The sequence below is a fragment of the Pinus tabuliformis genome, chromosome 9 (genome assembly GCF_031772625.1).
Source record: "Pinus tabuliformis cultivar Carrire ecotype Pingquan chromosome 9, CPIR1, whole genome shotgun sequence".
In the NCBI taxonomy this organism is placed as follows: Eukaryota; Viridiplantae; Streptophyta; class Pinopsida; order Pinales; family Pinaceae; genus Pinus; species Pinus tabuliformis.
The window spans coordinates 619,407,249-619,551,427 of record NC_142307.1 but is presented as its reverse complement, the minus strand read 5'-3'; positions in this window follow the sequence as shown (position 1 = coordinate 619,551,427).

The window sequence follows — 144,179 nt, the reverse complement described above, 5'->3', positions numbered from 1 at the left end:
TCTTCAATCAAAAGACTTGATACATACCCCATAAACAACATCTAGTGCTGACCTAGGAATGTTGTCATGTAGTCAACTACAGGGTCATAGAACTGATGAGAAAAAATTGCAGCTACCTCATTTTCTTGAAAAGTCTGCTGACCAATATGTTCTTGGTTAGGGAAACCACAAATATTGTTCAACTCTTCAAGTGTGGGCTCCTCTTGAATAAGTTGATGTTGGTAGTTTCCTCACCACTCACTGGTAAGTAGATCCCTTTGACAATCTGCAACCATCTCATCCTCCTCTAAATCATATGAATCATAAATCAGAGAATCTTCATCAACTTTAATATCATCTTCTTGAACTTGTTCTCCATTTGAAGGATGTGGATTGTAAATTGGAGCCTCCTTGTTAACCTCATGGTCGACCTCCTCTTTTTGTTCATCTTCCCATGACTAGGACTGTTGCAGTCCTGCATTTCCCAATAGCCCATCGGATTCATACGAATCATAAGAAGGATAATCATACAATTCGACAAAATAAGATCTGTGAGGGTTTGTTTGCAGCTCGATGATGTCTCCTTCTTCTCTTTCTTTATCACTGGGTGATGCTCCTTGATGCGAGTAGATATCTTCTTGGAGTGGAGCCCCAGAAATATCTTCAGCAGGATCATTATCCTTAGAAATATTTTCAACATTAAAATGTGCACAACAATCTTCGAACATAACACCCAATGGATATAATATTTTGCAAAAAAGATTAAATGCTATGCGAAATCTCTTTATGTAAGATATGCTACCATGAGGTATTGTTCTATACCAAACTATAGCATCTTCATCTACAAAATACATGAACAATTTCATTTTCACATATTCAAAAACAATACCATGTTGTTCCATGCATTCATGAAAATCCCTGAGGTGTTGGTTTGACCTTGTATCTGTGTTTCCACTGAATATAGGAAAATAGGTATACCATTCATGAATTGAAGGGACATGATGGGGATAACCAACAATAGCAGAAAAATTCATTGGGGAAAATTTGTTGGTCAAGAATGTAGGAATGGCCATTTTGAAAACCCCTTTAGGTGAGGAATCTCGAGATCAGATGTAGTGGAAGTTTTCTCTGTTTAGAATCAGAGTGAGTATGAGGCCTCTTGAAAGCCAGGATGATGAAATAAAGATATAGACAATGGAGCTGCTAGGGTGTTTACAATAAGATTCAAATAGTGGAGTCACCAAGATGTTTACAATAGATTCAAACAGTGGAGTCACCAAGGTGAGAGATCTTCAACCCACACTTCCCTTACTCACCCTACCCAGGGAAAAATATTTTGATCTGTTCCTTGGAAATGGTGCCAGAAAGATGTTGTAGCTTTTTCTATCACTTGTCACACAATTTCTTCAGAAGATATAGAAGCCTCATAGAGACAGCCTCTGGGTTGATAAGAGACTAGTGCCTAGGGAATCTAAGAGGAATCCTTTTGAAGATTATTAGTAGGGCTTGCTACTGCACTCCATATGTCACATAGTTTGAAAAGAGATAATTCAAGGGCTTGGTTCAGTAGTCCTTCATCAAGGTAAACTCAAGAAAACACATAGATCTACATACTCAAGGGGTAAATATGGCTAATCTCAAAGAGAAATGTCTTGGTTCTAGTGGCTGACACACAACAATAGGAAAATTAACATTGTTGTCGTAGGATGGGTGAATAGGAGGAAGGAAAGGAAGGAAATCGATGCAGAGGCTTAGACATAACACATAATCCTAAGCAACAATATCTAGTAGAAATGTGGAAGAGTGAGGAGGTGAAAATGCAGAAAAAGTGGAGCGCAAATTAAGGTCTCAAGCTCTATGACTCATTAATACAGTTGTCACCAATTAGCACAAGTAAATATGTGTTTACATATAGGTATGATAGGTATCAAATAACACAATTAAATATGTAATTAACATAGGTACTATTACTACTTAGCAGCAAACATACAACCATAAATGACAGTGAAACCAACAACTTCATTACACAATTTCAGAAGAGGAAAGACATACATGAAGTGATACACAAAGGGGAAAAAATACTATGCATTTCTCTGATTGGAATTAACAAAAAAAATTCATTAATCCTTCAAGATGTAGTCCAAATCACCAATCTGTTACATTTAGTAATTGTAATACTCAAGTCCCTCATGAACAAGTAAATTGAACCAAAATGGAACCACATAATTTTGGCCTCTTGGGTGAAAAATTCCAGAACATCTGTTAAGTCTTTCTTCCCTCTTTTTATAAGGATATGGAGAGATTGAAAAATAGTTACAAAAAATATCTTAGCTGAGTTCCAGCTGTCTGATCAACTAGTTGTCTCAGCGTGCTAAGGCTCTACCACCAAAATCATTGTAATCATATTTGATTCCATTCTTTAAAATACAAAAAATACAGAATAATAGAAAATAAGGAAAACAGAATGATGGTTGAGGAAATATCTCTCTGCCATTCCTGTGATGACCCCTGATCAGGCCACATCTCTGCCACAATGTTCATCTTCAGCTACTCGTCTGATTCTCCTATCACTTTCTGCTTAATTACTTGAATTCCCCCTCTTTCGAGCCAGGAGCGATGAGTTGTGGTAGCCTTGATGGTGTTCAAGAATCATAGCTGTCGACTCATCCATCTCTTTAAACTTCTACTTTACACTATCGGAGCCCAATATGCCTAGTAACATTTCCATAATGCTATATCAGAGCTTTGACATATTGAATCTTTTACTCTTAAAGACATTACAAAATAGCAAGTTCTAATGTCCTTGGATCCTTTTGTTTAGCCCCTTTCTATTTTCCTCCATGGGACCGAGGGCCATGACCTGCTACTCTAGCATTGAGGGGCCAGAGTGTTTAGAATCTTGTTAGGGCCATTTTTCCTTTGTAAAGTGATTTATGCCCATGGTTCTTTAAGTTCTTCTAGACCACGCGCTAGCCAAATATCTAAGCCCCTCAAATCAGAAGTTTCTAATTAGATGGTTAACATTGGAGTTGCAATATTCTGCATATCCGATATGTCACCTCTAATATGACATCATCTCTTCCATGTGGCTCTTTCTAAGTGGTGACATGTGTCACCAAAATTTCCCCCTTCGACCCCTCAAAACACCAAAATTTCCTGCCACGTGTTCTGCTGTATCGCCACATCATGCTAACGTTAGATGCCACTCTAACTTTATCAGAACCAATCATATGTTGCCACATGTCTTTATCAGAGCCAATCATATGTCACCACATGTGGCTTCTCAGAACCAATCATATGCTGCCATGTGTCCTGTTAGAGGAAAGAGAAAAAGGCCCACCCACCTTTGGTTTTTCGATGAAATCCTTTGTAAGCATTTATCAGCATTCCCTAGTGGTTTTAAATGCTATTGAAAGTTTTCCCATATTGCAACTTTTAAAAGGTTTCACTTTTAGAAGTTTCGTTATGCGATTGTCGATGTTGCGATATGCTTGATGCTCTGATGTGCGATCACTGATATTCCTGACCGCAATGTCTTTGTCCTCCAATATGTGATCACCGACATCTCCAGACCTTCAATATTGCAATCTTTGATATTCTGATATGCCTTCACAAGGCTTCAATCCTTGAAACTTTATAGGACCATAACATTTGATCCAAGAGTCCATTTTTGGACTTCCAGATATCGTTGGAAATCTTATTCAGAGCACTTTCCAGTGCAGAGGGTCAGATTTGGGATTTGAGTCCTTTTGATGCTTGGAAGATGACTGCAAACGTCTCTGCTAATTTGCTCTTTGGATAGCCGAAAACAAATTTTACAGTAAGTGAAAACATCTCCTAAGACAATCCACCAATAGATGACTTGACTCATGGAAACAAACGTAACAAAATGGAACACCCTAATAGTCAAGAATATGTTGGGAAGAACATGGTCGCTAGAATATGTCAATATTAGCCATAAGACACCCTGTGAAATTATTTTTGACTAGAACCCAAGCAATACACTTTTCGAGGCCGCTCAAACTACCTTCCTCTAGGTAACATAATTTATCAATTTTGTTAGCAATGATTGTCATGGCCTCCTTAGTCTATAGCTCCAGTGGTAAACCTAGGAGCTTGACCTAGAGAATATTATGTCGAGGAGGTTCGTTTTTTTTCGGTCAAAACCAAATTTACACCTCTATAGAGAAAGGAAACTCCTTCCTTTTACCCATAACGTTGTAGAAATGTGGGTCACATCTTCATGACTCAAAAAACGGAAAGAAAACCAATCTGTTTGTAGCATGCTAACCCATGATATTTACTTCAGTAAGCGAAACCACAAAGTCTCCACCCATCCCTTCATTTTTTCACTAGCCATCCTGTCAAAGATCAACCTACCCATTATAGCTTTATGTTTTAGGCTAAATAATTTTATATCCATAAGGTGAATCGAAATAGATAGAAGCATGAGTCACATGCATATTTCGGTAAAGGTACAGATGGACATTTTGCTAGAAAATCTCAATTATATTTTTTGACTATTTATTAAATTGTAAAATGCACAATATTAAGGATTGATATAAATTTCAACTCTTTTTTTTTGTAAGGAGGAACTGGTTTACATTGTGTTAAACTGAAGATTACAATCACTTGTCAACTCGATTGGTCGGTCAGAGTCTAGACCCAACCACTGACAAAAAATATCCTTCCTGGGATTTTTGCCTTTACAAAATATGTATTTCATCTTGGGATATTTGTTTTTAGAAAACATGAATTTCATCCAGGCTTTGGACCAGTGGGTGTTGATCGTAGTTGATACATAAAAGGTGACAAATTTGGTAGAACCATAGACTTTTAAAAAATTTATGAGAGTTGTACCCTATGCATGGTGACCCTTACTCTTGTTTATTACATAATTTTCTACACAGTAGAAACAAAACCAAAAATAATTGGTCAATAAGGCCCAGAACCGATACAAAAGGGATTCAGAGTGCATCAGACCAATTAGTTTGTTGGGTCCTCTTCCATCAGAATTGGCTTGATGGTGGTCACACTATCCCTCCAGCTTGCATCATCACCATCCTTATTTTGAGCGGGGAATAGTGCGGGGAATCCTTGGTAACGAACTACTTGTGGTGGACCATGTGCACGAAGATTATAAAATTGTCATTGAGTATGTCCAACTTATCCTCTAGATTTTTGTTGGCTTGACTGTTTTCCTGGAGGGCCAAGGCCATAATTGTTTTTAAATGCCATGAGAGATTGATGGTTTGATTGTAAATATTTTTCCTAGCCTCGGTGAACCCCAGGTTGGGAATCCATTAAAATTGAGGATCAATGTCCTCAATGTTAGTTCATCACTGATGAAACCTAGCCTGATTCTCCATCTCTAAGATGTGCTCCTGAGCCTCTTGGGTGAAAATGTTGTTGTAATTGAGGGCATCCTTCCTAGTCATCACCTCAACTCTTGTTCTCCGTTGCATGCTGGCTTGATTCCACCTTTCCCTATTCCTACCTCTGCAACAATTAGTGGAGGGAGAATTGCTTTATTGAGGGGACATACCTACAGGCAAGGTGATATGCGTCTTGCAAATAGAATTGGGAAGAAGGCATAGACCATGTTAGGAATCATGATTACTATTCAAAAAAACCAGTAGGTGTTAGTCAATGATCGCATCGCCAAAGATAAGGATCCATGAGAGGCAGTTAGTCCATGTCGCAAAATACATGGGGAGTGTTGGTTTATCCAATGTCCAACAATCTCGAATGTTGGGTGTGTGTTATATTATTTCCATGACTAGCCACCCCTTTGTTGTGCAGGGCACATTAGGGGAGTCACAAAGGATGACAACCCCCCCTACCAAGGAGTTTATGGGGGGAATTAGCCCCCCTGCATGAGGTCCAGGGAAGCAGGTCGAGAATTTTCTTTTGGACCCTATATTAAGTGGGTGGACCTACCTATGGTTTTGTGCATGGGTTTCACACATGGTTTTGGGCATGATGGTTTTCTGCCCATGGTATTTTGTAGATTTGGTCAAGGGAACTATAGTTATGTTCTAATCCAGGTTTAATGGATTGGGGTTTATGATTTCTTCTGCATGTATATATATATGTATTGTAACATTGAAAGGAACATAATGAAAAAATCAATCTGGTAGTCCTAGTTTTGGGATCCAGGGGAAAATATTTGTGTATTTGTTTTATGTTTCTTGCCATTGTATATTTTCTTTTTTTAAGAATTCATTTGCAAGTAATTTCTATACAGGGTTAAAACCTATAGACTAGGGGTGTGGAAGGAATTAGAAAAGGGGGCTCGAGAGCGATGGGAGTAATGGGAAATATCAATGGGCTTAGGGTATTCATAGAGGATTGAGGAGGAAGGTGGAGATAATTAAGCTGTTAATACTGGTTAGATTCATGTACTTAGCCTCTGTAGTAGTGCAGGAGTTATTACTAGTTCTTGGGTGGGGAGGGCGACAATATTTAACTAGAAACATGATTGAGATCACAAGTCCCATGGGAGAATAGTTGGATTTGATGTCAGAGGCGGGGTTCATGAAAATGAGTTAGGGAGAATGTACCATCCGAGCCTAAGAAATTTGTTGTCCTGTGGTAGAATAATTGTTATTGATGCCTTCATTGTCCTTGGCATTGATAGCCTCACACTCTCAGTTGAGGGGACCTTCCCCCAAATCCCTCCATGCAAGGGACTACAACCTTTCCTTGCGAGTTGTGCCCTCATTAGCAAGTATGTCTGCCACAACATTTGCCTTCATTCTGACCACCTAGAAGTGGAGCCCCCTAAGGTGTCTGATGTGTTTTTGGATATGATGAAGATGTTTGGTCAGTCTCTAGTTGTTCATTACCTTGTTGACTGCGAAGCCTTGATGGAATTTTCAGGCAGCCATAGTTGTCAGTGTCGAGTCTCCCTCGACAATCATAGGGCTGAAATGCTTCTCCTTGGAGATAGCTAGACCATGTTTAATCACATGGAGCTCCACCACATTGTTATTAGTAGTTCCAATTTTCCCAAAGTATACCTGATTGGAATCTGGATTAGGGGAAATTTTTTTCTCAAAAATCAAAGTTACTGGAATGGATCGAAACTTGAACGACCGCATCTGTCTCGGCAAAACCATCCCAACGCAACTCATCTCGTTCAAAATGGAGTTTGTATGAGGAAGATAGAGCCAACTGACCACTTTGCGAAAAAGAAGAAATTTTAAAAAAGATGTACATTCACTGCACAGTCAGCAATACGGACTGTTGACATGGCAGGTGACTGGTCAAATTCAAAGGTCAATCAACATTCAATGTGCTTTCACCAAGTTTCATGTTGCTATTGGTTGATGGTGTGGTGGCGTGGTTTGTTTTGATTGGTCGGAGGTTGGACCAATGAGGAGGGGACAAATGGCAAGCCCGGAGGCCACCACGTGTCCCTCCCCAAAGGACTGGTGGACAATCGGTGCACAGTGTGAAAAAAATTATGGCAGGTAGAGGGGCGGGGGGGGTTGAACCCGGTACCTGCTCCGCGTAAACCACATGCCATACCACTACACCGTCGTGTTGTTTCTTAACCATAATGTTGTTCGCATATATTTGAAGTTTCATATGAATGCGGTTGGGGTTAGGAGGGCCAGCCTGTGGGTTAGCCCTCCAATGTGAACAACACCCAAACATGTAACGGTTACGGTTATCCTTCGATGACCATCGTTAGATAACTGCCAACTTAAGCGTTGGCTAACTGCGACATATGTCCACAATTGTGAAACCACGGGGATAATACAACTAACCGTGAGTTAAACCACCATTAAACCATCCCATGTGAACACTCCTCTGGTGGCTATGGTTATGGTTTTTAAATGGCTAGTGCTATACGTAACCATTAGCACTCAATGCAACATGTGACCACTACCACCACATCTGAAGGCTGACAGTTAACTAACCTGTGATTAGCGCTAGTTAATCTGGATTAACTACGAGTTAATCACGCTTATCTATAATTAAACTCAAGTTTAATTCGACGACACTTTTGGCGGACCCTCAAAATACGGTGGAAACTCCAAGTTTAGTGGATTTAACTAGATTTCCTCCAGTTTTAGTGGAGGTTTACTAGGAGAAAGAAATTTTGGTCATAACTAGAGCAAAATTCGACCAAATGGAGATCATAAAAAGGTGTTCCTAGCTGATTTTGATTCTCTGATTCCATTGAAGCAGGTTTCAAGAGTAGTAGAGCATTGTAAATAAAAATTTTAGCCATTTTTATCTAATACAGAGTCCCTAACCATGGAAGTTGGACTAAGGAGATGTAGCCCGGGAGGGGTGAAATACTTTATCAAAACATTGTATTAAGTGTTCTTCTTGACGGTTTGTTGTACATTTACTTCTTTTTGTTTAGCACTTGTCCTTCATGCTATTCTGCTCATGATTCTAACCTAAAACTTGACATAAAATTTACCTGTTTGCATTCATAATCACCATAAGGAAACCTATGCACATGAAGCAATGGACAACCATTTGTTTATAAATATGAAGTTGAAATTAGCACAACAAAACAAACATTCAACTACAGATCAAGTTGGTATTAGAGCAAAGGTTATTTTCTTGATTTCCTGAGTTTTTGTGCAAGTAGGATTTTAATGGTTGCATATTTGTGAAGCTTTTTGATGCATTACAAGTGTGGTAGAAGCTTCAACAAGTGATGTTTCTAATCCCTCTTCCTTAGAAATATACTTTGATGAAGAGATGTTGCAAGAGCTTATCATCATGAGAGATATGGTGTAATATTTGTTTGAAGATAGGAAGGAGAATACTATACTTCAAGAGAAGTTGATGAGCATGAAGGAGGAGAAGCAAGAGCTTCTTGAAAAGATGCATGAGATGGAGATTCAACTCCATGATGCCAAGGCAACCCTAGCCAAGTATGTGCTTGAAAATGAGGTATGCAATTCAGGTTTATCTTAAATTTCTTCTCAAAATGAATGTTTTGGTGCTTTTGAAAGACACACTAGAGGAATAGGGTCCAAATTGTTGATGAATATGGGCTATGCAGGTAAAGGGTTAGGAAAACATGCACAAGGCATAGTTGAGCCAATTGTTGTTGAGGAAAGGCCTAGGTATTTGGGTCTTGGTTATGGACAACATGATGAAGAATGATCCAAAGCCAAGGAGACACATGAAGGTGTTCCAAGAAGGAATTTCATTGCATGTTCATTACCTCAAGCTTGTGAAGTTTTTGTTCATGAGGAATGCAAAAGTTTTATACCCACTTTGCAAGAAGCTGCTCATAAGCATGAAACTAGTTGAAATGGAAAACAAGAGGATGTTGAAAGCTCTAAGGTCATTGAAACCATTGCTGGTATTCCAAAGAGAGCCAATACCTCATCAAATTCACCTCTTCAAGAAGGCAAGAAGGCGACAAAGGTGAATATGCAAGGTATAAATCTTCCTTTAATCAAGTTTCTTTTGATTATGATAAACATGGTAAATCTTCACATAATATTTGGAGAAAATTTACAAGTTCCTTTTGTGGTTTGAATAAACATATTGTTTCGAGGTGTTGGAAGAGGATAGCCATACACAGGAAACTTTCAAAACAAAAGAGACAGAAAGCCAAAGGTCCATTGGATAATGGAGGATATGTTGAAAAGAAGTTGCAATTATTTTTCACTCATTGCCATAAGCAGGGTCATCTTGTAGACAAGTGTTGGACTTTGCATCCAACAAGTCATCCACAACAATTGAAGAAGGTGGAGAGAGATTTTGGAAAATATGGAAATGAGGATTCCATAATTGATGTGAGTGAGGATGATACACATGATGAAGTGGAGCTGAAAGAAGCGCCATTGAAATGGTTTGGAAAGAGATGGTCAGATTTATTAACCAATTAAGGCCTTGAATTTATTTTGATAATTGATGCAAATAAGACAAGATTTACATTTCCTTTTAGATGCATTTCCTTGTTATTGATGCATTTCTTTTCTCCTGAAAGTATGTTGCATATTGCATAAAGCAAGATGTTCGAAAAGTAGATTTATGTTGAATCACTTAGATGCAGCAAAGATGGAAATTTGCAACTACAAATTTGAATGCATGTTGCATTCTTGAACTTGCATGTTTATTCCAGGAAGGTGTTCGAAAGTGGAGTATGTTGACTCACTTTATTGCAGCAAATTTAATCATTTCAACTCTTTAAGTACTCGTACATACCAAAGGGATTCTTGTACTTGTGATTGTACTTGTGAGAGAGTTGAGATTGGTTATACATGCATGAGAGTTTGTGTGTGTGAACAATCAATTTTTTCATAGTTTCAATTTACAGCTACAAATTTGAATTCATGTTGCATTCTTGAACTTGCATATTTACGCTAGGAAGGTGTTCGAAAGTGGATTATGTTGACTCACTTTATTGCAACAAATTTAATCATTTCATCTATTTAAGTACTCGTACATACCAAAGGGATTCTTGTACCTATGAGAGAGTTGAGAATGGTTATACATGCACGAGAGTTTACGTGTGTGAATGGTGGAATTTTTTATAGTTTCATTGTGCTTAAACATGCATGAGTGTCGACTTGTGTGGTCGATTGATTGTACATGTATGTTATATTGACTTGGAAGAGTTGATTTTGTATTCAAAGATGAAAGGGAGATTGGACGAATTGTGTCATGAGAATGTGGAATTCTTGTTGTAAATCGTCAAGTTGTTGTACATGTTTTTACTTGACTTGAAAGTCAGTTGTTTGAAGAAGAATGTTTTGTCATCTTGTGTTTAGTCAATGTTTTATAACATCTTGGTCTATAAAAATATGTAATAATACATGGCAATGTTCACATTATGTGACATTTATTCCTTTGAAGAAGCAAAAGGAAGAGGTCATCAAGTTATATATTCTTGCATGAGTGTTTTTCAAATACCATTAATCTTGAAAGGTATTTCTTGTAACAAGATGTCGTAGGATTTTGGAAGGTCCAAGCTTACGCAAGAAGCTCATGATTAGCCTTCATTCTCAAACCATGACATGAGAAGCATCTTAATACTGGAGGATGATGGAATCAAGAAGTGAAAGTGGAAAAAAATGTCATTTGATGTGTTGACACCAAGAAGCGAAAGAGATGGCGAATGCATTCTTCCAGAAGTGGAATTTGGAACCGTGGAGGTAAAAGAATGGTCATTTCCTTTCTTGTTATTACTGATATTGGAACGCGTTGCTATAGTTCACTCAAATGGGCTTAACTTGGAAAAGTGGTTTCCAAGGGGAAGCTTGCATCAAATGCATGTTTTGCAAAAGAGGAACATGATTCTCAGTGGGAAGGCCATTACTCATTTTTCCAAGCGCCAAGGGATCACTTTGGTACAACAAGGTGTTTAATCAACAAGCAGGAAGCAAGTGTTGGATTGGGTCAACAACAAAAGGAGAACATTGGTTGAGTAACAAGCCATTTGCAAGGCAAGGCATGTTAGTGAACCCAAGTGGTTGTCATGGAGATTTTTCCAAGTAGAATCAATTGATAAAACTTGGGAAGGAGAAGAGTATTCAACTCTCATCAGATAACCAACTTTTGTGGGTCCAAAATATTTTCAGTGGGAAGGAGTGATCAGAATCTGGATTAGGGGCAAAAATTTGCTCAAAATCAAAGTTCTTGGAATCGATTGAAACTTGAATGACCACATCCATATTGGCAAAACGATCCCAACATAGCTCGTTTCATTCAAAACGAAGTTCATATGAGTAAGATAGAGCTCGCTGACCGCTTTGCCAAACAGAAGAAATTTTGAAAAAAAAATGTACAGTCAGTAGTACGGACTATTGATGTGGTAGGTGACTGGTCAAAGTCAAAGGTCAGTCAAAATCCAATGTGGTTTCGCTAAGTGTCATGTTGCTATTGGTCGATGGTATGGTGACGTGGTTCATTTTAATTGGTCGGAGGTTGTACCAATAGGGAGGAGACAAGTGGCAAGCCCGGAGGGCGTCACATGTCCCTCCCCAAAGGACCAATAGACAATCGACGTGCAGTGTGAAAAAATTTATGGCAGGCAGGGGGGGTCGAACCCGAGACCTGCTCTGCATAAACCACATTCCATACCACTACACTGTCATGTTGTTTCTTAACCGTAATGTTGTCCACATATATTTGAAGTTTCATGTGAATGTGGTTTGGGGTTAGGAGGGCCAGCCCTCCCATGTGAACACCACCCAAACATGTAACAGTTACGGTTATCCTCTGGTGGGCCAGCGTTACATAACTGCCAGCTTAACCGTTGGCTAATTGCAACATATGTCCACCACTGTGAAACTGCGCAAATAATACAACTAACCGTCAGTTAAACCATTGTTAAACCATCCCATGTGAACACTCCTTTGACGAATATGGTTATGGTTTTTAAACAACTAGTGCTATATGTAACCTTTAGCACTTAATGCAACATGTGACCACTACCACCACATCTGGAGGTCGTCAGTTAACCGACCACACGATTAGAGCTAGTTAATTCAAATTAACTACGAGTTAATCACGCTTATCTATAATTAAACTCAATTTTAATTCAGCGTCATTTTTTGCAGACCCGCCAAATTCAGTAGAAACTCCAAGTTTAGTGGAGTTAACTGGAGTTCCTCCAGTTTTAGTGGAGGTTTTCTAAGAGAAAGCAGTTTTGGTCATAACTGGAGCAAAATTCGACCAAATGGAGATTAGGAAAAGGTGTTCCTAGATGATTTTGATGCTCTGAGTCCATTGAAGTAGGTTTCAGGAGAAGTAAATCATTATGAAAAACACTTTTAGCCATTTTTACCTAATATAGAGGCCCTAACCATGGAAGCTAGACTAAGGAGATGTAGCGCAGGAAGGGTGAACTCCTTTATCAAAACATTGTGTTAAGTGTTATTCTTGATGGTTTGTTGTACATTTACTTGTTTTTGTTCAGCACTTACCTTTCATGCTATTCTTCTGATGATTCTAACATAAAAGTTGACATAAAATTTACCTATTTGCATTCACAATCAACATAAGGAAACCTATGCACATGAAGCAATGGAAAATCATTTGTTTATAAATCTGAAGTTGAAATTAGCACAACAAAAATAACATTCAACAACAGATCAATACCCATTAAATCTCTCCTTTGGCATTTTTGAAGACACCACTGAATCTCATTGCTCCCAGATTACCTTTTGTCGCGCCATCATAATTCAGTTTTATCACATTATTCTTCAAGGGGCCAATGATTGGGAGCTTTGTGGGAAGAAGTTGCAAGGTTAGGAGTGGTCAGGAAGAGGTTGTGCAGATCCATAAGGAGGAGAATACGTTGGTTTGTAGGATGGCGAGGGGACCTTGGACGTTAAGAATATTGAATATGGCGATAGTCTCATGGATGCTCTATTTGATGAAAATATAAGTATTTCCTCTGGCCTCTTTACATTCTTTAAATTTCTTCCATTGTGTTCCTTCCAGAGAGCCCAATATGTTTCCTGGAATTAGATTCAATGCCCAATCAACTACTGAGTGGGGGGATATGCTTGAGCACCATTTATCGAGAGTGGTTTGGATTATAGCCCTATCCTTATCGGTGTTTCTGAATATTTCATCCACGTAGTCCCAAATTTTGTTGGTGTAGTTGCAGGTGTTCAAAATATGGTTGGTTGTCTCTTCCTGTGATTCAAAAAGAGGACATCTAGAGGGACTTGTGAAGCCTTTGTGCCAAATCTTATCCCATGTGAGAATTTTTCCACGCATGACCAGCCATAAGAAAAGAGTGATTTTGGGCCAGAGTTGTCTCCCCCAGAGAGTTTTCCGTCGTTTTTGTTGTTGCAATTGATCATGATTTTCTATGTAGAGATAAGCCCGAGTCCTTGATATTGAAGAGCCTGATCGATTTTTTTCCCCATCGCAACTTTTCTTCCCCATGGTATTTGCCTCTCCTAGAGGATTTGATCAAAATAATGCCAATCTAGATTTCTTGGTATGGAAGACCTCTCCTGAGTATCTAGCCACTCTCTCCAATAGGCTTCAGGCGTGATGGGCTTCCAGTAGTGGGAAACTTGAAGTTTCCCCTTTACTTGCATAATTCTTCAGAGGGATACATGTTGATCGATGCCGAGGATTAGCAATTGTTTCCAAGCGTCTTCCCAAAATAGGGAATTTTCCCCATTACTAATCTCCCAGAAGTTGTGTTCATGAATAATGTTTTTATTTTTCCACACCCGGTTCCATATTACTGATCCATGAGTATGACTTGAGATCCTGATAAGGTCTTTGTTGGAGTGATTGGGAGCATATTTCACTCTCTAGAGCTGACCCCAAGGCATGCCTGATTTGTCCAACCACCTCCACCAAGTTTTTTCCCCTAGGACTTTTCCCAGAAGTTCTGTATCTCTAAGGCCGAACCCAAGTGCGTTCTTTGGTTTTCATATTTGATCCCACCCCACAAGGGCCCATTTCTTCTTTTTGTTTAAGCCTCTCCAAAGGAAACTTCTTTGGATGTTGTGGATGGCATTTGTGACCGATTTTGGGGCTTTTAGAGCCAACAATAGATAGACAGGCATGGCTTGAAGGACATATTTGACTAGGACGAGCCTCCCAACCAAGTTGAGGGATTGAAAGGTCCAGTTAGAAAGTTTCTTGCACATTCTATTAAGTAGGTCCTCCCAATTGGATTTTCTATAAGATTTATCAGTGTGGGGAACCCCCAGGTATCTTGAGGGAAGGAAGGAAATTTGAAGTCCTAAGATTCTGTTGACATTTCTTTGAATGGACATCAGGGTATTGACGAAATTTTACTTTTATTTTTCAAGGTTAATTGAGGTTCTTGATGCTTTAGAGAAAAGGTTGAGAGTACATTTGAAGGAAGTTGCTTCATCGGTAGTTGGGATACCCATCAAAAGGGTGTCATCAATGAATTGTTGATGAGTGGAGGTTGGGGCAGAGTCATGGAGCCTAAGGTCAGTGAGGATATTATTAGTGTTGTCATCTTGGAGAGATCTGCTTAATCTCTTGGTCATGATGACAAAGAAGAAGGGGGATAGAGGGTATCCCTATTTGATGCCTCTTAAGAGAGCAAAGAGCTTGGAGGGTGAACCATTGACCAAAATAGAGAAGAAGGCACCCAATACCAGAGCCATGATCCATTCTATGTAATCCTTGTGGAACCCAAAGGCTTTGAGGACTTCTCGCATGTATTCCCAGCTAATTTTGTTGAAGGATTTCGACATATCGAATTGCATCATGATGGCGAACCTTTGACGGTCTGTAGTGAGTGAATAGTTTCATGGGGGAGGATAATAGTGTCGAGCATCTGTATACCTTCCACATACCCCACTTAATAGGTCGAAATGAGAAGGGGTAATAAATCCTTGATCCTATTTGCTAACACCTTTGAGATGATCTTGTAGATTACATTATAGAGGGATATTGGTCAGAATTGGTCCAGAGAGTCAACCCCTTCCTCCTTGGGGATTAAAGTGATGACCGTGGAATTCAAATACCCAATAATTGTTTTGTTGATCCTAGAGTCTTCCACCATGGCATGAACCTCATCTTTGATGAAGGACCAACAAATTTTAAAGAAGTCAATGGTAAAACCGTCGGGTTGAGGAGCTTTAGCTAAGGGCATGACCATCACTGCTTCCTCCACTTCTTGCATGGAAACCTCTCTGAGGAGCATCTTGTTGTGATCCTGGTTAAGGATGGTGGGGATGTTACTGGTGATTTCTCTTATGGCCTGGGACCTATCTACAATAGGCTCCTCAAGGAGCTTGTTGTAGAAGATATTTATTTCCCCTGAGATATCCTCATGGGTGTTGACCAATCTTCCATCCACTGTTCTCAGGCTTAGAATTTTATTGGGTCTCCATTGTTGGATCATAGAGTGGTGGAAGAAAGAGGAGTTCCTTTCACCACATTTGAGCCAGGGAGTCTTGGATTTTTGGCGCTAAAGGTTTTCCTCCTGCTTGGCTCTTTCCTCCTATAATTTTTGAAGATCTCCTTCCTCCTCCTTCATTTGAACTGTGATACCTTGTTGGATGATTATTTTTTAGAGCTCCTCCATGCATTGTTCCAGATCCTTTTTGTCCTTGAAAATATTACCGAAGACATCATTGTTCCATTTTTTTATTTTGTTCTTTATGTGATTTATCTTTTGTTGGAATTGGTAGATTTGGGTGTCATTCTAAGGTGGAGGGTTGGCCCACTAGTTTTTCATGTTACTCATGAAATCTGGGTGCTCCAGCCATAAAGCTTCAAATATGAAGGGGTGGTTTTTGGGGGCAATTGAAATGTGGATTTTTAGAGCTACTGCCTAGTGATTAGATATTTATTATGGGAGTATCATGCATTCAGTTTCCCAGGAGGCCAGGAAGATTTCTTCCGATATGAGGAATCTATTGAGCCTGGAGGTCACAATCTTCCTATCTCCTTTCTTTCTGTTATTCTATGTGTACGTACTATTAACAATCTGCATGTCCACTAGATCCATTTTGTCTATGGTTTCTTGGAAGGCTTCAACATCCCTTTCTAGCTACCTGAGGCCTCCTTTATTTTTTGAGAGATTGAGGATCATGTTAAAGTCCCCACCTATGATTTTGAATAGATGGGGTATGATTTCAAGGATTCTTATCACTAAATATAACATTTGAATCCTTTCTTCCACCGTATGAGGTCCATCGATGTTGGTTACCCAAATAGTTTTTGTGGTTTCTATTATTTTGAGGATAATAGTGATAGAGCTTTTAGCGCCATCGAGGAGATCAATTTATATTGCGAGATCTTCCACAAAATCAGCTTCCCTCTGGATGTACCACATGCTGCATTAGTTAGGTAATTGTATCTTTTTCAACATTCCTTTTGCAGGGTTGACAAATTTTCCATATTGAGCTTTATCTCCTCGAGGAGCACTATATCTAGTTTGCTAGACAATATTCTTTGTTTTAAGAGTCTTTTTTTTTTTCTAGGGCCATTTGAGGCTCTGATATTCCATGATATGCAGTTCATTGAGAAAGATGATGGGTTGGGGTGAGAGCTCTTACCTTGTCCTCATTGATTAATCTTACTCCTAGTTCTTGAAGGAGTTGGCTTGTGATCTTCTATCCTCTTTTCCATCTTCGACCTTTGGGGTTGTACAGATCAGCTGTGATGTTTGATAGAATCCCTTTGTAGGCTTTATCATCTGGGTGTTTCCTTATTGTGTTCTGTTTTAGTTCTTCTTATATTAAGTATGCCCCTTCTATTTTTTTGGAGGTATTCCTCAAGTATTGTGATTAGGCCATTTTTGTCCCATACTTCTGCTATTGAGTTGAGATCAACTCCTATGAGAGATTATTTTATGACTTGGTCCTCATTCGAGTTTTCTCTAGCTCGATATCCATATCTATGTCTGCTGCTATTTGGCCATTCTCCGCATGGTTTTTTCTAGGGGTGTGCCCCTATTTTTGCTCTTGTAACGTTGGTGTTTGATTTATCATTTCTCCTTTCTCCTCGACATTTCTTTCTAAAGTTTGTGCTTCCCGTACCTCTTGGAGGGCTTCAAATTTATTTTTGTTAGATGGGGCTACTGATCCTGTTTTCATTGAGTTCTCTTGTTATTCCTTCTTTTGGGGGATGCATTGGTGAAGCCTTGTTCATCCATCTTTTTTTGTACTTGGGTATTGATTTGTTGAGAGACATCTTGATGATAGTCTCTAAAGAGATGTCCATGCTCATGACGTTTCCTACACCTAAAAGGTATGTGCTCATAGTCTATATTCTGGAGCCATGCCTCGTGTCTGAAGACTAGTTTTATGGCCTCTAGGAGTGCCCCTGAGACGTCCAAATAGACACAAATTATGGCATATTAGATGTAGTAGTCATTCCTGGTTCCCTCCGAACATGAGGGATTCACTTAGTGAACCTTTGACATATCACGTGTGTTCGTGGCATATTAAACAATACCCTTAATTTGACTACATATTGGAAAATCCCTCTAAAAATCACATTATTTAACCCCCTACCAATATGAACCCAATACAACTTCCCAATTTAAGAAAACCCCTACTATCACTAGATATTGTAGGTATCCATTTTTTCATTAACATTTTTTATATCCCTTTCTATTTTTTCAGTAACTTTAAGCTCCATTTTTATATTTTCCAATATAAAAACGTTTACCCCCTATATATCCCCCAATATATTATGTCATTTTTCCACAATATCTATCCCCCAATATGAACCCACGTGGTATGATATTTCTCCCCTAGTGAAGCCCCCATGCCTCCGACTTTTTGATGTATTCTCCTAATTTATTGCTTATTCCTTTCAGCATAGAGGGTGACCAGTAGTCCGTGGGGAGTGAATAGAGTCTCACCCATATGAGGACCTTGGTGAATTATTCCTTTTTTGGTGTGAAGTTTTCCTTCTACTACTACATAAATAACCCTTATGAGTTGAAGAGGTATGGGTTACCTTCAAATATTTGGTCTCAGTCTTCCAGGAGATAAAAAATTACTCTGAAAAAGCCTTGCCTAACTACAACCTTATTTCTCCTTTTAGGCACCACTTATTCTAAATCCACTAGTTTAGGGATTTTTCCATCATATGCCCATGGATTTGTAGACGATGGCGTGTTCCTGCATGAAATATCTATATACGACAACATCCAGGTCTTGAATATCTAGGAATGGTATTTTTTCACTTTTGGTTTGCAGCTGTTACTTGTCTGTGTTTGAGGCCGATATTTTTCCTCTGCGCCAGGCTGGTTGGAGCTCACTACATCATTCAACTGTGAGCCCCTTGTATCATTCGATTGTGATGTGACAATATTGCTTGAACCTTTCTCTACAACTCTATTCCTTACGTGGGAAATACTTATTTCCCTTGAGGATTTGAAAGCATTGTGGGTTGTAAGTTTCATGAAGAATGAAGCTCCGAGTTCCTTGCCTTTTCCTGAAACTGCATCTCCAAAGCAGAGGGACTTTGAGCCCCCCTGACTCTATCATGGCGGTGAACAGATCAATGTGAGCAGCAACTCGTCTCGCCTACTTGCAATCCTCTTCAAAACACCTTTCTACACATCTAAATTTCAAATCTTGATTTTGTACTACTACAAAGAATATTCAATTGAATTCAGGGTATAATTATAATGGACACTCTTGTCAGTCAAGTAAATTTTTTATGTCAAGTAATTTTTTTATGACTAATTTCTTTCTAAGATTACCTTCCGTTCTAATTGTATATATTAGATATATTTTTTCTTATTTTTGTGATGAAGAAAAGACACTAGAAAATGTATATAAATTTAATGGACAATACTCTTGTGAGACAATATAAAGAGAAGACATTAGAAAATGTATCAACAGTAACCTGTGAGATGCTTATTATAAACCAAACCAATTTGGAATATGTGAGATGCTAATTATACATTTTGCAATATTATATAGATTCAGATATACTTAATTGCATTCTTTTTTACCTGTGAGATGCCTAAGGCTAAGGGAATCGAACAAAGTCGAACCGTGATCAACAACAATGGGCAACAAAATCAAAGAACTTCACTTTTGACTTTTGACCACTTGAGGAACTTCATCTTTGACCACTTGAGCTAACCCTCCAGACTATAGTCAATTGAATATATATATACATATATTATATTAAAATATAATATATTATGAATTGTACTTTGAAATTATATAATATTTACTACTTTAATTTAATTCAATATATGATATATTAAAGGTTACTATGGTAAGTAAATAAAACTCGTTCCCTATGTGTCAAATAAATTTGTAAAATGAACTAGAATGAATATATTTGCCCAACTTACTTACAAACTAGAAAGCTCTTAAATGTGTATGTGAAGATCTTTCAAATAAAAAATCTTCCTCTCCTCTAGCTCATCAAATAACTTTGTAATTTTATAGTCACAAATAACCTACAAACAATAAATATAATTCATTAATATGAATTCAAATGAAAATAGATGAATCCTTTGAAAAACAAACTTTTATTAAAAAAAATCTAAACTAGCTAAAAAGATTAAAACTCACAATATTTAGCATCAAGCTTATCCGTTATGTTTGACAAAAGTAATATGCAGAAATGAATTACACTTCAATTAAATACTCATAAAATTTGTAATTTTCCTTAAAATTATAATACATAATTATCTATAAAAAAAAAAATCAAAATTTTATTATCAATTATAAAAAAACCTAATAATTTTTATAATTTTCTTTTATTATATAATTTTATCATATAGATATAATGCAATTAATTCGACATGACTCTCTACTCAACCACTCAACCGTGACTCTTCTCACACTCGTCACCGCACATTTTCTTTCCCATACGTCTACTCTTTTCATACTCTTATTGAAACCAAATCAAATTGGAGATGTATGATTGAATTGGAAGCGACGGTGAGTCACCTCTCTCTGTGCCCAATGGTAGCCACCTTGCACGCGAAGACGTCGTCTGGACGATATTGGGGTGGCTGAGTGAACTCTCATTTTAATGTGTGATAACTAAAAAGTGTGATTGTGATAATAGTAGTTTACTAGTTTTGAAAAGAAATTTTGTTATGGAGAAGTTTTATAAATGTATAGGGGAAAAGAGTTAGGTAGAAAGAAGAATTTTTATGTTCATAAATTCAACTTCACTTGTGACCTCGAAGAGAAACAGTACATTGGAGTCAACATTCTATCTGTGATCTTCAACAAAAAGAGCACATTGGAGTCAACATTCTTTGGAGAGAAAAGATTCTTATTGCCCAATTAAGAACTAACTAACATCAACTTAGGTGTGACAGTGGATGGTGGAAGAGACCTAAAGAAGCTTGGGAAGGTTAGATACTTTTTGCACTTCTGGGTAGTGAAATGAGAAAAACATTTTATTTTGGAATGTGATGCTTTCAAAGACACCAGGGACACTTATGGCAGTATGTTAGCCTCAATTCCTTAACATTATCTTTTGATTAAGGACACTGTTAGAAAGTTAGGTCAGCTCATTATCAATTTGTTGAGTCAACTCATTATCAATTTGAGCAAGAAAAAGATTAAATTACTAAAGGTCAAAAATAAAAAAGTGAATCTCATACACTATTTTTAGTTTAGTAAACGTTAAAATATCATTCATTCATTCAACATATTAAAATAAAAATATACTTTATTCAATAGAATTATATAAATATTACAAAACAATGATTAATAATTTATTGAATATATTTTATAAAAATTTAAGCGTTAATTTAGTGTTATGGTGGGGGAGAAAAATGGTTTTCTTCACCTGTATCGAAATTTATAATTTTAAAACAACGCACAAGTTAGATATCATTTTTGTTCACTTTTTTCCATGTAACAAAATTGGTTATCAATTTTAATGTTAATATTAATACTAACTTTAATATTAATATTATTATTAACTTTAATATTAATATATTAAAATTAAAGAGTTAAAAATATTAATATTAAGTTTGAAATATTAAAATGATTTACAAAATTTTAAAATTATATGGAAATAAGTAAGTAATAATATAATTTACTAGCATTTTAATACAATAATTTAAATAATATATTATATTTCTCCATACTGGTATGCCTAATGCATACCTCACTTAAATTCGAGTATCAAACCCAATTATGGGTAGTCACAGCAGCATTCGTTAAGTACGGAAAAATACTTCGCATGTTAATATCGCTAACTTTAGATTAACTGTACCCTATGTCCCGAGAAAAGGTTCGAGTTATAAAAACATAGGTAGCAGCAAAGCCCAAGGCGAACGAGAGCTGAACGTCATAGGAATAACATACACATCAACGCGTAATAATCCAAACAGACTATATTACACACAAAGCATTACATGTGTAAATCAATCTGTATACTTCCAAAATGACAAATTAATAATCTGTATTGTAATACAAAGTTTATGGTTGTGAATAGCCGTGTCTAAATGCTTCCTGCTATTTATGAACAAACGTTGATGGCACAACTCAATACATAATGGGAAAAATTATAAAATAAAATTAGTTATAACAATAACAAAATCTCAAAAATCTAGATATGAGTTGATGGCACAACTCAATACATAATAGGAAAAATTATAAAATAAAATTAGTTATAACAATAACAAAATCTCAAAAATCTAAATATGAAAAATAAGTATAAAATAATCTATATATATCCAAAAATTTATCTTCCAAATATTAAATAAATTTATAGAAAAATAAAGCTAAAGCTATCGTAAACTTTAAGACCATTTAACAATATGATAAATTTATTTAACAATAATACCTGTTGTCAAAATTAAAAATGAATACTCATAACAAGCACCAATGATCATGATTTCAGTGAACAGGATCTGGTAAGTGCTTACGATTTCATAGTGGAGTATTTCTACATTCAAAAGATTGTTTGGCTAAAAGGCCGAATGAGTTTTAGTAGAAGTAAACAAGTTATTTCTCGCTAGAAAATTTTAAACCAAAATATTTTGTTTCTTACTATTACCGTATCCTATCTAAAAGTGCGTATAAACAAAAAGACACCCAAAAAAAGGTACTTATGCCATTAGAAAAAGTACTTAGGATGAATTCATAACCAAAAAAAGGTACTTATGCCATTAGAAAAAGTACTTAGGATGAATTCATAACCAATTTGGAATGTAAGAGATGCTAATTATACATTTTGTAATATGATATAAATTGTGACATATTTAATCATATTTTGTAATATGATATTGATTCAGATATATTCAAATGTATTATTTTTTATAAGTGATACTCAAAGAATAAGTCAAATTTTACATTATGACAAAATTTTGTTTGTTTTAGACCATTTAAGTTAACCTTTAAAGTTGTACTCAATTGAATATCTTTTTAGATATATTATATTTAAATCTAATATATTATGAATTATATTTTGAAATAGTATAATATTTACTATTTTAATTTAATTTAATTTATGATATATTAAAAGTTGTATTGTTAAAAATAAAACTGTAAAAAAATAATCTAATAGCAAAAATGCATGTGAGTAAAAATTAAAAAGTAAAACTTAGTTTTACCAGTTTACATATCTAATTATCACATATATATAATAGTATAAGTAATTAAAATTGCTTAAAACAAGAGAATTCTGAGGCAAAGTTCCTCCGTGTTTATGTTGTCAAGAAATTTGTAAAATGACTAGAAAATACTTAAAAGTAATGTGAAGAGCTTTTAAAACAAAGGTCCTCCTCTCCTCTCCTTTGGCTACAACTTTCCCATTGAATAACTTGGTAACTTCATACTTACAAACAACTTGAAAACAATATATGAATCTATTAAGATCAATTCTAATCAAAATAGATGAATCTTTGGGAAAACAAGTCTGTATTAAAGAAAATGTAAGCCAACTATAAAAATTAAAACTCACATATTTAGCATTAAATTGCTGTGCTTGACTAAATTGATATATAGATACAGATTAGGCTTCAATTAAATATTTATATGAAATTTATAATTTTCATTAAAGATTGAATGCATAATTAGTTACAAAAAAATCAATTTTTTATTGTTAATTATGAAAAACTACGTGAAAAAATCAAAATTCATTATTTAGTGTAGAAACATCAAAATTTATGTTTAAATTTTTTAGCGTTTTAAGGATTTATTAGAATATACTACTGGTTAATGATTTAACTTTTAAATTTGAAAATTAGAATTATTATTTATTTGACCCATAAAACAAAGTAATAGTAATATATATGGGTAAATTTTAAATATACCTGTTAGATCATTAATTAATAACTTGTAGATTTTAGAAATGATACCAAAAGTGAAATACCAATAATTTAAACTAACATATATGGGTAAATTTTAAATATGCCTGTCAGCTCATTAATTAATAACTTTTAGATTTTAGAAATGACATCAAAAATGAAATATCAATAATTTCCCATGGCGAATAATTAATTTAAAATACAATTAATTTGACATAATTGTCTACTGTACCGTGAATCTTTTCATACTCGTTACCACACATTTTATTCCCCATATTTCTACTCTATCGGGACTCTTTTCACATTATTATTGAAACCAAATCAAATCGTACATGTATGTTTGAATAGGAAGCTAACGTGACCCACATCTCTTGGCCCAACGGTAGCCACCTCGCACGCGAACACATCAGCTGGACAATATTGGGGTCGCTGAGTGGGCTGGTTCCTTATCTCATTAAAAACAAGAAAGACTGAACCAGATATGCAAGATAAGTATAGACACCGATCCCTGCTATCACCACGCATGGAACGAAGATGTATTCGATGTGGAAAATATGGTTGTATGTGGAGAACTCCCATTTACTATGTGACCGCTAAAGAGTGTGACAATGGTAGTGGCATTGGTCCACCGGTATTCAAGGTTGACATGTTTTCCACAAAAGGTTATTTCTTAAAATGCCTTCAGCGTAATAGAGTTAAAAAACATTTTATTCAATGGAATTGTATAAATATTGAATGACAATGATTCATATAAAATTATTGAATAAATATTAAAGAATTCCCATTGTTAATTAAGTTTGGTTGTGTGGGTTAAAAAATTGGTTATCATTTACTTTATCTAAATTTATAATTTTAAAACAACGATCAATTTTGCACAAGTCAAAGATCATTTTTTTAAAAGCTTTGTTCGCTCAAGGTCACATTACAAGCACTTGAGATTTAAATGTTGTTTACTCCCTTCCAAAGTATTTGGAAGGTCACATTATAAGCACTTGAGATTTAAATGTTGTTTACTCCCTTCCAAAGTATTTGGATGCCCCCTTCACGATGAATTCCTTTAAGATGAGATCAAGACTTCAATAGACTTCATTCAAAATATATCCAAGCACCTTGAGAGATGGATGTTTCGTTCTCTCAACTTTATAGGTAAATTAGTGTTGTTTAAATCAATATACTAAGCCTTTCCTATTTACCTATTTTCTTCACTTGCAGCTCCCAAATGCATATTGATCTAGATATGATGTCTTTAACGCTCCTTTCTGTGGGGATATGCATCTAGAGAAAGGAAATGGGCTCTTGTTTGTTGGACAAAAAATTTCCTTCCTAAAGCAAGGGGAGGGCTAGGTCTTTGTGATCTCAAAACTTAAAGCATGATCCTTGGAGCAAAAACTAAAAATAAAAACTATAGTAGAAGAACCACAATTAAACAATGTGTCCTAATGCAACAATGTCCCCTGGGCTCCTCTATTTGGAATTTTACATGTTGAGGCAAGCACTTGGTTCAAAACCATTTCTTTTGGGAAGTTCGTTATGGGAAGATGGCTCAATTTTTGGATTACTCTTAGCATAAGTTCCCTCGCATGGCATCCCAAGAGGACCTCTAGGATCTTTGTAGAAAAATGAAGTCTCATTAACTCCTTTTGGTCATGGACTATTGGAGGGGTTCCTCCCCGAAAACAAATTGCCACCTAAATAGGACATTGTGCACTCTTGGAACTTTAGACCCTTTCCTCATGCCTAGAATAAATTGGAAGAAATCTTACTGCAAAGACATATTTCATCATCAAAAGACCAATATAAATTACAATAGGGGTATTCTTCTAGGGGAATTTTCACTATTAAAGAAGCTTACCATATCTAAAATAAGCATACTCAAACAGCAAAGCCTTCAGATTCAGTCCCAAATTTGGAATAATCAACTATGGCTAAAAGTGGCTCATTTCCTATGGTTCCTTATTGAAATATTTAGACATGGGATATGTTGTTGGCATGTATCTTTAAAAGCCCCTCTATTTGTTGTCTATGTTATGGTGCTCAGAAAGATAGTGAACATTTGTTCAATCATTGTCCAATCATGAATGGCATACAAAAATGTGCTTTTAGGTTTACTCAAATGTTGAGTGTATATACTTATTGGATGCAGAGTTAAATTCCATATCTAATGAGTGCCTAATATGCATAATTTTGAGTAGAACCATATTGAAAAAAATGTAAATACATGAAAGGAACGAGTTGAACATACTTTAATATTTTCAATATTTTTCGATGTGAGTCTACTCAAAAGTATGCAAATTGGGTACTTATTGGATGTGAAATTTAATTCCAAATCCAGTGGCTATCTACACCTAATATTTAAGTAAACTTCTAAGGAGATAAAATAAAAATAAAATTATAAAAAAGTACTTTTTTACTTTTCCCTCCAAAATATCTACCCTTGGAGATCACATCATCAACTTGAATCCTATTAGTTCCTTTAAAGTCAATTTTGTTGGTACATTTTTTGTTTTGAAGTTCATTTTTCACCTAAAAATTCCTCTAATGATGGAAAAAACATAATAGTTGCATTTTTTGAATTTAAAATCGCTCAATTAGCTCTCTTTGGGAGCTACTTTTCAAGTGTTTGTGAAAATATACTCTCTTAGTATCTCAGGTAGCCACTAACTTGGAGTTGTCTCCTATTGAAGATCCCATACTCTATGGTATGCAACTATGGAATCTTGATAGAGGGCCTTTACCTCATGTGAGTATACCTTCATCATCCTCCCCCATGCATTGATCTTATCCTCCTAAAGGCTTTGCCAAATTAATCTTTGATGGAGCATACAAGGGAAGCTGAAGGGATGTAGGATTTGGAGATGTTTTACAATCAAATTCTCTTTTCTCTTGTTTACAACTATGTTCGACACATGGGAATCAATAGAAATAATGCAACTAAGATCTTTCCATTGGAATTTTGAGCAAGGAAACTCTCCACTTAAATATTCCCAAGCTCTTTATTGAAGGGGATTCTCAATTAATGGTCACGATGGTTTGCACAATATTATGTGGTTCCTCCTCCCTTCAACTTTCCCATAATTCGCCCCTAGAAAAATTTATATCTCAAATTTATTCTCTAATCTTTAAAATTCACATTGTCAATGTCTTTCATGTTCAATGCCATGGGAAAAGTGGCTTACAACATGCCAATGAAGGTTACAAATTACAATCCTCCATAATAAAAAAATCCCTAGAAGCTTTTCCATGCTCTCGTTTTAGTAGATTATATGATCTTGTGAATCTACAAGAAAATATACATGGTATTAGAGCTGACAAAAGTATACTAGAGGAGATTTCAACGTTTTGATTTTTGGGTTATAGGTGAAATTCGAATTTGCAATACATATTCCAGGATCGACAGATGGTGTTCTACGATTTGCAGCTCGAGTATGCCTTGGATGGCAAATCAAATTATATAGACTGGAAGGACAAGATGGAGGTCATGTTGGAGGACAATGGCTTGAAGGAATTCATTGATCAAGACATACATAAGCCACCAGCATTAGATGCTCAGAATCTAGACGAATGGAAGAAGTATGTGGTAAGGGCGAGGTGCATAATCCTTAAGGGAGTTCGAGACCACATTGTCTTGAGTCTCCATGGGAAGGAAAATCTGCATGCTATGCGGAAAGAATTGAAGGACCTTTTCCAAAATATCAGTGACCAAAGGAAGTTGGCACTGAAAGACAAACTTTGAAAAATCAAGATGGAGGTGGGCGACTCAATTCCAAATTACTTGACCAAGTTCACTCAAAGTCATGATGAACTTGGAAGTGTTGGAATCACGGTTTTCGAGGATGATATGGTGAGTCTTTCTCTTCTAGGACTCCCAAAGAGTTGGCATAGTTATCAGGACTCTGTCAATCGTTGGGAGAAGCTACCAGATTGGGAACTGCTATGGTTGGATTTGATGCAGGAGGAGATTAGGAGGAACACCAGAGATGGGACCTCTTGCAAGGAAGCAGAAGAGGATTTTTCCTTAGAAAGTAAGGCAAAGAAGACCAAGGGAAAGATGTCCCAAGGTGAGGAGGGCAGAAAGAAGATGGATTTGACGAAATTCAAGTGTTTTTACTGTCACGAGCACGAGCACTATGCTATGAACTGTCTACAGAAGAAAGTAAGAAAGAAGGATCCGACAATAGCAGCAGTAGGTGAAGCTTTAGCTTCATAATTCGAACTTGATTTCACTCTCATTGTATGCATGGCCAACACTGTCATGGGAGGCGTGTGGTATCTTGACAGTGGTGCCTCATTCCATATGACGGGGAACAGAGATCTCTTTAGTGATTTTGAGGAGAAATACCTCAAGCAGAGCATAGAGTTTGGAGATGACGAGAGGTATAGAGCTACCGGGATCGATACGATTACCATTCATAGGGATTCTGTGTAGCTTTTAACCCCGCAGAGAAATTACCTGCATACAAATTCTAAAAGCAAAAAATATACAATGGCAAGAGCATAACACATAAAACAAATATACATGGAGATTTTCCCCTGGATCCCAAAACTGGGATTACCAGATTGATTTTTCATTATGTTCCTTTCAATGTTACAATACATATATATACATGCTAAAGAACCCATAAACCCCAATCCATTAACCCTAGATTAGAACATAACCATAGTTCCCTTGACTGGATCTACAAAATACCATGGACCAAAAACCATCACGCCCAAAACCATGTGTGAAAACCATGCACAAAACCATAGGTAGGTCTGCCCACCTAATATAGGGTCCAAAAAAAGGTTCCCCAGGCTTCTGCCCCAGACCCCGTAGAGGGCACCTACCACCCCCCTCAAACCCCCTGTGACCCCCTTACTCCTAGCGAAACGAAGGGGAGGCTCTGCCCCCCCTCTAACCCCTCAGTTTCACTAGGGGGGCTAGTCATGGAAAGAATATAACACAACCTAATAGTCTGGCTCCCCTCTTAGGATCACAGATGTGATGTATGTTTTAGGACTAAAGAAGAATCTCATTTCAATCGCGGTATTGGAAGACTGTGGCTATGATGTGGTTTTTAGTAAGGGAAAGATTCTCCTTAGACACATCACCACGGGACAAGTGAAACAGATCGGTGCACGGGTTAAGAACCTGCATGCTCTTGAGTTTCAAGATGCATGCAAAGCCTTTTGGAGTAAGGAAAAGGTTAAATACTTCGTGGTTGAGAGGGAGAGTAAATTACCTCTCAACATGCAGCCCTAGAAAAAGTCTTAGAAGAAGCTTCAGAAAATTGTGGAGCAACCACAATTAGAGAAGTTGAGAGGAGACTGAGTGGAAATATCCACTAAAGCAGAGAAGAAGAAGTCTCAAAAGAAATCTCAGACAATTCTAGAGCAACCACAATTAGAGAAGATGAGAGGAGACCAAGTGGAGGCATCTAGTCATGCAGAGACCAACAATAGGGGGAAATGTCAAGCCAGGTGGGCAAAGGGATCACATGCAGCCATACCTATAGGTGTGAGGTGGGGCGATGTGAAGTGATAGTCCCAAGAGGGCTAAAATTGGGTTGGATCCATTGAGTGGTTTTATCTCATGGATCGTACCTTGCTATGGGAGGATTCAGTGGGATTGATGAAGTCATAGATTAGAGTGAGAGAGGCTAGAGAAGTCAAATGCTGAAGAGCATAGAGAAGGGTTGACAACAGTGCAGAAAGGCAGAGTGAACAGAAGTGCAGAGTTTTCAGTCGACAAAGGAAATAACAGTCAAAGACTTTGATGACAGAGCCATCATTCTGATTCAGGTTGGATGTTTTTTGTTTCTGGAGTTGTTGGAGAAACAACACTAGAGAGAAGTGTTTCATGCAGAACATTCAAAAGGTTTAGGATCAGGATCGAGTTGAATTCCATTCTTGTTGAGAGGGAGTGTTGAAAATAGCAACAAGAAATGATAAAAATAGAATCCAGAAATTCGAGTTTAATTTGTAGTTGAATTAAACTGAGAATTAAAATCGAATTCTATTCTCATAGAAACTTGTAAATAGTTAATTAAGTTTAATTAACTTAATTAGCTTAGGAATTTCGAGTTGGAAGTATTTTTTAAGTCATGTATATGTTCTCTTTATATTATAGGGGCCCAGGATGAGTTAAGTATGATTTTATTTTTTAACTCGGTTTATTGAGTTAAGTCCAGTTAAATTAGTTCCAAAATTTTCAAGGAACTAATAGTGACTTAAGAGTTAGTTGGTGCACTAATGCATTAACTAGTGCTACTCCAGTTAACAAGAGATTCCCTCATCAGAAACTCATGCATGTCGATTATGAGAAATACCCAATTGAGACTAGATTGCGGGGACAATGTACTATTTGTTGTATAATTTTTGAAGTTGTATAGATGGTGCATGAAATCAGGAACTGAACCTTGAAGGGATTGCGCAGTTTTGGATGCATTGATTTCCCTTTAATGTGGGCTAATCAACCATAGGAATTCCACAAGGAAATAGGGACTTGGAGAGCTACAGAATTGGCTAAGTGTTGGCCAAGGGTTTCCTTATAAGTTGGAGATTGATTTTACTGAGTGTTGGGATTGTTTTTGTGAGAACAAGCATTGTATTATCATCTCGATTTTTGATTAATGCAATACAAATAGTGGGGTTTTGCATTGTGTCTTTCCTCAGATATTTATTGTGTTATGTGTTATTGATTTGTCTTCCTCTTGCTATTATTATTTTCATCGATCTATTGGATTCTGCTGAATGAAAGTAGAAGTAGATTCTTGTCCTTTTCTTTAGTACATTGCGTGAGCTTGTGAATATATAGGAAATTCTACACTCGTCTCAATAAAGTTTCTATGAGTTGGATCAACATAATTCTTCTTCTTTAATCAAGGTGCCAATATAGTGGAGTGAGGTGGAGGCGAAATGGTGAGCCTAGGCTATGAACCAAGGCTTCCACTAGCATTCCCCTCATGTCACTCATTAAAGGATTATATTAGATATCTAACCCACCACCTTGCATGGATTATGATATTGAATGTATTTTTGTGGGAGATGTCTCTATAATCATTACATGACACTAGTACAAAATGAGAGTTTAGTGACTACGTGACTAAAAACGTTAGTCACCACAATTATTTCAAGTGAATTACTAATAACTTTGAGCAATTTTAAGTGACCAAACTAAAAATGACTAACTTAAATGACTAATTTAGTCTAGGGATCAAATATATGACTAGATATTAAGTGACTCAACTAAAAGTGACTAACTCAAATGACTAATTTAGTCTAGGACTAAAATATATGACTAGATAAGGAGTGACAAAATTAAAAATGATTGACGTAAATTAAAAATGATTAGCGCTTTACTTGTAAGGAAACAATATCATATTTTTACTTGTTCATGTTGGATTTAGCAGTCCTAGCTAACATATCTATGGCATAGTAAACACTCTTAAGGTTCACATGAGTACGTGAATGCATGAAACACCTTGATATTTAAGCTTTTTATAAATAATTGTGAAAATGGTTTACAAATTTGCATCATGGTAAAATTTTGCTCTTGATACATTTATTTCTTACATTTTTTTAACAAAATTTACATTTTAACCACACCCTTATGCAAATCAATGCATGGGAACGTGAAATGACTTGGTTCATAAGGCTAACAATTCATTATTTTTAAGATTGTCTTGATGGTTTACTTGCCTGCCTTTTTGTAGATGTATGATCACTTTCTAATTTGAAATGCCACATCTTAACACACATAACCAGATAGGGATTGAAACCCAATAGTGCCACTATTGGTGCACTCTGCACACAATTTAGACAATGCACGCAATTCTTAAATATTTGATGTTGACATATGTAATTTCTTATTGTTTAGGGGTGCTTTAAAACTTACATTGATCTCTAGTCTTAATGGAATTTTTTTCTAAGTACATAGTGTTTATTGTGATCACATGCTAATGCTATTGATCATGGTTCATTAGTTGTAATTACACACTTTGGAATGTTACAAATACATCGTTTGGGTCACAATTCTATGGTTACAAACTACCCAACTATAAATGTTGATAAATTGATGATAATTGGATGACATTTGAATGTTACTAATGTGTAAATAGTCCACATTCAACTTTGTTGTCTTCATTTTCCTTAGTAACAATGACAAGTTTGAATATTTCCTTTATTTATCATCGCAAACACATAACTCTTTATAGTTAATACTATTGGTGTATGATCTCTTAATTGTGGAATGGTCTCTTGATGATGATAATGAACTCTCAATCTCCAATGCTCATCTATGATGAATGAATGATCTAATGTCTTACTTGTATGGACAATTTATGATTCATTTTCTATTTTCATTGTGCCATTGTATATATGTTTCACTAGCATCTCATGTTATATGGTTAATTGAGCAAGATTCATATTTCATTTTTCAAGTATGATTTCGTTGTATGAATAAGCATAGTTATCTAATTAAAATCATTCAAAATTTGTTAATAATTCATGTTTTGTTTGACTATTCTCACACTTATCCCTGACCTTTTACTTTGAGAGTGAGTAGTGTCAAATCACTGATATTTGTTAAGGAACTTCCCTTCATTACTCAGTGACCTAGCTTAGCTCGATCTTTAAGGATTCCTCCCTAGATAAGGATATCCTTCTTGTAGTCTAAAGAGTGAGAGAAGGCCACCAAGGTGACATTGGGTGGTTTGATTGATGGGTGGGGTCAAGACTTTTTTTTTCTACGAGAGTGTTTGAGTGAAGATACAGATTCTTACAAGGAAATTAGTTTCCCTTATTTCCATCACCTAAACTACTTCCAATAAAATCATTTGCTTTTAATAACATCTAATTTTGATAAATAAATAATTCAATAAAATTAAAAAAATAAGATTATTATTGTTATTGTTATTTTTTTGTATATGAGAGAATAGACAACTATACTGAGTTTTTACTTAAGGATCGATTCTATCTGCTACCACAATCACCCCAACGGTACCGAGATTGCCTCACACGTGGCACACTAAGCTAATCGAAGTTTAAACCAATAACATTATAAGAAATGCCTTAACAACCCATTCTATCATCAACTAATCTACACCATGGACCAAATTAAAACTAACTTTTAATATTAAAAAATATAGCCATTTTATTTTATTTGAAAATAAATTTTAACATCTAATTTTAGGAAACTCCGTGAAATAAAATTTAATGTGAAAAATGTTAAGAAAAATAAAGTTGGGGTAAATTATAAAGATAAAAATAAGTGAAATATAAAATTAATAATTATAATTATAATTAATAATTAAATCATCTCACTCCTAATTTACCAGGGATAAAATCTCTTCATATACAAACATTTTTTAATGTGAAAAGAGATTTGATCCCCTCGACCCTTGGTAAATACAAAATTAAGATAGATCCAAGCTAGTTTTATATCAATTTATGTAATTGAAAGTAAAAAATTATTATTTGGATGAAAAGTTACTTTGAAAAATATTTGTATTTTCCTCAATTTTAAAATAAAATAATTATTTTATTTTTAATTTGAAATTACAAATAACTTTGAAAAATACATATAAATAACCAAAAATAATTTTATATTAATCAAAATCAAATAAATTTCAATTAATTGAAAGTTAAAATAATATTATTTGAATGAAAAGTTGCTTTGTATCTTCAAAGAGAGTAAAGAGATTTGTAATTTATTTATTTAAACTTTGAATTACAAATAACTTAATAATTTAATAATTTAAACTGTAAGAGGTTGTAAATTTGGGGTTTTTGGTGATTTCCTGGTAAACCGTAGGGGTTATAGATCATCCTGTCTTGATAATTCGAAATATAAAGATAATGTTTTACAACCTGGCACTGTTTCTGCGAGGGTAGCACCTATCCAAATCTCTGCAAGGGTAAAACTGATCCAGATCTCTATGGTGGGCTTGGATTTTCAGTAGATTTGCGCCCCTGAAAGCCCGACATCTCAACCATCCGAGTGATTTCAACTTCTAGCTCGGCAGTTCTAATTGTTTCTGACGGGATCAATGGATGCAGAAGTGAGAAAAAGGTCTTTGAAAAAGTTGAGGAAGCCTTCGGATCGGAAGCTCAACTACTAATCCTAAATTAATCCCAAAATCACCTGGATGAGATTTGGACTCGAGATCCCCATGCGAAAGATAAATATCTTTCAAACCACTGAACCACTGATAGAGTCGAAAACTTTCATGGTTTTTAACAAATATTTTTTTTCTCTCACTTTGCGACCATTTCAGTCTTTGTGAAGTATATATTCTGCAACAAGAGAGGGAGTTGTGTGGTTCTTACTATAGTTTCTCCATATTTTACCCTGAGGGTCATTGATTCCTTTGAATAGCGGCATTCCACTAAGAAAATTCTAAATCCATCGCCATCCCCATTCCGAAATTATTCTTCGTTTAGAAAAACATGACAATTGACACAAGACCATTCACATGTTCTTCGTTGTGCTGCGATGCCAAATGTTGATGATCCACGTTGTTGAGCTAAATCAAATATTCAACTTGAAGAATGATTGATCCAATCATTACGCACTATGGAAAAGGTCAACTATATTTCTTCTTGACCGATCCAGATACTGTGCTTGATCTGGTGAGTAACTCTTAACCACCATATAGGAACCAGAAGCTTGATTATGAAAGTGTCCTCTTCAGATGTCGATCGTGCTTTGAGACGGGGCATCTAGCCAAAAATTGCCCAAAAGCCTCTGAGAAAAATTTTGCTAGAAAAAACCACCATAGATCTACATGGTGGGAAGGAGCACAAAAAGAACACTACACTGTCATCAAAGAAGAATATTCTAGAGAAAACTCTGAGTCACAAGAAATCAAGGAAGAAGGAAAAAACTCTCAAAGCAAGCAAGGAGAAAGCCCGCCCCAACAAATCAACAGTTATGAGGATTTGAATACCGCAGAAAATAAATCTTCATTTAACAGCGAAGCAGATCTCCTAAACCAAACTTCTCTGACTATAGATCGCGAAGCTAAGACACCAATGTCCCAAGAACCAGAAGAGATGAAGGAGATGCAAGACAAAGGAAGTTGGAAGACCGTAGAGAAAAGAAAGAAAGCTACAACACCAATCTCGCCAAGAAAGACGAGGAGCTAGACAAGTAAAAATTAAGAAAATTGTAGGTCCGATAGACCAATTTGGTCTCAGTGGACGTTAACCATCATCATCATCATCATCATCATCAACAAAGTCTGAAAAAGCATTTCGTAATTAATTTTAGATTTTCTGGAGTATTTTCCTATTATTTATTTTTTATTAGATTAGGTTTTCCATTTGTGTCTTGAGGATGACAGTGGATTGTTCCAAACTTTGATTTCACATTTCTTAATTATTTAAATTATATTGATTTGATTTTTCTGAAGCCTCTGCACATTATTTATTTCTATTGGGAGATCATATCTTCCATCTATATCTTGAGGATGAAAGTGAATAATTCAAAACTTCTACCAAAAAAAATCCTTATCTACTTATCCTTTTTCTTTGAAACGTGTTACCTTATCATTTTTGATAATAAAAAAAAACAAGCATTATCCTTTCTATCTTAAATGTGTTATTTTTTTTGTTGAATTCAAATTGCAGATATCGATAGACATGGTTGCGAATGCAACTTTAGCAGCCATGGCCAAACACACAGGAAAGCGTGGCGTAAAGGTTTATCACGTTTCTTTTTCGTTGGTAAATCCCATAGCAATTCGAGAATTTTTTAAAATAATATTTGAAAATTTTAAATGTAATCCATACATTGATTGCAAAGGAAACCCAGTAAAATTGTTGAAGGAATTGACCTGCGTTAATACTATGGCGAATTATGGGCAGGCTCTTGACACATCTATTAGTTCACCAAACAACGTAATTTGTAAGGATACTTTGTGTTTCCTACTTGAAATTTGATGAATATAAGTGGAATTTGAAATGTTAAAAATTCACTCATTTATATGATCTTTGTTCAAGTAGTAGATTCGTTACTTAATCTAAAGAGTTATCAATTCACCATAATTATTAAAGAAAAGGTACATAAAATGAATCATTGCAAACTGATAGTCATATTGCAGATATGAGGGTTATCAAGATCATCTACAAAATATATGTTACAACAATTAAAGCACCTAGAAAAGTTCTATGAGCCATATGCATTCTACCAAGGAAGGTGAATTATGTGCAATGGAGATGAAATACAAACTTGTTGGCGTTGTATTGTTTAAACCTTTTTATTGGTAATCACACGTCATACATTAATAAACTTTTTAATATATTTGTGCAGATTCGATACAATTCTGAAAAACTATTTCAAGAGCTCTCCGGAGATGAATGAGATAGTTTCAGATTTGATGTTAAGAATATCAAGTGGAAAAATTACATCGAAATATTCATATTCCTGGACTTCGTGAACATGTCTTAAACAGGTGAATATGTGTCAGTGGATCACAATGGTTGCAATGGCAATGAAGACAACAATTTTCGCTTCAATGGGTTCACTATTTCTGGGAGAGTGTTGGAGTAGAAAGTTGTCCAGAGATAAATGGAGGTCCTGCAAATGTGAAGGTTGAACTCATTTCCACCAACAATAACCTCATTAATGTTGTGTTTATTTTGCAGGGAGGAAGTTACACACTTACAAATATTACTCTAGGGAGATATAGGTTGGTTGGTTCCCAACATGAATACATAAATTTCATTAATCCTCCAGTAATATACAAATATCAGGTCATTTCAAATCTCACTACAAGTTTTTTCAAAGAGGAAAGGTTGTAATATTTTTCTCTCTTTTCCTTCATTTGATATGCATAGTAAGTTTGGAGAAAGCATCCTTTGCGTAAATCTCAGTGACAAAATATCTATCAAGCATGCAGGTGATAATTTCAATTGGGTATAGCAATCTAATGTTTTCAACCTAAAATATTACACTGTGAAGACACTAGGAAATAAAATGTAGAAAGTCTTGACATGTGCTTCTGTTTGTTTGTGCATCATGAAAAGGGATTGGAGAAACTATTGAAACTAAAGTCCACGCCGCTAAATATTCCCAACATTGACTCTGCTCGCATAAATATTTCAGAGTTATTCCTTAAGGATGAATGTCCAGAGGACACACTCCCTGAAATCAAACGTGAAGAAGTGGAAAGAGTTGTCTCTGTGAGCCACTTGTTAAATAGAGGAAGAAGATACAACATCATACCTAATGTCGACCCTAGCCAGGATGGCGCTACGCATGAGGTACAATGATTGAGGTTTATAGAGTATATTTTCTATAATATTGTCTTTAAAATACATGATTCTCATGTTCTCTTAACAATTGTGCTAAGATATGGAGTTAGGCTTTGGAAATATGGTAGTAGATGACATATTTTTTGTCCTTGGTTATGAAATGGATGACTTGGTTGTTTCTCAGGGTAACCCTATTTTAGGTGTTCATGTATAGCTTTATTCAGATGATGTACATGAGGTGAAGTGCCCTTAGGGTTTTGGAGGAGCTCCTTGGCCAAATCAAGCACTTTGTCATGTAATATATGATGCAAATGGGAAATTTTCTTTTAATTTTATTCCATGTGGAAAATACAGGTTGTTTCCATTCTAAAATGGTGAGAATACAATATTTAATATTTCACCTCCATTTATAGAGGTTCTGGTTGAAATTCATGTTAATATATCTCAGCCATTTCAGGTCACAGTGTTCTCAATTGGAGGACGTGTCGTGACTTCTAAAGTTGTTGGTGTTGAAGGTGTTAAGATATTAGTTGATGTACGGGAAAGAGCTACAATAGATGTCCAGGGATATTACAAAATTGATTGGGTAACATTAGCATGCTACACAATCAAGCCTAAGAAGGATTACTTTGAGTTTAGTAGTTTGGAGAATTTCATGGTTTTTCCAAACATGGCTTTAATCCCAGAGATAGAAGAAACACATTATAATATTTGTGGTTCCCTAAAATTAGTGACATATGGCTATTTTGGCAAGCACCAGGCTGGCTTGACACATGGACCATGTTAAGCCTCAAGTAAATAGGCTTGATGATATGGGAAACTTCTACTTCGAGGTTCAACCAAGTGAATATCGAATATCCCCAATGACCACAACAACAAAATGGGATTCTGGTCTTCAATTTTCACCATCATATATTGATGTGACAATAACTGGACCAATGCTTGGCATTGAATTTATAGAGGCCCTTGTTGATATCCATGGATTGGTGATATGCAAGGAAGGATGTGACTCCTCGGTTTCTATATCACTTACCTCTCTAGCTATTGAACTCTAGGTTTAGAGAAGTTGAACTCTTTAAATTTAACAAATGAGAGAAGTGACTTCATATTTGAGAAATTCTTACCTGGTGCATGGCGTATTGAGGTAAAACACGAAGCTTCATCTGATTTGTTAGACTGGGATGATGAATGGTGTTGGGAGAGAAAGGTTGTTGATATCAATGTTGTTGTTTCTGATCATTCAGAGATAGTGTTTATCCAAAAAGACTATTGGTTGCGTGTTATGTCTACTCATCCTGTGGCTTCTTACATTGTATAGCCAAACAAAGAACCTATGAATTTGTTGATTGAGAAAGGATGGAAACAAATCTGCTTAGAAGCTCCTAGTGTGCACATGCTTCATTTATTGAACTCGTGCATTTTCTTTGGAATGTCTTCATTATAATTCAATGTATTCAACCATAAGTTTATATATTTAACTCATGAAAAATATCTAATGAGTGGTTAAATACAGGTTGATTCAAGTTCTTATCCCGCAGCAAATGAGTTGTCTCGAAGAATTATTGTAGACATATGGGAAAAGGAGTGTGCATTTATAGATATGATCAATGATGTAAAATTTGTTTCAAGTGCTAATGGACCAAGAAACATTGTTGTATATCAGTACACTCACTGGGTAAATCTTGAAGATGAACTGGTCTTTGTTCCGAGAGATAAAAGGAATGACAATGAGATTTTTTTTTTTGAAAAGGTCTTGTTTTACCCAAGAAGTCAACACATTGATATTAAAACTGATGGGTGCCAACCTGCTATTCCTGCTTTTGTGGGGTGCCCAGGAAAGCACATTCAGGGTCAGTGCGACCAGCAATCCCAGGTGTTGACATTAAAATAATTTCTCAAAATGGCAGTAGCAATGGTCTTTTGAAAAAGTGTGACTTGGTTCTTCAAACTTCGACAAGATTAGATGGTCTATTTCTGGGTGGTCCACTGTATGATGATACTAAGTACTATGTTGAAGCTTCCAAGAGATATCATTTAAAATCACTTGCATAGGACCCCTTTTGAAGCTTAGTTGTATGCTCATCCAATTTGATCGGATGCCCCACTCGACTAGCCAAACCATAAAGAATATTTGATCGTCAGTATTTGACATTCTATGCCCTCCCTGGATTTGGGGTCCTCAGTAGAGGAATCATTGAATTTGTATCAAACAATCGCTAGATACAGACAAAACCTCTTCAATCACATTGTTTCAAACTACGACCATGTAAATTCAAATTTTACTATTACTTTCAAGGCTTTATAGTGAAACCAATGTAAATGTAGGTTGTATGTGGATAAAAGATAAATGACTATATAAGTAGGTTGTGTTGTATGTGTATGTAAGGGCATACATGATAAAATATTTCAGAGTGAATGGGATATTGTTTCAAGAAATTTCATGCTCTATATTGAGACTCAATATGTAGCATGGAAGTAATTTGACTATACTCGAAATGGACTCATGTCCTGATAATGCATACAATTTCTTTGTGGACATATTGATTGAGATGATGGGGAGCTTTAAATCATTAAAGGATTTGGTCATATGTGTTCAACCTTTTCTTAAAGAAATATGCATCTTCTCAATTTGTTGTTCGAGAGGCTTCCTAATCTCTAGCGTTTGTTAATGGGTGACAACTTTATTTTGGTAAGAACAAAATTTCTTCTTTTCTTTTACATGTGCAGTGAACAACGTGTTTCAATGTTTAAGAATGTTTGCATTTGCTACTTAGTTGTTAGGGTATAGCATCAATTTTTTTTTATACAAAGCATATATTTATGTAGCTTAGGTTGACTATTATGTTTTGGTTCATTATTATGTCTTGTTTGCAGATTTAGTATATCCAATAGATATGAAACAAAGCCAAGTAACAAATGTGTTTCATATCTACTCCTTAATGCAAATCCACACTACCTAAATTAAAAAAATTAACCTCCAATAAGATGTGAAAAGACCATAAAAAGCTTCCATGGTTTTTTTCCATTAAGTTCATAATGAATATTTATGTCTTTTACCTCGTAAATGAGTGAAGAGTTGGCTTATTCTGATTTTAAAATGAAATGCATGAACTTTCAAAATATCCCATACCTCGATGTCTTAGATCCCCACTCTCTCATCTTCGTACGAAATAGGTTTATGTAGACAACTAAATGTAGGTTTTAACCCTGTACAGAAATTACCTGCATACGAATTCTTAAACAAAGAAAATAAGCAATGCGAGAGCATAACGCATAAAACACATATGCATAGAGATTTTCCCCTGGATCCCAAAACCGGGACTACCGGCTTGATTTTTCATTATATTCCTTTCAATGTTACAATACATATTTATACATGCCGAAGCATCCAATACCATGGACAGAAAAACCATCGCGTCAAAAAACCATGGACCGAAAACCATAGGTAGGTTAGCCCAACCTAATATAGGGTCCAAAAAATTATTTCTCGGGGCATTGCCCCAGACCCCGTAGAGGGGGGCTACCCTCCCCCCTCAAACCCGCCGGACAGGGGGGCTGCCGCCCCCCCTATGACCCTCTCGCTACGCAGTCAGCACAACGAAGGGGGGGCTCTGCCCCCCCTCTAACCCCCCAGTTCACTACGTAGGTTAGTCGTGGAAAGAATATAACACAACCCAACAATCTCCCACTTGTTGTTTTCTTTCCACAGGGGACCACAAGAGAGCTTAGTCATTTTTCCAGCCCTGAGATGCCCATTACTTCTCTACACCAAGAGAACCTCTCAGAGCTCACAGATTTTTTCAATGCATCTGCAGTATTCTTCAAACTGTCCACCTTTACCAGCAACACCTTTTTGTCTTCTATCATATCCCTCACAAAGTGATACTAAACATCAATGTAATTTGTCTTTGAATGATAAGCAGGGTTCTTTGCCAAGAAAATTGCACTTTGGCTGTCACATTCTATTCTTATAGCTCCCTGTACTAACCTATTGAGGGCCCTAAAATCGGGTCAACAACAAGGGGGATACCCACCCGGTCCGGAACCTGGTTGGCGGCTCCTTGCCCGTTTGGTGTAGCGGGTCCGACTGGGGATAATGGGACCAGCTTCCCAATTTAAAGGATGTGTGTGTGTGTGTAGATTTTGATGATGCTAATCTAGAGGTAATTTTAAGCTAATTTAATTCTAAACTCTAAACTGACTCTATGCTATTGTAATCTAACAAAAACAGCACATCTAATCTATACTAACCCGGGGTAGAATTCTTTCATCATGCGATCTAAAAAGATTTCATACAATAACTGGTAATAAAGATCATTCAGCTATCATAAGAATATACATCAATTAAGATAAACTATTCTGCTTAAGAAGTTAGGAAAAATAGTTGTGAACAGCATATCGCATGATAAGTTATTCATATGTCAAGCACAAACAAATGATTCCACCGTACGAAAGTGCCAAATGGTAACCCAGACATTCATACATCAACATATAAACAACTCAGCTGTATATCACTCTAAGAATATGAGCAGAAATTAATCAAGAGATAAAAGTACCATTTATGACTAATTTTACTCACAAACTTCAAGCAATAATGATTTATCTCTACTTACTTCTAACATCTACTAAGAGTACAGAAGTGCAACATCAGTAGCAGACATTAAAATGCAAACATAAATAAATCTCGATCCATCCATTCATCAAAAACCCCCTCCGAGGGTACAAAAGTGCATGTTCTGAGGACAAGTTTTTTGACAAATTTCCGGACCCTTCTCCAAATGCCATGAGAAGGGTTAAATACTACTAACTAACTAATCTTAATTACACAAATTTAGGAAACGACTTCAAATGATCGCCCTTTTACTAAAACAAATTTATTTCTAAAAATTGAATCTAATTTCTAACCGTTTCTGTATCTACTCCTTAGTGCTGTAAGAAATGCACGGTTTGCCTGGAAAGAGTCGGCTGGTTGTCTTTTCGTTTTGCTCGAGCGATAAAAGTAGAAATAACAAAAGCTGGCACCTCTTTCTGACAAACTAGAAGATATTTTTGAAAATCTTCTTCTAGCTGGGTGTATTTGCTGTGTGTATACTTAGTATAACCCAGATTTCTTTCAAACTGATTGTGCTGTTGCTATTTCGGTTTCCGGCCGTGCGAATGACTCAATGAGTTAGGGATTTCGTTGCCTGAACAATTTTCCGTATTGAAAATTGCTTCCGTTCTTTGTTCCAGGCTTTTCTGGAGCGTCCTCCCTCTTTAGCGTTTTTCTTTTTGCTTTACCCAGTCTGAGCTTCAGGATCTTTTGCAAACATGCTGCTTTTGTGCGCCTTTGACTCTGAGTCTTGAATAGTCTATTTTCATCAGTGTCTGTGGAGTGATACTCTGGAATCCGCGGCTCTGCTGCATGCGGCATCCATTTGCGAAGGCATCTCCTCTCTGTTCTTCAAGTATTGGCGCTTTCCCCTTTTCCTTAGATGTTTCCTGCATATAGATTTATATTAGTTGCTGCCTTACAGTTTACGCAAAGGAAAAGAGAAATGACGAAAAGATTGACATGAAAGCTTTAAGTTCTAATGAATGCATAATCATGACACTCATAATGACTTGACTCTTCGAAAAACGCAACACGATCATCTTTGGATACTCAGGCGTGCAATCATTAATTTCCCTTAAGGTGCGCGCTCAAATTTTGGGTTAACAGGTCATGCCGAGGAAACTTTGCGATGAGTGGTTTCTGCGATTCACATCGCAGCAATTAATAGTCTCATTCATCGCAGATCGCAGATCGCAAGATCGCAGTTTGTAAGATCACAGATCACAAATCGCAAGATCGCATTTTTCATTTGATCACTGTGCGCTGCTTATGCGACGTTGCGATACGCGACGTCGCATATCGGCCATCGACGATTCCTTAGGTTTTCTTTAAGGGCGCTTTCAAAATATGCGATGCGATGAATGTCGCATCGCTTCATTGCAGCTTATTTATGCGCATAGGAAAACGCTTCACTCTCTCTTTGCGATGCGATATAGCTTTTAGGGAGTTAAATACAAAAATTTTGACAAAAATATTTTTGGGATTTTTTTTTAAGGGTCCCCCTTTGCTTGATGTTATTGCTAATACTAAACAAAGAGGGGGGTTGTTGGTGACCACAACAATGGCGATTCACTGTGAAGAACCAGTTATCTCTGCTTTTCTATTGACATTTCCACTTCCGAAACAAAAAAATTTTCATATGTCTAAATTTTGTTATGGACAGATAGAGTAGATTACCCCTTATCCTGTCAATGATACTTTGTCTCAACCTTTCTTTTCTTTTTTTTATTTGTCTGCTTCCTTAGGCTTAGTTCTTGCATTCATACCATACATTACTCGGTCCTTTTTAAAGATAAAATAAGGTCTTCTCTGCGTACTGGCTTTAAAATATGCTCATTTGTCGTAGGTAGAGCCTCTGCTGCCCGCAAGCGTCCATAGCCTCGACAGGGTTACCATGTTATCCAGCAATGATCCTTTTTCCTGCTTGAGGTTATTTACAACATTTCAGAGAAAAATCCTTTTTGACACTTTTTCCTTTTTTATTCTCTAAAGAACAATGTCTTGGTTTGGTGGCCAAATTATGACACAGTCATTTACTTGATTTACACTTTTGCTGAACAAGCTGGCTCGTGATGAGACCCCTTGTATTTTGATTGCAACAATCTTGAGTCGTTGCCCTGTTTTGATAGACAGTATTGGCAAAGTCAGCAAGTTATAATATCTGTGATCATGATAAGCTGGCTCGTGATGAGACCTCTTATTCTTTGAGATATAGTGTTTTCTCGGATTGTTTCTCTGAATGCTGCGGTTTCCTTTTGCAGGGAGGAAGTCATTGTTTTTCCTTAAGAAAGCTCTGGACGACAATAATAGAGTTTGAAAACAACAGCTTTACAGAGAATATTTATTTTATTATTGATGATACCTTTCATTGTGCTGACATAAAACAATTTTTTACCAAAGGTTGCTTTCATCAAAGTTTTTTGAGGGGTTGAAACTAATATCAAATTCAGGTTAAAGTTAACTCTATTTGTCAATAATAAAAATCAGATTTTTCGAAAAGTTTTGCTATTTGTACAAGTGAAATCAAAATCTGATAGAGAGTTGGTGTGCTCTTTCATGAATCCTTTTCAATGATCATTTACAACCGGTTTTATTTATAAGAAAGAGAAAAAACAAAAAAAAAAAAAAAACAAACTAAAACTATCCTACAAAAATAGAAGAATGATCTTCTATGGAAAATACATTTTAAGAATCTGTCCATTCACAGGCAAAGAATCTCTTCTACCTGCCAAATCCTGCAACACAAACGTTGATGGGCCTATGACTTCTACAATCTGAAAAGGACCAAGCCACAATTTCTGAAATTTCGTATGCTTGCCCTTTTCTTCATGAGCCTTATCCCATTTCAAAACTAAATCTCCCATCTGAAAGCTTTTTCTGGTCATTATGCTTGAGTCAAAAGAGGATTTTATTAGCGCTTGGTGGTGAGCATGGGTTTTCTTAGCTTGTTCTCGTCGTTCTTCTAGTTTTATTATCTCCATTTGTCTCAATTGTAAAGAGGAAGTAGATACTTCATCGATGTGTTGTACTAAAGACAAAGAGGGAATGACTAAGTGAGTAGGAAGAACCACTTCTTTCCCATAAACTAAATTAAAGGGAGAAGTGCCGATCGAAGCTTTCTTCGTAATTCTATCTGCCCATAAAGCATTTACCAGCGCTTTGTGCCAATTCTTTTGGTTTTGGTCGACTGTTCTTTTAATAATCCTGATTAGGTTTTTGTTTGTTGATTCAACCAACCCATTACCTTGCGGATAGTAGTTGGCGGAATACTTTAGTTTGAACCCTCTTTTAAGTGCAAACTCAATCATTGTATTTCCAGAAAAGTATGATGCATTATCAAACATTAAGGCCGTTGGCAATCCAAACCTATTGATGATAAATTGATCTATGAATTCAATAATGTTTTCAGAATTAACTGTCTTGAGAGGAACTGCTTCTACCCATTTAGTAAAATAATCTGTTGCCGTGAGGGTATACCTATGCTGCTTAGAAGAGTGAGGAACGATCTCACCTATTATGTCCAAGCCCCATTGGCTGAATGGTTGCTCGATGTTAACCGGCCGTAGTGGCATGGATGATTTCTTTTGTTTCCCTGCAGCAGTGTGGCAGATTTGGCATTTCCTTATGTAATTGTATGAGTCTTTGAACAGCGTGGGCCAATAATATCCTGCACGTAAGATCTTATGTGCAGTGGCTTCTCCAGCATAGTGTCCACCTGCTGGTCCATCGTGGAGTTCCTGCAAAACCTTTTCGGCTTCAGTTTTCTCAAGACACCTAAGAAGTACAGAATCGTAATTCATTTTAAACAGAACATCATTTATGAGCTGGTATTGTTTAGCTTTCAATCTCAGAGCTCTTTTCTTGGTGTGATCCAAGTGTGATGGAGCATACCCATTCTTAAGATAATAAATGGTGTCCGCATATAATGATTCTACGTCATTTAGGCTTACCTCATATGTATGTACCTCTTCAGATGAGTTCTCAGGAATTTGCGATGCTCCAGCTAACATCTTGCAGAAGCCTTGACCTCTTACGATGTTTGTTGGTTTGATCTCAAGATCGTATTCTTGTAAAGCGGTAATCCAATTTGCTCTCTTTTCGCCCACATCCTTCTGTACCAACAGGTTTCTTACCGCTGGAAACGATACTACGACTTTGGTATGGGCTTTAAGTAAGAGAGGTCTGAAATATTTGATCGCTTTGAAAACAGCATATGCCTGTTTCTCCACGTCTGAGTAATTGAGCTGAACACCTTGTAAGTTCGAGCTAAAGAATGCGATTGGAGCTTCTGCCTTCTATTGATTTATTTGAGTTAAAATCGTGGCATAAGATTTCTCTGAGGCAAAAGTGTATAAGATAAAAGATTCTGAAAAATTTGGGGTAGCTAAAGATGGAGCGTTGATGATAGCTTGTTTGATCAAGTTCAATGCTTCGTGCTCATCTTGACCCCATTTAAAATTTGAATTCTTTTTTATCATATTTTGTAAAGGAGAAATAATACGTGAAAAGTCCGGGACAAACCTTTTTACAAAATTGATTTGTCCAAGGAAAGATTGCATGGCCTTTTTGTTATGGGGCATGGGTATTTCGGAAATTTCTTTGATTCTGTCAGGTTCAATGTGAATACCAGATTTCGACACTATGAATCCGAGCGATTTCCCTTCACTTAATGCGAAAAAAGATTTCTTTGGGTTAAGTGAAATCCCATACCTTAAACATCTTTGAAAGATTTGTTTCAAGTCTTTGAGATGGTCGCTTCGCTTCTTGGAGTACACTGTTATATCATCCAGGTAAATCACTACCGATTTATTGACTAAACCTTTAAACGCGATGTCCATGGCTCTCTGAAAGGTAGCGCCGGCATTGATCAGACCAAATGGAATCTTCCGATATGCGTATGTGCCCCATTTGGTTCGGAATGTGGTTTTCAACTGATCATCAGGATGTACCAGCACTTGATTGTATCCTGAAAATCCATCCAGGAAAGACATTAATTCTGAGCCCGCTACTGCCTATAGTATTTGCTCCATAGGTGGGAGGGGAAAATTGTCTTTCTAACAGGCTTTGTTGAGATTCCGGAAATCAATACAGATTCTAATATCTCCATTTTTCTTTCTAACGAGCACCATATTGGATACCCATTTGGAATGTCTGACGGGGAAAATTATTCTGGCTCTCAACAACTTATTTAGCTCAGTCTTTATCTGATTTTCTAAGTTGGGGTGGATTTTTCTGAGCTTCTGCTGGACAGGTTTTTCATTGTCAATCATAGGGATAGTGTGTTGAATGATAGAAGTGTTGTATGTCTTCAGCTCATCGTAATTCCATGCAAAAACGTTTTTGTATTGTCTCAGAAGACGAATATATGCTGATTTTTCTTCAGGGGCTAGGCCGTGGCCCAGATTAACGTTTTGCGGCTTCTGATCGATTCCTAGGTTCACTAATTCATAATTCAGAGTTGAACTGTAGAGTTTAGAATTGGCAGACCTTTTAAACCGACTTTTCAAATCATATAAATCTTCTAACTTAACCACCGATTTAGGTATAGCATTATCAGTGCTATTTTGTTGAATTTGGTGATCATGATGGTCTTCGTCAATTATTTGATTTGAGTAGGACCCTTCAGAAGTGAGGAAATTTACAATGTCAGGTTCGTCGTTGAATACTCTCCAGTTGGTGATGTTGTCAGGGATGGATGGTCTAAATATTAATTCTATTGAGAACCTATCAGGACTAAAATCTTCGGAGGGAATAAGTCTAGAGGCTACGTTAGCTAACAGGTCTGCGCTCGCATTTTGGAGTCTTGGGATTGACGAAATATTGAATGCTACGAAATGTGAAGTTAGATCTTGTACTAAAGATTGATAGTGCTTTAAATGACTTGACAGGCAATGTATGGTGTTACGTACCTGTTTGACGACAATTTCAGAATCTCCAAAGACTTGAAGATACTTAACATTCAACACGATTGCTTTGTATAGGCCTTGCACCAAGGCTTCGTACTCCGCTGTATTGTTTGTGCAATCGAACTCAAGTCTGCATGTAAGCATGATCTTTTTTCCATCTGGGCTAATCAGAATGCATCCTGCTCTTGCTCCCTCGTTAGATTTAGAGCCATCAAAATATAATTTCCAAAACAAAGATGTATTTACAGAGTTATCTAAAAATTTAAAACACTTTGAATCATCAGTTTGGGAAAAATTTTCAACTTGGGACAAAACTGAATTTTCTAAGTAAGGTGAGGTGTGAGCATTGAAATTGCCGAGGAAAGAATCTACCGAGTAATTGCCTATGATACTGCTGTTGTATGCTATTGCTTCATTCTCTCCTTCCAATTCAGTCACTATGTACTTTTTGTGCAACTCTCGTTCAACCTTTATTTGATTGGGTTTACCGTTGTAGGGTAACCACATGTGCGACCAGTCGGTTGAGAAATATCCGTGGAGTTTTTCGGACCAATCCCTGCTAAGAATTAAACCATAGAATTCAGGGATATCAGCTACTAGAATGTCGATAACCTGGCATACTTTCGGGTTAGACGACAATCTTATGGTCACATGGTTAAGTTCACCAATCACTTCGACTTGAGATCGATCAAGTTGAACTATGCGCACTGCGGATTTTTGTGGCTGAACATTCAATTTGGCACATTTGATCTGGGTAAAATATTCGTTGAAGCACCAGAATCGACCAAGCAATTGTGCACTTTTTTATTGAAAATTTCATAAGTGAGAAGAAAAGGAGGAGTATGAGATCTTGATCTTCCTCCAATCAAGGCAATGTCATTTGGATCAATCTTATTGATCATGTTGGTTGGAGGTCTTCCCATGTTGTGGGAAGCTACAGCTGTCGGTAAAAATGTAGTAGGCACGGCATGTAATTCTTTCATCATTATTTTCTGTTGATGTTTCAATTTGCTCAATTCATAAAGAGTGATATTAGCCCTAGTCTTTTTCATGTCATCGATAATGTTATACTCCATTTCATCCGACACTATCAGTGTTCTTGATGGAGGTGCTTGATCTGATTGGACTGGGCTAAATTGGGTCGCTCTAGCAGTTGTTTTCTTTGTTGCGACCTTATCTTTTGTTGCAGGGCTTGCGCCCTTCTGTTTAGGGGTATTTTGGGGAGGATCAAGTTGATTTTTGCTTCGTGTGCTAACCGGAAATGCTTCTTGATCTTCTTCTTGTGGGAGGATGAAATCCCACATTCCTTGTAGTTCCACAACTTCTTCATCATCGGTCTGCCCTTCAGTGGTATTCTCTTCTTCTTCTTCTTCTTCAGATTCGACGTTTGAGACAGCATTGGGTGGTTTCACCTCCATGGGAGGATTTCTTTTAAAAGATCTGTAGGGCTTTTTTGAAGAAGTTTCTGCTACTTGTTTTCTTATGTCAATCATCTCATTGGACATGGCCTTTAACACTTTTTGTAATCCTTCCATATCGAAAGGATCTTTCGTTTGCTTCTTCTTGGTGTCTTCTTTGAAAGAGATTTTCTTAGATTTGCGTTCTTCTATTGCAGATCTCTTTTCTAGGGAAACTACGCGTTTTTCTACTGCTAACGCCTCAGTCAAGTTTTCAACTAAGGTCGTCTTGTTTGCCCTATCTACGAAGATAGCCAAGTTTGATGGTAAGGCCGTGATGTACCATTCACATCTTACTTCCTCGCTGGGTTGAGAAGCAGCGGGAATTTTGTTGAGGATCTTATTGAACCGTAAATTGAAATCTTTAATGGGTTCTCTAGCCTCAACTTTAAGATTAGATAGGTCATTAATCAATGTCGTTGTTGATCTGTCATCGCCAAACTTGGTGAGGAATTGACTTTGAAAAATGTCCCAACTTGTGATGGACCCGGAAGGTAACGAAAAGTACCATGACCCGGCTATTCCTTGCATTGTATAAGGAAAAATCCGGACGACAGCATCCTCGTTGGTAACTCCATTGAGATTAACAGAAAGCATGAAATTATTGATATGTTCTTCAGCTAGCATGCCTGTTTCTGGATTGAATTTAGGTAGCCATTTCTCAGGATGGGCCGGTATTGGGCTCAGGGGTGGAGGCATTAAAACCGCCCCAGGATTGTTCCATGGAGACTGGGCCATCGTTGAGCCGCTAGTTAATGAAAGTGCAGAAGATGGTCCCTGATGCTGAGAAGATGAAGATATTATGATCTTTGATGATTGAAGAGGAAGGGTCGTGGAAGATGGATGAGTGATTTGGGATGAGGATGTGGGTGGTTGACTTCGCGGTGAGGGGGTTGAAATGGACGAAGTAGATGAAAGAGTCTCACGGTCAGACTCTGGTGGTGTTTTCCTTGCTCTTTTCCTAGTAGGGAGAGGGAGTTCACTTGGTTGAATACCAAATTTTTCACTCTTCAATCTGGTCAGGGGATGAGCAGGATTGTACTGCGAAGTCACGCTGCTGTGAGATTTATCAGACCTCTGAGAAAAAATAGAGAATCCCTGGAGTTTACGAATCAAAGTTTGAATTTCAGGGGGTTCAATGATAAGTTGGTCTGATATATTAGGGTAGGTAGCAGCGGAGGATACTCGAGCGACTTCTAAATCCGGGTTGAACCGTATTGGAGAAGTCGGGGGAGTTGATGAGGGTGATTTACTCTCAGAATGGTATTTGGATTTTGACTTAGTTGCCATTCATAGTTCTGGCCCTCCTTCTAGCGCCAAATATGTTGAGGGCCCTAAAATCGGGTCAACAACAAGGGGGATACCCACCCGGTCTGGAACCTGGTTGGCGGCTCCTTGCCCGTTTGGTGTAGCGGGTCCGACTGGGGATAATGGGACCAGCTTCCCAATTTAAAGGATGTGTGTGTGTGTGTAGATTTTGATGATGCTAATCTAGAGGTAATTTTAAGCTAATTTAACTCTAAACTCTATACTGACTCTATGCTACTGTAATCTAACAAAAACAACACATCTAATCTATACTAACCCGGGGTAGAATTCTTTCATCATGCGATCTAAAAAGATTTCATACAATAACTGGTAATAAAGATCATTCAGCTATCATAAGAATATACATCAATTAAGATAAACTATTCTGCTTAAGAAGTTAGGCAAAACAATTGTGAACAGCATATCGCATGATAAGTTATTCATATGTCAAGCACAAACAAATGATTCCACCGTACAAAAGTGCCAAATGGTAACCCAGACATTCATACATCAACATATAAACAACTCAGCTGTATATCACTCTAAGAATATGAGCAGAAATTAATCAAGAGATAAAAGTACCATTTATGACTGATTTTACTCACAAACTTCAAGCAATAACGATTTATCTCTACTTACTTCTAACATCTACTAAGAGTACAGAAGTGCAACATCAGTAGCAGACATTAAAATGCAAACATAAATAAATCTCGATCCATCCATTCATCAAAAACCCCCTCCGAGGGTACAAAAGTGCATGTTCTGAGGACAAGTTTTTTGACAAATTTCCGGACCCTTCTCGAAATGCCATGAGAAGGGTTAAATACTACTAACTAACTAATCTTAATTACACAAATTTAGGAAACGGCTTCAAATGACCGCCCTTTTACTAAAACAAATTTATTTCTAAAAATTGAATCTAATTTCTAACCGTTTCTGTATCTACTCCTTAGTGCTGTAAGCAATGCACGGTTTGCCTGGAAAGAGTCGGCTAGTTGTCTTTTCGTTTTGCTCAAGCGATAAAAGTAGAAATAACAAAAGCTGGCACCTCTTTCTAACAAACTAGAAGATATTTTTGAAAATCTTCTTCTGGCTGGGTGTATTTGCTGTGTGTATACTTAGTATAACCCAGATTTCTTTCAAACTGATTGTGCTGTTGCTATTTCAGTTTTCGGCCGTGCGAATGACTCAATGAGTTAGGGATTTCGTTGCCTAAACAATTTTCCATATTGAAAATTGCTTCCGTTCTTTGTTCCAGGCTTTTCTGGAGCGTCCTCCCTCTTTAGCGTTTTTCTTTTTGCTTTACCCAGTCTGAGCTTCAGGATCTTTTGCAAACATGCTGCTTTTGTGCGCCTTTGACTCTGAGTCTTGAATAGTCTATTTTCATCAGTGTCTGTGGAGTGATACTCTGTAATCCGCGGCTCTGCTGCATGCGACATCCATTTGCGAAGGCATCTCCTCTCTGTTCTTCAAGTATTGGCACTTCCCCTTTTCCTTAGATGTTTCCTGCATATAGATTTATATTAGTTGCTGCCTTACAGTTTACGCAAAGGAAAAGAGAAATGACGAAAATATTGACATGAAAGCTTTAAGTTCTAATGAATGCATAATCATGACACTCATAATGACTTGACTCTTCGAAAAACGCAACACGATCATCTTTGGATACTCAGGCGTGCAATCATTAATTTCCCTTAAGGTGCGCGCTCAAATTTTGGGTTAACAGGTCATGCAGAGGAAACTTTGCAATGAGTGGTTTCTGCGATTCGCATCACAGCAATTAATAGTCTCATTCATCGTAGATCGCAGTTTGTAAGATCGCAGATCGCAAATCGCAAGATCGCATTTTTCATTTGATCACTGTGCGCTGCTTATGCGACGTTGTGATACACGACGTCGCATATTGGCCATCGACGATTCCTTAGGTTTTCTTTAAGGGCGCTTTCAAAATATGCGATGCGATGAGTGTCGCATCGCTTCATTGCAGCTTATTTATGTGCATAGGAAAACGCTTCACTCTCTCTTTGTGATGCGATATAGCTTTTAGGGAGTTAAATACAAAAATTTTGACAAAAATATTTTTGGGATTTTTTGTTAAGGGTCCCCCTTTGCTTGATGTTATTGCTAATACTAAACAGAGAGGGGGGTTTTTGGTGACCATAACATAACCCCATACTTGAAGACAATCTCTGCAACCAAACTGCTTCCTTGCTTTCATGAGTGGCTGCCATGTATTCTGCCTCTGTAGTTGATAGTGCCACTATAGATTGTTTCTTACTCATCCAACTGACTGCACCTCCAAAGAGGTTAAACACATACCCACTTGTAGATCTTCTTTGATCCAGATCTCCAGCCCAGTCTGCATCAACAAAGCCATGAATATCCAACACTCTGTCCAATCCTGGTCTTCCTTGGTAGCACAAACCATAGTCACTAGTGCCACGCAAATACCTGAAAACCCACTTTATTGTTGTCCAGTGCTCCTTCCCAAGTTTTGACATAAACCTGCTCAATACTCCCACTGCATGTGCAATGTCTGGTCTAGTACAGACCACTGCATACATCAGGCTATTGACTGCACTTGCATATGGAACACGAGACATGTCCTCTTCCTCTTCTTGTGTCTTGGGACACTGTTCAACAGATAACCTCACACCTACAGGAATAGGAACTTTCACCGGTTTACTATCCTGCATATTAAACCTATGCAGTATTGTCTCGACATACTTCCTCTAGTTTAACCAGAGCTTCCTCTTTGCCCGATCTCTTTTAATTTCCATGCCCAAAATATAGTTTGCAGCACCAAGATCTTTCATGTCGAATTTGGAGGACAATTGGGTCTTCAAATCCTGGATCATTTCTTTGTCATTTCCAACTAGCAACATATCATCCACATACAAGACCAGATAAATAACACGGTCACCAATTAATTTCAAATACACACAATGATCTGCTTTGCTTCTAGTGAAGCCAAGTCCCCGTATAAATGTATCAAATTTCTGATACCACATCCTTGGTGACTGTTTTAACCCATACAGAGACTTCTTTAACTTGCATACCAGTTCTTTCTTACCCTTCACCACAAAGCCTTCAGGTTGCTTCATGTAGATTTCCTCTTCCAAATCCCTGTGAAGAAATGTTGTCTTCACATCCATCTGTTCTACCTCAAAATCAAAAGCAACAGCAGCAGATAAAAGTAATCTAATAGAAGTTACCTTGGCAACAGGAGAAAAAATATCACCAAAATCAATTCCCGGCACCTGGGAATAACCTTTTGCTACCAACCGAGATTTGTATTTCTCCACCTTTCCTTCTACATTTGTCTTCTTCTTGAATACCCATTTGCTGCCAATGGGTTTCCTTCCAGTCGGCAACTCCACCAGATCCCAAGCCTCATTTCTGTGCAAAGATGCCATTTCATCAACCATGGCCTCTTTCCAGAGTTTTCCATCCTCTAAATCCACTGCTTCCTTCACAGTTCTGGGATCATCATCAGTAACAGACAAAGCAAAATTTGAACAGAAAGCAGATGGACTATACCTTTCTGGCTGCCTTCTTTCTCGAACTGATCTTCTCACAGCCAGAGTTTGTGGCTCTTCATCTTCTGATTCCTCCTCTGCTACAGAGTCTAATTCTTCCTCCTTTAGTTCAAACTCTATCTTCACAGGTTCCTTTGGTTGGACTTCATGTTTAATAACATCTTTCACCTCTCTGAACACCACATCTCGACTGTACACAACCTTCCGTGTGACTGGGTTCCAAAGCTTATAACCCTTTAAACCATCTTTATACCCAATAAAGATGCACTTTTCAGATTTACTATCCAACTTGGTTCGTTTCTCCTTTGGAACATGTACATATGCATCACATCCAAAGACCCTCAGATGTGAAAGAGAGGGTTTCTTACCAGTCCATACTTCTTGTGGAGTCTTATCCTCCAATGCTGATGAAGGTGACATGTTGACCAGGTAACATGCAATATCCACTTCCTCTGCCCAGAATTCCTGTCCTAACCCGGCACCACTGAGCATGCTTCTTGCCCTTTCCATCAACGTCTTGTTCATTCTTTCTGCGACTCCATTTTGCTGAGGTGTATATGGAGTAGTCTTCTGTCGTGCTATACCACACTTCTTACAGAATTCTTCAAATTCCTTGCTACAAAACTCTCCACCATTATCTGTCCTCAGCACCTTTATCTTCTTCTCTGCCTGATTTTCCACCAAAGCCTTAAATTCTTTAAACCTGTCAAAGACTTCAGATTTCTTGTTAAGTAAATATATCCATGTATTCCTTGAGAAGTCATCTATAAATGATACATAGTACACAGACTTACCCAGTGATGGAACCTTCACAGGTCCAAACACATCACTGTGCACAAGCTCTAATATTTGTTTCGTCCTCTTACCACCAGAGGGGAAACTCACCCGATTCTGCTTCCCATATACACAATTTTCATAGAAATCAAAATCTAGAGAGCTATTATTCATACCTTCTACCATACCTTTACCATGAAGTATTCGAAGACCCTTCTCTCCAATATGTCCAAGCCTTTGATGCCACAACATGGTCTTCTCTCCAGAGACCACTAGATTTTCTACTCCATTTTCAGGAACCATATAACTATTGCACCCATCAACAATAGTTCTAATTTGTAGCTTGTACATGGTTCCAATCTGAACTCCCCGCATCAATATCAGTGCTCCTCGAACCATCTTGCAGGTATCTTTCTTGAACACTGTCTTTACACCTGCATCATCCAACTTGCTTATAGAAATAAGATTTTTGGCCAATGCAGGAGTATGCAGAACACCCGGAAGTGTCCTAACCCTTCCACCTTGCGACTTCAACTTTACTTTTCCACAACCAATGATTCTAGCCTTCCTATCATCTCCTAAGAAGACATCACCACCATCGTATTTCTCATACTCGCAGAACCACTCTCTATGGGGAGTGAAGTGAAAGGATGCACCCGAGTCAATCAACCATGCCTCATGATCTACATGTGTACTTGAAGAAGCCAAGTACACATCCCCACCTTCATCTGAGGTGGTTTTCACCTCTGCAGAAGGAGCATCATCAGATCCCTTTCCTTTATCAGGAGCTTTAGATTTAGAGTCCCTTCTGAAGTGCCCTTCCTTTCTGCATTTCCAGCACACCACCTTTGTAGGTTTTCCTGGACATTTAGATCTTCCTCTAGATTTAGATCTCCCACTTGATGACTTATTTTTGTTTCTGTTCAGGGACCGTCCTCGTACAGACAAGGCATCACCATTCTGGCTCTCCATATTTTTCCGTCTCATCTCTTCCGTTAGCAAGGCTGAGACTATTTCATCAAACTGCAAAGCAGTTGCATTGCTACCTATTGCAATAACCATACTATCCCACGAATCTGGTAGAGAACACAACAAGATGATGCACTTATCTTCATCTGAAATTTTAATCTCAACAGATGATAACTGACTTACCACAGTATTAAATGCATTCAGATGCTCTGTCACCGAGTCTCCATCTTTCACCCTCAGGTTATACAACTTTTTCCGTAGGAACAGTTTATTCACCAGACTTAGATTGGTACAAAGTCCCTAACTTGTCCCACAAAGCCTTTGCCGTAGCTTCCCCTGATACATTCAGTAATAATGAATCTGAGACACACAATCGTATTGTGCTCTTTGCCTTCCGATCCAACTTCTTCCATTCTTCATTGGTCACTCCCGTTGGTTTAGTACCCGGATCTACCACGATCCACTGATCTTTATCTACCAACAAATCCTCCATCTTGAGTTTCCACAACTCAAAACTCTGACCATTGAACTTCTCAATCTCTATCTTTCCACTGCTCACCATCTTCTTTCACCACCAGAATCGATCTCGCAGATCTCCCACTGAACAGGGTCTACCACAGGCCCGAGCAAAAAACCCTTTAGCAACAAAGGCATCCCCTTGAAGCCAAAACAACTCTGATACCAAATGTAGCTTTTAACCCTGTACAGAAATTACCTGCATACGAATTCTTAAACAAAGAAAATAAACAATGCAAGAGCATAACACATAAAACACATATGCACAGAGATTTTCCCCTGGATCCAAAAACCGGGACTACCAGCTTGATTTTTCATTATATTCCTTTCAATGTTACAATACATATTTATAAATTTCGAAGCATCCTATACCATGGGCCGAAAAACCATCGCGTCCATAACCATGGACCGAAAACCATAGGTAGGTTCGCCCAACCTAATTGTTATAGACATTTTTGTGCCTTGCAGCATTGAGCATGAAATGTCAATAATCTAAGGGATCCAAAGTCCCTAAACATGTTGTTCCTACCCCTAGAGGAACAAGGCTAGAAAACCACAGCAATTCACAGAAGTTCTCCACCTGAAACTGCTAAAAAACAAGTCAATTCAGGATCATGTCAACTGCTCCACTGAGCATCTGCGCTGAATGTCAACTGCTCCACTGTCTACCTGCATTGAATGTCAACTGCAATAAAGGCTACCTGCGCTGAGCGAGTTTGGACAAGTGGCAGGCTCATTCCTCAAGGTGTCAATGCTCAGGAAGCTTCCAAAATGACACTTGCCTCAGGGAATTCGACTGGTGATGAGTAAGAGGTTCCAAATCTCTAAGTGGAAGCAAGAACCTCCAAGTGGACTCAAGAACTGATAGAGGGAGAGGACACTAGTCAGATCTCAAGCTGACTCATCCTCTCTTCAAAATAACTATATATAGATCTCTCCTCCATGAGATCTGGAGGCTGGAATTTTGTTATTGCAAAGAATTGCTGTTGGTTTGAGACTGGATCATTGGGTGCTTAATGCTTTGAAGGGTGGTGAAGATAGGAATTCCATTCTGCTGGGAAGGAGATGCTGGATTGGAGCCCTCTGGGTTGTATCTCTTCCTGAACCCTGTTATCAATCAATAAAGCTATCTTGGTTTTCTCCTATATACTGGTGTATTTGTATGATTGCATTAGTGTATTTGATTTACTTCTAATCCTAAATCATTTATGAATATGAATATTTGCCTTTGTGTTGTGTTCTTCTCTTGTCGCAAGTAGCTGTTCTCTTGTCACAGGTAGCTGTTCTCTTGTGACCTCGCGGGAATCAAGTAGCTGTTCTCTTGGACGAACGAAGAGGCAAGTAGCTGTGAACATCCAAAGAGAAGAGGATCTAGATCGAGGGACAAACGGAAGACACCGGTAAGTCCATTGATCTCCCCTCTTTCACATTTCATAAAGGAAAGAACCAGAATAGCTGTACGTGTTTGTTGCTAAGGCATTGTCACACCTTAGGTGGATAGGATCGTCCTGCATAGGCATTTTTCCCCACAACAAATTGGCGACTCCGCTGGGGACATTTGTTTTAGTCATTTTATTTGTGTTTACATCATTGTTTGTTTCATAGACTCAACAGCAACGATCGAACTGCTTCTGCAAAGTAGACAGTTGCTGCCTTGATCCTTCACTGGATTTTGTCTATGATCTGAACAATGGACTCACAAATGACTCACAAATGACTTGATGATCCTTTGTGATAGATCTTAGTACCCTCTCAAAGCATCCCTCTGATTATACCTTGCTTGTGTTTCTGATTTGGCCTGAAACAGTTGATTTTTGAGCATTTTGTGACCCAGAACCCAGGGGAAACGAGAGTTTCTCCTTCAACGCAGACACTGTGAAGGCAGTCTGCATTTCAACGCAGGTCCCGTGAAGGCTACCTGCGCTGAATGTCAGCTCCACAGTGTTGGACTTGTGCTGAACCAGTTTAGCCTTGTGCAGCTGGGGTTCTCTGATCTCTGTTGCCCTGTTGCCCTGTTTTGATCTCTGTTTTTGCAGCGTTTAACCAGCATAGGTACCAGTCTGATAACTCCTTTTCTTTGCTTAGATTCCGCCTCCTTTTGTACAAAAATACTGTGAGTGTTTTTATGTGTTTTTACGTCATTTACAGTTTTCCTTTGCATAAGTGAAATAATCATCCTGTAGCCCTTGATTCAGATCTGATTGATTGTGATCTTAGGAGAGAGTTCATTGGCTGTTTACGATTGATTATACATTTGCTTTTGCTTATTGGTTTGAGTTTGTCTCTTTTAAGTGTCGAAACAAGTATTCATTTCGAAAGTCGCAAAGTGATTGTAATCTCTTCTACCCTTGCTGATTTTGGGAAAAAGTAAACTTGTTTGTATCTGTCATTTAAAAGCAAATTCAAAGTTGTACAAAAAGCTTTCTTTGTAGGCATCTATACTAAGAAAGCGGAAAACAAACACCTACATTGTACATTTGCATTTTGATAAGTTTGCATGCTTGATTTAGGAAAAGTGCATTAGAGTGTGCTGATTGCTCTTTGAGAAAAGATGGTGTCTTTCTTTTCCCTTAGTAGCTAGGATTTTCAAAGTTGAAAAGATAATAAAGCTTGCTTATCATCTTAGACTGCATTTAGGAATTGTACCATACATCTCGTGGTGATCCTGAAAGACAAACTTCTAAAAAGATCAACTTAAAATAAACTGAATGAACCTAACAACGCTTTGCAACATAACGCACAACATAGAGGTCTAGGCTAGAGACGTGTTCCGGCGTCGTTAAGCCTAGTGACTGTCGATCTCGTGGAAGGTGGGTGATTCCTCCTGAGGGACGATAGTGCTAGTACGGATTGTGCTCCCACGTACCGTCGCGTATATATTGGGAGACCCCTATAGGCATATATCCTTTATCCTTAGGAAGCCGTGTCGGCCGCCCTACTGATCGCAATGCAGTGAACACAACATTCACGAAGATCGACCGCCCGTACCTTAAAAAGTATTCTGCGGTTTTGCGAAAAGTTTGGCACACCCTCTGCCTAGAACTCCAGAGCAGTTTCTTTTGGCCTTTTTCAGACTCTATAACAGAAAAAGTCCATCCGAGCATTTGTCACTTCGGGCTCGTTAAAACATCGAAGGAGACTAGAGTCATCTTTAGCTTTTTCTCGACTCTTTAAAAGTGAAAAAGCAAGTTGTGTCTAAAGCGTCTAATAAAATTCATTCAATTCGGAAACACATTTTCCCCTTTTGTATTTTAGTTGATCAAGTAATCCACAATCGTGGAAGAAAGTCAATTGAAACCCCATCGTTCGCGGAGACTTACGAGTCAACCGTCTTTGTATCCGGAATCGAAAACAGTACGGACAAAGAGAACTCGTTTAACCGGTTCGAAATCTCCTATCAAAGTCAGAACAAGTGTTCCGACAAAATCTGAGATTTCAGTTACTCCAAACATTTCTAGAAACCCTGCCTCTATTGAAGAAGTTCAACAGCCACAGAGGAACAATGATACTGATCCTAGTCTGAGAACAAATACTTGTGTTACTGAACCAGTTCCATCTGTAACCGGTCCAGAGAGTCTTGTTCCTCGAACAACTGTCGCTGTCGATACAACCCCTTCTTCGGCACCAGAAATATTTTACGGACCTGACGTTCTTCCTCTTCCACCTGGTCTGATTGCGATAGAGGAAATTGAAGAAGATCTGCAAGCAAGTACTCCAACCCATTTTGGAGTAGGGGTCACTCTATTTCCTTCTACATCAGAAGTTAGTCCATCACTAGTGGAAGTTCCTGTAGAATCGCTAGGCAATCTATTGGATAGACTCAAAATGTCTGAGCAACCGTCGACATCTAGGACTGTGTCAAATGACACAGCGACGGCAGAACTCCCTGCCGTCACTCCGACGATGTTTGCCGGTGTACCATCTGTCCCAACTAGCTCGCAACCACTAGAAGGAGTCCACCCAGGGACTATTTCGACAGTGTGGTCTGTTCCAGTTTGTTCCTCCGGGATAATACCCGGTAATTCTTATGTTGAGACTCGACAAATTGATCCCTATGGAGGTCAATTTGGGCCATCTAGTCCCCAAAATCCCCTTGAGTTCCGGATTGCTACCGTATGGGGGGCAGTATGCCCTTTCATTACCCCCTCCGGGAGGATATCCATACGGCAGTTCTCAACAGTATTCAGGTTATACTGGAGTTACGACAAGTGGTTGGGTACCTATGCTACCCCAACAGCCAAGAATTGTGTATTCTATGCAACAATGTGTACCTATGTCGAACATCCCGACAACACCAGCTATTGTAACAGTGTCACAAGTTCAAACGATGCCTGTCGTATGTCAACCTCAGATTTCTCAGGTTGTAATGCAACAACCCCTTGACCCTGTGACACAACCACAATCGCCAACTGTTGGGGCAACACAGGTCCAAACGGGTACAATTACCCCACATCTTGGTCCGTCGGTTAGTATAGCACAGCAGAGCATGGCTTCACAACCGTGGCTGGTGCAATACCAACAACCACAATTCCAGCAAGTGTACCAAGGTTCTGAGCAGCAGATCTTTGCGAACAGTGGACAACCGTATATTCAAAACGGTCAAAACCAACCGCTTTACAGTGGTCAAGTCCACCAACCGTATCAGTCATACCAACATCAATTACATTATGCTGGTATGCAAAGGCCTACTGCTCAGGCGATTCCATCGTATCCTGGGTACACCTCACCTAACCTGAATCAACAATTACCATTCGTGGAAACTTTAGAATTACCGGATTTACACCGATTAACGAACGATCCAATTGCTTACGCCCCTTGGTGGCCAGCAATTCCTCACAAACTTCCATCGGACATTCCTAAATTCAATGGAAATCCAGGCGAAGACCCATCGAATCACGTGATGACTTTTCATCTGTGGTGTTCGTCAAACACCCTGAACGATGATTCGATAAGGCTTCGCCTTTTTCAGAGGACATTGACAGGTCCAGCGGCTAAATGGTATATTGAATTACCTAGAGCCTCTTTCGACAATTTCAGTTCCCTAGCCACAACTTTCTTAACCCATTTTCAATTACCGATAAGGTATGAAACTGGAACAGAAATCTTAACCAACTTCAAGCAGACGACGGCCACACATATATCCGATCATATACATGAGTGGCGTCGTCGTCGCAAAATGGTGAAGACTTACGTTCCCGATAAGCTATTAGCTGAATGGTTTATAAAGTCGTTACTTCCTGCCATAACGGAAGATGTGGCCAAGGGGGGAGTCGTAACAGAGGAGCAAGTTATTGCTCGTGCACAGTATCTAGACTTAGTATACACTCAGTCTGGCACGCTCTACGACAAAATACCTGATGCCCCTAGACCGGAATTCTCAATTCCTCCTCCTCCTAAATCAAACAATGACTCTCACGCCGGTGATGGCGTGATTGGCAAAACAGATACGAAATCGACAAAGGCTACATCTAAAAAGGCCTGTAAGATTTCTAGTCAAAATGCAAATGAGGAACTTCTTGCCTCGGAAGTAAATGTCATGTCGACCGACAAGGGCAAACAACTGAAGCAACTAGGGGGCAAGAAGAAAAAGAAAGGGAGAAAAAGGAAACCCCCTGCGGGGTGTCATATATGCAATGAGGATCATTGGACGAGAGATTGTCCACATATAGATGAAGTTAAGAAACTCTTTAAGAGTTCAAAAACCCCAGCGGTATTGACTGATCAGTTTCCCAGCCCGAGAACCAAACTGGTTGCTAATCAAAATGCTTCCCGATCCCAAGTGCTTATGTTGTCTGTCTTAAGGCAGCAAAATGATGCTTTGACAAGGAATAAAGATTACGGGAATCCACGGCTGTCGAATAACAAGGCTAATGAACAACCTAGTAGTTCGACGACAACTTTAACCAAAGTTGTGCCACCCATCATTCCTGAACCAATGATAAAGTCGCCAAAGGGAGTAGTACACAAATCGACATTTAATCCTCGTGCCAAAGTAGCACAGAATTATAATATAGTAGAGGACCTGGCCCAATCGCCGTCCGCTATGTCGACACTTGAGGTACCGCAAAATTGCCCCTCCCAAGAGCAAGCTTTATTATCAGCAATAGGTGGGATTGGCCCAATGTATTCCAATCTTGTGGCCTTTGATCATAAAGAATATGACCCTCAGTTACCAGCTCAACTAGCTTTCCTTATTCAAGTGAAAGCCCTCAACAAAACTGTTCATCGAACAATTATTGATGAGGGGGCATCTACATGTCTTGTGTCGATGAGTTGCTGGAAAAATTTAGGCTCACCACCCTTGTCGAAATCGTCAACGACGTTAAAAGCATTTGATGGACGATCATACACTCCATACGGGATTTTAAGTAACTTGCAAGTTGAACTGGGGGGCAAAACAATAGAAGTTGATGTTGAAGTAATCGATGGAAACCTCGATTACAACATCCTACTGGGAAGGCCCTGGATATATGCCATGGCCGCAGTTGTGTCGACCTACTTCAGGAAGATTGCATTTCCCTTTCAAGGAGGAATTACAGTCGTCGACCAACAAACTTTCCTCCCCGACAGTTCACAAGTTACGGGAAGCACTCCAACGATCCATGGAAGCAATCATTCGCTTCAAAACATTGGAGTAGGTCTCCTAAAAGACCATGCCTTAATGGGTACTTTTGCCCTACCGCCTGCGAGTAATCTGGCGGAAGTAGCCACAGTGGAAACCTACAATATGAAATCTTCTATATCTAATGGATTCGGAAGATTCCTAAACATTTTGTCAGCATGGATCATCGCCCTAATAGAAATACTGTAAATACAATGGGCTCCGAGGATGGTTCTTATCTCGTGTCAACCTTGTTAAAAAATGAAACAAGGAGTCATGAGGATAGTTCTTTTACTGTGTCAACCTCATTAAAAAATGAAACAAATCCCCTTTCCGAGTCTCAAAGGTAAACCTTCATTCCAACCACCGAGTTGAATGCAATGAAGCTTGGGGGGCATGCACCTCGATTTGCATTATTATGCTGGGGGCATGCAAACTTATCGAGCATTTTTAGCGCATAGTTCATGCTCGTTAAAAAATAAACATAAGAACGAGCAGTTTTAGCATAAAGTTCATGCTCGTTAAAAAATAAATGCAAGATCCGAGCAGTTTTAGCGCATAGTTCATGCTCGTTAAAAAATAAACATAAGCTTGAGCAGTGTTTTGGCGCATTCAAGCTCATTAAAAGATGAACCCATCCCGGTAAATAACCATTGTGTATGTAATCTTATCTGCCATAAAAGCCTTGGTCGTGTTTGCACCGTCACCTCCACTTTTCATTTGGCCGATCGTTCACCTCCATATGATTGTTTACCCATTTTGAGGAACAGCTGCGAAGAGTGATTTCACCTAGCCATCCTTGTGACACTGCCGTGATTGGAAAATTCCAACCTGTACCTGGAATCAGCTGCTAACCCTGTTTATCACTCGTTCCTCAAAAGACGAGTCTTCTTTAAGCTCTTTTCAACTGACTCGTAAAATATGAAAAGATTGCCGAGTTTTGGCCTTCCAGCTCGTTAAAGCGACCGGAAGTGCTATCCCTCCTCTAGATTTTAATCTTTTTGGACCTAAGGGATTATTGCACAAAAAGATCGAGCGCTTGTTTTTTTCGGCTCGTTAAAACGATCGAAAACTCATCCCTTCTGTATTGTTTTATACTTTTTCGGACTCAAGGGATTAGATGACAAAAAAGGAATTTTGGAGTTAACTTTACGTACGTTTTCAGACTCTCTAAAAATGAAAAGGGACTGAGTTGTCTTTGTCGTTAGACTCGTTAAACCACTAAATAGCGACAAACTTGTCTTTAGACGAGAACGAGTTTCACTATCGCTAGGCTCGTTAAAACATAGCGATGGGCTTGCCTGAAGGGCAGGTTATAGAACAAGCATATGTTATCCTCCTCAAGCTTGACAAAAATAAAGAGGTACTGGTCAGCAATGACTGGGGAAAAATTGGGAGAAAACTAAAGAGAACTTTGATGGTAGCAGGTCGCTCTTGAACATGACACTTTTCCTCCATACCACAATCGGGTTGGGTTGTTTCATTCACCGGTCACATCACCATGGTCTCGCCATACCATCCATAATTGGGGTAATGCTACTGATCCATCGCATCAGTGTCGCCATATGTTCAAGAGAAGTCGTTCAGAAAGAGTCAACCGGGTCCCATCCACTGCCATACATTATCCTTCATCCATTCATGACCGCCACCCTGAATCATATGTCACAGATCGTTTTCACCTCCATTAAAATCATTAGCTCCGTTCCGTGTCATTGATGTGGGATTCATTAAAGCCCTCCTTTGACGGATCGCTTCTTGTCGACAACAGCTCATTATCCAAGAAGTTGATCTAGGAACAACCCCTTCAGTACTTTGAAGCTTGCATGCCTCAATGGCAAGTTTCTCACTTCTGGCGACAGGTATGCATCAATGACCTTCGACCAGAAGATTTTGCGTGGTGTTCGACGCCAAGTCCTTTATTCACACCACGTGAATTGTACTGCAGTACCTTGAGGGTCATTATCATTATCGGTGATTCCTCTCGCACTTGTTAACGGTTTACATCATTGACCGGTAATCAAGCGATGTCTTTCCATGTTCGACTTCAGCGCAATTCTCACATGGATCGACTTGTACTTAGAGTGAAGATCGAACGAGTTTGAAGACCCCAGATCTAGTTTCATCCATCCGGGCTGCGATATATATTCAGGAAAAATAAAGACATTTGACATGTACATCATTGTAGCAGATGATCATCCTACTCAAAGGATGATAATTTCACCAAAATTATCAGTCTACCATCAGACGATTGTCTGTGCTATGTACAAAAATGAATTTATAAAGCTGAGCATGGGAATGCCCGCCTCAGCTAGATCATGAAAGCAACATGAATCATAATGTATTGTATTGTATCTTATTACAGGTCTCCTCCCAGCAAATGGATGAACTTCGGACCCTCCTGGATAAAGCATTTCACCCGATAAACGGCCTCATACTTTAGGGGGAAACTGTTATAGACATTTTTGTGCCTTGCAGCATTGAGCATGAAATGTCAATAATCTAAGGGATCCAAAGTCCCTAAACATGTTGTTCCTACCCCTAGAGGAACAAGGCTAGAAAACCACAGCAATTCACAGAAGTTCTCCACCTGAAACTGCTCAAAAACAAGTCAATTCAGGATCATGTCAACTGCTCCACTGAGCATCTGCGCTGAATGTCAACTGCTCCACTGTCTACCTGCGTTGAATGTCAACTGCAACAAAGGCTACCTGCGCTGAGCGAGTTTGGACAAGTGGCAGGCTCATTCCTCAAGGTGTCAATGCTCAGGAAGCTTCCAAAATGACACTTGCCTCAGGGAATTCGACTGGTGATGAGTAAGAGGTTCCAAATCTCCAAGTGGAAGCAAGAACCTCCAAGTGGACTCAAGAACTAATAGAGGGAGAGGACACTAGTCAGATCTCAAGCTGACTCATCCTCTCTCCAAAATAACTATATATAGATCTCTCCTCCATGAGATCTGGAGGCTGGAATTTTGTTATTGCAAAGAATTGCTGTTGGTTTGAGATTGGATCATTGGGTGCTTAATGCTTTGAAGGGTGGTGAAGATAGGAATTCCATTCTGCTGGGAAGGAGATGCTGGATTGGAGCCCTCTGGGTTGTATCTCTTCCTGAACCCTGTTATCAATCAATAAAGCTATCTTGGTTTTCTCCTATATACTGGTGTATTTGTATGATTGCATTAGTGTATTTGATTTACTTCTAATCCTAAATCATTTATGAATATGAATATTTGCCTTTGTGTTGTGTTCTTCTCTTGTCGCAAGTAGCTATTCTCTTGTCACAGGTAGCTGTTCTCTTGTGACCTCGCGGGAATCAAGTAGCTGTTCTCTTGGACGAACGAAGAGGCAAGTAGCTGTGAACATCCAAAGAGAAGAGGATCTAGATCGAGGGACAAACGGAAGACACCGGTAAGTCCATTGATCTCCCCTCTTTCACATTTCATAAAGGAAAGAACCAGAATAGTTGTACCTGTTTGTTGCTAAGGCACTGTCACACCTTAGGTGGATAGGATCGTCCTGCATAGGCATTTTTCCCCACAACACTAATATAGGGTCCAAAATTTTTTTTCTGGGGGCATTGCCCCGGACCCCGTAGAGGTGGGCTACTTGCCCCCCTTAAACCCCCCGGACAAGGGGGGCTGCCGCCCCCCCCTGTAACCCCCCCGTTGCGCAGTGGGCACAACGAGGGGGGGCTCCTCCCCCCTCTAATCCCCCGGTTCACTACGTAGGTTAGTCGTGGAAAGAATATAACACAACCCAACACTAAATTTCATGATAGGGAAATCGGTGTATTAGGTTGCTTTACTTAGAGAACCCCTGCTCTAGAGATGATGGAACTTAATTTAACTGATTACTTGAATTATGACGATCCACGATATCTAATTTTTTTGGAAGAAGTGATGTATTTGGATATAGTTTCAAATAAAGCAAGGATATTGGTATGAGAATCTTCTTTTTAAATATAGACTTTAAAATCTTTAAACCGTTGACCAGTAAAAAGGATTTCTTGCTTCATTTTCTTTTATTTTTTTCTTTACGGAAGGGTATGACCAATGCGGGTTGTATGTGGATATGAGGATGAATTTTACTATGGATACAAGGATGTGGACACCAGTTTCATGGCCTGCTTAGTCTTGGGAAGCATCGAGTATGGAAGTGTATGGTAGTCTCATGGAGTGGGTATGCGACATTTTGCCCCATTTTCATTTTTTTTATCATTCACTATTTGTGCTGGTTCTGACAACCAATTTTAATTATTTATCATTTTTTCATTTATATCATTAACATTCCATGCTTCCTGGGCAAGGTAACATTTTTGGTTTCTTTAGACAAGGTGCTTGTAGGATTAGGATATTCCCAATGATTTTTGAACATTTTTCCAATATGCCTTGCTGATTTTGGATTGTCATTGCAGGTTATTGCTTGAATTGTTATTTGGTTTGACATTTTATTAACAATTAAATGTCCTGCTTTTATAAATTATTTGTATGTTAATTTTTAAAAGTATTTAAGAAATTTGTATTTAGTAGATACACTTCAAACAATGGATTTCACACTACAAGGTTTAAGGTTTGAGTTATTTATTTGGTTAAAATTTCCCAAGATTTATATCATATCTCAAGTGTGAGGTTTGGGTTATTTTTTTGGTCAAAATTTCCCAAGATTTATATCATATCTCAGCCCTTTTAAATTCATGCATTCATGCCATTCGAATGTAACACATCACGAAAAGGATGAGCCTTATTAAGCTCACAAACTCTGTTACTATGCTTCATGAATCATAATTCAAATGGACACTGAATTTGATTATTTTCCTTGTCTAAATAGTATTAAGCAAACTTCTCTCAATCAAGCTCAACACCAAGTCATACTCGAAATTTTGACATGTGAATAACATTGGCTCGGCAACATGTTTGACAGCCAAGTCCTTGCAAGTCAGACAAGACTGTGCATTTTAAAAAATAATTGAGCGTATCCTTAAACTGTTAGCCCTTGGAATCCCTCATTAAAGAGAAGATCATTCTATGATCTTGATAATTGGTCTGTTAAAATGCGGATGGGGTCAAATATGAGTTGAGTAGAGAAAGAAATTTTCCTTGACATTTTCTAGAATATTTTGAAATTTTGAGGGCACATCATGTTATGAAACCAGCTCAAGAAAAGATAGAAAAGATAGATCAACGCCTTAGAATTCAGCCTCTTCGAGGGGGCAACCTCCTTTACATTACATAAATGAACAATTCTTCGATGATACAAATGAAAAGACCTCCTTTCTATATATAGGATTCTAAGGGGTCATAACATAATTAGAGCCGACATAACAATAATAATGTAAGGGCACAATAATAACAATAGTGGGCTTCTATGGGGCACAATAGTAACAATATGGGCACTACAAGGGTACAGCAATATAATAAGTGGGTTGTACTAATAACAATAAGGGGTTACACTAGTAGTATAGGGGCCTAACATGCCCCTCTCCTTCAAAAAGCATTGTCCTCAACGCTTAATTAGTTCTTGATGCTTTTGTATAAAATTCTTGTCCTCGCATGTGGAATCTTCAGAGGGTAAGTTCTTCCACTTGATGAGATACTCTAAAATTGATCGAATTCGTAGCTGTCAGGTTCTTGTTTCTGTGACTGCTCTAGGTTCCAATATGATTTTTCCTTCCTCTTCAATTTCTAGCAATATTGTTTGAATTGGGATCTTTTGCAACTTTTGAATAAGTGGCCATACTTCTTCGTCCTTCTTCCATTCATCCCTTGCTTCGTTTATCCAATTTGGTTGGATAATAGAAATAACACAAAACAATGCTTCTACATCCTCATGCTTGAAGAGTCTTCCCATTCGGTAAGGTCGCCATTTTTTAAGTGCATGTAGTATTGCCAACATTTCCTTCTCATAAATAGCTTGCTTGAGATGTAGCTGTAAAAATACCCAATCACCTACATCAAAACATTTTTCACTACGATGTTGATCTACCTGTTGTTTCATTTGATTTTGCACCGAAGTGGCGTTATCCTTTAAAAGCTGGAGAACTTGTTGTTGATTCTCGATGTGATCTTTCTCTTCTTGAACCTTTTTCTTCTTGATATGTCCTTCTATCTCTAGAGTTTGAAGAGTGGTAATTTCTTCCAATCCTTTACAAGATATGGTCGGATTCATTTCTTGATGCTCAATGTGATCTTTCACTTCTTGAACATTTTTCTTCTTGATATGCCCTTCCATCTTGATAGTTTGAGGAGTGGTAATTCCGACCAATGAATTACAAGATATGGTTGGATTCATTTCTTCTTTCTCGATGTGATCTTTCACTTCTTGCACCTTTTTCTTCTTGATATGTCCTTCTATCTTGAGAGTTTGAAGAGTGGTAATTCTTGCCAATGCTTTACAAGATATGGTATGATTCATTTCTTCTTTCTCTGGGGTGGGGTCCTGGCGTATATCTTCTTCTTTTGATGTTTCTTGATCCTTTTCTTCCTCCTCTTCATATTCTATGTAAAATAATTTCTTCTCAGCACACTTATGACCTTTAGCGCATTTGCTATTACAATTGTAACAAAGCCCTTTTTCTCTTTTTTCTTCCAATTGTTGTGGTGTAACCCTTGTAGGTTGTGGAAGGCTAGGAGAAACCACACTTCCATCTTTATAGTTGTGATGGGTATGCTTCCTGGTTTCCATAATTTTTCTTTCCAATATGTCACAAAGCCCTTTTACTCTTTCCAATTGTTGTGGTGTTGCTCTAAAGAAGGTGTTGCTCTTTGTATCCTCATAATGTGCTATCATTTCCTCTGTGAAAATTGACCACGTAACAAGTTTTTTTACGAGAACAAAGCCCTTCATACCATAAAAATTGATCCGGTTCTAAATATGAAGATGCAATACATACCTTTTGTAACAGTTGTACACCATGTAGATCAAAATATTGCTCCATTTGAAGTATCCAATTTACCGGATCCTTGCCATCAAACTTCCTCATCTTGCTTTTTCTTGATTTTAGGAGCTCGATCTTGAAACGACTGTAACTCTGTACTTTCAGATCTTTAAGTTTTGAAATTGTGACCTATAGTAGCCCTCTGTGTCCTCTTTCTAATGCCACTAGTCTGATCCAAATTGGATTCTCCAAGAAAGAGTTATGCACAATCTCCCAAGATGACCTGATTATAGACCTTTCCAGAAGAGCGAACTTGTATGAAGTGTCGCGTGTCACTGTTTCGACCTTTGGCTCTGAAAAATATCTACAAGCAACTGCAGTCCGTCCTGTTTCTGTACCTTCTTATGAAATTTCAATCCGATCCCTGGCGAGAAAGTTATGACGATTTTCCCCAGGTCACTTGTTTTAAATGTAATTCAGGAGTCTGCAAAAAGGCCAACTTCCTCAGATCATATCTCCGCAAATATTACGTGAAAAGCTCTGAAATTTGGACCCAAGCTTCAGCGCGATTTCTTCTCAAATGGGTTTTGTTTGCGACTTCTGAAACGTCACAGAAAAAACGTTATAGCGAAAATTCCACGATGACCTGTTTGGAGCAGCGAAACCCTAGAATCCAAAGCTCTGATACCAAATGTTATGAAACCAGCTCAAGAAAAGATAGATCAACGCCTTAGAATTCAGCCTCTTCGAGGGGGAAACCTCCTTTACATTACATAAATGAACAATTCTTCGATGATACAAATGAAAAGACCTCCTTTATATATATAGGATTCTAAGGGGTCATAACATAATCAGAGCCGACATAACAATAATAATGTAAGGGCACAATAATAACAATAGTGGGCTTCTATGGGGCACAATAGTAACAATATGGGCACTACATGGGTACATCAATATAATAAGTGGGTTGTACTAATGACAATAAGGGGTTACACTAGTAGTATAGGGGCCTAACACATCACGTGACACTACCATCACCACATGAGAATTTTTTGGTAAAGTTCCACTGCAAGAGGCATCCACTAATTCACATTCCTCAACTCGTGACCATAAAGATGATTTTTCCTGAACATTTTTCCTAGATGATGATAAGGATATATAATCCTTATCATCTTCAAGTATGGATTTTCTTTCTTCGCCCGTGCTCTACCTTCCCCCTCCCAATTTCAAATAAGCATAAATTTATCTTGCATGCTTCCCTCCAATTGCAAAGTTATACCCATACCTGAAATCCTCATCTTGATCTTGGTTCTTATGCTTCTTTGCTTCTTCTAATCTAAGAAATCGGAAAACCATTACCTCCCTACCACCACAAATAGATAAACTATTTTTCCTATACTATCTTTCAACCTCCATAAGAGGAATACTAAACAAATCTCGAGTTGTTGCTCCCTCTCCAATTGCCAGAGCATCATCTTGATCTGGACCAAATCCATCTCTTATGTCCGTAAGGTTATCTTTAGAACTATCAAGGTCCTTCAATCATGGGGAATCTCCACATATTGAATGAAAAGGAGGGACATCTGAATTTCCAAACCGAAGAAAGGTAGCTCTCAACCCATTCACATAAGCATCTGAAAAGAGAAACCAGTCTGACCAAACCTAGAGAACTTTCATCACTCTCTCTTGCAAGGATGCCATAATATAAATTTGAAAAAAATCACAAAATGATCCACACAATCATTATACCAATTATGATATTTTTTTACGAGTAAAAATTACTAGCCGCCTTACTAATTGATGACCAATAAGATGCTTGATCTTCATACATACTTTGTTTTCATCATTACTATCCTCAACATGTTATATTATTTAGAGTGAGATTTCATGAATTGGCAGGCATGTTTGCCCACATTTCTATTTTTATATCCCACACAATTGAAATCCTATTACATTTGACCTCCTCTACTTCCCTAGGCTACATGTGATAAAGAGAGTACAAAACACTAATGATATGTTCTTTTCCATAATTTCTTCTCATTTTTTGGATGGATTCTATGGAAATTTTATTCATGCCAATTATGTGGCAGGAAATAATGTACCATTATTCTTTTTTATCATCTCCTATTTATGAATTAGCATGCCTCTATTGTACTAGTTCATTACGGCTATGCCATGTAAAATTCAAGTTGAGTGGGTTTTACTTTTGATTTCCACTGTAGTCAACAATTGAATATATATGTTTCTTGTTAGGTTGGATGATGGGGTAACACACTTTGATTTCCAATAGTGCTCTCTTTTTCATATACTATCACAACTACACAAATACAAACTCACTTTTATTTTTACCTAGATAAGAAAATGATGACAACTTTGTATTTTGTAGTGAGAAGGATAACTATGTATTGGAGTTAGACCTTAAGCCCTTAAATTCATCCTTTCCTTACCAAACATGACCATCTGCTATTGGTAATGGAGTTCAATTTTTGAACCAACATTCTTCTTCAATATTATTTCATGATAAAGAAAGCACACAACCATTGTTGGATTTCCTTCGAGCACGCAAATACCAAATCCATGTCATTTTTCTTTCCTTGGGTAATAGATTTCATCATTGTGTTTGATAGTTAATTCAGTAGTATTCTATTCCAATAAATCTCTATCAAATAGCAGAGAGGGATGACTTGCCTGTTTTAGAGACATATAATATGAATTAATTAAAAACTCACAGGGTTATTTTGATTCTCATCTTTCTATTTCACTTATTTAGAGAAAACTGTATATTCAAATGCCAACTCAACTCAAACCAAACTAAAATAGAGAATCCTAGTTATGAAGATGTTTCTCTCTCCATACCTTGTAATGACATTATTTTTTTGAATTATACTTGAATTTCATTGATAATAACCTATATTTATATATTTCTTTTAGCACCAAATTGACATCATGGTAAACATACAAATATCCCATTAAATATGACCTAAAGATGATTCAAATAATATCACCTTTAGTCTGAGCACGTGGCAGAGTAATTTTTGAGTTGTGAAGTTTTATTAGAGGCACTGCTTGTTTGCTTTTTTGGTTAGAAAATGGTTTTCTCTTGATTTTATGTGACTTTCAATTTATCGTATCTAGCATGTTGAGAAATGGGAAACAATAATATGTGACATTTATCTTGCATAAATTGATGTTTAATGAAAGAATATAAAGTTTAACCAAGCTACAATCCGATTTGGTAAAGGCAGAGGGACATCTTAAAAAGTTACCTAAGAATACACCATATACATAGTTTGAACATAAGTAATATATGGTTTTATCTTTTGCAGATATGTTCTTTTTTCTATCCGAGATATTACAAGAAGACAAATATTGATATGTAGAAATTGTTAGAGGACCTCATTAAGGTCAATTTTTATGACGTCCTACTTCATTGATACATTCTCATTACAGGAAGGATTTAAATACAAATTAATACGTTCCCAAAAAAAATTATATTCAAAGTTTATACATATAAAAAATAAAACAAATGTTAATGCCTTCATTTTATTTTTACTCGACTCTAGTGTGGGCATGTTACATGAAATGTGATTGGAAAAAGGATGGTAAGACAATATAGAGATCGCGTCTTGGATATGATTCATTTGTTGTTGGAGATCCTTCGAGCACTTCAACCATCGACTTTGGAAATGTTTCTAGTAAGTATTCCTATGGTTTTTAATGTTGTGACTATTTCAACTCATGGTTATTTTGGGCAAGCAAATGTTTTAGGAATGCTTTATAAGATATCGATGGACAGGTAAACAATTTTTTATAATTGCAATGTCCATTCCATGATATCCTCTCTTTATTTTTTGATTGTATTTTGAATGTTTATTTTGCTTTTTTATTTTTATTTTAACTATGAAACTGAAAATACTTGGTATTATTTTTGTTTAAACAACAACCAAAGCTTGAAGATGAAATTAATATTACACGATATTGATCGAAATACTTTTAATTGTTTTGTGTTGAAAGATTTTCATGACTATTAGAAAAGTTTACTTTCATATTGTTATTTGAGCACGTGTTGTTTATATACTTGACCAAGTTCATGCATTAGAGAACTAATTGTTGTTGCGAATAAAATGACAAGGATTAGACATCACACCTTAGATTATTTGTTTTCACAAGTTATTTATAGTTTGAGATTTTTAGCATGTAACTTAGTTGGCATGATTGTGCCTAAGCTTTCCTTCAAGGTTGAATACTAAGTTACTAAGGTTTTCTTCCTATGGTGACGTTTATTTGTTTATACAGGTCATCTAGCCACATAGTGGCCATTCTCACTCAACTGAAGAAAACTTGCCCGAGTTGCTTGCTTTTATGAGGAAGAATGGCTTTAACATTGTTGATGTTGAGGTATATGTAATATAAATCCTTTATAGTCTACTTTATTTTGTATTCTAGTGTTCATCATCTTTCATGTTTTACACTCTATATTGTATCTTCTTTTGTTTTCAGAAAAGGAACTCAATATTGATGGTAAGCAGTAGGATTTGAAGAAAGAGAACACTAACACTATAGGGACAAATTCAAAAAGAGAGAGAAGAGAACTTGCCTAGTGGTATCCTTAAATCCAATATCATGCATAAAACACACACATAACGACTAGTGTTCAAGTCTTCATAGTTGGTGAATTCACCTGCAATGACTTGGTAGCACAATGATAATGTTTTATAGTGATGAAACAACATTTAATGTGTAAATTATAGTCCAACCAATGTTAAGTTGGAAACTCATATTGTAATACTTGACATTTCATATAATATAATTTGTGGTTGAAATTATTTATAGTTTCACTTGATATTGTTTAGTATTTTAACTAACATATGTAATTTTGAATTTTCATATTAGATGAACCAGTGCACATTGTATGACATGTTTTTTTATTTAGTCGCAAAATAATACTAATTAATTTATGTTAACTAATAATGAACACATTAATCAATCTAAAACTACTAAATTAGTATTTTATATTGATTAATGATGAACACAAATAAAATGAATATATGACTAAATTAATGGTTTATAATGATTATTAATGAAAATAAATGAAATTAATATAAACTACTAAATTAGTCATTTATATAATGAATATGAAACTATGAAAAAAATATAAATGACTACTGCAAATGATTAATTTTTTATTACAAATGACAACTAAATTTTGCATGTATACGACTATTAGTAGTTAATTTACAGTATCTTATAACATGACAAAAATTTTGTCATATTTCTTTGGTCATTAATTTGTTTCAAACGATGACTAAAATTTGCATATATATGATTATTAGTAGCTAATTTACAGTGTCTTATAACACGACCAGCATTTCGGTCATATTTCTTTGGTCATTAATTGGTTTTCTCGGATGATCATATAGTAATATATTTTATTGTATATTTGGTCATTAATTGTGGCAATTACTAACTAAATCAATGACTAAATTAATGACCAAATTTATGACTAAATATACTACTAGACGATAAAATTGAGAAAATAAATTAATGACTAAGCTAAAAATGACTAAAAGTTGGTCGCATTATAAGATACTTTAAATTAGCTACTACTGGTCACCGATTGAAAAATGGTCATTTATATGCAAATTTTAGTCATTGTTTTAGTAACTAATTAGCCATTTTGTACTAGTGGGGGTTTTCCAAGTGAGGCTCCTAGGAAACCTTTCCATATAAATTTTTGAAACTATTCCTTATTTTTTTCCTTGAACTATTATTATAGCTCCAAATATCACCTTTGGAATTTGTGATGCTTGGTTTATGGCCTAGGGCAACCCCTCCTTCCAGACTTGGTCCAAATATTTAAAAAATAGTGTTTTACTCCCTATATGCGACTTTGCCCTGTATTAAATGCATGTACGTGTGGGTCAGTATATACCCAACCTACGTATATGTCTTAAAACACTTAAAACAAAAAATTCCTTAATTATGGGTGGAGATGATGGCTTTACCTGTTGATTACCTATTAGTGCCCGTGGCCCCACTGTTTTCCAACTAAGAAACTACTTTGGGAGAAGTATAAAAAGACTTCAATGGGAAGGCCTTAAGGAGGAGAGAAATCATAGAATTACTATACTGAGATTATCCCCTGATCAAGTCTGAAGAATCCTTGTGCTTCAAGCACTTCCCAAAGTTCAGGAAACCCTTGTTTCCTTGAGTTTTTAAGTTCTCTCATATGCTTGGAGATATCATGGTATTGGTTGTGGAAGGAGCCTGTTGAAGACTGGAACTGGACAGAACTAGAGGACGGTTCCACTTGGAGCCGGAAGAGGAAGACTTAGGTGAACTCTTTCCATCTTTCATTATAGTTATCTGCAATAAAAAGAAACACTGTCTTGTTCCTAATATCAACTTTGTTCATTCATCTGATGTTATTGTTATGGTTTATATATGGATGACTATTTCAATGCATAACTAACCATCTACTTATATGTTATAAAGTCGAATGACTATTTCAATGCATATCAAGATTTATATTCCTTTCAAAGCACTTAAGTAGGATTATGAACAAATTGCTTTCATTTTCTTTTTTAGAGTAATCTAGAATTTTTGCATTATCATGTACACCTTGCCTAGGGTAGTTTTGCATCATTAGAGCATCAATAGTCTTTTAGTTTTTGTGAGTGTGAAGTCTGCTACAAGAAAAGAAAAGGAAAAAAGTTTTTGCTTTAGAAGTTTCTTAGAACCCAAATAGAAGTTTCTTTTCATCGAAGAACAAACAAGTGCATTGCATATAAGTCAGTTTTTCATTAATTTCTTTTGCGTCATAAGAACACCATCAGTTTCACTTCCATATTGTCCCTTTGACTTAAAAAGAACATCCACTTAAAATCAGGTGCTTAATAAAATAAACTTGAACTTTTTATATTTTCAATCAGCTACACCAACAAGTTTTAGGTTATTTAGGGCCTTGGATTAGGCGAGAGGAGAGTAAACTCTCCAAGGCCACTCTAAATTGTGAAACATAGAAGTCTGAATAAAGAGTGAAATCCAATAACATTAGGGAGACTGGGAAAGCTCTGTGGTTGGGAGTTAAGCACGAGGGTTTGTGAAGATAAGGACGAGAGATACCCCCTCTCTTACTTGTCAGATCTTAACTCACGACTATTACGCCCGACTTCTGATATGAGTTGGTGTCTTTAGTTGCCAATCCTAGGGATGTACATAGGTGGCTGCAAAGGGGAATCCCGTGGCACCTGAGGTTGACATTGCATCACGTTCAACGGTACTTCTGGAGTACACCCTTGCGAAGCTTAGGGGCTTGCACCAATAAAGGCTGTTGTCTGGAGGTTAGCATAACTACCTCTGATACCTTCGCTAGTAGACCTGGGGCGTAATTACCCCAGTCTATTTTCGGGAGGCCCTTTTTATTCACTTTCTTGTACTTTGGTGTCTGATCCTAATCACCTGGAGCAGAAATACTTGGAAGTTGTTTGATGGCTGAATTCTTTAGGGACATTTTTAGTGTGTGTTCTGTGCTCCCAGTCGGCCTAGCGTTCAATTTTCTTGAGTCTTTAAGTAGATCTTATTAAATAATTCAAAGTGGTTGACCGATCAGTTAGACGATCCCATAGACTTCGTGGGATTTCACCTGCGAGTCCAGAGCCTTCTCCTAGAAGGCGTAGGAGTGATTCTACCAGTGGTAGTTGGCGCATTGGAGATTGATCCTCCGCTTGGGGGCATAAGTGTATAAGGTAGACCTAGTACTACCACAGAGTTAGAGAGGAACACACTAGATCTTTCTTGGGTACTCTTCCAATCGGAAGATAATATTGAGGTAGAAGAGCTCTAAGAGTCAGTTGCACCTTTGAATTCTCCTCTCCTTTCAAATCATCCAGATGTATTGTTATACGTCGGAACTCAGACACACAGGCCTTCAAGCCCAGGTCCACACACAAACATCCCTTCGATGACCACTGCTGGAAGCATGGCATCCACCACGAGTGCTACGAGTATGCAGACTCCTATATTAGTACAAGGGTAAGGAACTATTTCCATCCCTTCTACATCTTTATTTGGGTCTACTACTAGCACATCCTTGTTTGGTTCTACTTCCATTCCATCAACGAGTGGAAGTTCCCAAGCGCATGCACCTAATGTTGGATTCTTCCCTTTTGGTATGCCTTCTCAAGGTAGTCCTTCAGTTCCATTAAGTGTACCATTAACTGCCTCCATGTCCATGATGAGTGGATCAACATCTTTTCAGAGTTTTCCTTTTGGAAGTGGTCATATACTACATTCCAATCTGACGATAGGGTCTATGCCTTTTCCTTTCACAAGCCAAGGTTCTAATCCTTTTTAGAGTTGGACTAACCCTGCAGTTAGTGGGATCGGAACTGGGAATCCGTTTTTCAGCCAACAAGGGAATGTGTCGTATTCCTAAGTGAATTCATTTCAAAATTTTCCACCCTTAGCTAATGCTTGGAACCCCTACCAAGGGTTGTCAGCTTCTTATAATAATTCGTCAGGGGGAAACTTTTCTGGTTACTGAGGTTTTTCGGCTGGAGTTGATCAAACTGTGAGTTTTGCTGGACCACAAGGGTCACCTTTTGGTTCAGCAAGTTCTACCAGTTACTTTAGGCCACCTAGAGCCTTTCAAAATCCAGGTCATTCTTTTCCGACTTTCAGGATTCCCGCCCAATCTGGGTGGAATCCCCAAGGTCCTCCGTGACTTCCGTTTTTGGCCACACTCAATTTTCTAGACTTGACTAAGTTAACAAATGATCCAATCAAATATAATCCGGCTTGGCCTCTAGTCCCAACCAAACTTCAATCGGATATTCAGAAATTCGAAGGGAAGAGCAGTGAAGACCTGGGCAACCATGTAACCACATTCCATTTATGGTGCTCATCAAACTCCCTCATCGATGATTCGATTAGGTTGAGACTATTCCAACGCACCTTAACTGGGAATGCGGCTAAGTGGTATATAGAGTTGCTGGGGGGCACCTTTACGTCTTTTGCCGATTTGGCTCACATGTTCTTAAACCATTTCCAGTTGCCTATCCGTTACAAAGTTGGGGTTGAACTTCTGGCCAATTTTCATCAGGACATGGCTACTCACATTTCTGATCATATTCAGAATGGAGATGGAGAAAGAGTCTCATCAAAGTCGAAATTCCACTTGAATTCCGTCTCGAATGGTTTTTAAAATCGTTACAACATGAGATCTCCAAGGATGTTTCTATGTCCAGGGTGTATTCAGAAGAGAAGGCCATCTTTCGTGCCCAAGAGTTAGAACTGATATATTTCAATGCATAACTAACCATCTACTTATATGTTATAAAGTTGAATGACTATTTCAATGCATATCAAGATTTATATTCCTTTCAAACCTCCATACGTAGGATTATAAACAAATTTCTTTCATTTTCTTTTTTAGAGTAATCTAGAATTTTTGCATTATCATGTACACCTTACATTAGGGTAGTTTTGAATCATTAGAGCATCAATAGTCTTTTAGTTTTTGTGAGTGTGAAGTCTGCTACAAGAAAAGAAAAGGAAAAATGTTTTTTCTTTATAGAAGTTTCTTAGAACCCAAATAGAAGTTGCTTTTCATCAAAGAACAAACAAGTGCATTACATATAAGTCAGTTTTTCATTAATTTCTTTTGCGTCATAAGAACACCATCAGTTTCACTTCCATATTGTCCTTTTGACTTAAAAATAATAGCCACTTAAAATCAAGTGCTTAATAAAATAAACTAGAACTTTTTATATTGTCAATCAACTACACCAACAAGTTTTAGGTTATTTAGGGCCTTGGATTAGGCAAGAGGAGAGTAAACTCTCCAAGACCACTCTAAATTGTGAAACATAGAAGTCTGAATAAAGAGTGAAATTCAATAACGTTAGGGAGACCGGGAAAGTTCCATGACTGGGAGTTAAGCACGAGGGTTTGTGAAGATAAGGATGAGAGATACCCACTCTCTTACTTGTCGGATCTTACCTCACGACTGTTCCGCTTGGATTCTGATACGAGTTGGTGTCTTTAGTTGCCAATCCTAGCGATCTACACAGGTGGCTGTGGAGGGGAATCCCGTGGCACCTGAGGTTGACGTTGCATCACGTTCAACGGTACTTCTGGAGGGCACACTTGCGAAGTTTGGGGGCTTGCACCAGCAAAGGTTGTTGTCTAGAGGTTAGCATAACTACCTCTGATACCTTCGCTAGTAGACCTGGGGTGTAATTACCCCAGTCTATTTTCGGGAGGCCCTTTTTATTCACCTTCTTGTACTTTGGTGTCTGATCCTAATCACCCGGAGCAGAAATACTTGGAAGTTGTTTGATGGCTGAATTCTTTAAGGACATTTTTAGTGTGTGTTCTGTGCTCCTAGTCGGCCTAGCTTTCAATTTTCTTGAGTCTTTAAGTAGATCTTATTAAATAATTCAAAGTGGTTGACCGATCAGTTAGAAGGTCCCATAGATTTCATGGGCTTTCACCTGCGAGTCCAGAGCCTTCTCCTAGAAGGCGTAGGAGTGATTTTGCCAATGGTTTTCAACTAGTGGCAGCAGGCGCTTCGGAGATTGATCCTCCGCTTGGGGGCATCAGTGTACAAGGTAGACCTGGTACTACCATAGAGTTAGAGAGGAACACACCAGTTCTTTCTCGAGTACTCTTCTAGTCGGAAGATAATATTGAGGTAGAAGAGCTCTCAGAGTCAGTTGTGGCTTCGAATTCTCCTCTCGTTTCAGATCATCCAGACATATTTTTATACGTTGAAACTCTGACACACAGGCCTTCAAGCCCAGGTCCACACACAAACATCCCTTCGATGACCACTGCTGGAAGCATGGCATCCACCATGAGTTCTATGAGTATGCAGACTCTTATATCACTACAAGGGGGAGGAACTATTTCCATCCCTTCTACATATTTATTTGGGTCTACTGCTAGCACATCCTTGTTTGGGTCTACTTCCATTCCATCGACGAGTGGATTCAATTTTGGATTCCATGCATCCAATTTTGGATTCTTCCCTTTTGGTATGCCTTCTTAAGGTATTCCTTCAGTTCCATTAAGTTTACCATTAACTGCCTCCATGTCCATGATGAGTGGATCGACATCTTTTCAGGGTTTTCCTTTTGGAAGTGGTCATATACCACATTCCAATCTGATGATAGGGTCTATGCCTTTTCCTTTCACAGGCCAAGGTTCTAATCCTTTTAAGAGTTGGACTAACCCTACGGTTAGTGGGATCAGAATTGGGAATCTGTTTTTCAGCCAACAAGGGAATGTGCTGAATTCCTCAGTGAATTCATTTCAAAGTTTTACACCCTTAGCTAATGCTTGGAACCCCTACCAAGGGTTGTCAACTTCTTATAATAATTCGTTAGGGGGAAACTTTGCCGAGGTTCTTCGGCTGGAGTTGGTCAAACTTTGAGTTTTGGTGGACCACAGGGGTCACCTTTTGGTTCAATAGGTCCTACCAGTTACTTCGGGCCACCTATTGCCTTTCAAAATCTAGGTCATTCTTTTCTAACTTTCGGGAATCCCCAAGGTCCTCCGCGACTTCCGTTTTTGGCCACGCTCAATCTGCCGTACTTGACTAAGTTAACGAACAATCCAATCAGATACAATTTGGCTTGGCCTCCAGTCCAAACCAAACTTCCATCGGATATTCCAAAATTCAAAGGGAAGAGTGGTGAAGACTCAGGTGACTATGTAACCACATTCCATTTATGGTGCTCATCAAACTCCCTCATCGATGATTCGGTTAGGTTGGGACTATTCCAATGCACCTTAACTGGGAATGCAGATATGTGGTATATAGAGTTGCCAGGGGGCACCTTTGCATCTTTCGCCGATTTGGCTAACATTTTCTTAAACTATTTCGAGTTTCCTATCCATTACGAATCCCGGACTAAACTTCTGGCCTATTTTCATCAGGACATGGCTACTCACATTTCTGATCATATTCAGGAATGGAGAGGGAGAAAGAGGCTCATCAAAGTCGAAATTCCACTTGAATTCCCTCTCGAATGGTTTTTAAAATCGTTACAACCCGAGATCTCCAAGGATGTTTCTATGTCTGGGGTGTATTCAAAAGAGAAGGCTATCTTTCGCACCTAGTAGTTAGAACTGATATATTCTCAGTCTAGGAATCTTCAGAAAATATTGCCTGATGCTCCTAGATCCATGGTTGATATAGCTAAACAGAAGCCAAGTCCGCATGCTGACGGTATTGGTGGATCGATTGATGCGAATGCGGTGAACCTTCTGAGCCAATTGCAGCAGTTGTCAATACAAACTGCTTCTTCCAATCAGGCTACATCGTCTACTACTCCTACACCTTCTCAACCTTCTTCCGTAAACTCTGTTTAGGCTTCTAACCCCAATGGAAATCAAATTTATGATGGGAAGAAGAAGGGACGAGGTAAAAAGAAGAATCAGGATGGGAAGGGTAATGCAAATAAGCCCAGCAATGGTGTCGATGAGGGTAGAAATGAGTCTAAGAAGAAAGTTAAGTTTCCATGCAAGTTCTACAGTGGAGATCATTTGACTCATCTCTGCCTGAAAATTCAAGATGCTCAACGCTTATTAGTGCAGCAAGGATCTTCTAGCTCCCAAGCTGTCTTAACTAACCCTTTCCCCCAAGGGCAGCAGTTTCTTGTTGGTGCAAACTCAAACCCTGGTACCTCTGTTGGGGGCAACAAGGAGGGGCATAATTCCTCAAATGTTTTCATGATGAGTTCTAATGTCAATGTGGCTACACGGCCACGGGATTATGGTGAAGCAGAAACATCTAAGGATAAATTTATTCCTGGAGCTATGGACCCACTTCATATTGAGTGACCCTCTGTCGAGTCTATACCTCAGATACCGAAAGGTTCCACCAAGTGTGCTACTATTAACCCTAATGCTAGGGCAGCCTAGAACTACTCCATTGTGGAAGATCTGGCTCAGAGTCCATGCGCAATGTCTGCGTTAGAGGTACTCCAGTCGTGTCCAACTCAAAGAAGTGCTTTGCTTTTAGCAATGGGGGCAGTAGATCCAAATAATTCTTTAGCTCTCACTTTTGGTATGCACAATGTCAAAAAGAGACTTCCTCATCATATGGCTTTCCAGATAAAGTCTACTTACTAGAAAACCAATATTTTTTGGATAGTTATAGATGAGGGAGCTTCCACATGTGTCATGTGTATGTCATGTTGGAAGGCCATTGGATCGCCTTCGGCTGTCCCTTCACCCACACTCTTGACAGCATTTGATAGACATTTTCATAGGTCACACGGTATTATCCCAACCTTTCCTATATGTGTTGGAGGGAAGGTTGTTAATGTCGAAGTAGAAACCATTGATGCCAACCTCGATTATAATCTCCTCTTAGGAAGAAATTGGATTTATGAAATGGACGTCGTTGTTTCGACTCTATTTTGAGTCCTTTGTTTTCCTCATGAGGGGAAATTTTTTAAGGTTGATCAATTGGATTATTCTCCAGTTGACCCTTGTGCAACTTTGGATTCTACTATTCCAATGGTGGATAACCCCCATCAACCTATAGAGAATAGAGGAGTCAGGATGTACTCTTCGTTGATGGGTGTATTTGATCTTCCCTCTCCTACAGCTAGAATCGATACAATTTCATCCTCCAAGGAGCCTTTACAGAAAGAGTTTACTCGAACTCACTATTTTTTGGATCCTGGGACCTTACCTTCATCTGCGACCACATCAGATAAGGGGAAGGTGGGTGGAATAGAATCTCCTATGTCTGCAGTAGAGCTTAGATATGAATCTATCAATAACTCTACAGACGACCATCCCACTCCTTCTTTGGAAAAGGATTTAGATGGTGATGTGGCTCCTACTTGGACCCTCAATTCCTATTCTGCTTTGGATTTCTTAGATATAGTTTTTCTATCTAACGAAGCAATTTCCAAAGCAATGACGGTTGTAGATCGACCATTGGAAGATTTACATCATCGTTCATATTTTCGTCCTCCTTTGCATGAAGTCGAATCTAGGTCCTGTAGTCTGCCTAGTGGCGATGTTTGTATGGTTCCTTTGGCTCCAACACAGTTCTCTGTTGAAGGTAATATTTTGATTGGCTCAATGATTGTACTTATATTTACGTCGCTAGGAACAAGCCAACAGAGCCCCCTAATGGGATCTACCTTAAGAGGCACTTTTCTTAGGTTATGGCCGAGCAATGGCTTCTTTGTATATTTTTTATTTTTGTACATATCTTATTGAGAGTTTTTATGATATCAACACTTTTTTGATCTGCTTTGGCAGGTGTTGATGGATGACTTGTTCTATTTCAGATTCACCAATGGTGCTAGTTGGCACACTCAGAATCTTGCTTCTACAGCTTGGGTGATTTATTATCCATCTGGTCAGTTGATGGTGTCAAGGGGAGTATGTATTGGTTCTGCGTCAAATAATATTGCCGAATATACTGCCATCATTAATTTACTATCCGAAGCTAGTTCTTATGGAATTGATTCGTTGGTAGTGTATCTTGACTCACAGTGGGTGGTGTCACAATTGAATAACATTTATTAGGTTCGGGATCCTTATTTATATCGCCAATTTTTGAGAGTGAGGGTGTTGCAAAGATCATTTGTTTTTATTACTTATTTTCACATTCCACGATCTGACAATTGATTAGCGGATTCTATCGGTAATCAAGCATTAGATTGGCATATCATTCATTCATCAAGATAAAATTAAACATCAAAAATCTGGAACTGTATATATATCATAAAATCGCCGGTGTGTACATAAAGTGTTTTCAAAAATAATATACAAAATTGGGACTAAAATGCCCATAATCATGTCCAGTATATCTAATGACCTGGCTCAGGATGAGTGGCTAAGGTGACCATTGCTTTGGCCACACGCCGAAAAAGGCAAACCTAGTCACATGGCAATCCTACCACGTGGCACTGCATATCCTCTGGTAGATCTTCTATGACCTCCATCGATACCTGGTGAGTCAATCTCACCAAGTTTCGCTGGACTGCGTATAAGACTATCTCAGTCTCTATAGCTACCTCTTCGGCACCTCTTCCGCGATGCCTGTGCCACGAAAATCCGTTTGGCCGTACCGGACCCACATCTGGAACATGATCATTAAATCAGTATTTTACTCCCATCAAAAATATCTTTAAGTTCATTTTCATATTTAAAAAACATAAAAAAAAAAAATCTTAAAAGTGATAAAACTTTAAAAATGGTTACGTATCTCTCCCCATGTTGCGTCTGGTGGTAGCGCCAGATCCGAATATCCCCTGAAGTCCATGCCAGCATAGGGATAGTCATCGACAATGATGATTTTCTGCTTCCACCAAGAGAAGAAATCATCATCAAAAGCAGTCCTCGGTATGTCTTCGCCTCCAAGGCATTTCATCAGGTCAGCCCACGTACCTATCCGAGGATCTCGTGGGCTACTGATGGGAACTGATACTCTGGGATGTAACCCTGGAACCTTCTCGAAGAAGAAGGAGCACAAAATGGTCCCGTATCCAAAATTCTTGGTCTGTCCTTACTGAATGGAGGACAACTCACTCTTCATGTTAGTGAGAAGAGGTGTACACCAATCAAAAACTATAGTAAGACACTCCACGGCCATGCTCATGGATAGTCGTGATGCTTGGTGCAATGAGGCTAATCTGTTTACCCTAGCTATGGTGAACAGTAAGATCCTCAGGGACAAACACTCTACATGTTTGATTGGAATTTGGCCTCCAATCTTCTCCGGATGCCCCGGACAGTATATATGCACGTAGTCATCAACTGTAAGACTACCTTGTGTTCGACCTATCGAATGTACCACTTCTCCTCTCCGGGAGAGACCAGTGATAAAGTAAATGTCTTCTACCTCTATCCTCAAAGGCAATTGATCAATCATAAAAGCATCATCTTCGATACTCCAATAGTGGATTAACATTTCAAGCAAGTGGGTGTTTGCCTTCATATTTGGCATTTTGAAAAATTTTAATAAATCGCATCCCCCCAATGCATCTAAGGCCTATTGATCATTCATAACCTCATCATCAATAGTAGCATGCTCCCTTTCCCTCCAGGTGATTGTCATCCTGAAAGAAAATCAAGGTTCAACCGTTAGTTTTTTTGTTTTAATTTCAAACCATGTATACGCGGGTCCATTTCATACACAGTTGTGTGTAGGGCTTGCGTATACGCGGGTTTCTCATAATCAACCCACGTATATGCCGCATTGAAATTTTTAACATAATTTCCAACAGTAAAACCTCAATTAAAATTTCTAAAAATAATCACAAATGAATGTAAGCTAGATTTGGGGGTTACCTGATGATTTTGAGCCAATTTGAATGGTGGAATTCTTTGGGGGGAAAGTTTGCTTCTTTTTCTCCACAAATTTTTCTCTCAACACAAATGGTACAAATGGTGAGTGAAAATTTCATTTTATAAGATTTGAAAATGTCAAATTTTTTTAAAACTTGATTTTTTTCGTCTCATGAATATTTTAACTTATGAGCTTGGATTGTCAGGAATAGGTTGTTTTTTAGGACATTTTGGATGCTTTTACGGAAATTTCACGTTGGTTCCATGACTATTGACCCGTCATGGCAGGTTCGTTTACTCATTGGAATATAGGTTAGGGAAACCATTTTTCTGTTGCATTTTGCATACTAGCCTCCATTTGTCAATACACTTGCCATAGGATCAATCCCATCGTGTTATGGTTAGTAAGCCATGTTAACTCGCCATTTTTTAAATCATGACATGATGGTATAGCCATCCTTTACATGAGCATCGTAGTTAGCACCTCATTGACATTGGTTGCCCATACTGCTTCATTGAGTAGGTTCGGGAGTCCTCTCTAGTCCCGCCATGACTTGTGCGTTGAAGACTCATTCCTCTTTGCTTCTTCACTTCATTCTAGCCTTATACCCTAGAGGCTGCCTTGTGTTGAGTTGTACTACTGCATTGCATATTGACCACTTGCACCTTTTGGATTTAAGCTAGCTTCACTTGGACTCGTGTTTAAGCCACTTTTTTACCATGAAATCTGCAAAATAAAACTTGCAATCCCTTAGCTTCTGCAACTTGACACACCTTGAGACCCATGGAAAGAACATCCCTTTGAGTTTCCTTGACTACCTTTGCCTCTCTGCATTGAGCATAGAAATGTTCCCATCCCAGGAACTAGATCATTTGTTTCACTGACACTCGTTCTTTCCATTGTACTATAGTATTCGTTTGTTCTTTTTCCAGCTTAAAGAAAAAGGAAAAAAAATTACATATTCCAAAAACAAAGAGTGGGAACGGGACAACATTTCCATTTATTGTTGGCAACTAGAGTCAGTTGTGTCGCCCTTGAACAAAGCACTCAAACAAAGTATCTCCTCCATTTGGGTGGGATCTAGCTTGACTTAGGTATGCCTTAACCTTGTTATTGAGTCAGTTCTCCTTTGATTGGTTATCTCTTCCAATAATATGGAGAGTTCGTTCATGCCTCCTGCATGATGAGCTTATATAGAGTCACCATATGCTGCCACATGGTCATCATTGAGTCGTGCTTTTGTTCAAGGGAAGTAAGCCTGAGTTAACCTCTTTGCATTGTCTCTTGACCTATTTTTCGGTCCGCCATCCTTGGTTGTCAGTGTCTTGTCTATCATCACATCATTTATATTGGTCCTTTACTCGTGCCAGTTTGAGAAGGTCTCCATTGACTTCTTGCTGGCAGGTCTTGTCCTTATCGACGACGACATATTGCTCTGAGGAGAGGCCTAGAGCTACACCCTGGCCCTATTTTCATTATTGATAGGTCACCTTGTGCTCAACATCGATCAGTATCATGGGTCTTTGACTGAGTGGTTTCCCTTATGTTTGACATCAACTTTCATTATCACACGTTGGGATTCGTGTAGTGCCTTGGTTTCCATTTGACCCTATTGGTGGATTCCTCGCCTCTGTGTTAGCTTTCATTATTGGTTGGTTCATAGGGTTTCTATCGTGCGCTAGCTACATCTTATGTACGCCAGAAACATGCTTTGGTCGAGTTATTACATCTTTTTTTTCGTCCGATTCCTTCCACATTATTGGCCTACGGGTTACACTTGCGCTAGATTGATGAAGGATGCCCTAATGCCTTCCTTCTAGCGGATCTTTCCCTATCGACTACGACTCATTGCTCTGAGGCAAAGGTCTAGAGTCCATTTGGAAGTACCTTGGGGTTTGCATTCATCAGTGGCAAATCCTTCACTATCGATAGTGGGAAACCATCATTGTCTCCCGATTGATAGATTATTATAGGTGTTCGACCTCAGCTCATCTATTCGCACTTGTTAGATTGTACTGGGTACCTTAACTCTCATTATTATTATCGGTGAGTAGCCTTGCATTTGTTAAGGGTATACATCAATGACCAATAATCAAATGATTTCTCACATGGTCGAATTTAGATCATTTATTTCCATTGTGTATAAATGTACCACAGCTGTCGGTGAAGACCTTGGGTTGCATCAGTGTTCTTTGGTTCACTTGTCAATTGCTCCTGTTACTGCTAGTTGACACCATTCCACCTTATATGTTGCAGTCCTTCACAGCGACATCCTATATGCTAGCATCTGAGTTGCGATGTAGTATCATCTAACTCCATTATGTTCATTTGGTACTATTGGGATCATTTTTTGACATCAGTGATCAGCTTCATCTTTCATCTTCATTGATCATCTTCTTATATGTGATATTTAGACATGTACTTGTTCGATCATGATCAGATGATCCGTTATGTGCTTTCAGTTTCTTATACTTGTATACATAGTGGATCCACTTGTACTTGATATGCGAACATGCTTTACTTTCTCTGAGCATGGGTATGCTCACCTCAGACAATGGTTTCTTTCTGATCTTCTTTTGCTGGCTTGGTAGGCTAAAATCTGGTGAAGTCCTTCTCAGTTTTTGACAGGTTTCCTTTCCACATACTTAATACATTTCAGCCATCATGTACCCCTTCTGACCTCATATATTAGGGGGCATTTGTTATAGCTCCAAATATCACCCTTGGTATTTGTGATGCTTGTTTTATATCCTACGACAACCCCTCCTTCCAGACTTGGTCCAAATATTTTAAAAATAGTGTTTTACTCCCTATACGCGACTTTTCCCTGTATTAAACGTGTGTACACGTGGGTAAATATATACCCAACTTGCGTATATGTCTTAAAACACATAAAAAAATTAAATTTCCTTAATTATGGGAGGAGGTCACGGGTTTTACTTGTTGATTACCTATTAGTGCATGTGGCCCAACTATTCCCAATCGTTTCCCAACTAAAAAACTACTTTGGGAGAAGTATAAAAAGACTTCAATGGGAAGGCCTTAAGGAGGAGAGAAATGATAGAATTAAGATACTGAGATTATCCCCTGATCAAGTCTAAAGAATCCCTGTGCTTCAAGCACTTCCCCAAGTTTAGGAAACCCTTGTTTCCTTGAGTTTTGATAGATATCATGGTATTGGTTGTGGAAGGATCCTGTTAAAGAATGGGACTGTATGGACCTGGAGGACGGTTCCACTTGGAGCCGGAAGAGGAAGACTCAGATGAACTCTTTCCATGTTTTATTATAGTTATCTGCAATAAATAGAAACACTGTCTTGTTCCTGATATCAACTTTGTTCATTCATCTGATGTTATTGTTATGGTTTATATATGAATGACTATTTCAATGTATAACTAACCATCTACTTATATGTTATAAAGTTGATTTCACTATAATGCTTTATCTATATGCTGTTGTGCACCTTTGAATTGGTTGTTTTGCAGGTTCAAAGATCGTGAGGAGTTGCAGAGGGTTCGGACCTTGGCTGGAACTACTCGAACGAAGGACCCCCAAGTATGTACATCCTCACATAGTTTGTTCGTTTAAGCATTTTTCCTGAGTTATATGCTTGTTTCTTGCTGTAGATTACTCTTGCTCTACTAGGGTTCTGACCCAAAGCTCTAGGAGACTTTATCCCTTAACAACTATCATGGTTTCTTCCTACATATTCTTGGTGTATAAATTGATGCTCGATAATTTTCCCAAAGCCTTTTTCCCACCCTTTCCTATTAATAGATTTGGGGGAGGACCTCTTAGTTTCATTTACTAGCTCACATAGTGCCTCATTGGATGGTATCTTTGGGTTTAGCAGCCAACACTTTCCTCATCCCTCAAACTTCATTCACTTCCTACTATGATGACTCGCCAAAGAGCTCATTGTAGGTGAGATGGAAAAGGAAGAGAAAATTTGGGGGGATCCCAAGTGTATTTTGAAGTTGATGCTTTAGACTGAAGCTATCAATCACACATACCGTTGAATGCTCATGTTAAAATTGGCATGGTAGAAGCATATGTTATGCAGGAGAGGAAAATGAAATTGGACTCAAAAGAGATGGATGATTTGACTATGTGGATCTCAAACATGAGAAACACTAAAGGGAATCAAAATTGTTATCTCTACATGGTTGATTTATATTGGAGATCTGTAAACTATCATGGATATTCCCCTGGACATTTTGTCACAACAAATTTGATAATTTAAGTATGGGGGATTTTCGCAGTGCATTATATTACAAAGAAAATTTGATAATACTATATTTAAAATCTAAAATTCTTTACTATTATAGTTTTATTGTATTCATAGATCTGTCGATTTCACTGTTAATAGTGCATGCATGTGAATGAAAATTATGCAGAAAATAAAGAATCACAAAATAAAATCTCACACACACATTTTAAAAAACATGTGTTATGGGAAACCCTTTAGGGATAAAAAAACATCTGGAAGGCGAGGATGATCACTCTCTTTCTCTAATTGGAAATATGGCTACAAGTACAAAGAAGTATGGCTTGTTGCCCATGGGACACTACAATGCACAAATTTTCTTTGTATGCTCTACCTCCTATCCATCTTGGCTATTTTTTCTTAGATATGGGACAAATGCACTCAAAGTAATGGAATCTCTTTTCTTTCTAGTGACCCAGTTATAACACCACCCAATAGACTACTAGTGGTTAAGTTTGACTACATACACTCTTAACTAGAGTTATAGTATAGAATATTCTAGAGTCTTCTACACCATAATCACATGGATAGCCCATTTTCCATGAATAATGGGGGCTAATGTGGCATCCTCTTGAATTATGGTGGTGAAAATAGGAAGCTTAACTTCTGAGTGGCATAACTTTTGCATACCAAATCCAATTGACGTGATTCTTGTGCCGTTGAAATGGTATTTGTGTGTAGAATAACATGAAAATGTGTTGCTTAAGGGTAACAATATTTTACCCCCAAAAAACATCATTTCATGTCTCAAAATGCTCCTGGAATATTTCAGCCCATGTTTTGCCAAACTAGGTTCCATTGGTGAAAATGATGTTGTGAGATGATTCCCCCACTTTTTCCACCCTAAAAGCATCAAGATGGATGTAAAACAATATAGTGATCCAACCTGGATCAAATGACATATAGAGCTCTTGATGAGAAAAGTCTTGGGGGATAGCCATGAGTCTATATATAACATTATCTAAAAGTTGAATGAGTTAAAGGTACTTATTCTTGGCATCAAAGGAAAGTTATACATCTTGGAGTTTGCATCGCCTCTAAACCCAACAATGCCACCATCTAAAAAATAGGCCAGCCATTCCATTGACGTGGATATTTCTTTTCTTACCAAACTTTTAGGTTCTATTAGTCAATTCTATTATGTTGCTTTCTTTTTTAGTTTTCCTAGTCTCATTTATCTTTGTTCTTTCGTTAGTTTTCCCTGGTTGTAGGTTTGCAAGCGTTTTTTTGTCATAGTAATATCAAACTCAAATCAAGACTCTATGTTCTCAACTTATTTTCCAACTTGTACGATAACTCTCATATGTTTTTGGCATTGGTTATTTTTTATTTTTAAAGATATTCATTTATAACTTTTTTTAAAGGTTTTATTATTATATTTTAAGGCAATTAGAAAAATCAAAGATGTTTCACCCATTATAAAATTTGGATAAATGTTTATTTTCAATTTTTTTAACATCTATCACTTTTTTGTAGTGATAATATGAATGCACTTTATAATTATATATAGGAATATACATAAAAATAAAAATAAATTACATTAAGAAAAAGTTTAATCAAATATTTTAATATTATTTCTTAATTTTTTTTCATATGAAATGTTAGGTCCCTATAATACTAGTGTAGCCCCCTTATTTCTATTGATGTGCCCATGTAGCCCCCATATTCTTATTATGGTGCCCAATAGAAGCTCAATGTTGTTATTGTTGTTCCCTTACATTATTACTGTTATGTAGGCTCTGATTATATTGTGACCCCTTAGATTCTTATATATACAAAGAAGGTATTGTCATTTGTATCATCCAAGAATTTTTCATTTATGTAATATAAAGGAGGTTTCCCCTTTGAAGAGAATATGCTTTAAGTTGTTTATCTATATTTTTTTAGCTAGTTGCATAACATTTGGTATCAGAGCTTTGGATTCTAGGGTTTTGCTACTTCAAACAAGAAATTGTGGAATTTTCACTATAACCTTTTTTTCTGCGAAGCTTCAAAAGTGGAAATTGCGACCACATGGATCAAAAATCTTGGTGAACTTTTTGTCGGAATTTCATATCTTGGTTCGCTATATTTTCTGATATATGGTTCGAAGAAGTTAGGGTTTTTGTAGGCTCCAGAATTCAGTCTCAAATAGGTGACCGAGGGAAACTCGTCAAACCTTTCGTTCTAGGAATCAGATTTGAATTCTATAAAACGTGGTTGAAATTGCAAGGGATTTAGTTTTTTATGTAGAAATTTTAGGTGTGAATGTTGAAATAGTGACATGTGGAATCTTATACAACTTTTCTCTACTCAACGAGTCCATAATCAGGGCATCGTGGGAGATTTTGCATAACCCTATATTGATGAATCCAATATTGGTCTCAACTGTGGCTTTTGAAATACATATAAGGATACCACAGGACCAAATTTCAAACCTTGAAAATCCGAAATTACAGAGATACAACAATTTCATTATCGAGTTCCTAAAAAGCAAGAAACAGGTGTATATTTTTTAAACTTTGCATAACTTTTATTTGAAAAATTAGTTTGAATTGATTCAAAGGGAATATTGAAACATAGATACTAGCATTTGGTTCTAAAATTCCTCCAAAACAAAACAATTCCAAACCCATTAAGCCCTCATAAAGTTCTATTATGATGTATGAAGAGGAAGAATTTCAGCATGATATATCAAAATTACAGGACCAAGTGCAACAAGTTTCGCTCTCACAAAGAGAAACCAAGGATGACATGGATGGCTTAAAAGGGGACATGGATGGATTAAAAGGTGACATGGATAGTTTAATAATAAAAATAAAAGGTGACATGAATGGTTTAAAAGCATACATGGAAGCAATGATGAATGTTAGGATGAAAGGATGGAAGGATTGGCAAAATTGTAGCAAGAAAAGCTCCCAGGTGGTGATAAGTTACTACATGAAAATCATGATGAGGACAAAAGGAATATGAATTATTGTTTTAAAGACTCCAATGTGGAGTTTAAAATACACCACAATACAAAGATATATATGATTAATATTAATGGCAAGGATCTTGTAACATGGATACTACAAATGGAGCAATGTTTTGATCTACATGATGTGCAACGCTCACAAAAGCTACGTATTGCATCTCTATATTTAGAACCCAATCAATTTGTATGGTAGAGAGGGATTTGTTTTTGTAAACCACTTGTCACCTGGTTAATTTTTATGGAGGAAATGATAGAAAACTATGAAGATACAAAGAGAAACACCTTCTTTAGCCAATTGATAAATCTCAAACAAAAACGTTCAATGGCGGAGCACATTGAAGACTTCTAAAAAATTGAATATTAGGGTAACCGATATTCGAGAAGAGCATATGATTAATGTCTTCGTAGGGACTTTAAAAGACAAAATGAAACATGAGTTTCACCTTTGGAAGCCTAATTCATTAGAGAATGCATTCAGGGTGGAAAGAAAAATTATGGCAATAAGGAAATCTACCACGCACAACTATAAATATGGAAGTGTTTTTTCTCCTAGTCTTGTTTCTCCTAGTCTTCCACAACTACAAGGTTGACACCACAACAATTGGAGGAAAAAAGAGAGAAAGGGATTTTTTTACAGCTGTGATAACAAATACACTAAAGGTCATAAGTGTGCCAAGAAGAAATTATTCAACATAGATTGTGAAGAGGAGTAAGAAAAGGAACAAGAAACGTCAAAAGAGGAGGATATACACCAGGAACCAACCCCAGAAAAAGAAGAAATGAATCTGACCATATCTTGTAATGCATTGGAAGGAATTAACACTCATCTAACTCTCAATATAGAAGGATATATAAAGAATAAAATGGTAATAGTTCTAATTGATTTGGGTTGTACCCATAATTGTACTCACTTTAAGATAGCCAAGGAATTAAATTTCTTCCTATATCTAGCACCAAAATTTCAAGTGATGACTGCAAATGGAGGAACTATAAATTTCTCTAGAAAGTGACATAATATCAAGCGTACCATAGGGGAATATGTATTGCATAGTCCAATGCTTTCATTTCAATGGGTGGTGTTGGTGTTGTACTAGGAATCCAATGGTTATAATCTTTGGGGATGATAGATTAAAATTTTCAAGAACTTTTCTTGAATTTTTTTTGGGAGAGAAAGGAATTTGAATTAAGGGGTATCACAAGGAAACCAAGAAATACAATCAGCTCTAATGGCACAAAAAATCTTCTGAAGAAAGAACAACAGGGCGTAATAGCATAATTATTCTCACTAGATTTTCAAGCATTGAAATCATCTATTTCTCCAGATCTCCAAAATGCCTTGGATAACCATTCCAAGCTGTTTGAGACTCCCAAAGGCCTCCCACCTATTTGTGATCATGATCACGCTATTAATTTAATTCCAAGAAGTGTTCCTCCAAACATCAGGCCTTACACATATCGTTATGCCCAAAAGAGTGAAATTGAACTTATGGGTGTAGAAATGTTAGAGGCTCATATAATTCAACCTAGTCAAAGTTATTTCTATGCTCTAGTAGTATTGGTGCACAAGAAGATGGATCATGGAATATATGTCTGGATTATAGGGAGCTCAACAAGCTCACTATTAAAGATAAATTTCCCATTCCTGTCATTGATGAATTGTTGGATGAATTCCATGGATCAATTTACTTCAACAAGCTGGATATTCATTTGGGATATCATCAAATTAGAACGAATACTGAAGATATTCTGGAAGCAACATTCAAAAATCATGAGGGTCATTATGAATTTTCGGTCATGCCTTTTAAACTTACTAATGCACCTTCCACAATTTAAGGTTTGATGAATTTGATTTTCAAGCCCTTCCTTAGATAATTTGTGTTAGTATTTTTTGATGATATACTAATCTACAAAAAGTCTTGAAAGGATCATGTTCAACATGTTGACATGGTACTCAAACTATTGGAGGAGAAACAATTATATGAAAAAAAATCCAAATGTTTCTTTGGAGTAGAGGAGGTGGAATATTTGGGTCATATTGTATCTAATGAGGGTGTTAAGGTAGGCCCTAAAAAAATTAAATCCATTAAGGAATGGAAAATCCCCACAACCATAAAGCATCTTTGAGAATTTCTTGGGTTGACAGTGTATTATGTCAAGCTTGTTAAGAATTATGGGAGAATAGCGACACCTCTAACATCATTATTGAAGAAAGATGCATTTCCTTGGAATCCAAAAGCAATGAATGCCTTTGAACATCTTAAAGAGGCAATGTGCCAAGCACCAGCCTTAGCTATGACAGAATTCATAATTTTTTTTATTGTGGAATGTGATGCCTCGTGAAATGGAATTGGTGATGCTTTAATGCAAGAAGGAACACCCATTGGTTTTGAAAGTCATCCAATCAAAGGAAAGTATTTACACAAACCTATTTATCAGATGGAAATGTTGGAAATACTACATGCACTAAAGAAATGATGACGTTACCTAATGGGAAGACACCTCAAGGTTAAAACAGATCATGATAATCTTAAATAGTTTTTGGAACAAAAATTATCTTCAGAAGAGCATAAAAAATGGGTGAACAATATGTTGGATTATGACTTTGAAATCATCTACAAAAAATGGAAGTAAAATGTTGTTACAGATTCACTGCCAAGAAAGGAGGAGGATGTGGAAGCATTGCTTTGTGCCATTTTTATTATCTAACCTCAGTGGATAACCAAAGCAACGGATTAATGGAAGAATGATGAAGAGGTGTGGTTACTTATTCAAAAGTTGCAGCAAGATCCGAGTACATTTGATACATTTAGTTGGAAAAATTATTCATTATGGTACAAATATCACTTATATATTTGTAAGAATTCCCAACTCAAACAAAAGATTACTTTGGAATTGCACACCTCTCCCTTAGGAGAGAACTCAAGATTTTAAAAAACATACCATAGGGTCAAGAAGTTTTTTTTGGGATGGGCTTAAATTTAATACTTAGAAGTTTGTGGCAGAATGTTTGGTATTCCAACAAAATAAAGTTGAGACAATTAAGACCCCGGGTCTATTACAATCTTTAGCCATTCCAAGTCAGCATTGGGAGGAGGTCTCAATGGATTTTATCATAGGTTTACCTAAGTCTAAAGGAAATAGTGTCATCATGGAGGTAATTGATAGACTTACCAAGTATGCACACTTTTGTGCATTATCTCATCCTTGTAAAGTTAGTAGATTATAGTAAGTGACAAAGATCCCATTTTCACTCGAAATTTTTGGACGGAATTATTTTTTTGTCTTGGTACTCAATCAGCTCATAGCTCATCTTATAATCCTCAATCTTAGGAGAAAGCTGAGATAGTGAACAAATGTTTGGAAGGATATCTTCATTGCTTTGTATATGATAAACAAACACAATGGGTCAAGTGGTTACCTCTAGCTGAATGGTGGTATAACACTTCCTTCCATACTGTAGCCAAAATGACCCCATTTATGGCCCTTTATGGATATCATCCACCATCCATCACATCATCTTTAAGAGAAAATTCTAAGGTTCAAGTAGTGGAAGATCACATCGAGCATCAAAAACAAGTTATCAAACTATTAAAGGATAACCTCACTATGGCGCAAAATCAAATGAAAGAACATGAATATCAACATCGTAGTGAAAGAAGTGTTGATGTAGGTGAATGGGTATTTTTACGGCTACAACCATACAAATAAATGTCTCTCAAGGAAGCTAAGAAGGATAATAAATTATCACCCAAGTACTACGATCCCTACAAGGTGTTGCAAAAGATTAGTACTATGGCATAAAAATTGGAGTTTCCTGCATCTTCTCGAGTACACCCAATTTTCCATGTTTCATGCTTAAAGAATGTTATCATTGACAAGCTTCCAGTTCAAATAGTGTTGCTAGAAATTGACGAAGAAGGAAAAAACATATTTTAGCGTGAATCAATCACAGAAACAAGAAATCGAAAGATACAAAATCGATCCATTTCATGGTATCCCATTAAGTGGAAGAACTTACCCATTGAAGATTGCACATGGGAGAATGATAATTTTATACAGAAGAATCTAGAACTACTCAAGTTTTGAGGACAACACTCTTTTGAAGGAGAAGGGCATTGATCTAAGTGGATATTGGTGGCCGCCATCCTATTCCACTTGGACCCCCAACACTGTCTCTTTCAGTTTTTTAGTTTCCTTATTTATAGCACATTTTAATATTTTTGGCAATTTTTCATGTCATGAACTTCCAAAATCGTTTTGAGGCCCCAAACGACGTTTTTAGGGAAAATGGAGACATCGGAAAAGTCCTAAATAGATTATCCAATTTGATTTCACCCTATTCTTTGAGATATTTGAAACAAGGTATTGTGATTAAAAAACAGAGCTCATATGCCAAAGTTACGACCCCGAGAAATTGATGTACCAGTTTACCCAAACAGGGCCCATAGTTTTGGAACTTCATCTCCTAGGGTTAGGTTTATGGATGTCTAGGGTTTTCCGTTGTTTCTCAATAATAAATAGGCCTTGGAGTCTCATTGTAACACAATTCAAATGAATGTAGCCACCACATCTCTTCTCAGAGACAAGCTACGATCACCCAAGCTAGTTTATTTCCATTTTGTTTGTAAGCATAATTTAGTATTCTGATATTAATGAAATTAAGTGTTATTTATACTACATTTATGTATTTTTGGTTATATCTATAACTTGTTGTTTTTCTATTTAAGTTCGTATCAGTGGTATCAGAGTGGTCTACACTTTCTCTATTTTTCTTTGCATGTCCCCAACGAGGTCAGGGTATAAGGAGTTAGCGCTCGATCTGGTTGAGCCTTTGCAAGACCAGCCTTGCAAAAACCAATGACCTTCCATGGCAAAAGAAAATAAAGATGAAGGAGTAGGAGATCCTTTCAAAATATTGCTCGAGGAAGCCCTCAAGCAATAGAGGAACGCGATGATGGATAACTTTGCCTAGATTCTTTGATGACTAACCACACGTGACACATCTTAATCCAGTAGCCACTCTGGAGGCGCCAATCCTTTTAAGGTACAAGTTAACTTTTATATTCCCGTATTTGAGGGCCAAATAGATGTAGACGTTGTAGATAAATGATTGAATTTGTTCGAAAATTATTTTTCAGTTGATGAATTTTCCAATCGGGAAAATATTACATTTTCACTTCTCAAAGCTACCCCACACGTCGAGGACTCGTGGGAAACCTACTATGAACAAAAGGACAAGAGGGAATCCTCACTCTTTTTAGCCGCACCCACTTTAGATTGTTTATGAGATGCCATCAAGGAACAATATTACCCTGTCCGGAGCTATGAAGATAAATACACAATGTGGAACACGCTATAGTAGGGAAGGGACCAATATGTGCTGGAGTTCAAAAATATTTTCCATACCCTCTACACTAAGTTTGGTATCAAGGATTCTAAGCAGCATTTGGTACTCATGTACCGCAACTGTCTACACAAGTACATCCAGGATGAGATGGAGTTCTTGGACATCTCCTCGCTTGACACAAAATACCAATACACTATCAAGATTGAGCAGAAGTTTAAACAGAAGAAGCGAGACTTTGGATCTGTAAATCCGAAGTAAGGAAAAGGCACCCCCAAACTACAGAGACAGGGTGGCCTTGGACAACCGATCAAATCCACAAGTAAAGGACAACACCACAAAGACAAAGAAGGACATGGGAAAATGGTGTGAGTTCCATAAGAGCTCCACTCACAACACAAGTGAGTTTCAGGCAGTCACTGGTGGCCGAGTTGAAGGCTTTTGAATCAAACGCATGTTCCAACTCTGAGTTAGAACCCCACAAGGTGAATGAAAATGGGAAGCAAATCATTGACATAGAACCCAATGCCACCATGGTCACCAGAAAAATTAAGAAGAATGAGCTTGAATATCGAGAGGAGGGGGAACACCTCTTCTAGTCACAGATGTGGGTGAAAGTTTCTCCGCTGCAGTTCATTGTCGATGGTGGGAGACAAAGAACCTCATTTCAGTAGAGGTCATGAAACGGATGGGCCTACTGATGACATCACATCCATAGCTGTACACCATCGGATGGCTTCAACAAGGACGAGATCTCCACGTCACCCAATAGTGTTGCCTTCCCTACAACATCAAGCCCTTCACGAATGAGGTACTGTGTGATGTTGTTCCTCTTGAAGTTTTTGAAGTATTATTAGGAAAGCCATACTTGTGGAAGCGACGTGATGTATATGAGTCTAGACCTTGCTCTTTGATTATTACTTTGGGTAATAAGTTGTACAGGATATCGGAGGTAGCCTCCCCTACCGCCATCTCTTTGATCACTACAAAGAAATGCAGTAAGATCATTTCCCAAACTAGGAAATTTGTTTTCCTCATGATTCACCCTTAGGGAAAGAAGAAGGTTGTGTCCATGACTTCTAGACAAGGATCCTCTGCACAAAAAAAACTCATGGACAAGGTTGTGGAGGATTATAGTGACATTTTTGCCTCACTTATAGGGGTACCTATGCACTGTCAGGTCAAGTACTCCATTGATCTGACCTCGGGCGTTTTGCTGCCCAATGGAATGATCTATCGATGCTCTGTTTTGGAGAATGATGAGATCAAGAGGAAGATTCATTAGTTGTTGTAGAAAGGGCACATCAGGTGAAGCTCATCACCCTATGGGAGCCCAATTGTATTGGCACAAAATAAGGATGAGACTTGGAGACGCTGTATTGACTATTGGGCGTTGAACAAGATCACTGTCTAGAATATGTACCCAATCCCACAGATTTATGACCTTCTAGACTAGCTCAAGGGGGCCATATATTTCAACAAGATTGACTTGAATTTTAGTTATCACCAGGTGCCTATTGAACCCTTCGATGTGTGGAATAATTCCTTCAAATCCATGGAGGGCCTTTTCAAATCGTTGGTCATGTCTTTTGGTTTGATGAATGCCCCCGCAACCTTCATGAGATTGATGGATGACATATTGTGACCCTTCACTAATTCATCTGTGGTGGTGTATTTGGATGACATCTTGATCTTCATCTAGAGTTAGGAAGAGAACCTCAACAATATTCGACAGGTCCTTCAAACCCCGTGACAACACAAGTTATGTGTTAATTTGGAGAAATGCACTTTTGGTAGGACCCGGGATCAATATTTGGGGTACATCATTGATGAGAAGGGTGTGCATGTGGACCAAGCCAAGATACAAGTCATTCAAGATTGGCCATCCCCAACTACTATAATAGAGCTTCGCAGCTTTCTGGGTCTTGCCAATTTCTACCACAGGTTCGTGTTGGGGTTCTCTCATATCACCTGGCCTTTAAGTCAAGTCATCAAGGGAGGAGCGAAAGAAAAGTTTTTTTGGTCCGAAACCCAACAAAAAGCATTTGCTAAGTTGAGGCATCGCCTTTATTCTACACCAGTGTTCACATTACTAGACCTACAATAACCATTTGAGATTGAGAGAGACGCCTTTGTCTATGCTATTGGTGCAGTTCTTACTCAGCAAGGGCATCTAGTGGCTTACCATAGTGAGACACTTTTAGACATAGTCCAAAAGCATCCCACTTACGACAAAGAAATGTATTCCATTGTGCATGCATGCCATCAATCGAAGCATTACATTTTCGGGAAGGAAATGGTCATCCACACAGACCACTAACCCCTACAGTTCATACAGACACAAGGGACATTGTAGAATGATTGCCATCAGAAATGGCCCAAATGCTTACAACAATTCCATTTGAACATTAATTATAAGAAGATTAGCATTAATAATGTTGTAGACTTCCTCAGCTGACCACCAGTCATGGCGTTGATCACTGTGCTCGACTCTTGTGGGTAGGAGACTTTATGAGAGCGATCCAGAATTTGACAACACGTACCAGACACTCAATGAAGGTAAACAAGTTCTAAAATTTCCCCTATGGGATGAACTATTATGCCACATGGGACACATGTTTTCCTTCAAATGAGCGTGACAAGATGATTTAGGAGGCACACTATAGATTGGTCGCTGGACACTTCGGAGTAGAGAAAACAATGGCAGCACTGCAGAAGTATTTTTATTGGCTGAACCTTCCTTAGGATGTTGGGAGGTATATTAAATCCTACACTTCTTATGTCATTGCCAAACCAACCATCAAGAACCAAGGCTTATATACTCCTCTGCCTACTCCTATTTGACCTTGGGAATCCATCTACATGGATTACATGTCGAGCCTTCCTTCTACTAAGCATGACAATGACTGCGTTTTCATGGTCGTCGATGGATTCTCTAAGATGGCCATTGTGGAGGCCTGCAAGAAGAGTATCACAGCAGAGGCCACTGCTAAGATCTTCTTCGAGCGAGTGTGGGTACACTTTTGTATCCCACATCCATTGTCTCTAATTGAGACATAATATTCCTAAGTGCATTTTTGTCAAGTCTCTGGTTGATTCTAGATACCAAAATCACTAAGTCCATGACTTTCCATCCCCAGACTGATGGCCAAACAGAAGTCATCAACAGGATGATCATACACATTCTGCGTATGTACAACTCGAATACTCCACACACATGGGATGAAATCCTGCCCCATGTCCAACACATCTACAACAGATCTCCACAAAGCTCAACGGACCACGACCCCTTTCAGTTAGGTTTGGGATTTCAGCCATTATGTCCCATTTATGTGGCTATACCATTTGCAGGTACTAAGGAAGATTCTTCTCATGTCTAGTCCAAAGTCGACATGGCTAACAACGCCATTGAGCGCATTTAACACATCCATGAGTAGCTCCATGATATATTGAATAGAGCCAATGCTAAGTACAAGTAGCACCATGATCAACATCGGGTGCCACAAAAGTTCTAGGTGCGCAACAAATTTTGGCTACATTTACAGAAGAAGCACCTCGACCCCATTGCAAGCTTTTCCCACTTTAATATGGGCCATACACCATCACCAAGGCTGTAGGGGACAATTCCTTCTAGTTCAGTATTCCACCGTTCCACCATTCCTTTGTATACACCTAATGTTCAATGTAGACTACCTTTAGCCATACTTTCCACCATTGTTAGACACATCCGACATTGTAGAAAAACTCACACCAATAGATCTGAACCCAGACTGCATGGAACATGCTACAACTAATCAGATCATGGACACGCATATTAAGAACAATCACTAGCAGAAGATTCAACTGCATCGGTTTGTCAAAGTTGACCAACTCCTGCACCAAGGCAAGTGGCTCACCAAGGACCAAGTTCAACAGAAGTTTCCCCATCTCATGGAGGCACTCAATGCAATGGGGACCATTTCTTCCTAAGGGGGGAGGATTGATCCATGTGGATATTGGTGGTTACCCTCCTATTCCACTTGGACCGCCAACACTGTCTGTTTTAGTTTTTTAGCTTCCTTAATTGTAGCACAGTTTCCTATTTTTGGCAATTTTTTGGGTCCTAAACTTTCGGAGCCGTTTTGAGGCCCTAAATGATGTTTTCATAGAAAATGAAGAGATTGAAAAAGTCATAAACTAGCCTTTTGTTTTTTTGCCTACTCTTTGAGATCTTCGAAATGAGGTATTATGATAGCCAAACGGAGATCGTATGCCAAAGGTACGACCCTGGAAATTGATGTACCAATTTACCCAAACAGGGCCAACAGTTTTGGTGCTTCATCTCCTAGGATTAGGTTTTTGGATGTTTAGCATTTTCCATTGTTTATCAATAATAAATATTCCTTGGAGCCTCATTGTAACATAGTTCAGAGACATGTAGCTAGCACATCTCTTCTAAGAGATAAGCTACCATTGCCCAAGCTAGTTTATTTCCATTACGTTTGTAAACATATTTCAGTATTCTGATATTAATCAAATGAAATGTTATTTCTATTGTTGGCATTTTGGCACAGGTGTGGTGCTATGGCACAGGTGTTGTCCTTGATGGCAACTCTCTTTGGTGATAGATCTCAGTTCAGGTGCTCAGAATGAAGGAAATCTTGTATACGCAGGTACACCTTGCATAAGTCGCGTATACACGCGGGTTATACGTTCTGAAGTCGCGTATGCGTATACACGCACTTTTATGCACATAAAAGCGCGTACATGGTGGGAAACTTACTTTTGGTCCGTGGTTGTTAGTCCTTGGAATTTGAACCCATGGTTGTGGACCATTGTATCTCGTAAGAAGAGTTGACCCCAGGATTTGGGCCCTTGGTATTGTTTATTATGGTTTTGGCCCGTGGTATTGTGCAAGGCCTATAACTATAAAAGAGGAAGGAGATCATGTGGCAAGGCATCATCTGATTTATTGAATATCTGATATGGTGCTAGATCTAGAATAGGTGTGATCAGGTTATGGTGCAGATCTAGACCTGAATAAAGGAGGAACCTGAGCGCAAGAAGGATAAGGACTATTGATGGATCTAAATCTCAAGGCTTGAACAATTGGTATCTCTATATGATTTTGATCTGTTATATGTGGTGCACTCTTGATCTATAAATCTGGGCTAACTAAAGTCTGAATACTTAAAAGAATAAATTATCCTTTATAGATCTGTACGCAGGTTCAGTGAATTGAAGGTGCGTATACACGCGTTTTGTGTGAATGAAATACGCGTATATGCAGGTTTGTTGTGATACAGAAGCGTATACTCGCAGGTTGATGAACAGTGAAGTAGCGTATATATCTTGATTTATGTTCTAGCTGCTTCTGTTTTATTGCTGCAGTGCTCTGGGTTCAGAATTGGTGTTTGATTACAGTTACTGTGTTCTGGGTTCAGTGGTCAGAGAAGTGCTTATTTGTTTCAGCTTTTGATTGGTGAAAAGGAGTTTGGGTTATTCTTGATGTTTGATTGATGTTACTTGTGGATCCAGTCTGAAAATTAATGAAACGAGGTCCCTGAAAGCAAAGAGAAGGTTGCAGCCTTCTGCAGGTAGGAGCCTGCGTACTAGTATCTCAAGCTAGTACAAGAACTAAGGGGGTTGGAGCTCCCTTCCAGGAAAGCTGGAAAACGAGAGAGAGCTATAGCTCTCTGCAGGTTGCAGCCTGCATACTGGTAAAGTCTGCTCTAGTACAAGACATTGTAAGAGAAGTTTCTAATTTAAAAGAAGATAGAGACGAATTGCAGCACGGGGTTTTCACCCACATTGGGTTTCCTCCTTATATCTTGTGTTCTTGTGTGTGACTGTCTTCTGCTCTGGTTCACTGTTTTTGATACTGTTTATGTGCATCTGAATCACAGATTAATAACTAACCTCTGAAAGATAATTCAAATTATAAGTCTGCTTGATATACGTGGGTTTCTTTATCTGTAGTTGCGTATATACGCGGTATTTATTAACTGAAGTAGCGTATATCTTCTGGAATTTAAAAAGGAAATATTTGGCTTGATAATACTGATTCACCCCCCCTCTTAGTATTATTTCCAACAATTGGTATCAGAGCAGGTCCTTCTGAAACAGCTTGATCGCTTGAAGGAAGATCATTCATCATGAGCAAGGACGAGAGGGAAGCATCAATCAGGCCACCAATTTTTGATGGGACAAACTTCAGTTATTGGAAGGTAAGAGTTACTGCCTATCTTCAATCTCTTGGTACAGAAGTTTGGGATATCATAGATATAGGCTACACTTTTCCTTCAGCTACTCCTACAGATCCGGCCGAGAAGAAGAAATATGAAACAAATGCTAAAGCAATCAATACTCTGCTGGTATGCTTATCTCAAACAGAATTCGTGAAGGTTATGCAATATAAATCCGCAAAAGAAATATGGGACAAGATTGTCTTGAGCTACGAAGGAGATGAACAGGTAAAGCGTGCTAAACTTCAAACCCTCAGGATTCAGTATGAGAATCTCAGAATGTATAATGATGAAAGTGTGGCTAACTATTTCCTTTGGGTAGACGAGATTATTAATTGCATGAAAAACTTGGGTGAAGAAATAAAAGAGGCTATTGTGGTTGAAAACGTTCTAAGATCATTGTCCCCCAAGTTTGAATCTAAAGTGTCTGCAATAGAAGAAAAGGAAAATCTACGAACTCTTACTATGTCTCAGCTACACAGAATTCTAACTGCTTATGAAATGAGAAAAGGAGGTCCATCAGACAGCACAGAAGCTGCTTTCAAGGCTTCAGGCAAAGGGGACTACTCTGAAGCAAGTCACATGCCAGAAGAAGAAGAAGAATCAAATTTTGTCAGAAATCTTCAAGGGGGTACTGGAAGGTTCAGAGGTAAGTTACCTTTTAAATGTTTTGCTTGTGGAAGAGTAGGTCATTATGCTGCAAAATGTCCTCATAAGGATAAGATTGACAAAGGAAAGGAACCTGCTAGATGGAACAAGAAACAGAATAAGAAAAGCTACTACACTCATGAAGACAGTGATGGTCTATCAAATAGTGATGAAGATGAACGAGGTAATGACTATAAACTTTTAATGGCATTTGAGGATGATGATTACATGGATGCTATAGATGTGGATAGCTTTTATGAAGAGATTTCTAGACTCAAGACATGTATAGAAGAAAAGAATGTGATCATTGATACTCTACAATTTCAAATTTATGAAAAAGATTTTTTTTTTGAAAAGTTAGAATGTGAAATTGTTGGCCTTAGAAAAGAAATTGAGAAAACAAAGGCTATTAATCTTAATTTTGTCAAAGGATCTGAAACTTTGGATGAGATCATCAATATACAACGCTCTCCACTAAACAAGACAGGTCTGGGGTATAATGGAGAAACATCTCAAGCATCCACCTCAAAGAATTATCTTGATGCAGCAAGAAGGAATGAGCAAAAGCACAATGGAGATAACCAGGTAAAGCAGGGACGAATTATATCAAGAACAAACAAGGACTATCAGGTAAACCAGGGGCAATCCGTCTTAAGGAACAAAAGCTACAGCCAGCCACAGGTAAAATCTTCTCAATTTGCTTCAAGAATGGATGACAATAGAAATTACATTCATTTGGCCGGTAGATTTGATAATCGTAGAAGTTTCTTCAATGGACAATGTTTTTCTTGCCATAACTTTTGTCACAAAGCAGCTCAATGTGTTGCATATAAAACAATCATGACTAGAGAAGCTCAAAAACAAAGAAGTATGACCGGGATTACAAAAAGGACCTATAACAACTTTTCGGCTCTTGAAAATGAAGTGGAATGTTCTATTTGCAATAACTTTGGTCATGAAGATTCTGAATGCAGGAGCAGGTTTTAGCAGACAAAGGAACAAGCCTCAAGCACCAGAACATGGAGAATAAAGGAACCACAAACAAAAAGATGTGGGATAGCATTTTATGCAGAGGGACAGGAAAATCTATGGTACATCGACAGTGGATGTTCTAAGCATATGACAGGTGATAAAGAAAAACTTGAATCATATTCTGCTTTAGAAAAGGGAAAGAAAGTTTCTTTTGGAAATGATACTCCTGCAGCTATAAAAGGAAAAGGCACTGCTCAGTGAAAGGAAAAGGTCAAAGCTGGAAATGTTTTGTATGTTGATGGATTGAAGGACAATCTTCTGAGTGTCAACCAGATGTGTGATCAAGGAACCGAGGTAATATTTAGATCAAATGGATGTTGTGTTCGTGATCTTAATACAGGTGAAACAGTAATCAATGGTAGAAGAACTCCAAATAATCTATACATATTTGAAGAAGGACAACAACAATGCTATTTGAGCAAGGATGATGAACACTGGTTATGGCACCGGAGGCTGGGGCATCTAAGCTTTTCACAAATAAGGAAAGCATTCAAATATCAGGCAGTTTGTGGTCTTCCAGATATCAAAATTCCAGACAACACCATATGCAAATCATGTCAGTTTGGAAAGAAAACCAGAACTAACTTCCCAGAGAAGGAAGGATCAGCTAGCATGCCTCTTGAGCTAGTCCATACAGATGTATGTGGTCCATTTAGGAAAAGGACACCTCGAGGAGAAGAATACTTGATATTATTTATTGACGATTTCTCTAGGTTTGTTTGGTTAGGACTTATGAAGCACAAAGACGAAGCATTCGAAAAATTCAAATCCTTCAAAGCCTTGGTTGAAAATGAATCAGGTTACAAAATTAAGTGCCTCAGGTCCAACAGAGGTGGGGAGTTTACCTCAAATGAATTTTTCGATTTCAGTGAAGAACATGGAATAAGAAGGGAATTCTCTACAGCTAGGACTCCTCAGCAAAATGGAGTGGTGGAAAGAATGAACAGAACAGTCCAACAAATGGCTCGTGCTATGCTTGATGAGTCTGGAACTCCCGCAACTTTCTGGGGTGAAGCTGCATATGTTGCGGTTGTTATTCTTAACAAAACAAATGTCCGAGTGAACAACACTCAAACCGCTCATGAGCTCTGGTATGGTGAGACTCCTTCGGTAAAGCATTTCAAAATTTTTGGGAGCAAATGCTATATTAAGAATACTGATGAGCAACTTGGCAAACTTGAACCTAGAGCAGATGAAGGCATTCTTCTTGGTTATTCTCCTTTCAGCAAAGCATATAAGTGTTACAATAAAAGACTTGGAAGAATTGTTGACAGTATTGATGTAGTGGTTGATGAAAAAGGATACATCCCCATGCAAGTAAATCATGAAAATATCGATGAGGATGAAGACTACTCTCCAAATCAGGCAGATGATGAAGAAGAACCCCAAGAGGCACCAAAGGAACAGATAAGGATAGGAAAGAAGACTCCATCCAGATATGTTCAAAAGAATCATCCAGAATCTCAAATTTTGGGGCAAAAAGAGGCAGGTATACAAACAAGAAGAACAATAGCAGAAGCTTCAAGCTATTTGGCATTGCTCTCTTCCACTGAGCCGCAAAATGTAAAAGAAGCATGCCAAGATGAGTGTTGGGTTAAGGCAATGGATGAAGAGATTGAGAAGATCGAAAAGAACAACACTTGGGAGTTGGTTCCTAGACCAAAAGACAAGAATGTCATAGGAACAAAATGGATTTTCAAGAACAAGTTGAATGAAAATGGGGAAGTTATTAGAAACAAGGCCAGGCTTGTTTGCAAAGGGTATGCTCAATAGGAAGGAATAGACTTTGAAGAAAATTTTGCTCCCGTTGCTAGACTTGAGGCCATTAGAATGTTCCTAGCCCTCTCTAGCTTTCAAAAATTCAAAGTATTTCAAATGGACGTGAAGTCAGCCTTTTTGAATGGAGACCTAGAAGAAGAAGTGTACATTGAGAAACCAGATGGATTTATCCTTGGAAATGATCCAAATCTTGTATGCAGACTTAAAAAGGCTCTCTATGGGCTTAAACAAGCTCCAAGGGCTTGGTACTATCGGTTGGACAAATACCTTCATCAACAAGGTTTTTCAAAAGGATCAGCAAATAGCAATCTATATATAAAAATTGAAAATAACAAATTGCTAATACTTGTTGTGTATGTAGATGATATTATCTTTGGGAGCAATGAAGAAGCTATGAGTCAAAGCTTTGCCTTGGTGATGCAAAAAGAATTCGAAATGTCATTACTTGGAGAATTGACATATTTTCTTGGATTGCAAATCCAACAAAATGAAGGCGGTATTTTCTTGTCTCAAACCAAGTACCTCAAGCAGATCTTGAAGAAGTATGGCATGGAAGATTCGAAACCAGTATGTACCCCCATGGTTACAGGATGCAGCCTTAGTGCAAATGATGAATCAACAGCAGTGCATCAACCAACCTATAGATCCATGATTGGGAGTTTTCTTTATTTGACAGGTACCCGACCAGATATTATGCATGCAGTGGGAATAGTTGGAAGGTTTCAGGAAAATCCAAAAGAAACTCATCCTCAGGCAGTGAAGAGAATCTTCAAGTACCTTCAGGGAACTCAAAACTATGGCTTATGGTATCCTAGAGAGACAGATCTCACTCTTCATGCTTACACAGATGCAGATTAGGCCGGAAGCGTGGATGACAGGAAGAGCACAAGTGGCGGTGCATTCTTTATGGGTTCCAGATTAGTATCTTGGTTCAGCAAGAAACAGAGTTCGATTGCTTTATTTACAGCTGAAGCGGAATATGTGGCTGCTGCATCTTGTTGCACACAACTCCTTTGGATGATGCAAACCTTGCAGGATTTTCAAATCACTTGTACTCCACCTGTTTCTATCTTATGTGATAATACAAGTGCAATAAGCATTTCAAAGAACCCAGTCATGCATTCAAAGACCAAACACATACCGATCAAGTATCACTTTCTCCGGGAACAAGTGTTGGAACAAAAGGTCAAATTAGAGTATGTTCCTTCTAAGGAACAAGTTGCTGATATTCTCACCAAACCACTGCCCAGGGAAACTTTTGAATATCTCAGACAGAAGCTGGGAGTAGTTGATGCTTCATCCTACTGTTGAAGCTTGTCTGTTTCAAAGAAAAGTGTGTGTACGCGTGTTGGTTGAGGGGAATCCGCATACATACGCTGATTTATGCAGGTGCAGTCGCGTATATGGAGTTCTGGAGAAAATCAGCAAGGGCAGATTCTGTTTGGAGAGAGTCTGAGATGAGTCTGTCAGATACCATCAGGCACAGGTTCAGGGGGAGCAGTTAATCTTCTAATAATGCATTGTTGGCATTACCTTAGAAGTTCTTGGTTCTAGTACTCAAGTTGTTTTGGTTCAGGTGAATCAGCTGCAGAAAGGAGATCAGAAGGAGAACATGATTGCTGATATCTAGCGTGATTGTCAGTGCTGCTGATTATTGTTAATGGTGATCTGCATAGTCCTGATATTTCATCTCTATGTCATGTATATCTTTTTCTTATCAAGGTCATGGAACGGCCTATTTTGGTTTCCCCACTATGCCTGGGATGATTGATGTGATAGGTTGTCATATGTAAATTTCTGATGTATCCCCACTTGGTTGGGTGGATGATCCCCACTTGGTTGGGTGATGGTTTTATGTATTGAGTCTTTCGGTAGGAACGTCTTTTATGATGTATAAGTCATGGTTCTTCTTGAAGAACATCTTTTTCCAGATCTTGCCTACAGTCAGGGGGAGCATGTTCAGCACAGCAGAGCAGAGATATCAGCGTGTACTCAGGGGGAGCACAGCCCTTTGCCCTTGATGACAAAGGGGGAGAATGACTTTGAGGATCTTGGGGTTGCCATCAAGTCTAAAGGGGGAGATTGTTGGCATTTTGGCACAGGTGTGGCGCTATGGCACAGGTGTTGTCCTTGATGGCAACTCTCTTTGGTGACAGATCTCAGTTCAGGTGCTCAGAATGAAGGAAACCTTGTATACATAGGTACACCTTGCAGAAGTCGCGTATACACGCGGGTTATACGTTCCGAAGTCGCGTATGCGTATAAACGCACTTTTATGCACATAAAAGTGTGTACATGGTGGGAAACTTACTTTTGGTCCGTGGTTGTTAGTCCTTGGAATTTGAACCCATGGTTGTGGACCATTGTATCTCGTCAGAAGAGTTGACCCCAGGATTCGGGCCCTTGGTATTGTTTATTATGGTTTTGGCCCGTGGTATTGTGCAAGGCCTATAACTATAAAAGAGGAAGGAGATCATGTGGCAAGGCATCATCTGATTTATTGAATATCTGATATGGTGCTAGATCTGGAATAGGTGTGATCAGGTTATGGTGTAGATCTAGACCTGAATAAAGGAGGAACCTGAGCGTAAGAAGGATAAGGACTATTGATGGATCTAAATCTCAAGGCTTGAACAATTGGTATCTCTGTATGATTTTGATCTGTTATATGTGGCGCACTCTTGATCTATAAATCTGGGCTAACTAAAGTCTAAATACTTAAAAGAATAAATTATTCTTTATAGATCTGTATGCAGGTTCAGTGAATTGAAGGTGCGTATACACGTGTTTTCTGTGAATGAAATACGCATATACGCAGGTTTGTTGTGATACAGAAGCGTATACTCGCAGGTTGATGAACAGTGAAGTAGCGTATATATCTTGATTTATGTTCTAGCTGCTTCTGTTTTATTGTTGCAGTGCTCTGGGTTCAGAATTGGTGTTTGATTACAGTTACTGTGTTCTGGGTTCAGTGGTCAGAGAAGTGCTTATTTGTTTCAGCTTTGGATTGGTGAAAAGGAGTTTGGGTTATTCTTGATGTTTGATTGATGTTACTTGTGGATCCAGTCTGAAAATTAATGAAACAAGGTCCCTGAAAGAAAAGAGAAGGTTGCAGCCTTCTGCAGGTAGGAGCCTGTGTACTAGTATCTCAAGCTAGTACAAGAAATAAGGGAGTTGGAGCTCCCTTCCAGGAAAGCTGGAAAATGAGAGAGAGCTATAGCTCTCTGCAAGTTGCAGCCTACGTACTGGTAAATACTGCTCCAGTACAAGACATTGTAAGAGAAGTTTCTAATTTAAAAGAAGATAGAGACGAATTGCAGCAGGGGGTTTTCACCCACATTGGGTTTCCTCCTTATATCTTGTGTTCTTGTGTGTGACTGTCTTCTGCTCTGGTTCTCTGTTTATGATACTGTTTATGTGCATCTGAATCACAGATTAATAACTGACCTCTGAAAGATAATTCAAATTATAAGTCTGCTTGATATACGCGGGTTTCTTTATCTGTAGTTGCATATATACGCGATATTTATTAACTGAAGTAGCGTATATCTTCTGGAATTTAAAAAGGAAATATTTGGCTTGATAATACTGATTCACCCCCCCTCTCAGTATTATTTCCAACATCTGTTTCATTTTTGTTGTTATGGTTATATCTGTAATTTGTTGCGTTCATGTTTAAGTTCGGATGAGGCATGTTAGGTCCCTATAATACTAGTGTAGCCCCCTTATTGTTATTGTTGTCCCCATATAGCCCCCATATTGTTATTGTGGTGTCCCATAGAAGCCCACTATTGTTATTGTTGTGCCCATACATTATTATTGTTATGTAGCCTCTGATTATATTGTGACCCCTTAGACTCCTATATATACAAAGGAGGTCTTGTCATTTGTATCATCCAAGAATTGTTACTTTATGTAATGTAAAGGAGGTTTCCCCCTTAAAGAGGATAATTTTTAAGTCATTGATCTATATTTTTGTTACCTCGTTGCATAACAAAAAGAATTAATATATCACAAAATCATAAAAATTAAACAATGAAAAAAATAAAATACATAAAATCTTTAAAGATGGCATTTAGATGGTGGGACAAATTCCACTAACTGAAATGAGAGCATGCCAATTAATCTAGAGGAAAAGCTTCCACCAAATGGTGCCCTCCATAGATAGAAGTGCATTTTCAATCAAGTCATTATCTACTTAGGGCATGGGAGGGGCAGGAGGTGATGTTTTTGTATTCGTGGGAGTCTAGGGAATGATAACCGGCCCTATGAATAAAATCAAGGAATCGATGAGTGAAAATCAATATGAATTAGGGTAGACTATGGTGTATAATGATATTGGTTGGGAGAAGGACAATGAGGAAAATTTGTTACTTGTAGCTTATATACCAGCTTAGGGACCTCCATTCCCGTAGATCTTATGGGAAGTTACTATCCTTTGTCAACTTACCATTGCTAGGAAGGAAAATATAAGGAAACAGGTGAAATAATGTTAGTTGGGAGATGGATATAACCGTGCATGCAGGGTCAGTAGTCATTCTCAGTTGGAAGCTAGTCATCCAAGAATATGTCATGTCCTTCTTGAAATATTTTGCAGTTGTAGATGTGATGATTTAATGCTATCTAGGAATTTTGATTCCATAACAGTTTGGTTTTATGTGCCCTCTCTAAGCTTGTTAATTTTAGTGGGGATTCATTACAAAAAGTTCTGAGTTGGTTTTCAATCCTTTCTATTGTCTTTGTTTCTATCCAACTTCCTTTTTTGGAGTCTCTTCTTCCTAGTTTCCGCTTGGTTTATCTTCCTGGGTTTGATTTTCCTCTCACATTTTAAGGTTAGCTAGTATAGGTGTCTTCCACATTGGCCTGGGGCTATCATGTGGGAGAATATCCTAAAGTAACTTGGGAAATAAATTAACTTTATGAGATATAAATTTATGAGATAAATTAAACTTTAAGTGAAGTCAATGAAGGATTAAAACATAGATTTTGGACCATGAGTGGCTAAGATCAAATCTCAATCATTGATCTTGAACGCTAGTTGGAAGGTCAAGAGACACACCCATTTCACTTTCTAAGTGGTATGGATCCCAAGGAGAACTCGTTCTTCATTTAGTGTAAGAGACATAAGAGGTAAAGAGGAGAGGTCGAGCTAAGGAGAAGGTGAAGAAAACAATATGCATGCATTCCAAGGAAGCAAAGAATTATTTTCCAAGCAAGAAAAGTGGCAAGGAAATTGAATAAGAGGGGAAAGTATTTTTTTCCCATGGAAATCAGTGATCAATCTTATTTTGGGTAGAAAAGAAAGATTGGTGGACTTTTCATGGCTTCCAGTTTGAGGTTTGACGATCAATTGAGGACTTGCCATGGATACTAGTTTGAGGTTTGAGGACATATTGGAGGGGGTAAGTAATTTCTACCCATGGAAAGTAAGGATCAACCTTATTTTGGAGAAAAATTAAGTATGGGACATTCTTAATAATACCTATGTTATTTGTATAAATGTAGTATTGTTGTCTTCTTATAACAAGAATAATGTGAAATCCAAGGGAATTATCCTTGGTTCCATCAAATACCATGTGATTCCTCATGTTACTAGTAAGACACATGAAAAGAAGATGTAGGATTCTCTTTCTTAGGTGTACTTGAGTTCAAATTAGAACTAGAAATTGATATTGAGAGAGGAATTGAGGATCACCAAGATGTTGAAGACAAATACAATCACCTCATACCTCACCAAAGTATCTCAGGTTTGTGATGAATTGGGGGTTGTTGGAGAGAATGTATATGATGATGATCTAGTTAAAGTAGTCTTAAATGACTTTTATAAACCCCGGGACACATTTGTAAGTGGAATTGTTGCAAGGGAGGAGTTGCCTAATTGGGAAAGACTTTGGGATGATCTCATGCAGGTGGTGTTGAGACTTGGCTCAATTTCAACGAGCTAACAACATGGAGAGGATGAGGAGAATGTTGCTCATACTGCCAAGGGAAAGAAGAAATTTAAGAAGCAGCCCAAGGATGGGGCCAAGAATAAGGGGGAATAGAAAAAAATATGAGAAATGTGAAATTATTTTCTTTTCATAAGATGGGACATTATGTGGTGACTTTCCCAAATAAGAAGAAGAAATAGGTTGTAGCTTCTACAAAAGTGGAAAAATTTTCGACACAACTTGAGGAGTTTTCATTGATTTCTTGTTTTCCTTCTAGTGTAGGTTCCTTGGATACTTGGTATATTAATAATGAAGCCACATGCCATATGTATTGTGTCATAGAGTGCTTTACTGATCTAAAAAAGGATGAAGTTGTTCATGAGGTGGTACTTCGAGATGACACCACAATCAAGCTAGTTGGGTGTGTGACTATTTCCTTTGAGAGGGAGTCTTGGTTAGCTATGATAGTAAGCGATGTTTTATATGTCCCTAAGTTGAAGAAGAAACTGATATCAATTTCTTCATAGAGGACAAGGGATTTGAGGTGTTGTTCAAATGTGGACAGGTACTTTTCTACCCTAAGGGGTCCAACATCACTTTGGCCAAAGTGATTGGGATCAAATAGGAGAAGTTGTAGAGGATCACATTTCACCCTAGTTGTGCCTTGATTCACAACAACAATAGTAGAATATATGTATAGGAGATATGGCATAGGAGGATTACTCATTTACATCATGGAGATCTTAGGACTATGGGAGCGATTGTCCTAATATTTCCTGAGTTCAACATGGAGCATGAGAATCTGTGCAATGTGTGCACTCTCAAGAAGTACACTAAGACTAATTTTCAAAAAAGTGACAATAGGAAAGAAGGTATACTTTATTTGGTTCATTCTAATGTATGTGGTTCGATGTATTCATTCTCTCTTAGTGGTTATAAGTATGATGTTATATTCATTGACGAATTCTCCAGGAAGACCTGTATTTATTTTATGAAGAATAAGGATGAGGTATTGAAGAGGTTCTATGAGTTCAAAGATCTTGTGGAGAACCAAATTTGGAGGAAGATATAAGTTTCTAGTTCAGATAATGGGGGTGAGTATACCTCCAATGCATTCAAAAAATTCTACACATAGGAAGGAATTAAGAGATGGTTGACAACTCCTTGCAACCCACAAAAAAATTGGGCTGTTGAAGGGAAGAATAAAGCGATTGTGGGATAAACTAGAGCCATGTTGCATGATCATATTTTACCGTTCTTTATTTGGGTTGAGCTTTGTAGCACCACAATATTGTTGGGTTGTGTTATATTCTTTCCACGTAGTTAATAGGGGGTTTGAAGGGCACCCGTAACCCCACTTTATGGGGTCCAGGGCAGCGCCCCTGAAAATTTTGGTTTTGGACCATATGTTAGGTTGGGCGGACCCACCTATGGTTTTGTGCATGATTTTCGCACATGTTTTTTTGGACGCGATGGTTTTCGGTCCATGGTATTGGACGTGATGGTTTTCGGTCCATGGTATTGGATGCTTCGGCATGTATAAATATGTATTGTAACATTGAAAGGAACATAATGAAAAATCAAGCTAGTAGTCCCGGTTTTGGGATCCAGGGAAAAATCTCTGTGCATATGTGTTTTATGGGTTATGCTCTCTCATTGTTTATTTTCTTTGTTTAAGAATTCGTTTGCAGGTAATTTTTGTACAGGGTTAAAACCTACATTTGGTATCAGAGTTCTTTTGGCTTCAAGGGGACGCCTTTGTTGCTGAGGGGTTTCGCTCGGGCCTGTGGTAGACCTGTTCAGTGGGAGATCTGCGAGATCGATTCTGGTGGTGAAAGAAGATGGCGAGCAGTGGAAAGATAGAGATTGAGAAGTTCAATGGTCAGAATTTTGAGTTGTGGAAACTCAAGATGGAGGATCTGTTGGTGGATAAAGATCAGTGGATCGCGGTAGATCCGGGTACTAAACCATCGGGAGTGACCGATGAAGAATGGAAGAAGTTGGATCGGAAGGCAAAGAGCACAATACGATTGTGTGTCTCAGATTCAGTATTGCTGAATGTATCAGGGGAAGCTACGGCAAAGGCTTTGTGGGTCAAGTTAGGGACTTTGTACCAATCTAAGTCTCTGGTGAATAAACTGTTCCTGCGGAAAAAGCTGTATAACCTGAGGATGAAAGATGGAGACTCGGTGACAGAGCATCTGAATGCGTTTAATACTGTGGTAAGTCAGTTATTATCTGTTGATATTAAAATTTCAGATGAAGATAAGTGCATCAGTCTGTTGTGTTCTCTACCAGATTCGTGGGATAGTCTGGTTATTGCAATAGGTAGCAATGCAACTGCTTTGCAGTTTGATGAAATAGTCTCAGCCTTGCTGACGGAGGAGATGAGATGGAAAAATATGGACAACCAAAATGGTGATGCCTTGTCTGTACGAGGACGGTCCCAAAACAGAAACAAAAATAAGTCATCGAGTGGGAGATCTAAATCTAGAGGGAGATCTAAATCTCCAGGAAAACCTACAAAGGTGGTGTGCTGGAAATGTGGAAAGGAAGGGCACTTTAGAAGGGATTGTAAATCTAAAGCTCCTGATAAAGGAAAGGGATCTGATGATGCTCCTTCTGCAGAGGCGAAAACCACCTCAGATGAAGGTGGGGATGTGTACCTGGCTTCTTCAAGTACACATGTAGATCATGAGGCATGGTTGATTGACTCAGGTGCATCCTTTCACTTCACTCCCCATAGAGAGTGGTTCTGCGAGTATGAGAAATACGATGGTGGTGATGTCTTCTTAGGAGATGATAGGAAGGCTAGAATCATTGGTCAGGGAAAAGTAAAGTTGAAGTTGCAAGGTGGAAGGGTTAGAACACTTCCGGGTGTTCTACATATTCCTGCATTGGCAGAAATCTGATTTCTGTAAGCAAGTTGGATGATGCAGGTGTAAAGACGGTGTTCGAGAAAGATACCTGCAAGATGGTTCGAGGAGCACCGATATTAATGCGGGGAGTTTGGATTGGACCTCTGTACAAGCTGCAAGGTAGCACTGTTGTTGATGGGTGCAATAGTTCTATGGTTCCTGAAAATGGAGTAGAGAATCTAGTGGTCTCTGGAGAGAAGACCATGTTGTGGCATCAAAGGCTTGGACATATTGGAGAGAAGGGCCTTCGAATACTTCATGGTAAAGGTATGGTAGAAGGTATGAATAATAGCTCTCTGGATTTTGATTTCTGTGAAAATTGTGTATATGGGAAGCAGAATCGGGTGAGTTTCCCCTCTGGTGGTAAGAGGACGAAACAAATATTAGAGCTTGTGCACAGTGATGTGTTTGGACCTGTGAAGGTTCCATCACTGGGTAAGTCTGTGTACTATGTATCATTCATAGATGACTTCTCAAGGAATACATGGATATATTTTCTTAAGAAGAAATCTGAAGTCTTTGACAGGTTTAAAGAATTTAAGGCTTTGGTGGAAAATCAGACAGAGAAGAAGATAAACGTGCTGAGGACAGATAATGGTGGAGAATTTTGCAGCAAGGAATTTGAAGAATTTTGTAAGAAGTGTGGTATAGCACGGCAGAAGACTACTCCATATACACCTCAGCAAAATGGAGTCACAGAAAGAATGAACAAGACGTTGATGGAAAGGGCAAGAAGCATGCTCAGTGGTGCCGGGTTAGGACAGGAATTCTGGGCAGAGGCGGTGGATACTGCATGTTACCTGATCAACAGATCACCTTCATCAGCGTTGGAGGATAAGACTCCACAAGAAGTATGGACTGGTAAGAAACCCTCTCTTTCACATCTAAGGGTATTTGGATGTGATGCATATGTACATGTTCCAAAGGAGAAACGAACCAAGTTGGATAGTAAATCTAAAAAGTGCATCTTTATTGGGTATAAGGATGGTTTAAAGGGTTATAAGCTTTGGAACCTAGTCACATGGAAGGTTGTGTACAACCGAGATGTGTTGTTTAGAGAGGTAAAAGATGTTATTCAACATGAAGTCCAACCAAAGGAACTTGAGAAGATAGAGTTTGAGCCAAAGGAGGAAGAATCAGACTCTGCAGCAGAGGAGGAATCAGAAGATGAAGAGCCACAAACTCCGGCTGTGAGAAGATCAGTTCGAGAAAGAAGGCAGCCAGAAAGGTATAGTCCATTTGCTTTCAGTTCAAATTTTGCTTTGTCTGTTACTGATAATGATCCCAGAACTGTGAAGGAAGCAGTGGATTCAGAAGATGGAAAACTCTGGAAAGAGGCCATGGTCGATGAAATGGCATCTTTGCACAAAAATGAGGCTTGGGATCTGGTGGAGTTGCCGGCTGGAAGGAAACCCATTGGCAGCAAATGGGTGTTCAAGAAGAAGACAAATGCAGAAGGAAAGGTGGAGAAATACAAAGCTCGGTTGGTAGCAAAAGGTTATTCCGAGGTGTCGGGAATTGATTTTGGTGATATTTTTTCTCCTGTTGCCAAGGTAACTTCTATTAGATTAATTTTATCTGTTGCTGCTACTTTTGATTTTGAGGTAGAACAGATGGATGTGAAGACAACATTTCTTCACGGGAATTTGGAAGAGGAAATCTACATGAAGCAACCTGAAGGCTTTGCGGTGAAGGGTAAGAAAGAACTGGTATGCAAGTTAAAGAAGTCTCTGTATGGGTTAAAATAGTCACCAAGGATGTGGTATCAAAAATTTGATACATTTATACGGGGACTTGGTTTCACCAGAAGCAAAGCCGATCATTGTGTGTATTTTAAATTAATTGGTGACCGTATTATTTATCTGGTCTTGTATGTGGATGATATGTTGTTGGTTGTAAATAACAAAGAAATTATCCAGGATTTGAAGACCCAATTGTCCTCCAAATTCGACATGAAAGATCTTGGTGCTGCAAACTATATTTTGGGCATGGAAATTAAAAGAGATCGGTCAAAGAGGAAGCTTTTTTTAAACCAGAGGAAGTATGTCGAGACAATACTCCAGAGGTTTAATATGCAGGATAGTAAACCGGTGAAGGTTCCTATTCCTGTAGGTGTGAGGTTATCTGCTGAACAGTGTCCCAAGACACAAGAAGAGGAAGAGGACATGTCCCGTGTTCCATATGCAAGTGCAGTGGGTAGCCTGATGTATGCAATGGTCTGTACTAGACCAGACATTGCACATGCAGTGGGAGTATTGAGCAAGTTTATGTCAAAACCTGGGAAGGAGCACTGGACAACAGTGAAGCTGGTTTTCAGGTATTTGCGTGGCACTAGTGATTATGGTTGTGCTACCAAGGAAGACCAGGATTGGACAGAGTGTTGGATATTCATGGCTTTGTTGATGCAGACTGGGCTGGAGATCTGGATCAGAGAAGATCTACAAGTGGGTATGTGTTTAACCTATTTGGAGGTGCAGTCAGTTGGATGAGTAAGAAACAATCTGTAGTGGCACTATCAACTACAGAGGCAGAATACATGGCAGCCACTCATGCAAGCAAGGAAGCAGTTTGGTTGCAGAGATTGTGTTCAAGTATGGGGTTAGTACAGGGAGCTATAAGAATAGACTGTGACAGCCAAAGTGCAATTTTCTTGGCAAAGAACCCTGCTTATCATTCAAAGACAAAGCACATTGATGTTCAGTATCACTTTGTGAGGGATATGATAGAAGACAGAAAGGTGTTGCTGGTAAAGGTGGACACTTTGAAGAATACTGCAGATGCATTGACAAAATTTGTGAGCTCTGAGAAGTTCTCTTGGTGTAGAGAAGCAATGGGAATCTCAGGGCTGAAAAAATGACTAAGCTCTCCTGTGGAAAGAAAACAACAAGTGGGAGATTGTTGGGTTGTGTTATATTCTTTCCACGTAGTTAATAGGGGGTTTGAAGGGCACCTGTAACCCCACTTTATGGGGTCCGGGGCAGCGCCCCGGAAAATTTTGGTTTTGGACCATATGTTAGGTTGGGCGGACCCACCTATGGTTTTGTGCATGATTTTCGCACATGTTTTTTTGGACGCGATGGTTTTCGGTCCATGGTATTGGACGCGATGGTTTTCGGTCCATGGTATTGGATGCTTTGGCATGTATAAATATGTATTGTAACATTGAAAGGAACATAATGAAAAATCAAGCTGGTAGTCCCGGTTTTGGGATCCAGGGAAAAATCTCTGTGCATATGTGTTTTATGGGTTATGCTCTCGCATTGTTTATTTTCTTTGTTTAAGAATTCGTATGCAGGTAATTTCTGTACAGGGTTAAAACCTACAAATATATGTTTAGAACATGAGTACTCATTATGCATTAGGGAGGAAAACACTTAAGGATGCATTCTTTGGAAAGAATATTGAGGTTGGGCACTTTCGGATCTTTGGGTGCCTAACATGGTCACATGTTCCTTCAAAGATGAGGATGAATCTAGAACCCACTACGAATAATGGTATCTTTGTTGGGTATAATGAAACTTTGAAGTATTACTGCTTATACATCCCTTCCTTGAGGAAGGTTGATTTGTGGAGGGATGTGAGATTTGAGGAGGATAGAGCCTTTCAGATATCTTTGGATGGAGAGTAATAGGGACCTCAAGTACAGGTTCCTTACGCCACAAGGCCATAGAGTTCAGGAGGTACAAGTCAATGTAGCACTAGTTCTACACTAGTTTCAATTGTCACTAGATCCTAGATTGTCAGTTCATAGGGTATTGACACACCTAGTTTATCATCTCATAGCATTGGTGGATAGTCTTTTTAATGTACAATATTCATCTACACCTTTGGTAGATGAGGAGGAAGATCAATATTATGCCACTCCATTGAGGAATACATTCAAGAGAATATAGGAGCTCTTGGAAGAAGGTAAGGAGTCAATGGGGAGTCTCAAGAGTGCTATTAGGGAGAGTAAACCACTAGAGAGGTTATGTAGTTATTTGGATATGGTGATAAACATCAAATAGGTAGTAGATCAGAAGATATAAAGAGATTTCATGGTAGAAGAGTATGCTTCCAACATTAAGAACGATATTTTGGAGGTGGTACTGAGACCAAAGGGGAAGATAGTTGTGACTTCTAGGTGGTTGTATAAGATAAAGTATGTTACGAATGGCAACACAGAGAAGTACAAAACATTACTTTTTGGGAGATATTTTTCATAGGTGAAGGGAGTTGATTAGGATAAGAAATTATCACATGTTGCTTGATACACTTCAATTAGTGCGGTGATATCCATTACAAGATAGATGGGGTGGAAGATCTAGTAGATGAATTTGAAGACCACTTTTCTAAATGGAAATCTATAGTGAATGTGTACATAGAGTAGCCATATGGATTTGAGATTCATGGGAGAGAGTCTCATGTGTGTTGGTAAGGCATATTATGGACTAAAGCAAGCTTCATGAGCCTTATGTAAGTAGGTAGACACTTACTTGTAGCAGATTGGTTTTAAGAAGAGTGAGGTAGATCCAAACATGTATTACATTTATATTAGAGGAGAACACCCATCATGCTTATTCTATAGGTAGATTACTTGTTCATGATAGGAATTTTATTGGCCAATTTTCCTTCATTGAGTCAGTACACTTGAGTATCTATATTGTTGGACCTTTTGCAGATGTTTGAGCCTTCAATTTACTTATTTTTATGCATCATCGTTGGGATACAATAACCTATAGAGCGATCTTTTGTTAATTCTGTTGGGATCCTTTTTCATCCAAGTGAAGTTCATTATAGACTAGTAGTTTTGTCCCAACAATGATGACATAGGTTATAGAATCTCATATTCCCTAGGATATTAGATTAAAGGATCACCTCTATGAGTTCACTTGGGTGCATTATTGGAGAAGCTTCCTAAATTCTCTTTATCCTAAGCATCTAGATACATTCTCCCTGGGAGGCCTCTAGGCCTATTTATACTTGTCATTCTAAAGGTCAAGCTAGATATTTTGGACATTTAGCGAGAGAATTGTAGACAATATCCTATTCCAAGTTCATGAGTTTAGGTCACCAAAAATCCTTATTTCCCTTGGAGGAGGAGACCACGCTACAAGCTTGAGTAGAGGGTTTCATAGTTGGAGGTATACTTATTTATACTTTTCATTCATGATTAGTGGAATAATGTTCCCTTCTTTTACTTCTTATTTTATTATTCTCCTTATTTATACATGTTGCATCTAGGTTGAAAAGCCTTATGCAAAAGGCTTTTGCGTGCTTGTTTTTTAGTGCATGTGTGTAGGGCTTTGGTTTATGATAGTTGGGAGAAAGATATTTGAACATGAGAAAAACTCTATGAATCAAGCCTAAAATATGTCATCAACCTATGAGGGTTCCTAGTACCAACCTATAACCTCTCTCTTCAAAGTGTCATGTATATATGTTAAGGGTGCTTGCTTATCTGTGATTGAATTAGGGTCAAATATATTTATTAGTCTACACTAGTACACACACCATTCTGGGTAGATTCTGAGTTAATATACTGGGTTAAAACTAGAAAACTTTTGTTAAGGGAAATTCTCCCTTAATAGAAGTGGCGACTGAGCTAGGGATTTAGCTCTGAATCTATTAGATCTCTTATCCTTTTGGCCTATTTGGATTTTTTTTGCTTTTATTTCCTTCTCTAAGTGATTGTGAATTTTTCTAGGCTATTTTTTGTCTAAATGACCTTGTATTTGGTTTTCTCTCACTTGATACTACATACAAAGAAAAACTAGTTATTTTCGCAAGGTGTTAGTTCTTCTCCCTGTGAATATCTCCACACTGTTACTCACTTTCTCCCAACGATGATACTATAAATTTGGATTTTGGAGGGCTTATCCTACAAGACTTCATTTAATCCTTCTAATATTTTACTTCACTACTTGTCTCATTCTAGATTTGTTATTTTTTTGTTTCAATTCAGAGTTCTTGTATTGAATTTGTCTTCTCTTTGGTCTAAGGGTTTCTTGTTAGACATGTTTTTCTTGGATTTGAAGTATGATCATTTGGATTTGTTCTTAGAATTTTGGACTTGTATATTCCTATCATTAGTAACTCATATTCATCTCAAATCTAACTTTGTATCTTCATTGTGAGTTTGATCTATTCATTGGGCAAGCTTTAGGGTTTCCTTGAAGTAGTTTTGTGCTTGGTTTTGGTGATCTTGTCCTCAATACATAGGTCTTACTTTTCATATCTATCTTGATGTTTTGTCTATAGTCCACATATATCTATAGATATACTTTTGGTTGGTGCATTTTGGTTATATTTGGTTTCTTTCTCTTTATTGAGCTTTTATCCAATTCTTGTGCTTTCTTTTGCTTGCATTTGATGTCACTATTATCTATAATTTGTTATGGTTGTGAAAACATTGACTGGAAAAGTTTTTTTGGGTATTTTTGCTTTGTTCTCTCTATCATACTTGAAATATTTTTTTCTCCCATCCTTTCTAATCTCTCCTTCAATTAGGGTTTTGGTTTTTTGACATGTGTAGATCATTGTTTCTCTTATACATTGAGATACACATCTTACTTTATTTACAACACCTATTTTCTCTTCATTTTTCTTTTGATTTCTTGTGACTTATCTTGTTTGCAAAATCCCATGCCTAGAGCTTTTGAGGGCCTTGTGTTCTTGCTTGGTGGTGTTTTCACTCTATTTTTGAGTGATTTATTTGGGTTATTTTCTTGGGTCTAATTTGTAATAAAATTAGATAATTTCTATAGAGCGTTTATTGAGAGTGTTTGTATTTTCACTTTAAAAAGGAAAGGACTCCTTACAGTACTGTAGTTAGTTTTTATTGAATTGATTTTTTTTATTTTTTATTTATTTCCATATAGTTGAATTAATGTGTTTCTACAAAGAATATATTCACACCATATGATTTTCATGTTGTTACCCTATTGAGTAAACAAGAATCTCTTAAAATTAGTTCTAAATGAAATTTATTCTACTTGTGTTTTATTTACTTGTAGCACACTGACATTAGTCTAGATTAGGGTCTTGCAATAGGAGTGTGAAGTTAACTACTCAAAGACCCGTTGATCGTCTTGGACCTGCCAACATTCAGGGATTCTCCTTGACAAGAAATCCCAACTAGACCTTAGACCATTTGGAGCAGGAGTCCAAACAATGGGTGGTAGTGTAATGCCTTGACTGTGTTAGAGTGTAGAGGTAAGTAAGATAACTTTGAGTGAGAGAAAGTGTGTGACCCTGTGAAGATTCAGGTGTGATGAATGGGGGTTCTAACACACAGAGGGGAAAAGGAATTACGCCCTTAGAATCATGTAATAGTACACAACTTGAAAGAAACACATGAGCAGAATGACATCACAAGCTAAAATATGGAATAGTCCACAAATTAAAGTGTCGGGTTAATCCAACAACATGCATTCAACAAGATTTCTACAGTTTCATACAAAATAGTTCATAAGAAAATTCATAAATTAAACAACATACACTGCTAAAGAAACAAGAATAGTCCAATTATAACAACATATGCATGAAAGCGTGCTGGATCTGTTATTATTATAATAACTAGAAGTTTCATCCATACATACACTATTGACAGCCACTAGCCCCAATAGTGGAGCATTACAGTCAAGAATGCCTGCTCCTCCAAAGAATTATACTTGCTCTATGATGTGGAGAAGCCAAGGTTCATCACAATACTCCCAAGCCTTTTCTAAGCCTAAGCCTAGCCAAAAGCTTATGGGGTGACCCTTGACATTCCCCTTTGTGACTCTTGACTACCCTCATGAATCTTCAAATTATTTACAAATAACTCATTTCATAACATGATGACCTTTCACATTCCACTGATGAAACTTGGAATTTCACTTGCAACATATTTACAAATAATATTACATTTTCCACATGTACCCATGTGAGACAAAATAGGTTAGAGATAGATTAACAAGATAAAACATTATGGCTTTGAAGTTTGGGGGAAGACCAACTCGTCAACCTCCACTTGGTGCTTCTCAGTCATGTACTCCTGCCAAGCTTGGTATTGTGTGATGATGTCCCCAAACTACTTGATGGTGTATTTCTGACAATGTACTCTTGCCTCCATAACTTCCAGGTATATGGTATTGGAACCTGTATCTAACTTTTGCTTAAGCATGCGAAACACAATGTCTACCATGACGGGACTACCAATGTGCTTCTGCATGTTTTGTGCGCTCAACTCCAAGTCATCCCTAGTGCCCTCTCACCTTAGTTTCTCCATGTACCTGTTGATATCTAGCCGGACTTGGTTCTTATGTTTAGTTTCGGTGAGGGAACCAATTGATGAGATCTTGTGCATTCTAATCATGACATATAAACACTTTTACTTTCTCCAGCTCTTCCTGAGGCTTCATCATATTTGGCAGATGAAACAGGGCCCCTTTGTACCGCATTGTCCACTCTTGCACATGGGCGATGGCAACATGTATGTTCCTAAGAGTTTGAACAAACTCTTTGCTTCGCTACTATAAGCCATGCACACGGACAATGACTTTGTGCATGGTGACAAATATGTCATAGAGCTTCCGCATGGTAGTCTCAAGTGTTGATACATTATCAAGTATCGCTTTCTCATCTCTTCCATTGCAGAAATTGCACTCTACTCTCTGAGTTGTTGTGCCTCTTTCCTGGTAGCCTGCAAGTTCTTTTCCATTTGTTCATTCTCGACCAACAAGAACTTAACATTTGAGCTCGTTTCTCCTGTATAGGCCATGGTAGCATTAGTAAGGGCAGCTGGATGTTTTCTAACATTTGGAACTATCACCCTTTCCTTCATAAATGCAGGTGATGCGTGATCATCCAGAAAGTGATTCCTTCTTGCCTGTACAATATTATTCTTCAACTCGTCAAATGAAAGATTGTACACATCCATAATTGGATCATTGTCAAGGAGAAAAACCTCTCCTTGCTCGCTTAGGACTGATTATAACACTGGAGGTGGTGGATACTAAGAGGTGACCTTGAGTTCTCTCGGAATAAGGTCAATGTCTTCATTATGTGGATATTGCCCCAAATCCATGTATGTCACTTCCACTAGTTTCTTGATATACTAAGCAAGATCTCGATCTTTTGTCTTCTCACCCTCTTCTTTAGTTAAAGGTTGTTATGACTCCTCAACCTGTATGGGCATTGTTTCTTTATCATCACACCTTCCAAGATGTGGCTATACTGATTGTCTCATGGATCTTGGAGTCATTATAATAGTACCTCCAAGGGTCATCCTCATGCAAGTGAAATTTCCCATGGATCCATGGATAACACACCTTCGCATAATTGTTCTTGCAAATACCATGGGGATCATATGGATTAAAGTCCTTGGTGCTGAACTTGAACTTAAATATCTTCTTAGATTCAGCATCTTCATCTTTCAAGCTCTTAATCTTGTATAACTCGATCTACAAAGGAAGAGCAAGCCATGGTGCCTTCTTCTTCCTATGTGGTCCTTCTAATAACCCTATGGAGAGGTGATATGAGACCACTTGCATGACCAATTTGTCTATGGCATACCTTGGTAGAACATGCAGAGGCTTCTCTCCACCAAAAAATTTGATAAGGGTGCCACCGGGTGAGGCATACCAATCTGCAATGTTAAGTATCGACTCCATCACTTCTTGAGACATGCAAGATGGATCTTGTTCAAATATCAGCTTGTAAAAATGGATTATGAAATGGTCAATTAGCCTTGCCCTTATTCCTCGGTAGCTGCAATCCGAAAGAAAATTATAATAAATGTTGATGAAAGTCTCTTTTGGTGTCCATGTCCAAATCATGCCGAGAAACTATTTATGGGCATAGATTGCATCCAGTAAGTATGAAAACATGTATAATATCTCTTGCTCATCCTTGGGTGGACTCATGGCGTTAGTCACATGGAATTTCAATTGATGAGCCAACAAGTTCGACCAGTTGAATGGCCTTTCATCACTCACCAACTATTCCAATACAAATATGCAACCTTCAGGAAAGGTCTCTATGCTCTCTTGACCATATATGCGGCATGCAAACATGATCAAGAACTGGTAGCCTTTCCTAAGAGAATTTGTATTATATACATGATTGGGTGTCTATCTCAACTTTGACGACTCTTTGACCCAGCATTTGACTATATCTCTAGTGTTCGCCTAGCCATGCGTGGCATAGAAAAGTGTGTATATGTGCCTTGCCAGTTGAGGTAAATGATACATCTGATGAAAGTTCTCTGCCCTAAAATTGGAAAGCTCTATCCCACTAGCACTAATCAATGTCATAATCTCTAGATCAATGTGTGAGACAATCCAAATGATAATGTCTGCACATGGGAAGATGGGGTACCTACGTGCAACCTTGTATAAGCCTTACCACTGGATACTGATATAAACATGTTGGTTCTCTAAGTCTTCCTTGAAGTCCTCTGGAAAAGTATCCTTGATTTGATGCCATGTCAACTTTATGCCCTTCTCAATGAACAAATGAGTGTTTACATAAACTGGAAGATTAACTGACGTCTACTCAACTGCTTCCCAAGTACTGCTCTCAACAATCTCCTTCGATGCAACTCTCTTGTAGGCCATGTTAATTGTAACTTCTAGAGATATGCTCAACAATTTTGTACCTGTGACAACAAGAACACTCATGGCATGCAAATCTTAGCTTAAAACCAAAAACAACCTCAAGTTAAGATAAAAAAACAAATCGAGCTAATGTTGGGATAGACCGTGTAGCTATAGTTCATAGAGGTGACTGGATGCCCATTGGAACTGCGCATTACATAGTCCCAATAGTCAGTGGGGGAGGCTTGCTGACTGTAATTACGCAATGTGTAGTTCAGTCTAGGCACAGGTCAGGAGAGACTATGCATTATGCAGTCTCAATGGCCAAGACTTTGAGGTTGGACCCTGTGAGTGCACAGTGCGCAGTTGGACACAGACCAGAGTAGCCTTTGCACATTTCCAGAAGCCAAGGCATAGGCCTTGAGCTCCTAGAATGAGTAATGCATGCAAGGGAAAGTGATATCCTAGCAAGTGGAGCCCATATTTTCCCAAGGGGAGTGTGAAATCAATGATATCTGAAGGATGGTGTGATGTTGAGTGCAGATATGACTAAGTGATGCTGCATGCAAGTAAAGCAAGTGTAAGCATCAATTGAAATAAAGGAAAATGAAGCATGTGGAGAGAGTCGTCACAATGACAACCGTTAGTGAAAAAATGGGGTAATTCATGCGACACTTGGGAAAGGAAATGAAACACTTGAAACAACACTTCTAAAAGCTAAAACAAGTTAAAACTCTAACAATCATTCATCAAAACAAGTGAAAAAAAACTCTCACAAGATAAACAAGCAAAAGCAACAGAAAAAGTGACAAAAGACTAGAAAAGCAAAACTTGCTCAAAAAAGCGACGACAATCGCACTGAAGGTTCCTTGATCTCCTCGGGAATGTTAGAGCTCTAAGATCAAATGTGAAAATGAGCTCTGGTAATGTCAATTAAATGGATTTGGTCAATTTATGGTTTATGACACAAAGGCCAAAGATCAAGGAAAAAGAGACACTTGGTGACAGTTTCCAAAATAAATCAAGTGCCTCCTTCAAACTACTAAAAATAGATCCCTATTTTCTAGGGATGTTTTTTCTCTTTTTTTTTCGGGAAAATATGTCATGCATTTCCTGGAGAGATTGCATAGTTATAGGAGGGACTAGTCAGTTCACTGTCTCATGTGCTGAGCAGCTTCTAAGAAAGATACTCTTTCACAATTTCCCAGCTGAAGGCTGGTTGTCAACTAGCTCTACACAATTTTGGAGTTGAAGGCTCACTGTCAGCTTGGACTGCGCAATTCCTGAGAGCAAGGCTGGTTGCCCTCAAGGGTTGTGCAGTTCTCTAGGGCAAGCCCGAAATAGGATGAAAACCAAGTTAAGAGATCATCTTGTGTGTTAGAAAAAAAATCAAGGAAACATAAGCCATGATGCAAAGGATGAGGCTCAATCAAAGCACAAGTACATAGATCAGTGCAAGATGAGCTACTATGATTTAGAAGGGAGGCTCCAAAACGAAGCATATGCAAAATTTTGGAGGGTGGTTGTAGCCGCTACAACATTCACGAGAAACTGGTAGAACTACAACTCTCTGTATCAACCTTGTCTCGTGTAAAGTGAGTCTAACTCTTCCGTAAGTGTTGTTCAATTCTTTGATTATCATAGCTTCTTCACTAGTTTGAGTTAAAGATGTAGTCCCTACCATTCTCTTTATCGACAAAACACATGCCAAGCCAAGTCAAACATAGTTGTTTCGATTGGGGATGAGGGGTATAGAAATGCACAAGCAATATAGACTGTCAGAGTTTTAGTTTCATCTCTGGTATTGCTCCACTGTGAGTAGGTCTAAACAGTACCCCAGCGGAGTCACTTTAGGAACACAAGAATTGCTTCGCTGCCAATGAGCCTGGATATTACCCTAGCAGAGTTACTTGCTTCACCTCTCTGTGCAAGAAGCCTTTCTCTTCCTTTTCCCTTTATTTTTTTTTTTTTTTTTCATTTTTCAAAGAATTGTGCATAGACACTTATTTATTTCATGGGGCAAAAGAGGGATCCCTACCTATTGAGAGCGGAAGAGGTTGTCCCTTCAGAGAAGGATGTTTATATATACCTCTAACATACTTTTTAAGGTTTTACCCCTCTCCTTACTCTACTTGATTGAGTTAACAAGGGTTAACCGAATATGTAAAACTGATTAGAGTAGACAATACTAGTTAAGAGTGCAAGCATCATGATTTCACCATGACTCTCTCTGAAAGGAACATATTTTCCATCAGGGTATCATCGACTAGAAGAAATGAAATATTATCATAAGAGAGGGAATAGATAGACAATTAAGTGTTGATATTTATACAATTTCCTCTTGGATTTCATCATGCTTGTATGAGAAGCTAAACACGGTTTCATGCAGAAACTAACCTATAGGTGAAAAAGAAAACAAGAAAAGGAAAGAAGCAATACAAAGAAAAAAAAAATTAAGCAAATCAAGCAACAAAACAAGAAAGAAAACACTACTCCTATTCCTAAGCTACGCAGAGCATGGGCAAACTCACATGAAGTGATATTTCTAATGCATCCACCATCACATTGGTTGGTCCATGTAGGTGACAACATGATTGAAAAGAAATACATTCAAGAAAACCAACAGATAGGAAAAATAAAATAATGCAAACCAATACGTTCGAATCTTGAATGCGTCCATAGAAAAGAAAAAAAATGAAAGCACATGAAAGGCACTCTGCGGATGTATCATGGTGTCCTGTCATAGTACACATGGAAGACAAGCATGTATACACCTTCGAACATGACAAATGAGGAAACACGATCATGTGATTCAGGTGGAGAATGTGAAAACTATGAAATGGATTTATTTTTAGTGTAAACAATAGAGTGATGAGGATCCTGGAGATTTTCAACAAATTTCTTATCAGAAGTGGAACTAAACTCAAAGCTACGATAACCTGACAAACCATCAACTCGAGCTAAAGTGCCTTGACAACTTGAGGAGTTTCCACTTCATCAAAGGATGGATCGTCAAAGACCGGTGGCTTAGAAAGATCAACAATAGGTGAATCGGAATCCTGATCAGATGAATGAGTGAAAAGACCTTGACAACCATGATCAGAAAATTCAATATGGACAATGACATCCTCATGATCTGACATTTTATCACTCTGTAATTTCCCTAGGCTATGGAGAAACCTAGATGTAACCACAAGACCACTTGCAAATTTGTGATCTAGCCCATCTAGCCTTAGAGAGGGATCTCTCTATTTGATTTAGATTTTTGTCTTAAGATATTAGGTTAGTTATTGAGTTATGAGGTTCGTTTTTCAAATATTTGGTTGAAAATTGCAGGGAAAGACCATTGGGCATGGAGTCATGAGTCTTTGGATGATCAAATACAATAATAATAGAGCAATTGTAACAGGGTAGGATAGGGAAACTTTTGGATCTTTTAAATTATTTGTGGAGTGTTTAGGATGAAAATGATTTAAGTTCAATTAAATATAGAGCATGCTGAGATTAATTCTATACTTAACATCAGAGTGAAAATATTTATATTGTTTATAAGCTAGAGCAGAGCACACTTAAGAAAATTCGACCCTTTATCTTCTTGAAACAATAAAGATAGAAAACATATGGAAAACTGAGAAAATGACAATTTCACATGAGAAAGTACATCACAAAATGTTTTGACACGAGAATCCCAAAACAAAACTTCTTTGTATTATTGCAAATTGATCACTTCAGTACAACTTACATCAAAATATGGCTCCTTTCTTCATACAAGTTCCAACCTATTCTAGGTCTTATTACAACATATCTATAGAATTTCTTCTAAACTAATTTCATATTCCAAAAAGGAACGAATTACAAAATAATATCTCACAATTTCTAGAAAAATTTGAACAATAAACTAAAGATAAAGTCATATCTTCTCATGATTCACAAAGAGGACATCTAGAGGGACCTGTGAAGCTTTTGTGCCAAATATTATCCCATGTGAGAATTTTTTTGTGCATGACCAGCGATAAGAAAAAGGTGATTTTGGGCCAATTTTGTCTCCCCCATAGAGTTTTCCATCTTTGTTGTTGGTGCAGTTGAACATGATTTTCTATGTAGCCATAAGCCTCCTTGAGATTGAAGAGGTGGACCAATTTTTTCTCCATCGCAACTTTTGTTCCCCATGGTCTACCTGAATTTGCCTCTCCTAGAGGATTTGATCAAAATAATGGCATTCTAGATGTTCTTGTTGAGAATGCAACAAGATGATGGAGCTTAGTGGAAAGGAGTCGCCTTCACTAAGTGGGCCTGCAGGCAAATTATGGCGCAAAGTCTATTTTTAGACTATGTCTATTTTTAGACATATGGATCATGTCTATGAGTTGCAGGATGTTATTTATGGATGATTGGTCATGTTGGGAAAAATAGATGGACTTCTATTTCTGGTTCACAACGGAGTGATCAAAGTCTATTTTTAGACTGCTAGTCAAAAATAGAAAGGTCAAATATTATTGTCTCATAATGATATTTAGACTATAAACTTTATCCTATTCTCTTGGAGCACTTCAGTTGGAGCTACAGATGTGGCACATGCAACTGCCTGAAGGAATCACGTGGTCACCTATGGGTTGACTGAGCTATTGCATGCAGGACTTCAGTTAGAACTCAGTGGTTGAGTTTAGTGGACTGGATGTGGAGTTGATGGAGTTGTGTTCAGTTGAACTAGTTGTATTCAGTATAACTGAAGAATACACTAGTGATGAGTTGTGTGAATTGATGGTTAATTAATTTGCTAATTATTAACTCATAAAGCAACTGAAGAATACATCATTTAACTCAGTGCATGCACAGTTCAGTGAAGACAAGTGTTAGAGGTAAGTGAAAGGGTGAGACAATTGTCAGTTCTGAGTCAGTTGTGCATGAGATTTTAACACAAGTCATGGATTGAGTTTTACCAAAGAGTATTGCCCAGTATTATAGCCTGTGCTCATGTGATTTCCAGTGTGAGTTATTTTCGATTCATTCATTCTCTTGCAGGTTTGTGCAGTGGAGGCAGGCAAGCAGCGAGGTAGATTTGAAGATCAGATCTGAGCTGTATTTTGTGTAACAGGTGGAGCTAGTACTGAGATACTTGTGAGGAATATTGTACTATGTAATGTTACATGTTCTCAATCATTAATATACAGATAGTGTGGGGTTTTCAGCTGTAAGCTTTCCCCAGGTTACATACTGTGTTAATGTGTGCATGCTATTGATGTTTCATTGTTATTGATGCCACTAAATTGATGATCAACATAGAGGAGCTTATGTATTATGCATGTATTCCGCAATAGTGTATAATCAGGATAATCTCTGCTGAATATGTGTTTATATTCAAAATTTCTACATGGTATCGAGCAAGTTGATTTGTAGAAGAAGTTCTACATGATATCAGTGCTGTATTGATCATCAGATCTATTATTCAGAAAGTGTTTGCATTTTATTTCTTCAGGAAGAGTCTGTAATTGGGCCAGGTAGCCTTTGGATTCATCCTTCTTTGGGAAGGTGAGATATTTGGTGAATACCCATACAGTCAATCTCTGTACGAGAAATATTTTGTTCTCACGAATTTTAGATCAGAGGTGGTTGAGTTTTGAGCTGGTGGAATTCGAATTTGCAGCAGTGTTGTTGAAATGTCTTTCAACAGATTGTGATTGTTATTCCAAAGCAAGAGTGACCTGGTGCTCAAGGATAAACTCAAAAACATCAAGTGTGAGAATGGATCTTCATCAAAGGTATCTGATGAAGAAAATTGCGCTTTGGCTGCCAAAGCAAAGAAGGGGAAGAACAAGAAAGCTTCTCATTCCGGTGCAAAAGGCAAGAAGCAGGACATGTTCAAGGTGAAGTGTTTTCACTGTCACTAGCACAGACACTATGCCACTAATTGTCCGCAGAAGAAGAAGAACAAGCAAGCTGCTGGATCTGCAGCAGGAGAGGCTCCAGCCTCACAGTTTGAGCTTGATTTTTCATTGATCGCATGCTTGGTTTCAAGTGTGATGGGATCGGTGTGGTTCTTGGACAGTGGTGCGCCTTTTCACATGACAGGAGATCGAGATTTGTTTTCTGATCTGGAGGAAAAAGATCTTGGAGTGCACATCGAGATGGGCGATGATGGTAAATACAGTGTGACCGGTATCGGTACCATTTCCTTTGAGAGGGAGTTTGGTAAACCCTTCGTATTGAAGGAAGTGATGCATGTTCCAGGATTGAAGAAGAATCTTATCTCTATGGCAATGTTAGAAGACAAGGGATATGATGTTGTTTTCAGTGAGGGAAAGGCTTTCCTACGCAGCAAGAGAACTGGAGAAACCCGGAAGATAGGGGTTCGAGTGAGGAACCTTTATCAGTTGCATGTAGATGGTTGTGCAGCAATGGCATGCAAGGCAGAAGGATTAGTGAGCCGGGATGATGGTGAGATGTGGCATAGGAGATTGGGTCACCTTCACCATGGAGCCTTGAGAATACTGTAGCAGATCACTACAGGGCTTCCTAAAGGCACTCTTGCGTAGTCAGATCAGTGCAAGGGGTGTACTTTGGGAAAGTTTGTGAAAGCCACCTTTCAAGAGAAGGGTAGTCGCGCCACGATGATCCTTGAGAGAATTCACACAGTCGTGTGTGGACCTTTCTCAGTAGCTTCGACAAAAAAACACAGGTATTATGTGATTTTTTTTGATGATTTCTCTAGAAAGTGCTAGATCTTCTTCATGCAGAAGAAGAGCGAGACATACTCAAAGTTCTGTGAGTTCAAAGAACTGGTCGAAAGGAAATCGGGGAAGAAGGTAAAGGCTCTTAGGAGTGACAATGGTGGTGAATACATCTCTGACGAATTCAAGGATTTCTGTAAAGTAGAAGGGATTCGAAGAGAGCTCATAGCTCCCCATAACCCACAACAAAACGGGGTTGCTGAGCAGAAGAACAGAACGATCGTGGGTGCTACACGGACGATGTTGCATGATCAGGGCCTACCCCTTCACTTGTGGGTGGAAGCATGCAATACAACAGTTTATGTGCAAAACTGTTGTCCTCACAGGATACTTGGCATGAGTACACCTGAGGAGGATTATTCTGGTAAGAAGCTTGATCTTTCTCATTTGAGGATTTTTGGTGCTAACGTTTATATGCATGTGACGAAGGATGCTAGGAAGAAGCTGGCGCCGACCGCAGAGGTTGGGATATTTGTGTGGTACACTGATATGCCCCATAACTATCATGTGTATTTTCTAGATAGTGGCAGGACTGTTGTGCGACGGGATATAAAATTTCAGGAGGAGAAAGCCATGAAGTGTTCTCTTGAGAGGGAGCTACACTTGCATGCAAATGAGGAGCTATTAGTTCCTAAGGATGAGATTCAGGATGTGGATCAGCCATAGGACGAGGTTCATGGAGTGGAAGAGACCACTCATGCAACGCTAACCATCAGAGGGCGAAAGCGCTTGACAGAAGCTGAGCAACTGGCTCAAGATGCAGAGAAGGTTGTAGGACCACCTACAGCTCAACGTAGGCAGAGACAGTCACCTGATCGGTACACTGGATACATGGATCTTATGAGCAAATGTGTTGTGACTGAGCCATCCTCTTTCGAGGAAGTTGTGGAGGATCCTGCATGGGTAGATGCCATGGTGGAAGAGTATGATTCGATTGTCACAAACAGTGCATGGGAGATTGTTCCTAGACTGGAAGGGAAATCAGTGGTGGGTTCGAGATGGATCTACAAAGTTAAGCAGGCAGTTGATGGGAGTGTGGAGAAGTACAAGGCAATATTTGTTACCCGAGGCTTTTCACAGATAGAGGGGATCGATTATGAGGAGACCTTTGCACCTGTCGCAAGGTATTCTTCCATACAGACGATTCTTGCTCTCTCAGCGCAGAGGGGGTGGAACATTCATCAAATGGATGTGAAGACTGTGTTCCTCAATGGAATCATTGAGGAGGAGGTGTACATAGAGCAGCCCAAAGGTTTCGAGATCTTCAGCAGCGAGTCGCATGTGTGCAGGCTCAAGAGAGCGTTGTATGGGTTGAAACAAGCACCATGTGCTTGGTACACATGGATAGACAACTATTTCACCAGACTTGGATTCTCCAAGAGTGAGGCAGATCCTAACCTATACCAGATTGTGGTGGAGGGTAAGTTGCTTATCATTGTACTTTATGTAGATGATTTGATTCTAACGGGTGATGAGTTGTTGATACTTTCATGCAAGGATGATCTTGCTAAGGAGTTTGAAATGAAGGACTTAGGCCTCCTTCATTATTTCCTGGGATTGGAAATTTGGCAGTGCAGTGGTGGACTGTTTGTTTCTCAGGGTAAGTATGCTCAAGAGATACCAGAGAAGTTCAACATGCATGGCTGAAAGCCTGTTGATACTCCTCTTCCAGGAGGTTGGAGGAAGGAGGATGCCACTTCGGCAGAAGAAGTGGATGCCACTATTTATCGACAGTTGGTGGGGTCACTTATGTATCTGGTCAATACATGACCTAATATATGCTATGATGTTAACCCGCTTTCACAAGCTATGGCTAAGCCAACCAAGCTCTTTTGGAAGGCAGGCAAGCATGTATTGCGTTATTTGAGAGGCACATCGGGATATGGTTTGTGGTACAGACAGGAGGATGAGGTGAAGCTATGTGGCTTCATAGATGCAGATTGGGCAGGGAGCCCAACGGACAGAAAGAACACATCAGGAGGGGTCTTCAGTATCGGGTCGACAACAGTTTATTGGTATAGCAGGAAGCAGAGATCCATGGCACTCAGTTCAGCACAGGCCGAGTATATGGCAGCAAGTTTGGCTTCATGCGAGGCTATATGGATGAGGAAGATTCTGGTCGGGTTGTTCGGTTCTCACTTGGAGCCTATTGTGATTTACTGTGATAACCAAAGTTGCATTAAACTCTCGGCTAATCCTGTATTTCATGATAGATCTAAGCATATTGACATCAGGTACCATCATATCAGAGATTGTGTGTAGCGGAGAATCATGTTACTTTCATACATTCCAACGGAGGATCAGGATGCTGGTATCTTGACGAAGGCGCTCACCAGAAGCAAATTTGAATACCACCGAGGCAGGATAGGGGTTGCTGATAATCCATATCTTGTTGAGAGGGAGTGTTGAGAATGCAACAAGATGATGGAGCTTAGTGGAAAGGAGTCACCTTCACTAAGTGGGCCCGCAGGCAAATTATGGCGCAAAGTCTATTTTTAGACATATGGATCATGTCTATGAGTTGCAGGATGTTGTTTATGGATGATTGGTCATGTTCAGAAAAATAGATGGACTTCTATTTCTGGTTCACAGCGGAGTGATCAAATTCTATTTTTAGACTGCTAGTCAAAAATAGAAAAGTCAAATATTATTGTCTCATAATAATATTTAGACTATAAACTTTATCTTATTCTCTTGGAGCACTTCAGTTGGAGCTACAAATGTGGCACATGCAACTGCATGAAGGAATCACATGGTTACCTATGGGTTGACTGAGCTATTGCATGCATGACTTCAGTTAAAACTCAAGTGGTTGAGTTTAGTGGACTGGATGTGGAGTTGATGGAGTTGTGTTCAGTTGAACTAGTTGTATTCAGTCTAACTGAAGAATACACTAGTGATGAGTTGTGTGAATTGATGGTTAATTAATTCACTAATTATTAACTCATAAAGCAATTGAAGAATACATCAGTTAACTCAGTGCATGCACAGTTCAGTGAAGACAAGTGTTAGAGGTAAGTGAAAGGGTGAGACAGCTGTCAGTTGTGAGTTAGTTGTGCATGAGATTTGCACACAAGTCATGGATTAAGTTATGCCAATGAGTATTACCCAGTATTATAGCCTGTGCTCACATGATTTCCAGTGTGAGTGATTTTCCAAGGTAAATAGAACTTGGAACTGGAGGTAGGCAAGCAGCGGGGTAGATTTGGAGATCAGATCTGAGCTATATTGTGTGTAACAGGTGGAGCTAGTACTGAGATATTTGTGAGGAGTAATGTACTATGTAATGTTACATGTTCTCAATCATTAATATACAGATAATGCGGGGTTTTTAGCTGTAACCTTTCCCCGAGTTACATACTGTGTTAATGTGTGCATGCTATTGATGTTTCATTGTTATTGATGCTGCCAAATTGATGATCAACATAGAGGAGCTTATGTATTATGCATGTATTCCACAATAGTGTATAATCAGGATAATATTTGTTGAATATGTGTTTATTATTCAAATTTCTATAGTTCTGGTATGGGAGATTACTCATGAGTATCCAACCACTCCCTCTAACAAGCTTCAGGCGTAATGGGATTCCAGTAGTGGGAAACTTGAAGTTTCTCCTTTACTTGCATAATTATTCATACGGCTACATTCTGATCAATGTTGAGGATTAATAGTTGTTTCCAAGAGTCTTCCAAAAATAGGGCATTTTCACCATTAGAAATCTCCCAAAAGTTGTGTTCTTGAATAATGTTTTTATTTTTCCACGCTTGGTTCCATATTATCGATCCATGAGTATGACCTAAGATCCTAATAAGGTCTCTGTTAGAGTGATTGGAGGTGTATTTCACTCTCCAGAGCTAGCCCCAAGGCCCCATTTCTTCTTCGTGTCTGAGCCTCTCCAAAGGACATAATTTATTAAGACGAGGCTCCCAACCAAGTTGAGGGATCAAAAGGTCCAGTTAGAAATTTGTTTGCATAATCTATTAAGTAGGTCCTCCCAATTGGATTTTCTATAGTATTTATCAGTGAGGGGAACCCCCAGGTATCTTGAAGGAAGGAAGGATATATGAAATCCTCAGATTCTGGTGAAATTTCTTTGAATAGAAAATGAGGTATTGAATAATTTTTATTTTTATTTTTCAAGGTTAATTGAGGTTCCTGACGCTTCAAAGAAAAGGTTGAGAATACGTTCGAAGGCAATTGCTTCATCATCAGTTGGGATACCCATCAAAAGGGAGTCATAGATGAATTTTTGATGAGTGAGGGTTAGGGCAGATTCATGGAGCTTAAGGCTAGTGACGCTATTATTAGTGTTGGCATCTTAGAGAGATCTTCTTAATCCCTCAGCCATGATGACAAAGAAGAAGGGGGATAGAGGGTATCCTTGCTTGATGCCTCTTGAGGGGGAAATTGGCTTGGAGGGTGAGCCATTAACCAAAATAGAGAAGAAGGCACTCGAGAGCAGAGCCATGATCCATTCTATGCAATCATGGTGGAAGCCAAAGGCATCGAGGAATTCCCGTATGTATTCCCAACTAATTTTGTTGAAGGATTTCGTCATATCCAATTGCATCATCATGCTAGACCTTTTGAGGGTTTGTAGTGAATGAATAGTTTCATGGGGGAGGATAATAATTTTGAGGATCTCTCTACCTTCCACATACCCCACTTGATTGGTCTATATGAGAAGGGGTAATAAAGCCTTAATCCTATTTGCTAAGAGATTTAAGATAATCTTGTAGATTACATTATAGAGGGCTATTGGTCAAAATTGGTCCATAGTGTTAGCCCCTTCCTCCTTGGGGATTAAAGTGAGAAACGTGGCATTCAAAACCCCAATAATTGTTTTTTGATCCTAGAGTCTTCCATCATGGCATGAACCTCATCTTTGATGAAGGACCAACATCTTCTAAATAAGTCAATGGTAAAACCATCGGGTCCAGGTGCTTTACCCGAGGGCATGGCCATCACTGCTTCCTCTACTTCTTGCATGGAAATATCTCTGAGGAGCATCTTGTTGTGGTCCTAGTTAAAGATGGTGGGGATGTTATTAGTGATTTATCTTATGGTTTGGGACCTATCTACAATAGGCTCCTCAAGGAGCTTGTTGTAGAAGTTGTTTATTTCCCTTGATATATCCTCATGGGTGTTCACCAATCTTCGATCTGATGTTCTTAGACTTATAATTTTATTGGTTCTCCGGTGTTGGATCATAGAGTGGTGGAAGAAAGATGAGTTCCTTTCACCAAATTTAAGCTAGGTAATCTTTCATTTTAGTTTCTAAAGTTTTTCCTCCTGCTTGGCTCTTTCCTCCCATATTTTTTCAAGATCTCTTTCCTCCTCCTTCATTTGATATGTGATACCTTGTTGGATGATTATTTGCTAGATCTCCTCCATGTGTTCTTCTAGATCCTTTTTTTCCTCGAAAATATTATCGAAGACATCCTTGTTCCATTGTTTGATTTTCTTCTTTATGTGCTTTAGCTTTTGTTTGAATTGGTACATTTGGGTGGCGTTCTGAGGTGGAGAGTTGGCCCACCAGTTTTTCATGTTACTCATGAAATCTGTGTGCTCTAGACAAAAAGCTTCAAATATGAAGGGGCGGTTTTTGGGGGCAATTGAAATGTGGATTTTCAGAGCTACTGGCCAGTGATTAGATCTTGATTATGGGAGTATCCTGCATTCATTTTCCCAGGAGGCTAGGAAGATTTCTTCTGATATGAGGAATTTGTCGAGTCTGGAGGTCACGATCTTCCTATCTTCTCCATGTTTTTTATTCTAGTTGTAGGTACCATTAACAACTGCATGTCCACTAAATCCATTTTGTCTATGGTTTCTTAGAAGGCTTCAATATCCCTATCTAGCTTCCTCAGGCCTCCTTTATTTTTTGACAAATTTAGTATCATGTTAAAGTCCCCACCTATGATTTTCAACAGATGGGGTATGATTTCAAGGATTCTCTTGACTGAAGATAACATTTGAATCCTTTCTTCCACCCTATGAGGTCCATAGATGTTGGTTATGAAAATAGTTTTTGTGGTTCCTATTATTTTGAGCACAACAGTGATAGAGCTTCTAATGTCATTGAGGAGGTCAATTTATATTGTGAGATCTTCCATAGAATCAACTTCCCTCTAGATGTACCACATGTTGCATTGGTTAGGTAATTTTAGCTTGTGAAGCATTCCTTTTGTAGGGCCGACAAATTTTCCATAGCAAGCTTTGTCTCCTCAAGGAGCACTATATCTAGTTTGCTAGACAATATTCTTTGTTTTAAGAGTCTTTTTTTTTCTAGGGCCATTTAAGGCTCTGATATTCCATGATATGCAGTTCATTGAGAAAGATGATGGGTTGGGGTGATAACTTGGTAACTTTATAGTTACGACTTTCCCATTGAATAACTTGGTAACTTTGTAGTTACAAACAACGTGCAAATAATAAATGAATTCATTAAAATCAATTCTAATCAAAATAGATAAATCTTTGGAAACACAAATCTGTATTAAAGAAAATCTAAACCAGCTATAAAACTTAAAACCCACATATTTAACATTAAATTGTTGTGGTTGACTAAATTAATATATAGAAACAAATTATACTTCAATTAAATATTTATATAAGAATTATAGTTTTCATTAGGAATTGAATGCATAATTAGCTATAGAAAAAAATCAAAATTCATTATTTAATGTAGAAACATCAAAATTTATGTTTAATTTTTTAATTATTTTTAAAATTTATTAGAGTATACTGCTGGTTAATAGTTTAGCTTTTCAATTTGAAGAATTAGAATTACTATTTATTTATTTGACAACTAAAATAAAGTAATATATATAAGTAAATTTTAAATATTCCTACTAGCTCATTAATTAATAACTTATAGATTTTAAAAATAACACCAAAAGCGAAATACCAGTAATTTCCCATCGCAAATGATTAATTTAAAATACAATTAATTCAACATGATTGTCTACTGTACCGTGACTCTTTTCACACTCTTTACCACACATTTTATTCCCCGTATGTCTACTCTATCAGGACTTTTTTCACATTATTATTGAAACCAAATCAAATCGGAGATGTATGTTTGAATAGGAACCCAACCTGGCCCACATCTCTTGGCCCAATGGTAGCCACCTCGCATGTGAAGACATTGGCTGTACGATATTAGGGTGGCTGAGTGGGATGGTTCCTTATCTCATTAAAAACAAGAAAGACTGAACCAGATCTGCAAGATAAGTATAGACATTGATCCCTGCTATCACTGGGGGTGGCACGAAGATGTATGCGAATATGGCTGTAAGTGGAGAACTCTCATTTAATGTGTGATAGCTAAAGAGTGTGACAATGTAGTGGCATTGGTCCACTGGTATTCAAGGTTGACATGTTTTCCACAAAAAGGCTATTCCTTAAAATCCCTTCAGCCTAATAAAGTTAAAAAACATCTTATTTAATGGAATTGTATAAATTGTATAAATATTGAATGACAATGATTAATATAAAATTATTGAATATATCTTATAGAATTCTCAAATATTAATTAAGTTTGATTGTGGCAGTTAAAAAATTGGTTATCGTCTACTTTACTTAAATTTATAACTTTAAAACAACTATCATTTTGCACAAGTGAGATAATTTTCATAAAATCTTTGTTCATTCAAGGTCACATCAGAAGCGCTTGAGATTTAAATGGTGTTTACTCATTTTTAAGTATTTGGATGCCCCCTTCACAATGAATTCCCTCCAGATCAAACCTCATTCAAAATATAACCAAACACCTTGAGAGTTAGATATTTGTTCTCTCAACCTTGTAGACAAATGAGTGTTGCTTAGATCAATATACCAAGCCTTGCCTATTTACCTATTTTCTTCACTTGTAGCTCCCAAATGCATATCGATTTAGATATGATCTCTTTAATGCTCCTTTCTATGGGGAGATGCATCTACAAAAAGGAAATGTGCTCTTGTTTGCTGGACAAAACTTTGCCTTCCTGAATTAATGGGAGGGCTAGGTCTTTGCGATCTCAAAACTTTAAGCATGGTCCTTGGAGAAAAACCTAAAAACAAAATGTACAGTAGAAGAACAACAACCAAACAATGTGTCCTAATGTAAAAATTTCTGCTATGCTCTTCTCTTTGGAATTTTACATGTTGAGGAAAGCATTTGGTTCAAAACCATTGCTTTTGGGAAGTCCGTTATGGGAAGATGGCTCAATTTTTGGATGAGTCTTAGCATAATTTGCCTCACATGGCATCCCAAGAGGGCCCGTAGGATATTTGTAGCAAAATGAAGTCTCATTAACTCCTTTTGGTCATGTACTATTAGAGGGGTTCTTCCTTGAGAACGACTTGACACCTAAATAGAACACTGTGCACTCTTGGAACTTTAGGCCCTTTCTTCATGCCTAGAATAAATTGGAAGAAATCTTATTGAAAAGACATATTTCCTCATCAAAATACCAAGATAAATTACAATAGGGATATTCTTCTAGGGGAATTTTCACTATTAAAGAAGCTTACCATATCTAAGGTAAGCATGGTCAAACTCCAAATCCTTCAGATTCAGTCCCAAATTTGGAATAATCAACTATGGCTAAAAGTGGCTCATTTCCTACGGTTCCTTGCTCATTGAAATATTCAGACATGAGATATGTTGTTGGCATGTGTCTTTAAAGCGCCTCTATTTTTTGTATATGTTATGGTGCTCAGAAAGATAGTGAACGTGTGTTCAGTCATTGTCCAATTATGAATGACATGTGACATTGACCAACATCCCTTTTCTATCAATCTTGTTAGAACCCATCTGCTTTTTGTAAAACAATTGAGGGATGGAGCTCTTATCATTTTTCAAACTCCATTTTGAATAGAGCTTGGTCCATTACATCGAGATTCATACATTGGAGAATAATTAGGGGAATTTCGAGGTCTAAAATGGGCCTCCTAAGGAAAACAATGAAACAATAGTTAAAATAATTAAGAGTTATGAATTTTTAGAGAAAAAGAAAGGAAAGTACCTTTTTTAGTGTATTTTTTTATTATGTTCTTATAGGTTTACTCAAACGTCAAGTGTATACACCCATTAGATGTGGAATTAAATTCCACATCCAATGAGTACCCATTATGCATACTTCTAAGTAGCCCCACATAAAAAAATATTGAAAATACATGAAAATAATTGCTCTTTTAGGTTTACTCAAATATTGAGTGTATACACTCATTGGATGCGGAGTTAAATTCCATATCTAATGAGTGTAAACTTCGCATAATTCTGAGTAGACCCACTTGAAAAAAATGTAGATACATTAAAGGAATGCGTTGAACATGCTTTAATATTTTCAGTGTTTTTCGATGTGAGTCTACTAAAAAGTATTCATAGTGGTTACTCATTGGATGCAGAATTTAATTCCACATCCAATGGTTGTCTACACTGATATTTGAGTAAACTTCTAAGGAGATAAGCCAAAAATACAATTAAAAAAAAGTAAAATTTTACTTTTCCCTCCAAAATATTTACCCTTACAGATCACATCATCATATTGAATCCTATTGGTTCCTTTAAAGTTAATTTTGTTGGTACATTTTTTGTTTTGAAGCTGATTTTTTACCTCAAAATTCCTCCAATGGTGCAAAAAAACATAATAGTTGAATTTTTAAAATTTAAATTCACTCAATTAGATCTCTCCAGAAGCTACTTTTCAAGTATTTGTGAAAATATATTCTCTTAGTATCTTAGGTAGCCACTAACTTGGAGGTGTCTCCTATTGAAGATCCAATACTCCATAGTCTGCAACTATGGAATCTTGATAGATGGCCTTTAGGAATCTTGGAATCTTGATATTGTCCTCCTAAAGTCTTTGTCAAATTAATCTTTAATGGAGCATACAAGGGAAACCTAAGGGATGTAGGATTTGGAGAATTTTTTCAATAAGATTCTCTTTTCTCTTGTTCATCTCTATGTTCGACACATGGGAATCAATAGCAATAATGCAACCAAGATCTTTCCATTGGAATTTTGATTAGGG